At 40.4% G+C, this 109199-nt stretch overlaps 3 protein-coding genes across 3 annotated transcripts; all 3 read right to left on the bottom strand.

Moving 5' to 3' along the window:
* Positions 1–751: 751 nt before the first annotated feature.
* CUNH3orf52 (chromosome unknown C3orf52 homolog) lies at positions 752–15149 on the bottom strand. The gene is made up of 5 exons (XM_067546405.1): positions 14819–15149; positions 9425–9551; positions 8295–8425; positions 4080–4150; positions 752–1078 (listed from the first exon to the last, which is right to left on the bottom strand). Exons 1-5 carry the CDS (start codon positions 14942–14944, stop codon positions 862–864), a joined length of 672 nt encoding a protein of 223 aa, XP_067402506.1. The 5' UTR covers positions 14945–15149; the 3' UTR covers positions 752–861.
* A 7469-nt stretch (positions 15150–22618) lies between these two features.
* LOC137151900 (suppressor of tumorigenicity 14 protein-like) lies at positions 22619–46168 on the bottom strand. Its single transcript, XM_067546399.1, has 16 exons — positions 46088–46168; positions 45730–45898; positions 44960–45084; positions 43908–43975; positions 42522–42718; positions 42385–42423; positions 40071–40287; positions 36382–36524; positions 33560–33657; positions 32857–32969; positions 31752–31885; positions 29347–29451; positions 28909–29016; positions 25345–25464; positions 24464–24647; positions 22619–22928 (listed from the first exon to the last, which is right to left on the bottom strand). The coding sequence occupies exons 1-16, from the start codon at positions 46166–46168 to the stop codon at positions 22619–22621; spliced, it is 2211 nt and encodes a 736-aa protein (XP_067402500.1).
* Positions 46169–50439: 4271 nt separating this feature from the next.
* On the bottom strand, positions 50440–91406 carry TMPRSS7 (transmembrane serine protease 7). The gene is made up of 16 exons (XM_067546398.1): positions 91396–91406; positions 83916–83983; positions 81303–81496; positions 80058–80096; positions 77344–77572; positions 74996–75126; positions 72910–73022; positions 68730–68836; positions 62730–62866; positions 61612–61719; positions 59535–59645; positions 58508–58624; positions 55031–55208; positions 53822–54090; positions 53028–53164; positions 50440–50677 (listed from the first exon to the last, which is right to left on the bottom strand). The coding sequence occupies exons 2-16, from the start codon at positions 83981–83983 to the stop codon at positions 50507–50509; spliced, it is 2109 nt and encodes a 702-aa protein (XP_067402499.1). The 5' UTR covers positions 91396–91406; the 3' UTR covers positions 50440–50506.
* Positions 91407–109199: the final 17793 nt, after the last annotated feature.

Below are 109199 nucleotides of genomic sequence, written 5' to 3'. Positions count from 1 at the left end.
GAAAAATACTTTTACTGTCTTTTTTTTTTTTTTTTTTTAAAACAGTGCTTACATTCATCAGTAAGGAAGAAAAAACATCTAACCCCAGGCCTTCATTCAAACTTTAACGCAACAGGGTTTTTAGCTGGTACATGTACATTGACATTTTGGAAATAGGGAATAGTCATCTCATGTATTCCAATAAGCCACAACACAGTGAGAGAGGAAGGAAGGAGGCAAGTCAGCACCTAAGGTCTTTTAAAAAAAAACCTGATCATAACTAACAATTTCCCCTAGCTTTATCCAGCACCTAGGTACATACAAAATAATATTGTTTCTACACATTGCTTGTTTATGGGGGGAGGGAAACTGATTTATTTCTTTGTAATGAACTATTCCCTCGACTCTTAAGAGAAAAGCATTGGAAGTTACCTAGCAGCTACGCCTGATTTTTCCAAGGATTTAACACTCTTACTAGCATTTGAAAGAAGGACCTGTATTGGGAAATCTAATGAATCCTTCTTTACTGAGACTTCTTGTAATCAGTTTTCAAAACTTCATGTTCTTTGCCTGGGAATGTGGCTAGAACTGAAGCAGTGAGAAAAGCTGAGAGAGAAATGGCAGGCTGGTGAAGCACAAAGGATCATTTCACAACTCTCTCTGCATCAGCTCCATCTAGCACTAAATAAAAACATCTCAGAATGTATACATTAAGTTAGAGTAGGACAATGTTCTGAGCACAGAATGTTGGTATTTTAGAATATTGCCAGTATGTCGATGTGCATGAATATATTAACTGACAAGTCTAATGGTCTTTCCATAAATATTTCCTTCATTTTAAAGAACTACGAGTACTTATTCTCTTTCTAGAGAAATAGTCTGTTACATAGGGCACTTACAAGTTAGTGTGAGAGAAGCTGGATCAAGCCTTATCTTAGCACATTCAGATGCTTCCTGATCATAAGGATCTTCCTGATCATAAATATTTTGTCGTAAGACATTCATCACAAACTCTGCACTCATTGTATGCTTCATGAACTCGTCAGCCTCTGATGGTAAGGAGAACACCAGCTGGTAGAGTGCAGTGGCATTTTCTTCACTGAAAAAGAAATAGAGCTCAGCAAGAATAAGGACATAATGCCACTGGATGGCTTTTAGAAGCCACTGTATGGCTCTCTTTAATATTAGCATTTATTTTTAAAAACCATGACCTAAGGAGAAAATGTTAAAAACAATGGCATGCTTAAACTAACATGCTGCCCCCCTTTGGTCCTCAAGAGTAATTACTGTTGATGGTAACGGGATTTGTTCATGTAATCCAGGTAGAAAATGGGGAAGACGTTAAAAAGGTACAAAAGGCAGTTAGATGTCAAAAATCTCCCCCATAGGGCCATGACTGTGAGCAGTGTCCTTGTGCAATCCAAATATGCTGAAACCAGGAGAGCTGCTGCAACATGACACTTATTTTACAAAAGGGCCCACAGAAGTAACTGCTTTCATGATAAGAATATTATCCATTCTTCACTCTAACGATATCTGACTCAAGCCAGCCAAAATTTCTAATCCAAGTTCTGGAGTAGATTATGTAAATGACTGAATTGGGGTCCAATTCTGGAGTGAACTCTATGGTCCATTCAACTGGAATCGCCATTATTATATTCTATACATACAGCCTTTTCAAGAGAAGTTTAGGGAGGAGAAAGAGGAATACAAGAGAACAATGAGGTTTTACCTATGCACATAACACTTCTTTCTTGCTGGTATACAGCATCTTTCATCCCAAACACACACAAGATACAGCATATAGAGCAAACTGCCTCAGCACATGCTTACCACCTCTGTGGTATTCCACCAAAACCATCCTCATCAAGTGTGACCTAAGAAAGCATCACACTAAGATCACTAATGACCATCCCCTTGCTGAATAAGAGGGGGCTTTACTCTGTTGTCCAGGCTTTCAACTGCGTGCTGCCTTTCATGCTGTTCATCATAGTCTTTGCACATTTATATTTTCCTAGTTTCCTCCTACTTTTGATCCTTTTATGATGTCTTATGTCCTTCTCTCTCGGCATCCCCTGTGCCAGGTCTCCTTCGCTTCTCCCTTCCTGCCTCCTCTCAGTAAGTGTCTCCAATGGTTTCCCCAATTTCCACTACTACCTGGATGTGGACAATTCTAGAATTTACCTCTCAATCCCCATTTAACCTCCTCTATTCAGACCTAAACAAACTGGAGGATTGGGCCAAAAGAAATCTAATGAGGTTCAACAAGGACAAGTGCAGAGTCCTCCACTTAGGAAGGAAGAATCCCATGCACAGCTATAGACTGGGGACCGACGAGCTGGGCAGCAGCTCTGCAGAAAAGGACCTGGGGGTAACAGTGGATAAAAAGCTGGATATGAGTCAGCAGTGTGCCCTGGTTGTCAAGAAGGCTAATGGCATATTGGGCTGCATTAGGAGGGGCATTGCCAGCAGGTCACGGGAAGTGATTATTCCCCTCTATTCGGCACTGGTGAGGCTGCATTTAGAATATTGTGTCCAGTTTTGGGCCCCCCACTACAAAAAGGATGTGGACAAGTTAGAGAGAGTGCAGCGGAGGGCAACCAAAATGATTAGGGGGCTGGAGCACAGGACTTATGAGGAGAGGCTGAGGGAACTGGGCTTGTTTAGTCTGCAAAAGAGAAGAGTGAGGGGGGATTTGATAGCGGCCTTTAACTACCTGAAAGGGGGTTCCAGGGAGGATGGGGCTAGGCTGTTCTCGGTGGTGGCAGATGACAGAACAAGGAGCAATGGTCTCAAGTTGCAGGGTGGGAGGTCTAGGTTGGACATTAGGAAAAAGTTTTTTACTAGGAGAGTGGTGAAGCACTGGAATGGGTTACCTAGGGAGGTGGTGGAATCTCCATCCTTAGAGGTTTTTAAGCTGAGGCTTGACAAAGCCCTGGCTGGGATGATATAGCTGAGGTTAGTCCTGCTTTGAGCAGGGGGTTGGACTAGATGACCTCCTGAGGTCCCTTCCAACTCTAATATTCTATGATTCTATGATTCATCAGACCATCTTCTGTGTTAAAACACTGCCATCAAACTCAGTCTAAGCCCTTAACCTCCGTCCAGAGTCACACTGACATTGACAGCTCCAATGTCTGACCTCGTCTCTCACGATTACAGCTTTCTCCTGCCATTTCCAGAAAGTTCAGTTACTTCTTACTCTGTATCACCACCAAAATCTGTCCCATCACTTCTTTTCAATCGTCTGTTGCTAAATTTCTCTCCATAACTCAGCCATCTATTACCTTCATTACTGTAATCTTAACCTTCAACCTCCCCACTTCTCAGTTCAACATCTGCCATCTATCCAAAATGCCGCTATTTTATTCATCATCTGCTCCTGCTACTCTGAACAAGTCACATAAAAAACAGAATTCAAGTGTGATATTCTTGTTGCTTTTGTGTGTCCATGTTGTCTTTAAGCTTTTTAAGAGCACATACCTCATTTACAAAATGCCTACCACACTTTTGGGCACTGCAGCCCTGATTTTTAAAAAGGTATTTATGTATTGCTGCGCTCATTGCAATGCGTAACTGGTTTAGGAGCTTAAATCTCATTTTCAAAAGGGATTTAGGTGCCAAATTGCCATTGTCAATGGCATTTTGGCTCCCAAGTGCCTAAATGGATTCAGAACGTGAGATTTAAGCTACTAAATCAGCTAGGTGTTGCAACACTGAGCACAGCAATACTTAAATACCTTTGAAAAAACAGGGCCTAATAATGTATATTAAAGCAAAGATGCTCTGAAGCAATTCCAGTTTTCTTACTTCAACAAGTGTGACAAAGGCTGCAGTTGAGACCATCAAAGACTGAGCACATTGACAATACTTGATCAACGGTATCACAAAACCCCTTAACAATATGTTTTATTGGTAGGCAACGTATCCTTTACAAATATAATAGGTTAATTTTGGTGGAAACATAACTTCACTGATGGTACTGGTATTTTTCCTGACAAAGACTATTTCAGAGTTTTAAAATGTTTTGTATGTCTATGTGACAGATTTAAATTTTCCTCAACAAACACTTAAAGAAAATTCTTACGTTAATTTCCTACCTGAAGTTATCCACTTGAGCAGAGATAAAATAGCGCCCCAGGGCTGGAGATGAACTGTAGACATCTATTAGCTTGAAAAGAGAATCAAATATTTCTTTGAGGTCAAGTCCTGGCAGATATCTATACAAGGAAATCATTTTATTTTAAAATCTAATTGTAAAAAGCAGTTTCTGCTCTCATTGGGATTTCAATTTCAGTTGATTTTCTCTTTGCCAACTTAATTGTTTTTTTAAATACATAAAAACACTTTCCACTTTATCTGGAAAAATCACGACGGATGGATCTAAGAGTGGAGACCTCAACCCTTTCCACTTATTCTTTGCACTGACCGAACTAAAAATCAGGATAGGAAAGTAGGTGATGCTGTTTCTTTGATAGTAATGAGCAACGTCAGACCAGCCAAGCAAAACTGATCTTAGCTTCTCAAACCTTCTGAAATTACAATACCTGAATGAGCAAGCTTGAGGATGTGTTATGTCCACCCTGAATAAAACTGTACTGCAAGTGTGTAGAGTAAAAATACAGCAACCAGTTAAGCTGAAGAAAGTCAAAGATCATGGTTCAGGATGTAAAATAGACTGTCTACAGAGTCAGTAAAAACAAAAAAACACCTTAGGTTTCCCCTAGGTGAAACTTAATTTTGCCTTATTTTGATGAAAACTGTACACCTGTCGAGACTGGCTCTAAAGCTTTGCTAACATTTCAATAAGCCTGGTCAGAATCTCTGGCTGGTAACAAAATTCAAAACTAGTTGAGTTGGTGATGAGAAGGTTGAGAGTGTTTTGCATGACTACCAAGGAAAGAGTTACTGGACAGGCATTCAACCAGTTGTTATTCCTCCACAAGCTGACTGAGCATTGGATCATCTTGGCTGTGGCAATATGTCCGTATGTGGCAGCAGACAAACGGATCTGTATTACAGGCCTTCAAAGGCCATGTTGTGTCTGCATGTCAGTGTTGAATAGAACTGGAAATAGATTTTATCCTTCCAAGACTTATGAGGGGTCTAGTGGCAGAGATCCAGCTTCCTTTCACTACCCCAAGAAGCTCTTGAACCATTTTAGCTCTTTCTCCCTACTACCTCTCTTAGGTGGGAGGGCAGTGTCTTATGGTCAACAATTTCTTCCCTGAATGTGGCATTGGCCATTTCAGTCAGGAGTGGCACCACTTGCTTATGACTCCCTTTCACCAGCCAGGAAAGGTATGGGCAGACTCACAGGTCTTGGCTCAAGACTCCTTTAGGGTGGAGGTCTAGTCATTCTTGAGGAACGAATGTAATAAATTCCAGGAATTCAGGCAGGCTGTTTGTTGGCAGGCATAAAGTGAGCAGATTCATGTTTTAGAAGCCTTCCTCAATGTGCACAGTCTCTTGAAGGGTTGCTGTTGGGTTCCATTGCAGGCTGTAGGAACTCAGCATAGACGAAGCACTTAACCACCCAGGATAGCTCCTTAGGGCATGATTTGGCAGCTTCCATGGAGACTGCTCAGAATATACTTTTGGCCTGTAAGACAGCCTCAGCATAGGCTTGGAGGAATTCTTTGTGTTTCAACTTGTTTGCTTCAGCCTTTGTTTTCCATCCTCGGTGCTTTAATTGCCAACCTTCTCTCCGATTGGACAGGATGTCAGGAAACCAAGAAGATCCAGGTGGGCAGTGGATTGCTTTGGGGCTGTCATGTTGATGGCCAAGACTATTGTACAATGATCATGATACAGCATGTGCTAGACTACTTATCTTATGGATGGAGTGCTGTTGTCTTTTAGCAAGCTTTGGAATTTGAAGGACAGAGACTTCATGGGTCAATGAGGATCATGGGTCTTTCTTGTTATCTGGGAGCTGAGAGACCTCTGACTACTGCCTTAATGAGGTGATGGTCTGTCCAAGACACTAGCTGGACTGTGAGGTCCTTGACATTGACATCCAACCTGAAGATCAGGCTGTACAGGTATGGCTGGCTGTATGGGTTGAACCAGAGACTACCAGTGAAATCCTAGGAAATAGGACCAGGGCCAAATAAATACAGAGGTAAAATAACCTCTCCAATCCTACTTGAGATTCCCCTGTTTATGCACCCAATGATTACAACAGCCTTTTGGCCACAGGGTTGCACTGTGGAAGCTCACGTTAAGCTGATTATTTACTACAGTGGTTCCCAACCTGTTGCCCGCAGGGGCTTTCAATGTGGCCCGCGGCTCCCCTCCCACTGGCTGGAGAAGGGAGCCACCGCCAAGGACCGAGGTTGAGCATGTTTTCGTGGGGCTAAAAGACCAGTGCAGGCTCCTTGATGCAGCCAAGGGGAGGGGAGATCAGTGCTCCCCTCCCGCTGGCTGTAGCTGGGACCACAGCAAAGTGCTCCGCCGAGGTCCATAGGCATTGGGGTCCCTACTGGAGCCAGAGAGAGGGGAGATCAGTGCTCCCCTCTCCAGCAGAGAGCAAAACGCTCTATCTGGGTCCTTAGGTGCTGGGGTTCCTGCTGGAGCCAGTGGGAGGGGAGCACTGATCTTCCGTCTCCCTGGCTGCAGAAGGGAGCCACTGCCTAGGGACCCAGGTGGAGTGCACAGGGCTACAGGACGTGTCCAGTTTCCCTGCTGCAGCCAGGGAGATCAGCGAGGAGGCAGCCTCCTCGCTGAACTCCTTCTGTCTGGCTGCAGCGCGGGGGTTGGGGGGGACCTGGCAGTAGAGACTTGTGGCCTTTCCGGGTTGTAAATATGACATCTGTGGCCCTTGAGCCAAAAGGTTAGGGAACCACTGATCTACTACAGCCCCCAAATCTTTTTCAGAGTCACAGTTCCCAGGATAGAATGACTCCCATCCTGCAAATATGGGCTACATTCTTTGTTCCGAGATGTATACATTTATATTTAGCCATATTAAAACTCATTATTTGCTTGTGCCCTGATTACCAAGTGATCCAAATCACTCTGAATCAGTGACCTGTTCTCTTCATTATTTACCACTCCCCAATTTGTGTGTCACCTGCAAATGTTATCAGTGATGATTTTGTTTTCTTCCAGGTCGTTGATAAAAAATGTCAAATAGCATGAGGCCAAGAACTGATACCTTGATGATAATTCCCCGTTTACAATTATATTTTTGAAACTTAGCAGCGAGACACTTTTTATTCAATTTAATGTGTTATGTTAATTTCATACCATTCTAATTTTTATGCAAAATGTTGGGTAATACCAAGTCTTCGAGAAGTTAAGCATATTACATCAACACTATTATCAACCAAATTTGTAATCTCATCAATAAAGATATATTAAGTCAGTTGGACGGTCTTTTTTCCATAAAACCATGATTTATATTATCCTCCTTTAAATTCTTTAGTCCCATTTCACGCTCCATTATCTTGCTGGGATAGATGTCAGACTGACAGGCTTATAACTGTCCTGGTTGTGTTGTTCACCCTTTTTAAATAATGGCACAATATTAACTTTCTTCCAGTCTTTTGGAACTTCCAAGACTAACTGAAAATCAACATTAGTGGTCCAGTGAGCTCCTCAGCCAGCTCTTTTAAAATTCTTGGATGCAAGTTATCTGGACTTGCTGATTTAAAAGTGTCTAGCTTTAGTAGTTGCCATTTAGCATTCTCCCAAGATATTAGTGGAATGGAAATAATGTTATCAATGGTAAGTACATTTGTCATCTCTCTCCTCCCACCCCCATACAGAACAGAAATATTTATTGAACACTTCTACCTTATTATTGATAATTCTACCATTTCCATCTAGTAATGAATCAATACCAATGTTTGGATTCTTTTGTTCCTAATATTCTTAAAAACTCTTTCTTGTCCTTAACTATGCTAGCCATAGATATCTCCTTGTGTCCCTTTGCATCCCTCTATGCATAATTTTACTATAATTCATAGTTTGATTTATATTAATTAATATCTTCCTCTTTATTCCATTTGTTCTATCCTTTAATAGCTGCATGCACTTCCCCGCTAAGAAAGGTCAGTTTTTTAACTAGTATGGCCTTCTTCCTCAATCATAGAATTATTGCTTTTTTTGAGCATCTAGTAAAAGTATTCTTAAACAATTTTCATCACTCCCATTTTTCTGATTCAGTACTTCCTCCCAGAAATTGCAAACCCTTTACCCCCAGTAAATAGCACTGACAAAGGTTTAATGTCAGCATAAGTTACTCAAAGGAAACACCAAATAGGTGTTATGGTCAGAATCAGCTATGGTGAAAGTGCTGTCATAATTACCCTCTTAGTAAGATCTTCAGAATAAGCCGACTGAGCAGCACACTGTACTTTTAGCATTCCAGAAAAATTGCGATAATTTCCACTTGATACTGATTCAGGAGTCCAGTATTCATCTTCATCAATGTAAACTTCTGAAATTAAAAAAAAGGAAAGTGGGTGTTCCAACTGGCTGTTACAGATGGAAAAAGTTCAGTGTCATTCAACAATGAGCAGCTCTCAAAGCAGGGCCAATGGAGCACTGCCAGCTAGGGCCCTGGAACTGCCAGTCACAGTGGCGACGTATTTATTAGTGGTCAGACTAGCTGAACTCAAGGGAACTTGTGTCTCAATGCAGCATCTGTGACTGCTTTGTCAGGTGTTTCTTAAATGTAAATTTAGCCAGAGGAAAAACTGGAAGGGTAGCAAGCAAAACGGATGATAGTAACAAAACCTAAGTTACCTGAAGAAATTTGGGGGGTGATGGCACCACTCTTACTATTTTTAGGAAGTCTGACCTCCAGGCAGAGATAATTAATTGCACCAATACAAAATATCAGGATATAACCAATCTGCTGCATTCATTGCATTGACGCAAGTATGATTTTCATCTCGACTCTTTGACCCTACCATTGTATTACTTTTTCATGTAACCATGCTCTGTAATTGCCATAGGCAAGATATGGGATCAGGTTGGGGAGCTGGCTATCAGAAGATCTTAGCTTAAGAAAAGGCCCAAAGTAGAACGGTTTGAGAACCACTTGTCTAGACTTAATATATTAACAGCCTTGGCACACCCCTATTCAAATCAATGGGTATGTTGCCATTGACTTCAAACAATAATTATGCTGATAGCAAGCTACCAAGCAGACATAATTTAACAGAGAGAAGAGGAATAAACAAATGTACAAGTGTCATCTTTAAGCTCTCTGGGTGCCTTAATTGAAAATCAGCACCAGTTACAACATGCTCGTGAAGAAAATTCCTCATATCCACTGAAGAATACCCAACTGCTCACCCCAGCACATTCTATAAACCATCACCGTGACAAAACTCAACAATCAAACTACAGACAGGCTGCAGCATGCATCTGAAGGATACCACAGATTTCATTTAGTTTGTGAGACACACACTATCAAAAGAAAAGTACATACCTGAATAAAGAATTAGGCTCATAATAATCACTAGAAGCAGCACCAGGAAAGCTGAAGATATAACCATCCACAGTTTACATTTCCAAAAAACGGTGTTACCACAAGATCTGCAGTAGTAGGCTCTCCCCTAGTCATACAAAAAGTAAAAGAAGCTATCTGTTAAGAAACTAGGAGGAAAAGAAAAACATATGAGCTCTTCTCTGTTTTTAGGATAAATAATCTAAAAACAATCTACATAGACAGGAGAATCTCACTATTAAATAATATATTTTATTTTTACTGTGCCTTTTATTTAAGGGTATCAAAACATTTTCACAAGTATTAGGATGCAACAATTTAAGTAAAAACATTAGTCTATTAATATCAATGGGTAAGTTGACTTGCCTAATGTCAAAAAGTGGTAGAGCTGGTAGTAGAACCTTGTCTACTTTTGAATCAGTCATCTGCTCTGATAAATGAAGAAGACTGTAGCAATGAAGCAGTTTTAACTCAATGATGAAACCAAGTGGTTGCGTATAATTTGGCTGACTATCAAATGAGTTTCCCCTTGGAGATCTGTCACTCTAAAAGTTGCGAGGACTAGACTGTAGGCACAGTTGCACCTTGTCAGGTTAAGGTGTAATTTTAAACTGATTCAGCTCAACTCGCACAAAAAGGTGTGTGAACACACTTATTGAGCTTTCAATCAATCAGACCTACTGTCACTAAACTTAAATCCTTAGGAATAGGTATAGGCTAAACTAAAATAAGCCACCTCTTAAATCAAAGTCTCTACACAAGGAATTTTCACCAGTTAAACTGGGTTAGTTATATTAACCTGGTGCAAATTTACTATCTAGACGAGGGCCAAGTTTCTTGAACCATTTTAACTGGTGCAAAAGAGCTTAAGGATCTAGAGTCTTATGAGGGATTCACAGAAATCAGAATGGAGCTTAGATCTTGCAGACCTTGTAACCTGTGTCAAGGTGAACCACAATGGAGTTCGCAAGGTCTGCAGGATGGGTCTCTGTTCTTACAGAAAAGAACTGGAAAAATGGACTATTTATGAATAGTGTGTGTGACTCCCCATTTCCCTGTTCAACTGCATAGAATTGAATGCACAGAGCTCAGTCAAAGGACGTTGTCAATGGGATGTTACAGAACTGAGTAAGGTAAAACAATGACACATGTAAGACAGCCTCTCAGGTACCCAGCTTTAAACAAGTTAAGCTAACAATGGCTGGGCCATCAATTGAAGGGAGAAGTTACTTAGCTAGCTCTATCCAGGCCAAGACGTTTTACTCTTCTCAAGGCTAAGCCTGGAGCCAAAGAGGATTCAAACAGCTCATGAACCACGGATGGGGTGAGCTAAGAGAACAGCCAGCACGTGTGCTCAAATACCGCGGGCAGTTCTGGCCACCCATCTCTGAAAAGATATCTTAGAAATGGAAAAAGTACAAAGAAGGACAACAAAAATGTTTAGGGGTAAGGAACAGCTTCCATATGAGGAGAAATGAAAGACAGACTGTTCAGCTTAGTAAAAAAATGCCCAAAGAGGTGATATGACAGAGGTCCATGAAAACAAGAATGGTGTGAAGAAAGTAAATAAGGAAGTTTTAGTTGCCGCTTCACATAACACAAGAACTGGAGTCACCCAATGAAATTAATAGGCAGCAAGTTTAAAATCATACATAAGGAAGTACTTCTTCACATAATGCACAATCAACCTGTGGAACTCATTGCCAGGGGAGGTTGTGAAGGCAAAAAAGTGTAATTGGGGTAAAAAAAAAAGAATTGAAGTTCCTGGAGGAGAAGTCCATTAATGGCTATTATACAAGGTAGGAATGCAACCCCATGCTCTGGGTGTCCCTAAACCTCTGACTACCTACTAGGACTGGATGATAGGGGATGGATCACTCAGTAATTGCCCTGTTCCATTCATTCCCTCTTAACCTCCTGGCACCAACCATTGTCAGAAGACAGGATACTGGGCTAGATGGAACACTGGTCTGACCCAGTATGTGTCAGTGAAAAACCTGACAGCCTGGAAGGACACACAGACAGATAGAGGAAGAGGGTTGCCGGCAGCGTCGACTGATTTTCCCAACTCAAGAGATGGGGAATAAGACCTGCCTGAGCTGTGGGTAAAGGTTAAGTTTAGGTAAGGGAATATGCATGTACATCTCTCATTTTAAATTCACCTTTATCTTCAGAGCAAAATAATTATGCCTTTTGTTTAAGACGTTTCTGTAGCCCTGCCAGTGCATGCTGTCACAGGCTCCCAAGGAAAACTGGCAGGTCTGGTTTTCCCCCAGATTGGCAATGACCTTCAGATTTTTTTCACCTTCCTCTGCAGCGTGTGGGTGAGGATTATCTAAGCCTCACTTAATTATTTCCCTGCCATTGCACGGCCTTGGGCACAGCTGCACATTGGTCCCTCCTATTCTTTGCCTCTGGCACATAATAGTCCAGTCTTCTGGGGCCTGTAATACATTGGTCTAGTTTTAATTGCTGGGTTTAACATGCGGGTGCTGAGTGGTGGCGGTAGCCTGTGACATACAGGAGGCCAGACAAGATGATCTGGTGGTCATTTCTGGCCTTAAATTCTGAGACTATGAATTAGTCAAATTAGTCATGGTTCACACCCGGGCGGGGAAGCTGTAACCTAGAGACGCAGTCAGGAAGTGGTTGGATTGAGGGATCTCACCCCAAAGAGAAGTGGAGGGATAAGCCCACTCCTTGAAAGGGATGCAATCGAAAAGGATCTCAGCAGGGGCAGCCTAACCAGGGGTGTGTGACACTTAGTAACAAGCTGCCTCTCCAGACCTTGCAAGCTACCTGTGTCTAATAGTACCTGTGTAACATGACATCTTCCAGATGGTACACAATTCTTCCAGAGGTTCAATTTATGCAATGCATAATGTGGAACTTCTGAACACCTTGATTTGGTTTAAGGAGTTCACAAATTGGCAGGCTGCACCTACAAACTTCCTATTCTTGAATCAAAATTAAGAAACATTATATTGTAATACCCAGCCTAGTTTCAAAGTTCCTTGGAGCGGACCATTTGATTTATGAAGTTTATAGATTCCTCAGGCTGTACAGTTTGTCATCTCTTTGAACCAAAAGTATTTATGGAGAAATTTACAAAAACATCCACACCTGTGACGTTTATAATATCAGTCCATATAGCCCTTATATGCAAACACTCATAGCAAATGGTAGAAAGATGTTTTGAGGAGTATGTTTGATTTTTGGATTTGAGGGTGAGGTATAAATCACTTACATTGTTAACTAGAGCATTGCTAATGTTAAGGTGTTGATGTCTAAGTTTTAAAAAATTACTAGAAACTATTAAGAGACAGATAAGTACCATTTGATTATTGTACATTTAGATTTTCACTTTTGGGGGCAGCTTACACAAGGTAGGTAAAGGAGACAGCAAGTAAGGTGCATGTGTAGGATGTACTATTTTTGTTTGGATATTTAAACAGATGAGGTGTATCTTAAAATTAATAGGAATTTTGTATTTGAAGAGGAAACAGCTAAGGGAGATTCTAGCTTTTAATATAATGCTTGACACTAGGGTATCACATTATTTCTGGAAAAGTATATTTAGTAATTATTTCTCACAACATTCTTGTGAGGTCAGTAGGCACAATACCTATTTTAGGGATAAGGAAACTGAGGCAGACACTTGCCCAAGGCTACAGATATGAAAGCCTGGATTTCAACTCAGGTTTCCAGCCTTGTGCTCAGACCATTACAGAACGCTAAGTCTGATCAATAAGTTTCAATTGAGCTGATGTAGGTACACACTCTAATCCCTGATTCCTCCCTGCAGCTGAGCCAACACTTTTTACTTAGATAAGAAAAATCTATTTGTCTCAGATCTGAGAGGGAAAAAAATAGCTACTGCACACCATGAATAGTTTCACAGACATTTTGGGTGGTACAATAGTGTTGACTATTGTGCAGTAGGACCACGGACTGAGGCTGGAAAAGAAACCAGGAATAACTGTGTTCAAGATAATTTTCGAGCACACTTTAGATCACTTTGATAGCTAAATGCCTGATTTGCCAGTGGAGACAGAGACATACGTATCTAAATAAAACTACCCACAATAGTCTCCGGCACTCGCCCCCGCTCCGCCCCTCCCGCTCGGCAATTACAGTAGACCTGAGACCTGACCTTATCGGGACCTTTACTGACACACCTAAGATAGCAATAGTCTGTTGGGTAAATCCCTAGACTGAGTTTTAGGAAACTGGATTAAATTCTCACCTCTGGCACAGACTTCCTTCGTGGCCTCGGGCAAATCACTGAACGTTATTGTACCTGAATTCTCCATCAGTAAAATCGGGATACTACTTCTCATGTATTTAGACAAAAGTTACTGCTGTCAGATCAATTGAGCAGAAGTGGTGACCCGTTCACTTGACCCAGAAATAGACGCTATTAATCCACCTCCGCCAGGTGAAGTAACGCTGCATTGACGGGAGCGCATTTCCCATCGGCGCAGTGAACTGAAGACACCACAGTAAGCATGAATTAGGAAGTCGACGGGAGATATATACAAGCTACTCTACATAGCTTGCATATCTCCTGTCAACTGCCACCTAATTTGGAGGCACATGTAGACATAAACTAAGCTCTTGGGGCAGAAGCCATCTTACTATGTGTATGTGTAGCATGCTTATCATACAAATTAATAATTGTTGGCACTCACAAGTTACAGGCATGAGCATTGTCAATAATCTCATTCTTGTTTTGGCAAAATTAAAAAGTTTACAATACCCCCAGAGGGATATTGTCAGCTGCTGTTAATCTATGATACAGAATTTGTATCTGCCATTGCTTCCTTTGATCACACTATACACTAAATTGTATATTAAAGGAGAAGTGCTAAGTAGTTTTGGTCCAAAGTTTAGATTGTGGGAAGGGACTAACTTTTTAAACAGGAAACAAATCCTAATATTAGCAGTAGTGTTTTCCTGATATTTTAATTCTTTTACAAATGAAACCCTTTTTAATTTGGATTTTAACGTCCCCTTTTAGTGACTGCAATTCACCCACTGCAATATTCAGAGCATGACAAACCAAAAGCGAAACTAATAAAACTGTTTTTAAAAAGAAAGTGCGATTTCATTTTCTGAGTAAAATGCTAATGAAAAAAAAAGTATTACAAATGGTAAATGAGTTAGATTTTAAATATCCTCTTTCAATCAGATGTCATTAACTGCAGAAGAAAAGAAATCTGCCTTTAACCTTAGTTTTTCTGACATTTAACTATAAGTCAACAATAAACTTTACAACAAAGCTACTTTGTTCCATTAAAATGCTCCTCAGTTATTTCAATCACTGTGCACTGTAACATGCTTATAAAGTAGAAAGTGAATGATTATGAGTCTTACCGTATTTTTTATAGATGCTTCAGGATTAAGAGGTTTATTATGGTCCACCCCATTTTCCTCTTCAAGTTCTCTCTCCCCCTCTAATCCAATAACCTGCATTTCATGTTCAGGAACATGACCATACATAGCTTCCAGTTCTGCGAGGAATTTTGACTTTAAGGCAAATACTGAGAAGACTCCCTTCCTTCCTGTTTCTGCTGCTATTATGTTGGAGAAAGTTCAGGGACAAGGTTTGAGATGTCAGCAGCCAGGGCCAGCATACTTTTACAAACAAGTGATCTCAAGAACTTGAGTAAACACGGGAAATTCCGTGGAGTGAGGAATTGACTGTGACTGTATCCTCTGAAAAAAGAAATGGGATGAGGCGGAAGTATCGATTTGCCTAGTCTTTTGAAACACAAGTGTTCATTCCCCAGCTGTATCATACTAGATTTTCCAGTTTGGTTACCTTACTGTACCAACCCTTAGTAAGCACAAACAGCTATGTGAACCTGAGGCAACATGGTGCTTGCTAAAGCAGCTACGTCAGCGGAAGAAGCTATCTATCTTCAGTCTCAGAAGAGAAGACTGTTTTCAAACAGCAAGCAAGGAATAGCCCTGTCACATTAATGAATAAAAGCACAGGTCAAAAATGTAGTACCATAACTATACTATACAAAGGAACTAAAGCAAGCATGTATTTATACAGCACTTTTCACAAACAGAAGAAACCAAAGAGCTCAGTAGACTGAAAGTAGGTCTAAGCTATCAAGTTAAGTTCTGAACTAGCATGAAACTCTGGCACCTGGATTCATGGCTTTGTTTCATGTAGCAATGGCCTAACCTGGAGTCTCCTGGACAGGTCTCAGTCTATTCCTGAAGGATCTGAGCTCCTTTCACTCTTAATACACCCGTTCCTAGTAAAGTAGGAAAGGTCAACAGTACACTTCTTAAATTTCAGTTGTTAAGATCTGCAATCATTAACCTTGTGTAAGTTTTATGAGAATTCCATTCCTATTTCACGTACCTGTCAAGGCCAGAGTTTGTTCATTCACAACAAAGTGAGGCCTGCACACTAACTCCTGAATCACAATACCTTCCCCATCTTAAGTCTGCACCCAGATCTGTACTTTGTGGTTTACCTCTCTCTCATATGCACATTATATATAATGGGCTGAACCACTACCCCAGTGTTGAGGTCCCCCCTCCCTCCAGCATAAGGGAAGTTGAGAACTAGATCTGAACTTTGTGGCCAAGGCTCACATCTAATCTAAAACTGTAGGAATGCAATGTCCTTCTCAGTTGACGATATTCAGTTTTATCAATACATGAAGTAGAAACAAACTCAGGTTTTGGCAGGTTAAGCGCCTCTCAGTTCAACTTTATTTAAATAAAAAGGAAACTTCAGTTGGTTTTAACTCATCTACAGCTGAAAAGCTGTGACTGCAGTTTTAAGCATACTAATAGTTCAAAGTGAATTACTTTATTTCAGTAGTGCGGTCAAACTAGTAAATACTTAGTCACCACATTTTGTTAAAAAAAGAGGAAGTGAATGACTATTCAAGAAATACCAGTACATTAGTAAAATATTTTTAGAATTTTAATAGAGTTGAGAATAAACAATGCTTTTACATTGAATAAAAATTGGAGAAAGTACCACACATTTTAATGAATTAGATTTTTAAAAAGAGCCTTAAACATATGAATTATGTAAAATGCAGACGTGTATGTACATGTAATTTACAGAATGCCTTCCTTGATGTACTATAAAATGAGTCAGACTACGAAAGTGAGTTATAAATAAATGAGGGTAGTATTGCCAATTTCAAGAAAGATTATGTGACTCATTACTTGTACCCAAAATATGAGGGTTTGTTTTTTTTTTTAATTAAAGATTACATAATGGTTTTGGTCCATCTTTTGCTTCCTCCTACACACCACATCCAAAAGAGAGAGAGAGAGAGAGTCACAATTATCATTGCCCACTCTCCTAAATTTATTAGTTAAGTTGATTTTGGCCATCACTGCAGGAGATCTCATCCCACATTAGCCTGTCCCCGGCCCAGCATTTAATTTGGCCCCCAACCTCTGAATCACTCCTGTCCCCTCAGTCCCTGTATCAGTTCTGTCTCTGGCAGCCCCCGCTCCCAAGTCCCCCGTCAGTTCAACCCAGCCTTCCCTCTGCTCCTCCTGGGGTTCTTCATCCCTTCTCCCATCTGCAGGCTGGAGAGGCAGCTCCGGGACTCTTGAGCCTCCCCCCCACCCCATTTCCCCTTTCCAGGCTCCAAGCCCAGGCACTGCAGAGGGGAGGAGGAAGAGCAGTGGAGCTGCCATGAGCTGTGCAGCTCTTTCTGTTCCCTCTTCCCCATGTCCCTCTTATGAGGACAGCTTTGGGTTGCTGCTGAGGGCAGGAGGAAAAGGAGGAGGAGGAGACAGCGCTCTTCCCACAGCAGCTCCGGTTAGCTGCCCACCCCATTTGCCCACCTTCTGGGGCAAAATAACCAGAGGGTTCAAATACACTAGGGGGCTTGAGCTACTTGCATCATTGTGAGACTGGCTCCAGCCCAGTCAAAATCCCATCATTCGTGACCAAAAAAATCACAAAAGCTGGCCACACTGTGGCGGGCCTATTAATATAACATAAGCAAGCGGCGCGTTTGTGTGTGCTGGAGGGAGTGGCATCTAACTTGCCAACTACCATCCTCATGTTACCTCAGGTCTGAAAAGGTAAAGCTACAGGATACCGAGGGGGAGATAGTTAAAGCTGTTGAGGGAGGGGTGGGGGCGAAATGACAAAGCTTCCATTAATTTTCAAGATATATGTGCTTAAATCCCCTAAACAGCACTGGAAGTCTGAGTCTATCAACTGATACCAAGCCAGGAGAAAAACCCTTGTGATCAGTCTGCTAAGTAGGAAACTACCATTTCCATCAACCCCCTCCCCACGGATCTACAACCCGCTGGCATGGACATTCCGGCTCATCCCCTTCCACTAGCAGTGGGGAGAAGGGGCCAAAACCATGAAAGGCCCTGACCCAGGAAATGACTTGGTACTTGAGGAAGTGGCAGCTGCATGGGAAAGCAAGGAGCAGCAGGGAAGCTGAAGGCACAGGGAAACCAGCAGGCTACTTTTTCAGAGCAGGCTGAAGCAGGAGATGGGGAGTCACATATAGAATAGGGTGTGACTGCCAGACAGGTCTGTGTGGGATGCAGCAGAGACTGGGCAGGGAGCCAGCATAAAGGGGTGCTAATCAGCCACACCAACTTCAACAAACCTGCACAGTCGTCTTAGCTTTTAATAGAGAACTGGACTGGAGAAAGCACCCTAGGCACTACGCTTGAAAAACTGTTTAGTCGCCCAAAAATAAAAACCACGATTATTTTGTTTGGAGCTCTGTTTAAGCCACTGTACTTAGGATATTTACAACCTCCGTCTCTCCTGCCAGTCCTTCACTTTCTCCAAGTGGTCACTGGACACACCAGGGCTAGCACCTACCAGGCCTAATGGAAGCACCTTCAGCCTTGCCTCCACGTTGCAGTACACACTACTAGTGCCTTAGGTGGTTTGGCATACCACAGCCCTGAACAGACAGAATAATCACAGCCTAATAACTACTGTAGACCCAGGAGAACCTCAAACTGTTTTGACTACAAGATAACCATCCAAAAGTACAGATTCTTATTAAAATATACTCCAATGTTTTTGGTTTGGAATATCATAAAGTCAAGTTCCTGGCTTTTTTTTGTGCAGGAGATAATTCAAGATAAGTCACTTATTGCAGTCTGACACCCATGAAAGAGTTAATTTGAATAAGGCTGTTATCACAAGTAGCTAGCAACAGGTTTGTTCTCACAAAGTATAATCAGCACCTGAGATTGTATTGTGATTCTATAGTTTATTATTTGATAGCTGCTAGGGACCTTGTGTTTGTGAAGTTTTGTTTGAACCAGACCGAAAAAGAATTCTCTCGTCATCTACTATGTGCAGTTTCCTTTAGATTAACTGAACTGAGCTCTTCTTAATGAACTCAGCATTTTTTCTGTTCTAAAATACCATCACTCCAAGGACACCAGTAATGGTACTGCAGTCCTTGCATGTTTAGGGCCAGATCTTTATGTTTAATGGGACTGGTTTGTGCTTCACTACTGATGTAATCTGATCTCGTTTGTCTTAACCAGTCCAGGGAGGCTCACAAGAATGGAAGGGTGACACACAGCAGCTTAGTGCTCTCTTTGGTCTTGAATGCCAAACACCCTCCCTGCTGCTAACTTAACAAGGAAAGGGAGGAGGGGGGCATGGCTACCAAAGTGGGAGAGAGTTTGAGGTGCCCCTACCTCACAAGAAACCTGAGCTCTGTTTTTGGCCTCTTCTGGCCATGAGCAACTGTATTAAGTTAGAGCAGCCTGAGGGTCCTCTAAAACCCAGCACAGGAGGGAGCAACACCGTGATTGAAGAAGAGTGTCCTTTGCACAATCACCCTGACTTGCAGTTTGTATATTTTGACCAGACTTGAGAAGTGGGCCCTTGATCCTGTCTGAACCCCAAAGTGATACATATAGAGAGTGTATACATCTATCTGTGTGTGTGTGTTTGTGTGTGTTGGGGCTGGGGAGAGGAAAGGAATCATTCAAACCAACAACAAGGTTTGGTTGGAATTTGGCTCCAGGTTCCAATCCATTCTTATTTCATCCAGCCCTCTTTGTCCATTTCTGCTGAGGAAGACAATGAAGATGAGTCTATGGAGAAAGTTACTTTTAGTTCAGATTGTTCCTAAAATGTGCAGAGAAGTTAATTACAATTTTTATGTCTTAAAAATATATGTACTTCAGTATAGAAACATCTACAACATTTTCTTATGATATCATCATAAAGACATATTTCATGGATTGCTCCAGTAAAAATGGTGGCTTGTTTTTTCTCTTAAGCACATCAGTTTGTGTACTGACGAATCCAGTCATAAAGCTCTGTCACCTTTGTATATACACCAGGGCGGTTACGCCGAGCACATCCTTCACCCCAGCTGACAATGCCTGCAAGATACCATCTATTTCCCTTTCCTACGCAGGCCAATGGACCTCCAGAATCACCCTAAAGCAAAGGATACAGTCAGTCATTAGAACAAACACGTTGCACTGTGAGAAGATTTGGTAACATATGCACAGTAGACACTATTTCCCCCTCAAATTATTCTATTTTCTATTCTAGACAGTGTCTGTACATTTGTCTCATTACAACTAGTTGTTTCATTACAACTAAAACGACTGAAGAATGCAAATTAATAGCACCAAGCTAAAAAGGATTAGATTTTTATTAGTGAATGCTGGTAAATGTCAATTTTACTATATACACCACAAACTGACAAAAAATATTTCTATCAATAATAGTCAAAATTTTCAGAAAGGCAAAAAAAGAAAAATGCTGCTTAAGAACTTAGAGTTTGATTTAAGAATATTTACTTCGTGTGTTTTGATGTGTGATGTCAACAATTTGTTGGGGGGTTTTTTAACGGTAAGAAAGCTTTAACTTTTTTAATCTTAGTGTCTACTGTCATGACACAATTACTGTCTGACACTCTCCCCCCCATAAATTTCCAATAACTGTAAAAAATTAAAATTAATAAAATAAAAAATGCTTAAAATAAAAAAATCAATATAATCCATCAAAATTATTTTAAAATTTGAAAACCCAATTCTGCCAACCTAAATGGAACACAAAATGCAACGACAAGGGGATGCAAAGGAGAAGAGAAGGCGGCGAATGGTAACTTACCTCTCATGTCTGAACCATCTCATTGAACAAGCAGCTGATCATAGAGCAATACAGGGACAATAGAAAGAGATGAAGAGAGAGAATTCCACCTCCATTCAGATTCCAAACAACCCTAATTCAACCGCCTTCATTCCTATACCCCTGTTCAGCCATAACCAGTAGAAGCCCTCTTATGGCAAAATAATCTCAACACACTGGATCTTACCAATTGTTTTGAAAGGCAGCATTTGTTCAAGGGATGCAGGTGTTGTCTGTCAAACTTACCTCTCTGCTTCTGAGATCATTGTATGTCATGTTATTAATGAACCACATTCCCAAAACACTGTGCTCCATCATTGCATTAAAACCAAACACATTCCTGAGCTACAAAGGAATTCAATAAATTCAAGTTTTCCTACAGTTCTCACTTTTACCTGGCATGCATCAATGCCACCATTAAGATTCCCAGCACACAGCATTCGAGATGTAATCAGATCATCGTATAGCTTGTTGCAGACGCTTTGGTTAATTATTTTCACTTTAGCTTCTTGCAGGGTTTTGGCAAGGTAACCTAGAACAATATAAGTGTTACATATGCAGATTTTACAGTTCTGAAGAAAAAGCAGATAAAACAGACGGGAGAAATGTGTTTAGAAACTACCAATCCTAAGGATTACTATGTACTCTAGTTTAAATTGTCCTCCTTCACAGCTTTTGAATGTCTTTTACTAATGCCGCTTTCACATGATCCCTAAGGAGGGCAGGAAAATGGAGATTTTTGGCTTCTTGCGTTTCCTTAGTCCTTAGCCAGTCCTAGAAGCAAGCAGTGGCATGGAGATCTGTAGGAATGGTCAGTACAACATGCAACACCATGCCAAAATTTAACAAGTTTTCAGTTTTATTACATACTTAGCCCATACTTGAGCTTTTTAATATTTCTGTATTATTTGTATTGAAATTGTACCCAAAGGCCCCATTCAGGGCCTGTTATATGGCAACCCCCTCCTGCTGCTGCTCATAGAAGAGGGGGAATTGGGAAGGAAGATAAGGATAAAAATAAACCTGCTTTGACTGGTCATAACGACTAATGACAGCAGTTGATTGCTAAGTTGCACCACACACTAAATTTGGCGCCCTGCAGAATACCAAACCGGGATGAGCTACAACTGTTTTACCACCCATATCCTTCATCTGTGCCACAATTTGTACCACTGCTTAACCTGGTCTGTAGGACTTGAGGTTATTTTGTTTTGTTTTTTTTTAAAGTGAAATTATGGAGAGAAGGCATTCAAATATTTTAATTCCACAGTTTCAAATGAAGTTGAAATTTCATATAAATCATATTTATTTTTTTTTTAAATCCACACTTTGTGAAGTTTTTTTTTTTTTAAATCCATTACTCAAACTATATTTAGGTATAAATAATCAGTAGTCTTGGGGTCAGATGAAAGGTATTACGAAAGCTAAAGATACCCGATAGGTTTTACATTTGACCAAAATTTATCTTAGATCAGTGATTCTCAACCTGCGACCCAATCAGCATACAGCTGCAGCCCATGTGACATCCTCAGGGTCTTATAGGTAGTACTGGATGTGGCCCACAATGGTAAATAGGTTGACAATCATTGCCTTAGCTCATAATGCAATTTAAGGGATTAATTGAAAGAGTTGGAAGCTCTTGAATTCTAATTCTGGCTCAGACACAGACTACTTCCTGGTCTGTGCTAGTCTCAACTTCTTTTCTATTTCTCAATCTATAAAATTGTTTGTCAAGTACTGTAGAAATGAAATGAGCTGTATATCTGAGAATCAAGTGCTAATCCACAATAATTATCTTTCTAATTGCCTATGACAGTCTTCAATGCCTAATAGTTTAGGTAAATTAGGGGTCCTACCATTTCTATGTATCAGCAGTAAGAAACCACACAGATGTTCAATGGTTTGATTCAGGCACAGTTTAAGTTGCTTTAAAAAAGAGGGAATACTCTAACTTTTAAAAGATCTGCTAAGTAAACTTTGATTATATTTCTTTTTAGCATAATCACTTCACTCTTACATATTTAAAACTAGAGTCAAACTTGCAAGAAACATATCCAGGAAATGAACATACTATTTTCTTTTAGGGCTCCCCAGCCAGTTACATAGCAGACAGTTCCATAAAAAAATACTCTAGGACTGCTTGGTAAACAAATGGGCTGTACCAGCTCACTGAAGAATACTGGTGTCTCCATTTCCAACAGGGCAATGTCATAGTCTGAGATATACTGGTCATACCGTGGATGGACAATAATCCTTTTGATTGATCTCATAGCTACATGATTGCTGTTTTTGTTAATGATCCTTATGCCCATATACGCTTTCCAACCAGAAGGCAGAGAGTATCTGCAAACAGACAATATTTATAAAATGCCCATCAGATAAATATTGTAACAGGTTGTTTGCTTAAGAGTTCTTTACAATGTTTTGTGAGAAATACCCCAAGTCAGGGGAAGAGCACAACATGAAATCAGTAGGATAGATACACCTCATTTTACCTTAAATAGAATATTAGGTTATGTTTTTGTTCATAGTTTTTTAAGGGAGGCTTTCTGGGAGTAATAGGACTAACACTTTGCACTTTTCATCCAAGGATGTTGGAGGGCTTTACTAAGAGGGACGAGTAATCTCCATTTGACTGATGCAAAGAACTGAGGCACAGATACGTTAATGGACTTACCTGCATCTCACAGCTAATGGCAGGATTGGGCCGCAAGGTCAGATTGAACCAGTAATGATTGCTACAGTTCCAATTATTTGGTGACCCCAATCATTTAAGCTTTCTTAAGAAATAAGTAGAAATAAGTTTCTGCTTCATCCGGTTGAGCACTTACACCACCATTGTCATTGCTGCACCAACCAGCAAACCAACAGGAATAATAACTCCAACACATGAGCATCAATTGCTCATATCCATCTCAATGAAGTGTTGATTCTGAAACCTATTAATACTTTAAAGGCATGTGATTCATAATTACACCTGACAAAATCTATGCCTATTTCGTCTGGGGTTTTTTGTACGCAAAGTGGGTAATTGTGCTTCCAAGTGGCCAGTTAGATGTATAGCTACCTTTTTTCTGCATGTAATTGCAGTAATTACAGTGTAAAGTCTGAAAAATCAAGGTTCCTAAATGTCGACATTACTAACTGTTTCACTGCTTATTTTGGCAGGAACTTCCAAAAGCTGTTCAGATAAAGTGGATGGAGTCTGAGTGGAATATTGCCATTTTTATCCCTCACTATGACTCTTGTTGTGAACAGAACCCAGGAGTTCTGAGTTCTGACTCCTTGTCTTCAGGTATTTCACCTAGCCATGCAATTTAAACCATGGACAATAGCTTTCATGTACATGGTATAATAGCCATCAATGTACTCATTATCTTGATAGGAGGAAGGCATTTTAAACATAGAATGGGGACGTGGGATCCAGCTACAGTTCAGGAAGTTCAACTTTTCAAATCACTCAATTATATAGCATATGTGTAATCTTGTTGACTCCTTTGCAGGAGATGATATATCTTCATAATACCACCAGCCACTATCTATCAGCCAGTTCCCATGTTTTTCCACTGTGAGTGGTACTCTAATCTTAACAGTCAGGAGTATAATTTTGGAAACATTTCTTTAAGCTCCATTCAAATTAACTTCATGGTTCAACAGCAGGATTTACTTTCTGGTTACAGTGATGGTGTAATTACTCTGGATACTTTATACTTTTGATTATTGGATGAAATGTACTTTGGATCCACACAACGTATCAATTAGACCATGTGCATAGAACTATGCATTCAAAGTCACTATGCAGCATCAGAGGTACATAAACTAAAATGCCTCTTCTGTCCTTGCTAAACTGTATGTTAGATACTACAACCTGTACTTACCTTATAGAACCAGAGTCCAGAAAACAATGGGCAGCAGATAACAGCCACCTATTTGAAACAACAGATGCACCACAAATATGGCCGTACATTCCCATCTGTAAGCTGGCTTGCCAAGGCCACTTTCCAGATCTTGCATCTTCACCTCCAACAATTCTAGTGTTTTTTAACTGGCTTCTTCCACAAGCTAATAAAGAAGGCATTGAATAGGAGGATTAAGAATTTAATACATATAAAGCATTGAGCCATTTTACTTACGTTTATTAATACTTGGCTCTTACACTCGGTGTTCTTCCAGATGAAGATCTCAAAGTACTTTATAAATCACTTTGTTACAAATGAGGAAATGAGATGAAGTGACTGCAAGGCAGGGACAGAGCCAGGAATCAACCTAATGTCTACTGATCCTACTCCAGTGTCCTATCCAAGCAAAGGTACAAAGTGGACACTTGATTATATTAAAAGTAATACTCAGCTGTATTACAAGCAAGATTTTATTTAAAATGAAGTTTTAATATCAAATTTACTTTTCACTGCATATGTGATTTCTTTATTTTTTTGCACTTCACTCAGCTTAGACAACGAGTCTAGACAGGTCAGTTTCACTTAATAATTATCACTTCTTAGCGGTCCTCAACTGGCAAAGTGTTATTGTGTTTGGGTTGATAACAAGCAAGGAAAGATGTAAAGGAAATGTTTTCACAGAAATACTATCAAGGAATTATTTTTGTTCATATTGGGTTTTATAAATCCTGCCTTTTCTTTTTAAATATATACTAAATTTGAGCCAAATATATAAATATGTATTTAAGTTTGCTGCAGTAATTCACCCAGGAGTTAACTTTCATTTAAAATGTATTTCAAATGAATTTAACTTCACACACCACAGTTTATTTCATCCGATCCATCTCCACAGTCTCTTATTCCATCGCATTCTGGGTTTGGTTTTGTGGGGCACTTTCCATTCAGGCATTGATATGAATATGGGGAACAACTTTTATAGGCTGAAAGAAAACAAGACTGATGTGAAAAAAGTAACATATTTGTGGTCGTTATTTTCTGTGCTACTTAGAATTGTGAATACAATATACTCATTTATAAATTTGGACAAGGGCATTGAAACATACACCTATAAGGTCATGTCTACATGGGGACACTCGGGAGATGTAAGGCAAGTCAACTAAACATGTGAAGTTAATGTGCAAAAGTCCAAGTGTGTTAGCCTCCTGGCTACTCATTTAGGAATGAAGTGACCTACGTTCTGTAACAAAGCCACCCTGCTTTAACTCTAAACTGGGTAGCTTTAAGGCACTTTATTGCTTTTCATGCATCACCAATACATTCAGCATTTCAAATACTTTCAACATCTGATCTGCCTGTTTTCCACATATGTGACAGTTTCCATAAAAGGGCTTTTGGGGTTTCAAATTTGAGCAAATGACTTCAGTTGCTTTTATGGATAGCGGAAGAGCAATGACAGCAGATCAACTAGCAAAAAGCCATTCCAACAGCCAATCTTGCAACAATGGACATCCCAGCAACAGCACCAGGCAATACTGCAGTAGCAGTTGCTGAAGGAGATTGTATCCAATTCCAGAGGGACTTTCTGTAACAGTTAAGACCATCAACTCCAGCACAGGGAGGTTCCGCAGGGCCCAATCCCCCTGAATGAAGATGTGCCCTAACAATGATCCTGAACTCTGAACCACCTTGGAGAAGGTGGCACTGATCTCTCAATGGTCTCTGGAGCTTTGGAAGTTTAGCAACATATGTAATTGGACAGGCACAGTTGGCTGCTGCAACCTGACCTAGAACACACTAAAGACTACAGCTGGGTGAAGGCCACTATTTTAGGTTACCTGGATATCAGTGAAGATACACATCAGCAGCACTTTAGAGCAGAAACGTACCTTCAGGGCACATGCCTGGTGGTGGTGCAATGATTAAAAAAATATCATTGTTGGTGGTAGCTTCACCCTGGTGAGCACTCCAGGCTGGCCCAGGTTGTAGAGTTGTACCTAACAGAGCAGTTTGTACCCATGCTTCTAGCAAGGGGCCATGGGTATGGGAATGGGTGCTCCAGCATCGCCCCATGCAATTTTCAGATGTGGTGCAGTTGACTGAGAATTTTCTCGCAGTTAATGGGTCACTAGATATGGGACTGCGTGGCCTCTGCCTGCTAACAAAAACGTTCACTTACTGTTACCTTCTTCTGAGTCAAAACCGATGATCTGCTGGCAGGGTCCATTTGAGATTCTTAATCAAATGAGTCCAGTAGATTATGAGAGCAAGCTGCTCAGCAGAAGGAAGGAGACGAAGGTTTACCATGTAATTTTTCCTCAAGCCACGGAAGACCCAAAAAGTTGTTCGGATAAATCTCCAGCTGGTGAGCCCTCAGCAAGGACCCAGGGTAGCTGCTTCTCTGGAACCTGGGCCCATACTGTTAAATGAGGCCCTTTACCAGATCAGAAGACTCAATTAGTGCAAATAATCAGAGTCTTCACTCCAGTATTTTCCACAAGTCCAGAAAAAACACGTGTGATACAACCTCATCTGGAGACAGCACCAGGACAACTGGTTAAGGAGAAACCCCAGTCCTTACCAAAGAGGATGTCAGACAGTATGAATGGAAGCCTACATGATGCTGAGAAGGTGTGTGTGGGGGGGTCACTGAGGAGTCCAAAAGTGACTGGAGGAGCCCTATAGTACTGGGCCTTAAAGCGGACAGCACAGTCCGATTTTGTATCAACTTTTGTACAGTCCATCAAAGTTTCTTACACTCACCCAAAGGCGAAGATGGATGAGCTGTTAGAGTGGTTGTGTGTGGCATGATACCTCAGCATGGTAGACCTAACAAAAGGCTATTGGCAGATCCTCTGGTCGCCATCCACCCAGGAAGAGATCACGTTCTCAACGCCCTTCAGCCATTTTCATTTTAAAACCATGACATTCATCCTTCAACAGGCAGCAGCAACTTTCAAAAGCCTTATGAATTGAATCCTTGGACCCCACCAGCAATATGTGAGGGCTTACCTTGACAACATCATAGCCATAGACACTTATGGGATAACCATCTATGTCACCTAAGAGTGGTACTGACTTCCATACAGGAGGTTAGCCTCACAACTAATCCTGCCATGTGTAAGCTGGCCATGACAAAAGTGTCTTATCTGGATTATTGAGTAGGAGGAGGCCTTGAGAAACTGGTGATAGATAAAGTCCACATGTTAAATTTATGTCCCACACCCTGGAGAAGAAGACAGATACATTGTTTCCTCAGACTGGCAGGATATTATTGCCAGTTCATCTCCAACTTTGCATTGATTGCAGCTCCCCTGACTGATCTACTAAAACTCAATGACACCAAAAAGGTCTGCTGGGACAACTGATGAGACGAAGCTTTTTAGTACTTTGAAGGCATTGCTGAGCCATGCACCTATGCTTGCTAATGCAGACTTCTCCCAGGAGTTCATTCTCCAGGGGCCAGCCTGGGAGTGGTGCTCTCCCAAGACTTTGAAGGCGAAGAGCACCAAATCATATATTTAAGCAGCAAGTTGTTCCCCAGGATAAGAACATGTTGTATGATTGAGAAGGAAGCTCTGGCTATCAAGTGGGCTGTGGACGCTGAGATATTACCTTCTGGGTAGTCCTTTTTCTCTAGTCACAGACCATGCATCCTTGCTGTGGCTACCTTCTGTGAAAGACTGAAATCCCCAGATTAGGCCCTAGTATCTAGTGCTGCATCCCTCCCTATAGCTCACAGGTGCAGTACTGAGCACGGAAAGAGCATGCAAATGCTAATTTTTTCCCTACAGATATTGGGACACAGGAAACACTCAAGCAAGAAACATTTTGTTTTTTGCAGTGAAGACAGACTTAGTTTTCAGTCTTATCTATAGAATCTCAAAAATTCTCCTGCACTCTTGCTAAGTACAAAGCAAGGAACATTCCGGCACTGACAGAGCAATGGATAGGATGGTAAAAATCACTCTTTTCCATCTCCCACACCTTTGATTCTCCAATATCCTCGATTCCCACACATATAAATACCATCACTTTTTCCTGTTCCTTCAGCACATTCCTCTCCACCCTCCTCAGTATCCAAAACCATCCAGTTCACACAGCCAATCCAAGGTTCAGTTATTTACAATAATGGAGAGCATGAAGTGTGGTAAACACATGCTGGTATTTTGAAAAGCATAGCATGATGTATGCATATGAAGGTTCTAATTATCCTCACATCACACACACACACACACACACACACACACACACTCACTCTCTCTCTCTCTCTCTCTGCAGGTTATTCATCATAGCTCAACGTCCATATATTTACCAGATGGCTCACAAACTTTAGACAGTTCTAAGAAAATGAAAATGGACATATCCCTGTTTCTGCCCCCTGCCCCTCCCCCATCTCCTCCCAAACTGTTTTTCATCATGCTTACGGCAATCATTTTCATCACTATCCTCTCCGCAACTGTCATCCCCTTTGCATGTCTTGGAATGGTGTTTACACTTCCCATCGTCACAGTTAGACTCCTCTGGACTACAACCTGAAGAAAAGAGATCTATAAATATCCTGGTACTTCCCAGTCTCAGTGTCATTCATCCAAGGATCTAAAAATACTTAAGAACACAACACTCGGAAGAAGGCTAAGAATATCCTTTTCATGGTTATAGTCCTTTTACAGGAAGCTCTGGAATAAACATGTAATACATTATTGACGATTACCTGGAAGGGCTGAGTCTTATACAATATGTATTTTATTTTTGGTGGGTGTAGGTATTATTTCAAGTATTATTCCCTCTGACCGCACTTCTTAAAAAAGTGCTCCCAAGTGCCTTGCTGGAGAATTGTTTTTAAAAATAGAAATTAAACTTACCACAGTCTAATTCATCACTGCCATCTGAGCAGTCTTTCCATCCATCACACTGATTGTTTAAAGGAACACATGTTCTGTCTGTACATTTAAATTGTCTAGGACAAGCTAGAATAAGAAAAGATAGAAGTAATGAAAATGGTGTCATGGACCAAATATGCATCAAGGGCATACCACATTTATTTTTGTTCTACAAAATTCAACTAAGTGCTAAACTAAGGCAAATGCCATCTTCCTTTAAAAAAAAAAAAAAAAAAAAAAAAAAAAGAATCAGTGATTTTAACAGGTATTCTGATTTAAGCGAATTTAAATTAATGCCTGGAGAATTTAAATCAGTATTAACCTTCTTATTACTGCCATTGAAAGGGTGGAGTCCACACAGATTTATTTGCTGTAAGCACTAATTATGCAGATGTTTAATGATTTAAATATGCCAAGAATCTCCAACTGGACATAGGCACGAACGCTGAGACCTGTAGGTTATCATTACTAGAAAGCTTTGCTACTAACAGTAGTGCCCTTGCATAACAAATGGAGTGTGCCTACCTCTAGATTCTTAGGGACAAGTTTTAATACAGTTTACCTGAAAATTTGCTCTCTGTGCCTGGGCCAAGTCAGCAGAAACTCTTTTCCCCTCACCTCTAGACCAGACAGGCAGGATCAGCAACCAATCAGGTTGAAGAACAACTCCTGTTCATTCCACAATTTGATTCATTTTATTTTAAAATAAATGCATTTAACCTAGTCCATCTCCCAGTTCTTAACTGACCTAGGGGTAGGGCAACATTTAAGCATACATCCAAGGAAGGACAGAAAGGAAACTAGCTGGGACTGACTGCTCTAGACTAGGGATGCAGGAGCAAACAGAAAAGACAGTAAAACCCTTTCCCTTTTTCTATTTTACTATTACCAGGAACAGGACACCCTTGGGAGAAAACAGTTCTCAGAATCCTGAATCCAAAGGCTGCATAAGCAGATGCTTCTGATGGCACACTCAGCCAGCTGGGAATCTATGTAGCTGCCACACACAGCTGATCCACAGGCGTCTCACCTGGCTAGCTCTGCACAGTAAGCCACAAGACCCCATCTCAGGCTGCATTAGCTTGATGGTCGGAACAAAGAGAGCTCAGTGTGATTAGAATGCAGAGACCTGGTGCTGGAAACAGAAGATGGGGATTGCCCTCCTCCCCCAAGAAAAGGCATTTTCAGGCCCTGTTTCTGAACTGTTCTGTGTTCAGGATGACAGATTTAGCAGCCATAGCTCACTTTGCTGACTGCTGCTCTTTGGAAGCAAGAATCACACTGGCAGTCATGAAAAGTCATCCCTTCAGGTCCCAAAATCCTGCAAATAGATTGGCTGTTGGCTTTGCCCATTGTTTCCTGAGGGGAGGCAGAAAACTAGGGGTTTTGCTATAGAAGTCCCAAGAATGTGAAAAAAAGAAATGATTGTCCCTGGTAAAGTGAGCTGAGGACATGGAGATGATATTTCATGCACAGTATTTATCTCCTAATGACCAGTACATCCTCAAAATTAGTAATTGTTTTGCAGATAAAGAGAAGCCTGTGAAAAGGAAAGTGCACAGGTCACAGGGAATTTCAGCAACCCACACACTGAGCGGGAGAAGGTGGTTGGTAAATTTAGAATAGATCGTATTCTTGGAGGTTAGTACAGGATGATTTCTTACACCATATATTGAGGAACCAAGGAAAGCTTTTTCTGTGCCCATTGAACTGAATTCACTGTCAACTTCCACCAGCTTTATTGACAAACCCAGGCTGCGGGCCCTGAGGCACAGAGAATCAGACATCAGGTTGAACATAAGGGAGAGGAGTTTCAAGTAATACAATATAGCCACACTTCTTTCATTGAACCCTTGCTCCATTGTGGAGACCAGAACCATCTCACTGGGAAATGCCGGGTGAGGAAACTAGCATGACCGGGGAAACGTAGCATTATGCTGATTCAGTAAGTTGTCTGTGCCGTCTCTGCTTATGAGGTCCCCACGTAGCCTTGGCCACAACTTTAAGTTGCTTTTCAAGCAGTAGTGTCCGCAGTACAGAGCTTGTCACGAGCATATGTTGTGGATTGGATACCTTGAAAATCTTGTATGCCTTCAAGAAATTGGATTTAGCCAATTTTTGAAGGTCTGATTTCTTCTGCCCTGCCTCACAGAAGTTCTTCAGAAAACTGGAAACTGTTAAGCATTAGCATTTAAGAGAATTACTTATGTCTTATTTTCTAAAGAGATTTTACTCAATTGAAAATTCAATATTTTAAAATCCAATATAACAAAGAACTTTTAGGTTACTATGAGTTAGAGAGTGGAACATAGGTCTATGAAGGAAGGTTTCCCCCAAAGCTGTAACATGAATCCCTTTAAAATTGAAGTGCACCTGTATCCACTTACGGTCTGTGTGACTGAAAGCTTTATATTCAATATAAAACCCTCTGTGCGTGACCAGTTCATCTGAATGGAAATTGATCGCAACTGAATAGCCATATTCCTTGTTTCTGTTGCTTTCTGCAATAGCTTTACAATATCTGACAAGCATAAAACAAAAGAATTACAACTACAATCCACCTTCACCAAATCTGAACACTTTTTGTAGTGTTACTTTACTGCATCTTGCCAACCCAGCTACTCTCACTATTATTCCATGTAGAAAACGACTAATATTTAAAGATGGTGATATGAGTCGGATAAAAACTTTACATTAAAAATGTGCTTCCTAAACTTTTCTTCTGGAGATTTCAAATACAGTGTGTTTAACTTATTTTTTTCCATACTCTTTCATGTAATGAATTTCCTGGTTCTCATTGGGACTGTAAGCCTAAAGTCCTAAAATATAGCAGGAAAGTCAATATTGGACCCGCATCCTATACATTTGTTTAAAGGTTTTCAATTCAGCTTCGCAAACCCAGCAGGTTCACTTCCTAGATGTGGATCCTCACAATCCAACATCTTGCAGTTGCCACCTTGAATTTTCTCCTGCTAAAGGATGAATGACTGGCCACTTCTGAAACACTTCAAATTTTGTTTTCAATAACCGAGGCAAAGGGCAATCATTAAAGAGGCACTGGAAACAGAAAATGAAGCTTTAAGATGGCAAAGGGGCTCACTCTCTATAGAAAAGCAGCTAGTTCAAGATGGTAGCTAGGAATTCACACCTCCAGTAAAATTATGTAAGATCCTGCACTAGATCTCTTGGACCACCAACATTTGTAATGAAATTTATATATTAAATCTTTTATTGATGTGAAATAAGCGTGAGGCTTTTATTACCATTGGTGACAACTATTTGACCTGTTTGTTACTTAGCTTTAATTAAGAAAAATACGTCCATAGAAAGCCTGAATAAAGATGTCACAATGTCTGCAAAGTTGTATGTTTCTGCACTGGAAGTAGTTGGAGAAATCCAAGATTGTAGTACAGAATGACAAGTTGTGTCCTCTCCAAAAATCACTAATTAATGTCAATGTCAAACCAAATAATGGTTGGTGTTTTAACTCACCTAACTCCATCAATTTCTAACCAGTCCTTATCACATTTACTGGACCCTGGAGACTTCTCCTGAATTTGTATTACAAGGATTTTTAGCGACAATTTATACCCAGGCAAGGGTGCCTACAATCAAAGTGTTAAAGAAAAACAAACAAAAACAAAAACATAAAGCCAAAAAGAGTTTAAATATGCTACATTCTGTTCTATTATCTCAAAATGAAGTGGACAGCATTCATTAATCACATTCCCATCATCAGATTATGGTAAACGAAATACCACCATCCACCTTCCAGCAAAGAAAGGTACATAATAAAAAGGAGATTTTCTAAGCTACAAATTGCATGTAGGCACCCAACTCCTTTTGAGTGTCACAGAGCTGGAAGCACAACTGCCATTTGTGTCTTTGAAATTCTCCTCCTAAATCCTTCCAGTTAATAGTATTGGTGCATAGATTAATAGGCCTTCTAGTCCAGTATTTTGTATCTACCACAAGCTAATTTGTCATCCCCAGGCCACTTGCAGAGGTACCTAAAGCCTAGTCTGCAGCACAGATGAAAACATGCAAATAGTCGCCATATTTATACACAATGGTTGGTAGCAGGGTTCTCGGCATTATTCCCTGTTTCACCCTCAATGGAAGGCATGTCCTCTCATTTTTACTTCTGATGTATAAAATGAAATCACTACTTGTTGCAAGAGTGGCACTGACTTACTCTGATTGTCCAGCTGCAGTCGATGTTGGGTGGATAATAGCTTGGATAATAAGGGGAGCTCACTGTCCCATTCCAAGAGATATAACGCCCACCACAGACTGAAAGTGAAAAATACCAATAAATCATGATTACATAAAGGACACCCAAGAGGAGGATTTAATTCACTCTCTGTTCCTTCTCTAGGTACAGACTAGAAATAGGAGAATGGGCCAGGACACTTGCTATCTCAATTCTTTCTATATTCCCAGCGAACACTACCCTACATTGTCATCATTCTGGGATTTCCTATCACATCTCATATTTCTAGACATAATTACAACAATTAACTTTCAAATGAGAGTGGTAGATGAATCAAAGTGCTGCCCTCCAGTATTAGCTAACTAAGGGTATATTAGATATCCATGATAAGAGGAACCAAATATGCTTTGCTTCCTATTACCAAGTACTTGCCGAACATTCATTTTGTAGTTTCATATTGGATACAACAGTCTTGTGTCTTCAACTTTTGTGTATGGGTTTACTCTAGAAGCAGAAGTCTTTCAGTGGCAGATGAAGGGAACATTTTCTCCCTCTCATATCTACCACACTGCCTTATCCCCTCCCTTCTCCTGCTATGTAGGGGATACACAGGTGCTGAAAAGAAGTCAGCACAGTAGACTTACGTGCTTTGGGTGGCCCTTAGAACCAAAGGTGCAACACAAATGAGAGATTATACTAATGTATTATTAAGATAAGACACCTAAGGCAAAATTCCTCACTTAGTAACACAAGTATAAGTCTGGAAAAATGCCACTTAATTCAATGACTTTGACCCTAGTGTCAAATTGGTTTAAGTGAAAGTACACTCAGTCCCCTGGCTTCATTTAAGTGCCAAGATGGTTGAATACTTTTGCATAGCAAATATTGCTACTGCATCATCCTTCGTTCCAAAAAGAATATTTCTCCAGTTATATCCCAAGACATGCTTTGCTCATTTCATCAGGAAGGTTGCCCATGGATTTACTTGGTGAAGATAATACAGTATATTTGACAAATTAAACAGAAGAAATATTTTAATAGTAATGGAGAAAAATCTTATGAAAATTTTCACTATTAATATAGCAGACTACATTCACATGTTTTCTTCCTCTATCTGATTTCCCCCACCCCACTGTATAGGAGTAACAAGGAAAGACCAAACCACCCATCAGCAAACCACGTTATTCAAATAAAAAAGAAGCTCTTTGACCGAATACTTGCATTTGCAACAACATTGGGGGATGAAGAATCAAACATTCCGCACAAAAAGAGGATATGCATTTGAATCCCCCAATGCACTAGTTGGAAGCACAGTGGCCTATAAGGAGGTATTCCCGTACTTGTGAATACACCTCAACATTGAACAGCAGAAACCACCTCTCCGAGTGGTTATTGAACTCTCTGAGGAGTTTGCCACAGAGTGAAGATGGCACTTTTATGATGTTAACATTGAACCATTAAAAACTGGACTGAGATCTTCAATAAATAACATGTGAGCCAAAACAGTTGGTGTATCTTTAAGACATGTGCTGCATTTGAGCTGGTGACTAAGGCCATGTCTATACTGACGGTGGCAAATTCACTGCCGCCAGATCGATCTTTCTGGATCAATTGAGCGGGTCTACAATGACCGCTCAATCGATCAGGAAGTCGACGCTGGTAAACCACCCCCTCAAGTAGCGTAGCGCTGCGTCGACGGGAACGCTGTTCCTGTCGGCACAGCGCAGTGTAGACAGCGCGCAGAAGGGAAGCACAGCAGTCGACATGAGTTACGCAAGCTACTCTGCTTAGTTTGTGCAACTCCCGTCGACTGCTGCCGAATCTCCAGGTAAGCGTAGACCAGGGCTAAGAAGCTCCACTTCCTACTAACTATCCTTGTAATCATCCAGTCCCTGCCTCCCAGCTCCTACTGACTATTTTCTTGAGGCAATAAAGCAGTGTGTGAATTAAGAAATCAGAATGCAAGAGTAATTGCATATCTATAATATTTAAATTTGCATTAATTTCCATAGCAAAATTTGAGTGTCTAGTAATTTTAGGTGCCCAACTTGGGCAATCTTTAAGGGGCCTGATTTTCAAAAGGCAGGTGCGGCTGAGCATTTACTTAACATAAGGCCACCGAGGGTGTTAAGTTGGGCATGCAATAAAGGATGTACTCAAAATTACCTGTCACCCTTGAAAATTTTGTTTCCCTACAATTTATTCCATAGGGATAAAATGCACTGGACATGAATTGTCCATTAATATTTATGATCGCTTATTTATCAGAAGAAGGGGAAAAGATTCAATAATGGCAAGCAAGTGGTCAGAAACAATTAATTTCTCTTCTGAAATGTCTGCAGCAAAATGCAAGTCAGTCAAACCATAGCAACTCAAAGTATTCCATTGTAACCAAACAGAACTGCAAACTTACCCTAACCACACTCTATCCATGTGCCTCATATTGGAGCTGGCGGGAGTTCTAAAATGGGCAAGATTGTAGAGCAGCCTTGGGCCTCTTACTAAGAATTCCAACTGTGCTCTTTTGGGAGTAGCATACGTGAAGAGCAGACAGGAAATGTAGTGAGTTAGAGCCAAGGACAAATGCAACCGTTGGATGAGATGGTCTAGTGACACAGAGGAAGATTAATTCTATCAAACAGAAGGATCTCAATCCCCATCTGCTGCCCAGCTACCTGAAATCATCTTCAGGGAAATCAGAACGGGAATTTCTTTTTTCCGGAATCAATAACATCCAAGAAGTCATGCCCTAAATAAACAGTGGCTAAAAGTATGTCAGATACATAATTGATTTGAATACATACCAACTTTAGGAACAGCTTGGAAGTATGCTTTTAGCATGTTACTCTCTTTTCTTCTGTCCAGTGAGAAGGTGACCAGCATAACATTACTCGATGAAGTTAACCATATGGCAGGGGAATTCCAGGCCCCTGAAACACCACACCACCTGAAATATACACGAACTGAATTAGAGAACATGTATTACTTGTCTTTCTCTGAAATTAGACTGCAATTATTCCAATATGTTCAGCTGAACTTTGACATAACGCCCCTGGACACTTGCTTTTCTTTTATCCCCTCAAAGAACTGTTTGCCATTTGAGTGTCCAATACATTGACCTGTAGTTTCCCAATCTAAGATTTCAGTTACTCAAATTGAAGGTCTGGGGTAGTTTTAAAACAGCCAGTCTGACTGCCAAAAGAATGCTGCTAATAGGCACAGAGAGATTTGCAGTTTTACAAAAGCATCAGATTTGCAATATCAAATCAGACCAGTTAAACATGTACATAGTGATAGTACCTAGAAGCCAACTAGGCTGGGACTCCATTGTGTTAGGGGCTGTACAAACAAATAAATGACAGTCCCTATGTCTCAGAATGACCAGTACCAGCGGCTTTTCAACAAGATGGAAGAAGCCACCCAATGGACCATGAGGGAAATTTCTTCTTAACTCCAAGTCATAAATGGCTGGCTGATAAGATCTCGTGCTCCAGGTTATTATCCCTTATAATTTATGCCATCTTCCATAATTGTGGATAGTCTTCTCTATATGAATGTGTGCACTACTTTTAAACCCACAATATAGTTTAAGTTTTCTTTTACCTATTTATTGGTAGGCAAGTTACCACTGATTCTGACGAAGTGGGTTGCAGCCCATGAGAGCTTATGCCTTCAGAAATTAAATGTGTTAGTCTTTAAAGTGCTACCGGACTCTTGTTGTTTTTACTGATTCTAGTGGTATTCCCTATTGTAAGTATAGCAATTACAGCATAATTACAGTGAGAGCTTACCTAATACGGTAATAGAAAATTTCCACTGTACGCACCATGGTAAGCTCTTTAATTCCATGTTATCTTGTCCCTTTGAGTTCCAAAAGTTACTCATTATTAGGGCTGGTAACTAATCGCAGTGAACTCAAGTGATTAACACAAAACAAATTAACTAGATTAAAAATAGTCGCAATTAATCGCAGCTTTAATTGGGTTTAATCTTAAACACTAGAATACTAATTTAAATTTATTATAAATATTTTGGATGTTTTTCTACATTTTCAAATATATTGATTTCAGCTGCAACACAGAACACAGTGCTCACTATATATTATTCATTACAAATATTTGCACTATAAAAAGATAAAATAAGTAGTCAATTAACCTCAGACAAGTTGTGCATAAAGTGCACTCTTTATTGTGAAAGTTCAACCTACATTGTTTTGTTTTGACGGCAGTGATGTAAAAAAAAAAAATTCTACATTTGTAAAACTTTAGAGCTAAAAGTCCACTCAGTCCTACTTTATGTCCAGCCAATCATAGAGACAGACAAATTTGTTTACATTTATGGGAGATAACGCTGCCCACTTATTTACAGTGTCACCTGAAAATGAGAACTGACATTTGCATGGCACTGTTTTAGCCCATGTTGCAAGGTATTTACATGCCAGATATGCTAATCATTCATATGCCGCTTCATGCTTTGACTTGTGGCTTGCACTATTTTTTTTAAAATCTTTTTTTATAGTGCAAATATCTAATAAAAATATAAAGTGAACACTATACACCATATTCTGTTTTGTAATTGAAATCAATATATTTGAAAATGTAGAAAAACATCCAAAAATATATATAATAGATTTAAATTGGTATCTATTATTAACAGTGTGATTAAAAACCTGCAATTACTCACAGCAATTTTTAAAAATCTCATGATAAATTGCGATTTTTTAAAATCATTTGACAGTCCTACTTCTTATATAAAAATTTTTTTCCCCCCCTCAAGTTTCATTGGCTAGCCCCTGCCCTGTCTTATGATACAGAGTAAACAGAAGCTCCCAATTGACCTTCTCTGTACCTTTCAATATTTTATGTACCTCTATCTACTTGGTGACCTCATGGTTCAAAGAAGAGTTGAATAACAGTCCAAATATTTTTCCTCTCATATAAAAGTCTTTCCATGCATCTAGTATTTGGTCATCTGCTTTTCAGCCTGTTTTATTTGTGCTGTATCTTTTTTGGGATGGGGTCATCAAATTGCATAGTGAGGACATATAAAAAAGTCCTCAATATTTACGTGAGGTGTGCATTTTTATGGTGTGTGTGTGTGTGTCACAGCCTCACTTGAACTTTCATGGCGAAGTATTTGTAGTTGTATAAAGTTCACCACTGTACTTTATGAGAAGTACTCAGAATTGTTTGTCTTTTCAGCTGAGTCACTCTCTAGAACTGGATGTCTACAAAAAGAGAATAGCATGAATAAGCTGACTACTAAGGACAGCTAATGGAAATTGGCCTTTAGTTCATGTCAAAGAACGAGTGGTTTTTAGAGTTCAAGCTGGGGAGTCTATTCCCCATTCTACATGTGTACGGCTGCATTGGTTTCTAAGGTGACCTATGGTATCAAGTATACAGAAAGGGATGATCACCTGAAACATCTCAATCTTCCCCTCCCTCTGGTGTTTTGGATCACACACAAGTTGAAGTCCTGGAAGCACTGCAAGGTATCAAAGTAAAAGGGAACTCTGGATAGAGCACATAATCAAGTACTATGGGTAGTTATGTATCTACTCTCAACCATGGTCAGTGGACATGTGTCCACAGATTCCACTGGACCTGTCCACAGCATTGGACAGAGTTAGCCAACAGTTGCTTTCTAAAGAATTTTTGGGGATACATGGAAATACACATGTAGTCAATGAACAAGTGTACCAGCGGATTAGTACCCAATAAAAACAGCAAAAACAAGCAAAAAGCATTCCCAGAGCTTGAAAGGGTCTCCAAGAAGAGCAATCTATGGTCTGTGTATGCACTTAATTCTTCCAGTGCACACAGCTCCTATTTTTGAGACTCCTGTTGGCAAACATCAATGCACAGGTGAGTGTAATATACTTTGTACCGGATGAATGCATGTAATTGGAATAACAATGCCCTCTCTGATGTGAAGCTTTCACTGACAATACCATGAGGCTCTCGATACAAACATGAATTGAATCCAAGCCAACACATTTAATTACTTTTAGAAAAAGTTGAATTAGTGCTTGTAAAACATGATGGGTTGACAGCCCTTGAAAGTGATCTCTACTCTCAGAGCAGATAAACACTGTTGTTGTTCACAACCTCTACCAGTGTGCCTCAGTGCTGATTTGGAGGGAAAGAGGGACTACCTCTAGCGGTGAGTCAATTCGTCTGTACCCATTCAATCCCTGGCTTCCTTGCTGAGTGCATAAACAAAGGGGATATGAGTGCCCAATAATGGCAGATCTTTCTTTGATAGGAACTGCAACAAGACTGCCTACTTATTTCAGGTAGGTTACCAAAGATATCACATGGTACTGACTTTTGGTTGGATTTTGAACTGGCCTTCTAAAGATTATATGTTTCATTACCAATCCCTTGAGCCATGCAAGCCTCTTTAAAAAAAAAAAAAAAAAGTGTTTTTGAGTGCTCTGATAGGTGGTGCATACATATGATTAAAAAGTAGCTTTTCTTTAGGATCATACCTTGTAATGATCTTGTTCTGAAGAGGAAGAAGGAAATCATATGCAGATAATCGATGTGATGCACAGCTCCCTGGAGTGACCCCATGCAAAGTAAGGACTACAAGTCTCACAATATAGTTAGAAGGAACACGCAGTCTCCACTGATAAAAAGATTTCTTGGGATTCATCAAAGTTAAAGTCCTGTTGTTACCTGGCTTTGCATACAGGTCAAAGGATACTGCTATACAAAAGACAAACTAGATCAGTGTCTGAAGAACTGTAGACAAAGAGTAAAGAATAAATTAATTGGGGGAAATCTCTGTCCAAAACCTAGTGGGCATTTGCACACATCACTAAGAGCACTACAGCTGGCATTCTTGTCAGTCTCAGCACAGAGGACAAGGACTGAATATACACACTGAAACCATGCTGTGATAAATTCTCATTTCTAAAGGTGGCCCTCTTTGGGACAACGCTGAAGCACAGTGGTATGGAATGGGGAACTCTGTGTACCTGGTCTGTGAATATCAAGCTTAATTTCTACTTCTGTTAATCCAGCATCTTTCACAAGTGCACAAGGCATACCGAGCAATGCTAGAGTTAATTCAGAGCAAAGCACTTGCTAATGCTAAAAGCAATTAGGTCTCAGTTCTAAATAAACTCAGAAATTAGAACAGCAACAAAAGTGAAATTGACCTTCAAAAATCACCACTCAAAACCAAACATATAACTGATCTCGCTGTAAGGCTGAAACCACACGTGCCATTGTTTTAGCCATTTCCGTCAGTCTTTGTGGCTTGTGTTTCAGCATGGTGTTAACCGGTTCAGAAAAGATACTCCCCCCCCATCTAAACAGCTTCAAACTACAAATCTCCAGACACAGAAGTGCTTCTCTGAGACAAGAGACCCTTGAGTTACAGATCCGTGTCCATAGCTCCCTTTTCACGCAGACCTTTTATTTCACTCTGCATGCACTCTCCTCATCTTCTGCAAACTTCCAGATTACTACTGGGGCTTTGTTGGTTTATGGCATTAGCTTGACTTCACCAAAAAGAAGAAACCCTGTCCACACGTACACATCTACAGTGTTTGCATGTTGCAAGTCTGTGTACCCCCTATCCCTGCCACCAATCAGCATATACAGAGGCTGCTACAACCTGCCTTCTTACACATACTGGTTGCCCATTCATTTCACATTCTATTAGCCTGACAAGCCGTCTCTTCAACTGTTGCTATATCATTTGAAATCTCGGCAGAAAACACACCTCCTCCCTTGCCTATAACTTTTCCATTTCTTTCCCTCTACTATTATTACAAACATTAACCATGTTCTAGATGACACTATGAGGCACTTGGGGATACCGTTGGTATAGAAGATACCATACAGAATGATCACTTATTATAATGGCCAAAATTTTCTAACCTGGTTTTCTGGAGTTTAGCTCTTCAGTCTGTATTGCCTAAATATACAAGTGGTTTGATTTTTAGGTACTAAGCAGCTCCAGTTCCAGCTCCCAGTACAAGTCACTGGGAGCTGCTGGTTCTCAACGCCTTTGACCACTAGGACCTTTTGTTTTCAGGTTGCTCAATGTGGCTTTAAAAGCGGAACATGTGAGAAAAGTTTTGACCAGCAGTTATAAAGAATTCTCACTCAATCTCTGAGCCTACTTCAGTGTGTTCCCACTTCTCCAAAACCCTGTTATATGAACCTCACCATTACCTGAATCTCCTCCTTGGCCTGCAGCATGAGATACATGTCCTCTGCAGCATGTATCTCATGCTGGGGCACAAGGAAGAGATCTGGATAAAGCAGAGATTCATATATTAGGGCAGAGACATCCTGCCTACCTCTCCTCCCCCAGCCAGGACTGTGAGGAGGAGCCATCCCCAGCTGTGCAAGAGGCCATCTTGCTGCTGTATGGCCCCTGTGACAGTGCAGGGAGCCCTCTACAGCCCAGCTACTCCAGGAATAAGTGGGTAGAGCCGAGACCCTGGCCAGGACCACAAGGAGAAGGAAGAGGAGGAAGAAGTCCTGACTGTGGGGGAGGCCACTCTGCTGCTGAATGGCTCCTGTATGCTTGATTATCTGAACTCCCATCCATCCAAAGACAATCCATGGCTTCCATGCTATTCGATAATCAGGAGTAGACTGTATCTAAAGTGTAAACTCTTCTGGTACAGCGCTTAACACAATGGGATCCAATTCTCACTTGGGCCTCAGCCACTACCAGAATAAATATAATTAATAATTATTAGCATGTTGCTGCCATTGTTACTGTTAAAGAAAACTTACTTTTACAAATAGTCAAGTTGTGTATTTAAGAATAGTAATTACCTGACTTCAATGTCACATCATAGTCTGAAGAATCTGAAACTTAAATTAAAAAAAGGGATATCTGTCAGCTATATGAACAAACAGAACCTGGAGGTGTTTTTAGACATTTTTTTAAAAAGTGACAGCTATGTTGTTACCAAAAAGCTCCATTGTTAAGAGATCAAACTCCTCTTCCTGAGGAAAGGATTCAGTAGAAGAATTAGTAGTTTGAAATGTACGTTTACTGATTATTTCCTTATGTTTCAGTGAAGTTAGTTTTTTGAAAGAGTGAACTCTCTCTTGAGGTGCCCAGAATGTATTCCAGCAGTAAGCTCGGAGACCATCTTCTCCTTCACTATTGGGGGAAACAATACATTATAAATGGGTTTCAGATGTCATTTTCAGTTCGATTTTGATTAGTTCTATAGTCTGAGCTAGAATACATCAATATTAACTTTCTGCACAGCAGTTTGGCTGTTGCTGAATATAGTGGTACAGAGCCCTCTTCTTCCCAAGTTACTCTTTTCCCATAGACTAGGCAGACAGAAGTTGGTTATAGGCAGATCCATCACTAAAATGGTTACAGAGAGACACTGAAAAGCAATTCCCCTGAGGAAAATTCCTTTAAAACTGTTCTATAGAATTCTATCACTTTTTTTCTTTTATTTACCATAACGTATTAAAACTCTAGAGCAATTCTCCTTAAGGACCACATATGTGGTGGCTTTTTCAAAAGCTCTTCGAGTTGTCTTCTATTTGCTCCCATTGAAGTCAATGGCAAAATCCTATCATTCTATGAAGTCAAGTTGCATTTTCCTTTTGAAAAAGGCCACTACAAATGTATACCCATATTCTGGCCAGCCAGAGAACCACAGAATCCCTTGTTCAAATTATTCCCATGAAGAGGAAAAACAGTCTGCATGGGTATGTACAGGAAGAAGCCATGGCTTGGTCAACTGATTTGTATGCATAAAAAAGGCAGACCATCATGCCTCTTGATCCTTAGACTCCATACCAAAATGGCCAAGCGCTCAGGCTTTCAAGAGGTTTCACAGGTGAGCATGACTGTAGGTCGACTCTCCTCTATGCGCTGGCTTTTCTGGCAGGTGCTTATATACAGTATATATTTTGTATATTTTGTCTTAGGTTGTCAGAAAAGGTGTTGCAGTTGTAGTCATCTTACATAAACAGGTTATTCAAAATAGTGGAAGAGAAAGAAAAATGCCTGTTGAAGACCGCTTTTAAGAGCTGAAGTAGGTTGACAGACTTGAAAGCAATCCCTTCGACCAGCATGAAACCAAGCCACAATCAACCCACTTGGATTTTGTCTAATTGTTTTCCTCACCAACAAACAAGTATTTAAAGCAAAAACCTGAAGTATTTATCAAATAGCATTTAACCCTTGGTTTCAATTATGCTACTGTACTTGCCTTTATTTCCTGTATTATAAAATTCTACATATCCGTTCCAGGACAGTCACTGAAAACCACACACACACACACGCACTTCATTTAGTCATTGAGTACATCTAGAAAAGGACTTACCTAAATGCAGCAACAACAGATTTCAAGTAATATTTCCCTAATGTAGAAGACTCATATAGTTCTGCAAACTGACAGTTAAATAATTAGAAAGCTAAATATAAGAACAAAAGAAATTTGTTAAATTTGGTTGTCAGCTAATCATATAAACTTTTTGAAGCAACACGCCATAAACACGTCACCAGTAAATTGCATTTTCAAGCAACTACAAAAGTATAAAGAGTTTCTAGTTTGGTAAGAATGGTAAGCAACGTATACATTTTAACTTTCATTTCAGTTTGAACAAAGTAGAAATGAACTCCTCTTTAGTCAAGAAAAAATAAGTTTGTATAAGGAAATATAAAAAATTTCAAAACTATATTATGTTTTTTTTAATTATTTAAACTTCATGACATTTTCTGGTTTATAATCCAGTCACGGACAACTCATGTCGGCCATGCACAAAGCAGTTTTGAGACACAAGATTAACTCTGTTGGGAAATACAGGCTAACAGAGGGTGGCTTTGTGCTTAAAGACTTCTGTTAGCATGGACTCAGGAAACTGTATTGATCTCACAAATACAAACTTGTATGAGAAGTGCAAGAAAGCAAGCATTGTTGTGCTGGTGAAGAGAGGAGAACCAAAAACTGTAATTCAAAAACACAGACCCAAGCAGCAACAAATCAGTACAGGGTATCTTCGCTGAACAAGAAATCAGTTCACTTATAGTTCTTTTACAAAAGCTAAAATTGTTTTCTTAAAGTAACAAATATTACTATTTAGTGTAAGACAACATGGCTGCACTTGGCTAGGTACATTCCCAATGTGCTACAGCAGTGTAACAGGTTTAATTATCTCCCATCCACTTGCCCTGTCTTATACAGATCACTTGTCTTAAACTTTGTAACTTGACTCTCTCCCAGATTAATCCCTAGATTTTATTACTTTGAAAGAAAAGAACAAATACCCATGACTCAGCTTTCTACTACAGCTTTGAATTTTAAAGAAAGGATTTCAACTAAACAAGTGATAAAATGTTTTTGAGTTATTCATGATGTCACATGTGAGAACTTACATAATTCTGGATTGCTTCTGCTTGCAATATAAATTTCTGTGACTTTGGATCGGTGAGATCACTTGTATAGGTCAAATTAGGTATTTCTAAACTTCCACCAATATAGATAAAGGAGAATGCCGGAGCTAAAAGAAACAGGATCCATGCATTAACAAGGTTAATAGGCTACCGTTGCTCCAAACATTCAAAATCCAAATGTTTGTGAAATAACTGATTTTCCCTTGGTGTTACTCAAGGTAAGTACACGAAAATAGGGCAGGTTGATGAATCAGTCTACTGCTATTCAATGGCCGAGGATAATATTCGGTAGAGAATAATACTGTATTTGTAGCAGAGTAGAGCACAAGTGTTGGCACTGATGGATTTGTACATATACATTCAATTTGCTAAACGTCTAAATTTCCAACATTCCTGGCTCATGAGGATAGACCTTTTATGATTTTAGGCTGAGATTTTAAAAGGGGGAGTTTTTATAGGATTTAGGTGCTCAAATCCCATTGAAAACATGAATGAATGATGTGGCAAGTAACTCCCTTAATTGCAGCCCTAGTGATCATAGACTCTGCCAAGAGTGTCCAAGTGCAATCCACATTTTCATTATTCTCTAACCACTGTTTATCAGCACATAGTTATTGTACTTTTTACTGCCTTTGAATGAACATTAAGGTGATCAGCTTACTTTTTAGTTTGTACCTGTCCAAATACAAAATGGATTCAACGCTTAAATGGGTATTGAAAAATAAACAGTGTTACTGAGGAGTGGCACTTACATAATGAATAGTACAGGATTAAAACAAGAACAGTGACTGCTAAGGAAATCAGAGGTAACATTCCTAGAAGCCATCTTCTCCAGAAATGCAAATTCATCTGCTTGAAGGAAGAATGCTTCAGACTTGAGATTTCCTCTTGAGAAGACCAGATACTGTGAAGAGTCGGACTCTTAAAGAAAAACAAGTGAAAAAGTATCAACAACAGAGACAACAAAGCAGGTGCCGTTTCCCTTGCCCAATTTAGTACTAAACTGTTGCTTCAGTGATGAGCTATTTTCTAACTGTGAACAGAGTCAACTACATTACTGAATAGTAAAACATGTTTACTGTGCAATAAAGCTTAGTTACAATCTCTCACCTGGCCAGACCCATTCTCGGGATCATTGGGAACTGGTATGCTGTATACCACAGAGATCCGTTTGGAGGGGAAAAACTGCATCATTATGCTTCGAAGACTCACTTCTGCCAATTGTAAATATCAAAATCCTGAAAGGAACTTGAATGAGGTGCACTTTTTCCTACTGCCTCTCTCATTTCTCCTTTGGCATACTGCTTAGAGAGAGAGCCAGTCTGCATTCAAGGTAGGTGGGAAGGAAAAGAGTCACCACCACTGTAACTCTTTGTTTTCCACACAGGCTTAATTATAGATTCCTCAAAAGGAATGAAAGATCAGTTATTCATCCCCCTTAGATATACATGAGCAAGAGAAACTTTCAGTTACTTTTCCAAAACACTGTGTGTGCAATAAATTATGAAAAACAAGTTACTCTAAATCCAAGCTGATCTAAACGCAGTAGCTTCTATTGAACACCTGAAAGAAAGCATGGAGATATTCACAGGAATCTGAGATGCACAATATCTGAGGAAAACTGACTTCTACAATTCTAAAAATGATATTGTTATGCCTATGTCACAGAGCAGAAAGTATTAACAATACTTTTGTTAGTGTTCAAGTTTACTTTTTTGGAGTAAATTGTTTTAAATGGGCAACCCAACAACTGAAGTGAAATTCTGCATGTCAACAAAGAAAACTTAGGGTGTTTAAAATATTAAAGGTCCTGGTACGAAAATCAAATCAGGGAAAAAAATAAACACAAAAAGTGATCAAGAACGCAGAAGGAATTTGTTTAAAAACAGTCTTGGCCTTCTTATGACTCAGGAGTGCAAAAAAAGAACCACACACATTTCTCTTTCAAGTCCTCCTCCCCCCTTTCCATGTACTCCCATTTTATATATGGCTTGCTGATCGACTGGTATTTGTCTGACTTAAGATAGAAGAAAATCACTGGTGAAGAAAACCTCTTAAATTTTATTTTTTTTATAGTGTTACTTCCTAAAAAAAACCAGATATGACTAAAAAGGCATGAGAAATTTTGTATCTAGTTTACAGTACCGAATTTGCTGTAGTCATTACTAATCCAAAATTCACAATACAAGTATGGTCTTCTACAGGATCATGCACATAGCGGTGATATGCAAAACAATACTTAACTACCCTACTAAGGTTCTATAAGATACTTGCATAAAAACAGTGTATGTGCAAACTGCTTTTTATACTCAATTTGGGGAAACTGAGGAAGGGAAGCACAGTGATTTCCTCAAGGAAACATAGGGAGCTGGAATAGAAAGTGGAGTAGTTTGAATTCTAACCCTTTGTTCCAGCCATTCTAATATTCTACGAGTTTGAACTGGAAGAGACCTCAGGAAGTCATCTAGTCCAACCCCCTGATCAAAGCAGGACCAACCTCAGCTAAATCATCCCAGACAGGGCTTTGTGAAGCAGCAGCTTAAAACCCCCTAAAGATGGAGATTCCACCACCCCCCTAGGTACCCATTCCAGTGCTTCACCACCCTCCTAGTGAAAAACTTTTTCTTAATATCCAATCTAGACCACCTCCACTGCAACTTGAGACCGTTGCTCCTTGTTCTGTCATCTACTACCATTGAGAACAGCCTAGCTCCATCCTCCCTGGAAACTCCTTTCAGGTAGTTAAAGGCTGCTATCAAATCCCCCCTAATTCTTCTCTTCTGCAGACTAAGCAAGCCTAGTTCCCTCAGCCTCTCCTCATAAATCTTGTGCCCCAGCCCCCTAATCATTTTTATTGCCCTCCGCTGGACTCTCTCCAACTTTTCCACATCCTTTTTGTAGTGGGGGGCCCAAAATTGGACACAATACTCCAAATGCGGCCTCACCAATGCCAAATAGAGGGGAATGATAACTTCCCGTGATCTGCTGGCAATGCTCCTACTAATGCAGCCCAATATGCTATTAGCCTTCTTGGCAACCAGGGCACACTGCTGACTCATATCCAGCTTTTTATCCACTGTTACCCCAGAAGGTAGGGATAGGATATAGAGTTACTAGACAAGTTGGAGGATTGGGCCAAAAGAAATCTGATGTGGTTCAACAAGGACACGTGCAGAGTCCTGCATTTAGGATGGAAGAATCCCATGCAGAGCTACAGACTGGGGATCAACAAGCTAGGCAGCAGTTCTGCAGAAAAGGACCTGGGGGTATCTACCACTCCCCCTAGTTTAGTGTCATCTGCACACTTGCTGAGGGTGCAATCTACCGCATCCTCCAGATCATTAATGAAGATGTTGAACAACACCGGCCCGAGGACTGACCCCTGGGGCACTCCACTTGTGACCGACTGCCATGGAGCCATTTTAGGAATTTATAGGCTATGAAAATTACAACCTTATAGATTAGAGAGGAGTAAATTATACTCCCCTACATCATAATTTATTAGTGGACTGGAGGATTTAAGATTTAGATCTCAAAAGGCACAAAGGGCAACTATGTGCCCCAATCCATTTAGCCCTCTCAGAACCTCCCCAGTAGTACACATTTCAGAAACATAAAATAAGTTCTACCCTGCAGAACTTGCATTAACTCCAGCAGATGTAATACATCAGCTAAGAGTTAAATCACAAAGGCATGTGGACATACCATTGTAGGGGGGCTTAATGAAAGAAATGGATTTAAAGGTAAGGTTTGGAGACGAGGGACAATAATTCCCAGGTGATTTACGGTGCCTCAGAGTTAGCATACCATTAAGTGAAAAAACAAGCACCAATGGTGGTAGTATCAGCCTCTAAGTAGACAATATACAAAATTAAGTACTGGTGTCAGAATCCAACCTCAAGGCAAGTTGATGAACAGTAGAGTTTAGCACGTCTAATTCCAGAATTAGTTTACAGTCTTCTCCCCCAATATTTTAAACATCTATTTAGTTCACATGGCAAGTATTAGACATTCAGGATAAAAGTCTATTAGCCTATTAGATCGCGTTCATAATGCTTCTTATTGATTCTTCAAAAATATTCGTAGTAACAGTTGTGTTCTCAAAAACACAAAAGGCACACTAGTACTCATGTGGGGTGGGTTTTGAAACTGCAGCTGTCAGCCAACAGAGCAAGAGGACTTATTTCTCCAATCAACTTGTATACTCGTTCCCTCTAAAGGTCAAGGATCCCAACCAGATTGCCAGGGAGAACCCCTGGAAAGTGGAGTAAAGCTGCTTTTGGAATTCAGACAGCTGGGGCCTTGGGAGGAGCAAAAAATGACTCTCTTGTCTACTATCATCGACCCTCTTTTCTTCTGAACTCTTCCTCCATACTTTCCAATGTCCATCTGGTCTCTCCTTCACTTGATCTGGTGGTCTTGCTGGAAGAGGTGAAGAAAGGAAGATTAGTGGGCACAAACATGAAGGTAGAGGCTACACCATGCTCCCACCATGCAGGATATGAACAATTAAGGGGAATAGGTTGATTGTGACATAGGTACCGATCTTACCTCCTGCTTCCTGACCGAAAGTCCCATTAATGCTGATTGTTTAGGCTGTTACCAGGTATAAGGAAGAAGTGGGATGAACAAGGAAAAGACTTGCAGAACAGCCCCACAAGGAAATCTGGATTGATTTCTTTAGGATGCCCATTGGCCTAGCTTTTTTTTTTTTTTTTTTGGCACGTGAAGAGAAACATTAGCTGTTGTCATGGGACCTATCTTCCTCCTGTTGGAAAAAGGCTGGCTGGTTCTTGCTCAAGGTCAAACTGATTGCCACATGTGGGGTCAGGAAGGAATTTTCCTCCAGGTCAGCCTGACAACAACCTTGGGGGCTTTTTTGCCTTCCTCTACAGTGTGAGGGTCACTTGCCAGGATTATCTGGTTATATTTCACTTAATCATTTCCCTGCCACTGCAGGGATCTCGGGCACAGGTGCACCTCGGTCCCTCCTATTCTCTGCCTGTGGCACATAATAGCCTTGTCTTCAGTGGGCTGTAATGCTTTGGTCTCATTTCGGTTGTTGGGTTAGCGTCTAGGTGCTGGGTAGTGTTGGTGGCCTGTGATTTACAGGTGGTCAGACTAAATTATCTAGTGGTTCCTTCTGGCCTTAAACTCTATGGACTTTATTCTCCCAAAACTGCACAATTGTGATTTGCTTGGTCATTTCCCATTCCAGCCATTGCTCTTTCCCCAGTTGCTTTTAAAAGTTAACACTTATTGTCTTAGTATGCCTGTGATACACCTTAAACATCCCTTGCACTAGGCTTTCCAGACATGCTAAGTACAATCTCACTCTCCATCTGAACAGATACCCTGTATTTTCTATTGCAACAAGTAGAATTTGTGGACTTTTTGAAGCTAAGGCATTTGTGCGATCTGTCATGGATGTAAAGAAACTGAAGACCCACCAAACTGTTTATTAATATGATTTTAATAGAGATATTCCAGATACAATATACTTTTTGTTGCCCTTTGCCCATTTCCAGATTACAAAACCGAAGGCACATATCTGTGAATCCACGGAGCAAAATTTGACACCCTTGTGTATACACCAGGGAAATTTGGTCTTCCACAGCCATAGCCCCAGCTAACAATACCAGTCAAAAACCATTTTCCGTCACCTTTGCTTCGACATGACAGGGGTCCTCCAGAATCACCCTAAAAAAAAAAAAAAAGAATATTTTCGTTATGGATATTCTATGGTAAAGAGTAATAAAACCTGTGCAGAATTCCACAGTATGTGCTTGGGCAAAACTCCATGGAGCTCAATGGAAATTTTGCTTAAATAACGACAAAAATTTGGCCCATTAGGTCTGATTAAGAATAAAAGAAATGAATTCAGTTCAAGACAATGCAGATCATACCTATACATTTGTATCACCTATACTATTATGTATTCAATATTTCCCATCATCTAACTTGCACTGGAAACTATTTTAGAATTCTTTAGAAGTTTATTTTTCACCAAAAGTAGGGATACCTACATTTGCTATTGAAAAGTATTATCTTTATTAATGATTTTAATGTATTACATTTTAGGATTCAATATTATCCTTCCAATCTAGAACAAAGACCAAAATTCTCTTATCTAATATATGCACCTGTCCTGTTGTCTACTAACGTACCAGCAGCTGCACGCATGCATCTGCAGAGCAAAATCAGGCCCTAGCTGATTAGTCCAACCAAAACCAGTAATATTCCACAAATAGCTTTTTTAGATTCCAACCCAAAGTATGAAAAAAGATTTAAATGGGAACAGGCTTGGACCCTTAAGTCAAACACAAATAGAAACAATATGGAGCTCATGAATGAGAGATAACTCATCATATTAGTTTGTATTGTTTTTCTCTCTTTCCATGACATTGTACAGTTTAACCGGCCTCAGAATGGAGAAAGTGTTTATGGCCAGATAAAGCATTTGAAAATAGGGGAATATAATGAAGAAATCTGCTGTGAACTATACTAACCCTTACAAAGCACAAGGGAACCACAATGCTATAAGACAACACAATAGCAGTTCTGTCTCCATCACTAGGGTAACTCTGGTAACAATACCATTTGCATGTTTTCAGAGAAATAGATGAACCACGGTATAATTCCTCCACATTCAAGATAAAAATCTAAAACCAACATTAAGATTCAAGTCTACTCTACTTTAAAAATTTGCCCCAAATCTGGCATTTGGTAGCCAAACAAAGGTTCATCAGCGTAATTACTACAGCCGGTCAAAAATTTTCCAATAACAAATGCTAAATCAATGTGTTTCACTGAAGTGTACTTATTTCATCCAATATTTTGCAGAAAACTATTTAAATGTTGTGTTTCAACTTAACTTTTTTGAATTTTATCTTATACAATACAACAACAAAAACATAGAAGTCAAAATGAAAATCAAAAGATTTTGGTAAGGTCATTTCAATGTTACCAAAACAAAAGTTCAGAAATTTCAACTCTCTTGTACCAATCTGGGACAAAGTCAAAATTCTGAATGTCAGAATTTCTCATAGAATGGAAATTCCAAGTTTTGTCTAGCTCTTGTAATTACAAAAGTGAGACAGCAACAACTTGCACCAGTGGTGCTTACCCCAGTTTTCAGTATGACTAAGCACCACTGTTGCAAATTGTGGCTTTCCTTGACTATGTTTGGCCAGCCACCTACATAGCCGCAGTTGTGTAAACTCTTGAGGGGTGGATTGGGGCAAATTCCTTATGTAGACAAAGCCTTAAATACTTATTTTTCACTATCACTTTCCAACAGTAGCAAAAGGACAGGACAGGATTATGACCTAATCCCACTTCCATCCTGGCCAGTGTAGGCCAGGATTTAAAAAAAAACAAAAAACAAAAAAAAAAACCCTCATATTTCAGCCCTCAAGATTTAAAGAGTAGATATACTCAGGTTAGTGACTGAGCAAAGTAATGGTACAAGTGAAATTATGGAAATACAGAATTCCACGTTTATTGTTTCTCAGTGACTCCAGATCAAGTTTGCTATTCTCTTGTAAAATTATGCTTGCTTGCACTTCAACTGTCAACCCTGTAATCTCAGCCTGGGATCCAAGACTCAGGCCAGGTTCACGCTTTCTTTTAGATCTTCATCTGTTAGATCCTCAGGATAAATACTGCATAAATATTGTCTTCAGCGATACCGACACGTGTGTGACCCATTGGCTCTGTCACTGAAACTTAGTAAAGAGTATTATTGATGCATGCAGAGAAGCAGAACTCAGCTTTGTCTCAGCTATGTTGATTTTGTAGTGCTAACCAGAGAAGTAGTTCCTTTCCCACCACTGCCAACACAATGAATGCCACTGAAGTCTGCACAAAGATGGCAGATCTACTGATAAAGAGATCTGTTTTGCACAGCTGTTTTTCAGAGCAGAACTACACATCCATCGAGTCAGTTAACCATTAATAAAACATTAGCCACTAGTTCTTTAGCACTTCTAGTGCAACAGGGAAAAATCAAAGGATAATGATTTAATTTGAGCAGTTTAAAAATACGTACTTTGCAGCCATCTGTCTTCCCAGACATCACCCCTGCACATAGCATCCGGGCTGTGATAAGCCCATATATGGAATGACACAACGTTTGGCCAACAATTTCTACCTCAGCTTTCTGCAGAACTGCTGAACCTACGTCATCTAGAAAACATATGGAAAGAAAGCCAGCCTGATTTAATAGACTTCAAAAACATTAGCTGTGTATTTAACAATAGTGCAGCACCTACTGGCTAACACTTAACTCCTGTTGCTCCAGATCTAGGCGATTATCTCAATGCAGCCCATGAATATAATGTGGTGTTCAATACAAATGCAAGGACAGCTTGTGTTAAACAATTAAATTCTTTTCTTTTTAACTTTACATCCATCCAACACCATACAGGGGTTAGTTCCATGTACGTTTAATCCAAACTACATGAGCACATGAGTTCCTACCTCGTTCCACAGAAACTCTAGCCAGCTGAATTCTTCAAGCAGGAGGTCCCGTTACCCTCAGAACTAACTTTCTTAGGGAGGTTAACTCCAGACACCAAGACACTATTTCTAGCAGCTTACCCCCTTCAGGCAGGAAGAACAGAACAGAACAGAACAGAACACACACACTATAAGGCAGTAAGGAATCCTGCCCCCCCATTTGAGTGTAGCCCTGCTTAATGCAAGGAAGAGTGAAGACTAACCAGAGACAAGTCAAATTCAACCTTGGGGTGAACCAGTATATCTTCATTCAAATCAATGGAGATGCACTTGCTTACACCAGATGCAGTTTGGCCCTACAAGTGAATGAAAGTAGAAGTTCACCTGCTTCTTGCCTTTGACCCCAGCCTGTTATCCAGCACTTCTCGCCCCGGCGTGTTTTATGTGAAAGTGGAGGTATGCAGATTGGCTGAATGACATGTTTCATTGCGTCAGGCCATGGCACGCTTAGCTGTAGCAGTGCAATATCATAGTCATAGTTTCTGCTGTTATAGTATTCGTGAACAATGATTCTTCTCACTGTAGACACAAACTTGGCATATCCTTGAGTGCGCATTCCTAAGTGAGCAGTCCAAGTTCGAGGGTCAGATAACCTAATTGAAAACGGATTAACATACAATCAACATTCAAAACACACTCTTTGGGAACATATTCAGGACAAAAAGTCCATGGAAACCCTGGTGTTAAATTATGAAATGGAGTTTTTTTTTTAAACCCAAAGAAAGAGACCAAAACAAAAACCAATGAACTAACAGGATACATATGGGTATCACTGTTTACCCAGAATGCTTTTGCTTTTGCTTCCTATTCTCTTTCTGAGCTTCCTTGCTGTCTTACCTACATCATAATTCTTTGGGACAAGGACCTTGTCCTCACACCTACCCATGAAGCATCTAACTTGCTGTTGGTGGCATACAGTTACTAATACCACATTGTAGATATTTGCATAAGGCCTTGTCTACACTGATGGCAGTGTGTAGGGCATGTGTAGCTACATGCTGCAGTGAAAAGCAGGCTGCGTCCACACTGTATAGTGTAGCTACATGTGGCAGTGAATGGCGCTGGCAGTGGGACACTACACTGTTAAAAGTAGAAAAGGGAGGCCCTGCTTGGGCATGTAGAAAGCCATGTAGGGTATATACCCTAAGGCTCTGGCAGATCTTTACCCACTTATGTCACGCCTCACTGAATACACAGTTACTTACACTCATGCTAGGAGAGCATGCAGTATACATACTCAAAACACCATCATAAATGTAGACATAGCCTAAATTAAGTTTGTGTGAAATGAAAGGTAAATTTGAATACTAGACCGCCAGCATCAGTAGAACATCTGTCTATGTGAAGGGGGAGGGGCTATTTCTGTAAGAGAATACTGGTTAAAACCCCTAGTGATTTAATTCCTAGTGTTAAATGAACTGAAATCAAGTGACAGTATGCAATGAAATCCTCCTGTACAATATCTATCAGAAAACACCACATTCTGAGGTACCAAAAATGTTTCAGGTGCATTAAGCGGACGTCATTGTTTACCTGTTTCCTTGAAAACAATGAGCTGCTGACAGAAGCCACTCCCTAGATATCACCGATGCCCCGCAATAAGCAACTCCAACAAAATGGAGGCTGACTTGCCAGGGCCATTCACCTTCTTGTGCATCAGAGCCTCCTATGATTCGATGGTAGATATTGCTGATTTTACTACTGCCGCAGCCTTTAAAAGAAGATTATTAATAATAAGCTTATTATTTCTATGACAGTAGCACCCATCACACACAAATATGCTTCCCAAGCAGAGGAAGAAAAAATCCTTCTCCCCCGTCTCCTTCAACAATGGCATTTTGAAATGCATTTCACTGAAAGACCCTGAATTGAAAACCCTATCTTTATCTTACTTATTCATTGAAAGAAAAGTTGGTCTTGTGGTTATTGCACCAGTCTGAGGAGTTCTGGGTTCTCTTCCTAGCTTTGCCACAGACTTCCTGAGTAATTGTGAGCAAGTCATTCACACTCTGTGCCTCAATTCACTATCTGCAAAGATATTGTGAGGATAAATTTACTGTGGGTGGATATCATTTTCATTATATAAAATGGACCTGAAAAAGAAACAGATGCCACCCCTACCCTCTGCCTCCCGGTTGGGCCTGAACCTGACCTGGAGAGATCCCTTTTCGTGGAGATATACAGCATTATTGAACAACTAATTCTTGCCCTTCTCTTGGAACTGTGAAGAAAGGGGCAACTGAGTGACAGCCATAATGAGGGTTTTAGGATTTGGATACTTGTCCACTCAGAAATGAATTGGGACCAAAAGTTTATTTATTTCACACAGATTATACATGAAGTAGTCAATAAATCTGGAGTCTGAAATCACTGTTACCAGCTCCTGTAAATTTAACATGAATACAACAATTTTGGCCCCTGCTATGGGCAGTCTCACAATGACATGAAAAGCTCCTCTCATCATGTGACTTAGGACACAAGAGAAAGATCCCCGCACCACAAGGCCCTGTAATCTAGAAGCAGCAGCAGCACTAAACTACAAGTCAATAGACCATGAGCTCTAGTCCCGGCTCTTCCACTGCCTACTGTTAATGTTTCTGGGCATTTCAACTGCAATGATGAGCCAACTTTTTTTAAGAGTTTCATACCTCAGGGGTTAACTATGGCTCACCCATCTCACAGATGAGGTAATTAAGAGCTTGCCTAAAGTCACTACAGAAAGATCTGGGACTAGAATCCAGTTCTCTATGAGAAGAGAGCTCAGTCTCATTTTGCCACAGTCATTCAGAAGGAAAATGGCAAATTAGGTGCTTCAATTAGCTCCACAAACCATGTGGCTCTGTCTCACTCTTTAGCAGTTAGACCACTCAGGCATTTATGACACCACCACTACTTCCACGCTAAGAGCTCTGGTTTTTTAAACTCAGCTGGTAGAGGCTCATGCTTTTAGATCAACAGCCCTTGGTTCAGCCCTGTTACATTTGATTGTGTTATATTTTAATCACTAGAGCACAATCTGTTCCCAGAGCTAGGAAACAAAACCAAGGAGCCTAACAACCACTGCTGACTCCCTCCCAGATACTTGTGCATTCCACTGATAGTGTATTTGTTTTGTCTCTCTCCATAGACTGGTCTACATCAAAGATAACAGCATGCCTTCCCTCTCACCAGTTACTCGTATAAAGTTTAATTGGAAGAGGTCTGTGGGAGGGATCTGCAGATTATGTGCTTCTGAGACATGCAGGGATAAAAAAATATACTTCTGTATCCCAATTAATGTAAGGAGCCGTGGATCTTCTATGTTGCAGAAAACTGGATTTAGAAATGATTTTGTTGTATTAACACGTTTTACTGTTGTATTTTTATAGCCGGTTTTGGTTAATGGGAGCCATCACTTTAAGAACAGGATACGGCCAATACCGCATCCAAGACAGAGCAACGTGTGGATCATTCTTCCTGTAGTCCCCGAGAGTAGTGGAGGACCATATCATACCTGCCTCCAAAAAGGTCAGAACTGAGTTAATAAGCTTACCTTTCCACAAAGCAAGGCCTCATTTTCAAAGGTTGTTTGGGGAGCAGCTCCTATACAAAAGGAGTTGGGCTAGTCCCATTTCTAGCTCCCATATCACAAACTCACTGCCATGCTTTGCACGAGAATGTAACCTCTTCAGGTCAGGGATGATTGTTTGTACAGCACGTAACAATGAAGTTCCAACCTTGACTAGAGCTCATTTATACAGGACAAAAAATAGTCTCTCTCACTATAAATTAGCAGGAGACAGAGACAAAAATCATGATTTAAAATTTTAAATGTCATGATATTTTGGTGTCCAGCTTATGTTTTGGGATTGGCAATAGTGGGGTGTGTAAGTGAATGATTTGCTGGTATAAAGAGATGTGAATATTTGTTGTGACTTTTATTTGTAGCTAAAAGTCAGATTGAAAAAACCAACCAAGATTTTACCTTTTCATCATGCCAACAAAAGATTTTTATTACTATTAATTACATGTATTGCAGTAGCACGTAGGATCCCAAGCACTGCACTAACAAAACATGAAACCTGCCCTGCCATAGGGAACTTACACTAAGTAATGGAAGAGCAATGCAATAAACAAAATAAAGAGATGCCACTTAGATTGGGCTGATCTTCATTATATAGCATTTTTTATGCTTTGATCTTCATTAAAATAGTTCATGTGTCCATTTAAGTTGCAAATGATGCTGGTTAACACCTGACACTAAAAGGAGCAGGGTACACTTTTCAGAGCTATTTTTCTAATACCTGCAAATTCAGGCAGATATCAGTGCATTCATTTATCGCTATATTCCATGCTGTACTTTTTTCTGTGCATACAGGATGGTTATCCAGTGATGTATTAAGCCCTCTATCTTTCACTAGCACACAGTTTATAGTAAAAAAAAGTGTCAGGGAACAAGTTAAGATTTTATGTAACTTTTCAACATAACTGCTTATCCTTGACAGCTCTCTCTTCTCCCTTCAAATCTACCATGACCCTCAGAAAACTCACATCACCAATGCTTTGTTGAAGCATCCATCATCTTCATAAGGTTTTGACAGTCATGTAACAGGAACATATTGTCTAAATTAAGTGATTGAGGAAGCTTGGGCATCAATTAAAAAAATTCTGCTGTGCGCGCAAAATCTTAAATAGACTAGAACTGATTATTTGACTGGCTACCCAACTTCACTCTGCAACTAACTCTGCTCTCAGACAATAATTTATTTTTAAAATAGAAGATTAAAACCACACACACACAAAGTTTGAGTTAAGGCTCCTCACAACACAAAACAACCAAAGAAGTTCCATGATAAAACAAACCATACCCAATATCACCAGGTTTCCAAGCTTCAACTTATTACTATTACAATGCTCAGTCATACACATTCACCACCGAGTAGAAAGTGTATGTACTTTAAATAGGGAAAATACATAATTTAAATATAAAAAGCTGAAGTTTGAAGATTAATATTTGAGAGAGACTCTTACTGCAGTTGCTTTCATCACTTCTATCAAGGCAGTCCACTCTCCCATCACACTTTGCATTTTGCTTTCCAATGCAAATATTGTCTCTGCACTTGAAAGTACGGTTGGTGCAAGGAATACCTGAAAGAAAAAAGAACCATACTTCTGGGCTGTGAATCCAACATTTTAGATTAAGAACTCGTCTACACTTAAAGGGCTGGCCAAACCCGCACCACCAAGTCCCCTATTGGATATGAAGCTTATACTGGCAAGAATTGAACAGAGTAAGCTATACCAGCAAAAAGATATTTTCCTGGTATAAGCTGTGTCTCCAATAGGGCTTTTGCTGGAATAGCTATGTTGGGATGTGTAATCTTTTTCATGTTCCTAACCAACCAAGTTATGCTGAAAAAATTTAAGTTTAGGCCAGGCCTAAGTGTAGACTGGGCAAAAAAATGAAAGTCATTAATAAAGAAGTCCGTGCTTTTTATTACAACAGTAAGTTAACCATAGCAAGTCAATGAGGGAAACTTTAATAACTGAATTTCAGGTAAGATGCATTTCCAATCTGTGTCCTACATGTCTTTTCCTGTTCCTTCTTGGTTCATGAAATACTCATTTCTTGCCAGCACAGAAATATCGTGTGAAATTTCACATGGCTAGAATAAAAGTTCAATAGGCCTAAAACACCACTAGCTTGTACAAAGTATTTTGTAGCATTTCCCCAGTTTTGTTCCTTAGGTATCTTGATCTCATGAGAAAGATTTGTGCCTCAAACAAAACTATGCACATCTGACTCCTAATGAGACATACCCCTTTACAAACATAAACCATTTAATCCTCAAAATAGTCTCTCAGGTTTGTTGTTGGGCTTTTTTACATGCATCTCAGGAAGCTAAGCATCATCTCATACCCACATGAAAAAACAACTATCTAAGAAAACGCATGAGCTTGATTATGCCCTTTTGAGTAACTCATTTGGATAAGATATTCCATCTAGAGTTCAGTAAGTGATGGACAGGAAACATACTTGGCCAAAAAGTAACCTTACTTTCAGTGCAGTTCTGTTCATCTCTGCCATCCTCACAGTCATTTATTCCATTGCAGGCAAGTGAAGTATGCGGTATCAAGAAGCTGGCATTACAATTCTCTTTGGCATCAGCTAGAGTGGGAAGAAAGCAGGAGTTCAGCAATGCAAATATCATGGCCAAGTATGGAGGGCAGCGTAGAGTTTTATTGTTAATAGCACGACTATGATTGCCACCATCTAAAGGATTTATACCATCTTCCTCTAGTTCCAGGTGAGTATTATTACCCTTTTATGTATGAGGAAACCAAATAGTAGAGAGTTAAGTTACCTAAGGTCACAAAACTAGTCAGTTGCAGATTTAGAAATTAAACCCATGTCTGTCGTAATAATTGAGCCTACAAGTTAATCCTAATTGTGATCTCAGCTGTAAAAACTGAGTTTAAGTTCATAAAAAGTCACAATAATCTGTAACAACAAATGGTGATGGAAAAGGTACAAAAGGGAAAACAGAAAGACCATGGGCGATGGCCTCCCCTGGTGCAGCTGCTGAACATCTGGGCCATTGTGGCTCCACCTCTTCCCATCCGTGCTTCATCCCTTTTTTGAGGCTCCCACACCACCCATTGTGTTGCAGGGGCTGCTCCAGCAGGCTGGCCAGAGAGCAGGAGGGAGGAGGTGGAAGGGGCAGAGGGCCTCTGGTGGAAGGGATGGGGGGCTCGCCTCCTCAAAGGAGAGGTGCACGTGCCACCCATGAGAAAGACTGAATTAGAACAACCAAAAAGGCCTACTCGTATAACTCAAGGACTGTGTTATGATCATGCCCCATAAACAAGGGAAGGGTGGAACAGGATATCAGTGAACTAATATTGGTTGGAAACTAAGCCTAACTGGAGGACAAAAAACAGTGAAAGGGTGGGTTATTCCATCCATTGCTGCTTTTGGAATCCTTAAAGAAAGGGACTTTGGAGAGAGAAAGTGGTTACTGGAGCAAGCTTCACCATCATCACCGCCACCCCATCATCGCCCGGAACTGCGGACTTAGTTCTGAAAGATGTCCTGACCAGACTGGGCCAGAGAGCGAGTCCCAGATAACATTGCCACCTCCACCAGTTCCAGCTTTATCTCAATCACCTGGGGTGAAACAGGTTTGGACTTGAATAAGAACAACAGCTGCAGCCAGTCGCAACTAACTTCTTTTCTTTTCCCCAAAAGAACAGTTATTACCATCTTTAAGATAAGATCTTTTGACTAAGAGACTGGCAAATAATGGGGTTTATTTCCTTCTGAAACCTCTCTCTAACTAAAGGGAAAGGGAACAAGCAGTATTATTAAAATGAAAGCCTTACTTAATATTTTGCATTTCAAATGCTTTAACTGTTTTTTCTTCTTTTCTTTATCTTTAATAGAAAGGTTAAAAGGATTTTTCATTATGTTTGTGCCTTGGTATTAAGAAGGCTGAGGTTTCTATATACCAAACCCCAAATCTGGTTTAACACAGTTTAAAGCTGGATAGTTTCAGGACCGTGGTAACAACCTGAACTCTTTGGGCCCCTAGATTCCATCTAACTTAATACAATACAATATCGATTTTAACTGGGATTTCAATCTTTGATTTCGAGGTATTTCCAATCGGATGCTCAGCCATCCCTTCCATCATAGTCTTCAGAAAATGCCTGAAGGCTAGTGCACTAACCCACTTTATAGCCCGTCCCCATCAGCACCCATATATTTGCATTTAGAATAAAGCTGCATTGCTAAGATGAAGAGGAAGAAGTGAATGGGACATAGACTGTTTTAATTTAAAAATGTCAGCCTCCAGAGGAAAATAAATGACTTGTTTCAGGGTTTGTTTGGTTTTTTTAGTAGGTAATTGATCTTTTCCCCCTTGTTCTTTAGTTTCATCATCTTGTCTGTAGCAAATAGGCAAACTCAAAAATTTTTAAAGTTCATTTAAGAACACAAATCTAAATTTATCTTAGGCCAGCAAAACCAGGCTGGAAATCTCAAGTTTTCTAGTGCTTTCTCTTCTTTAAATTTTAACAAAAAATGTTAACATATTCACTAGGTTTCTCTTTTCCAATTATAAGCAAATACTAACCACAAAAGAGTTCATCGCTTTCATCAAAGCAGTCATTTATCCCGTCACAGCGCTGAGCCTGCTGAATGCATAAGCCAGTGGAACATTTGAAGTACCCGGCTGGACATGCTGAAAGAAAAATGGACAATCTATAAATTCTCTGCTTTCCAAATATTTCTAATTCACAGCATGAACGTAACACAATTAAAATATTGTAAGGAAACAAATTTACAATAGTGTTCCCTGTGTTTCTACTGCCACCTTAAGTTATTGGAAAGCATTTAATACTAGCCATACTCTTATGTCTTACTCATCACTCAACTTCCACTATTGAAACAAGAATGTCCTGGTTCTTTTTTGAATATTCAGATTCCCTTTCAGACACCCATTTCTGTTATGCATTTGAAATGCATATGCCACTGCAGTATGAATTGGGACCAGACCAGTCCAGTGTATAAGAGAGAAAGTTTAGAATACAGTAATTAAATACACACACACACACACACACACACACACACACACACACACACACACCCTCTCTCAGTTACAACACATCTTAGTTAGGATTTTTTCATATTATATCCTCATGAATTTTCCCCTCCCTCAACAAATCATTTCTGTGTTACTGTGCCCCAGGGTTTCACACCAACTACCTACAACTTGGGCTGCTGGTAGCTGGCTCTTTAGTTATGATTGTTGCATGATAGAGCATACAAACACATAGAAAAACGGAGTATGGGCAGAGTTTCTTAGCTGGTGCACTGTTTGTCTGATAGAAATCTCCAGAGCAGTAACAGCAAAGTAACACAACAGAGACATGCATTAACAAAGGCTTTGGGGTGGAACAGGGAAGAAAATCAGTGACAGAAAAGTGAATTTAGCTGACATTTAAAAACATTATACATCAATTGATAAATTTCAGGGTGAGTCAGACTTATTTTAGATTTAAAGGCTTTTACTTAAAGTTAGTGAAGAAACACTTGGAATATTTACTCAAGTTAATTCACAGTCTCTCAGGAAATCCAAAATTCAGTTATCATGCATCTTAATAAAACCAAATTTCAAATGTTTTGATAAAAATTGTAATTCAAAGAGCAGTTTAAAAACATGCATGGGGAAAACATTAAAATCCATCTTACGCTGGCTGATGTTGTAGCTTCCATATTCCACCAGAAGCGGCTGCTCTGACAGCTTGGAACTACACTGAAGCTCAACGTTAACTACAGAGCTTGCAACATGGAAAACCGTCTGGTGATCAATGTAGTAACCACAGTACCTAAGAGTGAGTGTTAACAACATTAGTTAAAAAGCAGCTTTTGCACCAAATTGCTTCACATACTATTTAAGTACAACATTGCTGAAGTACAGCCACCTGACACACACACTGTAGTTGCCTGACATATTTTAGTCTAGGAGACGGGCAAATGAGAAGTGTTATGTTATCCCACAGAGATCAGAGGAGACTTTTTTTTTTTTTTTGGTTAGGTTTTATCTGAAAGACACAGGCACATTAAGCTACAAAACTCAATTTATCTTCCACTGAAGTGCAGAGGCAGAAATGAAACCTACTGCACTATTACCAACCTCAAGCATTCAAAAAAAAAAAATCATGAAACTAAAAGTATCAGAATTTCTAAGTCAAATAATGCATTCAGAATTTTTGTCTTCTAGGTTCATGCCTTCAAGCTAGGAAATCATCATAAGCCATCTACACAAAGTTCCTGTCACTGCAAGAACAGGCTTCATGGACAAAGTCAACTATAAATGTTAACACTCCAGATTTAAGGTAAAAATGAGCCAACTATGGCAACTGTGTTCAACTGCTGAACCAAAAGGCACATTAAAAAGTGTTCATCTTGGAACATAATTCTTAACATGGAATACAGCACTATAACTGCATTAGCTGCTATGTCCAGAAGCATCATCACCTGGCAATTAGGTTTTTAAGTTCCAGAAATAGATTTTTTTTTCCCCTATTGAAACTGTGCTGGGGAAAAAGGAGAAGCTCAGAACTGTGGGTTGACTGGGATAGGAGAGAAGGTTGCTTTCTCAAATCTTAGTACAATTTTACTACGGGTAGCCTCCTCCTTGTCAGTTTGACCAGTGCCATTTTCAAGAGAAAACCGAACAGCAACAGGCTGTTCCTTAAGTCCCCAATGTATTGATCATGGTAGCATCTGAAATATTGCACTGCATGTATGGTAGGAGGGTTTGGAAAACATAACAGGACCAAAATCTGAAACAGAATCTAACAACTTAGATAACTGACCAGGAAAAGGGAGATTTTTTTATGAGCTGGGTGCATGTAGTTATGAGATGTGACTTGTTTGTACTGCACCCTTAACTTCTTAGCAGTCTTCCTGCCAGGAAAGGAAGATGCCATTATGAGAGGTAGAGCTATTGCAATGCATTATGGAAGAGACCACATGTGCTGCTGTCTCATGAAGACACTTCTGTTTTGCTCTTTTAGTTAGAGTGAAATCATTCAGGATGGAACTAGATTATATTTCCATTTATGCTAAAATAAACACTGAAACACAAAAACATCACCACAAAAAGTTGTTGAAAACAAAGGAAATGTTACATTGAAGTATGTTTGGTACAGACATGACAAGCGAACTGGTGGGAAGAAGTTCTCCAAATGGTCTTCTGGTGACTCGCCTAAGTAGTCCCAGTGTTATACCAGTGCCCTCATAAAAATGTATTATTCCAGCTGCCCTCTTATTCCCCAGGAGAAGGCAGGAAAGAAGGATAAAGGAGGAACTGGATGGTTTTGGAGAAATGGTATCAGGGAAAATTAAGTTATCTGGTAAGCAACACTCTACCCACATCCACAGTTAATATTCAATGGCTTTTCCCTTTGAAAGCGAAGTCTTTAAACAAGTGGACTGCATGAAAGATGGAGAACTGCCTTGGGTGCACATCTAGTTTAAGCTGCCATGTTGGCAAACAGCTTCTCTGGATTTCTGCCTAGATGCCACTTACTGAATCTGAGAAAGCTAAATGCCCACAGATGCCAAGAAACACTTAATCCATCCAGTCCAGCGGCATTTCTATGGCATCTTTCATTAAAAGATGCCAGATAGGCTGCACATGGTCTATAGACACTGCCATAAAACAATATATATATATAAATACATTTAAACATTAAGGCTAGTCTAGAATTGGACAGTAATAAAGGAAAAGTTCCCCAAGCTAACAGTTTATCATGAGGAATAATCTGTCAGCTTTAAGGCCTTATCTACACTAGCAAAATACCCATCATTATCAAGAGGTGACAGAAATGGAAGCAGTTGAATTGATGCTGAACACCTTTAATTTGCAAGGGTAGCCAAGAGCAGAACTTTTTTCAAAAACAACTTTGGTTAACACTTACTGAACTCAAGGAAGGATGAGATGAATTATTGGATTTGAGGCACTGTCTGATAAGGACTATTTCACATAGGCTGAACTAGAGGCTAAATTCTACTCATTTCATTTATTATGGTAGTTCTGTTGTATTAATTTAGGTGCAGTATCTGGGCCAAAGATATTTACATAACCCAGTCACTGTCCAACATTAAACACTTTTAAACAAGGTTTGGTATACAGAGCCTGCTTACTACTATGGCATACACGCCATTAACAATCATTTTAACCTTTTATTAAAAAGATACAGAAAAAAGGAAGACTGATGCTGACATTCACTTGCAATCCCACTGCTTGAAAAACCCCAGAACAATACATGGTCTTACTTTGAGACCTGGCAAACTTCTAACAGCATTAAGGCATTGTTTTTAGTTGTCTTTTTCTGGTCACAGGCTTACAGCAATGTTACAGAATACACCGTTTTGGCCAACTAAGCCAGACACTTATTAGACAGAAAAAAAAGGGGGAGAGATAGACAAGAAAAGAAGTAAGGTCGGGAAGGGGGGGGGGGAAACATTTAGGTTGGGGGGGGGAGAGAAAAAGGGGCAAAGTCTCACATCCCAGGTGGTCTTTGGGATTTAGCTGAAGTCAGAATTGATGGGGATGTCATCTTGGTCCCTCTCTGGCCAGGACATTTTTCAGGATCAGGATGACAAATGTCCAGGATGGTGGGTCTCAGGAGATGGTGGGACAGCAGCAATAATGGTGAACTTGCTTGAGTAGCCAATTATTCCCTCTAAAGTCTCTTTAAGGACCTCAAAGGGAGTGATGGGTGGAATATCCCATCCTTTCATTATTTTGTCTATAAATTAGGCCTCGTTTATAACACACCAATTTTGGTTTGCTGATCTCCAGTCCCCAACTCCTCCTGTTTACCAGGCATGATCTTAACACGGCCCTTGGGTTATATAGTAGGCCTTTTTGTTTGGACTCAGTCAGTCCATCTCTGGTTTGCACCATTTCCCCATCACCATTTGTTGTTCTAGCTTATTGTGACATCCTGTGTATTTACACTCACTTTTTACAGTGGAGCTCACAAGGAGGGTAAATTTGGCCCAGTTATCACAATAATACCTGAAGGTCAACTGAGAACTCAGACCCATTGTGCTAGATCCTATACAAACCCATATGCGTATTTAATACAGAAGGTGACAGAGAAGTTCATCAGTCCATTTCTCAGGAGGATTCAAGGAACGAATAGACACTAACTGTTGTCTGTGTGCATCGCCGCCACCACCATCTGCTGTACAGAATGGGAAAACTGGTCTGGGTGTTTCCATGGGGGGATTTTGATGCAATAAAGCTACCACGCAAAGAAAAATTAAGTATTTCTGAGAGATGTAGGAGATTCTGCTCCAGCAGCACACGAGAGAGGTGTATGGCTTTTTAAATGGTACGAGAACAGCTACGCAAAGTGTTAGTTGTAAAACTCCGAACCATGTTAATGCTGATGCACAAAGAAGCTTGTGCAAGTGCATTGTCGAGCAAGCCCCTCAGTTCTTCTCCCCTAGTGTTAGGATCAGGAGCTTCCTGCTAGAAAGGAATCTTTTCCCCTGCATTTCATCAGGGCCAGTAAGAACACATAGGGTTCATTTAGCACATGCAAGAGAGGGCCTGCCAGAGGGCACACGCAGCAGGAGGTCTATTAGACATCTGATTCCCCACTACTAGCCACTCTACACCTCAGCTCCCTTCAACACTCCACACCCAACACTCTTTCATAGCAAAGAAACCAGCTACCACACTTGAACACCTGCTCCCAAACCCAAGCCAGGAGACTGCCTCCTCTCCGCCACACAAGACGACCTGCCAGTGACTATTTCTAATGGGAGGCACAAAGAGGTACTGATGCAGAGTATTTTTAAAAACAGTCCCTTGATGAAATTTTTACAGCTTATCACAGCATGTGGAATTCTTCTGATGATCTTTTCACACACAGAAACATAACAATATGACATCTATTTTTAGAAGCCTATAAATTTTTTAGCAAACAACAGTTGTCAGAATTTGTGTGCTCTCTGGACAGGCGGAGATTTTTTGGGCTCATTGAAAAGACAGTGAAAATCAGACAGTAGGGCATCTGAGTCCCTGATTGTTCTGATTTACATGGGAATAGGTTTAGCCTTGTACTACTTTTTTTGGTCCTGGTTATCACAGCTACAGCATATTCCAAGGCTTTAACCCGATCCTCAAATCATGCCAGTCTCCTGCAGTGTTTCAGCCAACGTAACTAAAGCTGTCATTAGAACTGGTCAGAAACATATTTATTTTCATTACTATGGACAATTTTGACAAAATAAAAAAAAAAATCTTGCATTGAAAAACTGAAAAGTTTTTATAGTTTTTGGCCAAAACCCCAATGTTTGCTATGCTGCAGACACACGCTGCAAATGTTTGTTTAGTTCAAAACCTGGTTTTCCTTTGAAAAGCAGTTTCAAATGGAAAATTTGACCCAACCCTAGCTGTAATATCACCGGGTGACTAAGATCAGGTATATGGTCCCAGTACTCATATCTGAAAAGTAAACCACTAAAATAAAAAAAGTTACTATGGGCCAAACTTTTTTTAAAAAATCCTGTGAATCACATGGCAAACAGTTGGACCATAAGTATTTTAAAACAGGCTGTTCATGGAGAGATTCCCACTGATAAAGCTCTAGCCCAGCTTTATTTTCAGATATCACTTTGGATATAAAACCGACCCAGAAGTCTTCTAACATCCTAAATCCTTCAAAAACTAGTCCAGGAAAAACAGAAGCCTGCAGGATGTCTATTTGCTATGGGAAGTGCTTAGTGCCCATGTAGTCCTGTAACCACTTTCCCATCAAAAGTCAATGCCAGGAGTTTCAAAAGGAGGTTGAGCCCCTCTCATTTAAACACCTAAGTGTATAGGATTATAATAATGGAAAGGCATTTTTCCCTTGCTCTAAGCTAGTGAGCCTTTCATATCCTCAAGTAGGCCCAAACTCACTTGATCTAGTTTCTAAAGCAGACTCAGAAGTTTAGTTTTTAAACTCAACCTTCACTGGATTCAACGTTCCAGTAAAACAAGATTGCGGGAGAGGGAACCCAACAAGTGAAGGAAAGGGTGAAAAGAAAAAAAGGAAAAAAAGCTGCAACAGAGTGAAAAAATGGATGCAAATACCCTGTGGGAGAAGAATTAGCAATATTCCAATGAAAGGTACATAGTAAATATATCAGACACTGGGCACCCAACTATGGCAGCGTAGGACTTTGGATGGGGGATGGAGCCAGGGTGGGGTGGTTCTTCTGTCCCTAATAAAGTCTCCCTGATACCTGATACCCTTTCACTCGACTCCAATTAGACTCAATATCTCTTGTGAGCAATCATGAAATTAAGTTATAGGTTCAGAAGTTTTACCAAAAAAACCCTCAGTTTGATTAACCCTGTGAACCCAAAGCTGTTCTGTACGGTTCACAGGATGTTCATCTTCATCAAGTTCTCCCAGGCCTCTCTCACAGATGGGGGCGGGGGAGAGAAAGAGAGCCCTTCTCTTCAGTCTACCTATTCTTTTAATTAGAAAAAATATCATAGATTTTAGGTGTCTAGTTCCACAATCATTCCAAATAAAGGAGCATACTACAGATGCTATGCTTATTTATGAATCTTTCTTTTTCCCTTTTTCAAGAATTACTAACTCAGTTGCCTCAAATAGTGAGACTGAGTTTACTGAGGAGTCATCGATTAATAACCCATGTGGAAATACTTACATGCGTTCATTAATTCTCCACCATCCCCGCTCACAGCCCTTAATGCTCTTCTCACTGATGGTGTAGTTATGGAACTTCAGTGCTATACCTAGGCTCTTTTGAGGAGTCTGTAGTGAACAAGCGGAAAGGCCAGTAAAAAGCATTAGTATTTTGGGCACATAGCGCATTAAAACCTTTCGATTTGTCTCAGCAATTATTGTGCTCTCAGGACGCCAAGCTACAAGAGCTGTTCTGGCTTCCACAGCTCAGCAGTCAGCACCTGAGCAGACCCAATGGCTTTTCAGCTGCCAGCAAAAGCTTAGGTTGGCAGAGGCCAAGTGCAGCTGCAGGCTTCCCCTCCCTCTTAAGCAAACAATCCTTTCATCTCCTGAAAGGGCTACTGAACACATACGGAATGCAGCTATCAAACTGAGATCAAAGGCCTCTGGCTATTCCAACTTCATTAGTGCAGGGTTAGACTGCCATGGCTGACTGACAGCTAAGACACCGAGGTACAGCTGTGTCAGTTCTCCAGTGTTATGGTTGATTTCATTCCATAACATCATGCTTTTTGGGTGTGCCTTTACATCCAAAGGAGGGCCAAGCATTTTTAAAATCTTAAATTAAGCTTAAGAATACCATGGACATGTGTAATCAGAAGTTCCATTTTACAGGAACACACAGCAAGTGACTTGCCCAAGGTTATAGCTTGAGTCAGTGGCAGAGGCAACACTAGACTCCAGCACTCAGGATGTCTGCCCTATCCCTTGCTGACGAGGGAAGTATAATTGGGCCATGCGTACAGCATTTGCATGGTACGTAGCACTGACCATGCTTGGCTGGCATTAGTTCCTACATTCCAAAAAGTAATTCCTGTGTACGTTGTGAAGGGCCTTCTGAGTTGAGAACAGCAGGGGGACAAGGTATGAACTTTTCAGAATGTCCTTTGAGCAGTCTTGACACAGTTCACTATAGCACCAATTCTTCCCCCTTCCATGCTTGGTCAAATTTTCTTCTGTCTAGAGTCTCCAACAATACAACCACCCCCCAATCTGTACCCTTTAATCTATTTCTAGTTCTCTAGCTCCCTTACTCATGCCTTCCTACTTTATCTCGGTATGCAGTTTTATCACTATTCACCATGCAGTACTTCCTTTTATTTGCTTTCTCACTTTTTGTTAACTCCAGTTGGATGCACATAAAAACACTTCTTTTTAACTCCTACCTCCCCAGTGAGTGCCTCCTTTTTCTCCCTCTGGCTCTTCCTGCTGTTTTTCTTTCCTCTCCTTTAATTCCCTTTAGGTTTCCCTATTACTGGGTTTGCATCCCTTCCCACTCTGCTGATACTGCACTTACCAAAGTCACCAGTTGTTCTCACACCTTCTATTGAGGCTCACATCTTATCTCTGTCCAAGTCTCCTAACTGCTCAAAACCAATGTGGAAAAATCTTTACTCCTATTTCCTGCCTATAGCTTCTTCACTCCCATCACCATGGGGGGGGGAAAAAAAAAAAAAAAAAAAAAAAAGCCCACTATCCTCCCCAGTATAAATGTTCGAAAGTTTTAGTTAGTTTTTTATGCTTTTCTCCCACACCAAAAGTATTAAGTCCTGCTGGCTTTTCCTCCACTATCTATAAAGTCCAACTTATTGCCATCCCTGCTTCTAAATAGCTATACCTATATTTTGGTTCTTTCATCTCCCATTTTCAATTTGTGCTTTCTGCTTTCCACCTCAACCCTGCTCCCAACCCACTCAAAATCCTATCCGAAATAAAATAAAATAAAAAAGAGTAATTACTCCCCATTCTGAATTGCTTCACTTTGGTTCCTTATCAAATTCAATACATTTGTCACCACTTTTAACACACTATTGCTGTGAAGATCACTGTTCTTAATTTTTTCCTTTTACACCCCTCCTGCTATCTACACTCCCTTAGCTACATTGCCTAGCTATTGTTCCCAGATACCTTCATAAATTCCAAGGGTGTAAGAGATGTCAAACTTAGGATTTGTTGGCCTTCCATTTCCCAGAGGGGACCAGGCTACATTGCAAAATGCAAAGTAAGGGACTTCCAAGCTGGAGATTGTGCTTTAGCAAAGAACTAGAGAACAGACAATCTGGTGCCTTTTATTGAAGTTGCCCAACACTTTCTATACTAAGATCCTGTTTTAAGTTATTTGTAACTTCAAACCTAAACTGTTTGGGCTGACATTTTCTGTGCTGAAAATCTGGTTCATGCTATATATTTCTCGAAAATGTCAGCCAATATATTTCAGCTGTTTCTGAGAAGACGACTAGGAGAAAATGTTTTTTTTGCCCATGTTTAAAAACTGGCAACTAGAACTGGGTGAAAAAAATTTCAGCAAATAGTTTGAAGGCCGAAAAATGCAATTTCAGTAGAACCAAAACTAGTTGTGAATTATGCCAAGTTAACTTAATAGTTTTGACCAAACCAAAAAAATCCAAGTGTATCAGTAATGTTGAAAGGAACAGTTTCATTTCAATATTGCCACAACATTTGGATTTTTCAGGCTGCAGTCACAAAGTGGAGAGTGGGCAGGAGGTGATGGTGGTGGTAGTGGTCCCACTAGCCTCCTTATAAACTTTAGCCCAGAGGCTAGTGAAATAACCTGGGGATGTGGGAGACCTGGTCAATTTTCCCCTCTGCCTGAAATGGAGAAATAATTTTAACTTGCATTTCTCCCATTTGAGAAGAAAATGCCTTAGTCATTGAGTTACAGGATATTCTGGCACAGGTCACTATTCTACCGTACATAGGTTTTTATATCGTGCTCATGACAGTAGCATCTGAGCATCTTCCAATTGTGCATGAAGTAAGGCGTCTACACAACAATCATGTGTTTGTTTGTTTGTTCTCTCAGGATATGTCTATACTGGAGCTATAGGTGTAATTGTCATCTTGAGGAGACATACCCAGGGTAGCTCTGATAGAACTGGTGAGCTAAAAATAGAGCTTAGCTACAGTGACATGAGGGTAAACCACCCTGAGTTCACGTCTCAAATAGTAAGTACTCAAGGTGGCTAGCTCCTCATACTGCCACTTTTTAGTGCACTGGCTCTAATTGAGCTAGTGCCGGTATGTCTTCTCAAGCTGGGAATTAGATTCCACCTCAAAGTGTGGACATTCCTACACTCTCCTGATGTAGCTGTTCCACTTTGTATAAGTAATTAATGTCACCGGAACAGGAACTTGAGTCTCCCACATCCTAGATGAGTCATTCTTATTCTCTTTTCCTGGAACAGTGACTATTCATTATCATCATGAATAACTATGACTTGCCCCTATGAATCTTGTGAAGTATAATGTATGAAGAGTGCTGGAGAGTCATGGGTATGAGAGGAGAACAGAGTAGTTCAAAGTAATATTAAATGTGTACACAAGACTCCAGTTTTATTAAGTGACAATCCGAAGGTACCAAGTATTTTACCAACCACCTCTTCAACAGAAATAGAGACTGTGCAGAATCAGTTTCAGATGTTTTAGAAGACTGCTTGGAGTGGAGATGCTCAGAAGGCACAAGCTGTTTACACACAGGTTGTGGACAGGTGTCACTGCACTTCACTATTCTGTGTTGCTTTGCAATTTCATACATTAGCACCATGGGCCAGATTTTCCAAAAAGCTGAGCTTCCCTTTAGGCAAAGTAAAGATTTTTCAAAAGAACTCAGTGTGCGGGGTGCCAAGCTGTTGAAAAAAAATATCTTGCCGTAAGCATTAAAATGGGAGGTGCTGAGCTCTTGTGGAAATTCCAGTTGCGGATGCTGAGTGTTTACGATTCGGCCCCACATCTCAGGTGAATGGCAGCAGACTGGGGACAAGTGACTTTTACACATGCACATTTTAAATGATTTATGTCTAAACATTTTATGAATAATTCTTATCAAATAAATGTGATTTCGTCTTTTATGTGACACCTCCTGGCTTTTGAAATAAAATTTGCAGCCATTGTTATTGAAGACCCACTTGTCCGTTTCAAGATGCCACTGTTTGTTGGGTCTTTCAGTGGTTACCTTCTACAGGTCCCAGTGCATTGCATGTATTCAGCAATAACCATTCCATAAGACGATTATCACATTTTTCAGAGAAGCACATCACTATCCATAAAAGAATTCTTAGAGTAGGCCAGAAGGTAGTTGTGTATTCTCTATCTTTAGGCATTGTACATAATTTAGGCATTACCTGAAAGTTCCATGTACAAATGCATTTTGGAGGATAGTAGCTTGGGTAATATGGACTCACAATTCTCCCCTCAAAGGCAGTTCTCTCTTTTGTCAATATCGTTTTTCCACATTCTAAAAAAAGAAATATTTTAGTGAGGTTTCACGTTATTTAAAACATTCCAGTTTTGGAGCCTGTTGGATAAGTGTCTAAGTTAGTCACAGCCCTTTGGGTCCACAACAGAACAAAGTAAGTCTTTACAAAACCCTGTCAGCCTGGTGAGCCTTATTTTGGGTTTGTAAAAAACTGAGTTTGTCTGAAAGTTTACTTTAAAAAAAGATTAATCACACTCAGTTATAAAGATCTAAATATATATTAAGTATATTTGCAATCAACACATATCAGCAGTGCATGAGAATCTAAGTTTTATAAAGGCAGAAAGGACCATCTCAATCATATCCTCTGATCTCCTGTATAACACAGATCTTAGGAACTCCTCAAAATAATTCCTGTTTGAACTAAAGCATATCTTGATTTAAAAAATTGTTATTGATGGAGAATCTACCATGACCCTCAGTAAGTTGTTCCAATGGTTAATTACCCTCATTATTAACAATTGGCACTTATTTCTAGTCTAAATTTGTCTAGCTTCAACTTCCAGCCTTTGGACTGTGTTATATTTTTGTATGCTGGATTGAAGAGCCCTTTATCATCAAATATCCGTTCTCCAGCAAGTACTTTTAGCCTGATGAAGTCACCCCTTAATCTCAAAGAGAAATTGAAAAGAAATGAACTAAATACAAAAATCTAAACTTGCTTGTCTATTTTCATTGTCCAAGCAGAGAAATACAAAATGTAAAACTACAATATTAAGACATTAAAACAATGATATTAAAACAATAAAACTCAGCTTTAATGCTGAATGCTTCAGTACTCAATATTTTCAGCTTCAATACTGCCAGTCAGAGACCACAGCCTATAGGAGCAGCTGCAGAAGTAGCTAAAGCAGGGACCCAGAATGGTGATGATCTCAGAGACTGGACTTTCTCTGCCCTGTGCTGATTGGCTGTTTGCTCCAACTCCTCCCTCAGTCTCTTCACTTCAGCCTCACTCCCCAATTGTCCCTCTTACCCTCCCCTCTCCTTCCGACTGCCTCCTTCACCACTTCTTCTCCAATATTCCCTCTCCCTTCTCTTTTCTTTCCATGTAGGAGGGGGATAGGCTAACTCCTCCCTCCCAAACACAAACTCCACAAGCCAAGAATAAAATTGTGAAACCAACACAATGTTTGCCACCATCACATGGTTCACTCAGCTTCTCCATTGTGCCCATTTCCCCTACCCTGTGTCTGTCCCATTTAGATTGTGAGCTTTTTGGGGTAGGGACTGTCTAACGCACTGTACTTGTACAGCACCTAGCACAAAGGCCCCATTCCTGGTTGGCTCTTAAGCAATCTTATAATAGACATGATTCATTAAAATAATGTGTCCAAACACAGGATTTGTATAGACTCGTAGGGTTAGCAGGGACTGCAAGGGTCACCTAGGCTAACCCCCTGCCAAAGTGCAGGATTTGTACATGTTTTTAAATGGACAGTGGCCTTTTAATAGGCCGAAGATCAGCAGCAACTTCTTGTCCCACTCATAGAGTTTCTCTTGAAGAGCTCCCTGCTGTAAATATCATCATCTTCTTAACAGGAAGCTGTGGAAGGAATTTTTTACACTTATGTGCCTTATTTATAGACAGTCAGTTAATGCAACAACTCCCTCTACTGGCATACCAGAGTATCAGAGACGTGATTTGTTTGCAACGCAAGTTGTTTTTAAATGCACTTCCCTGACTGCTTCACTCAACGAGAGCTAATCCAAACAGACAGGAGCACAGGAAGGAAGGGAAAAAAATAGACTGGGAGTCATAACAATAAAAACTATTCAGGAGATAGGCAAGTGGGTGGAGAAGAACCTGAGAGGCAGATATAGAAGGAAGGAGGGAAAGAATGACTAAAGAAGCTGACAAGGAGTTGCGCAAATTCATTAATTCAGACTCAGCTATGGGGTTGTGACTGGCATCTCAAGGATACATACAATTCATTTAAACAATAACTTACTTTCTTGTGTAATGACCTCAAAGTACCCATGAACTTCCTTCAATTGTTGTATCTGTGTTGACTTGAAGGTTATCAGCATCAGATTATTTGTGGAAACAAACGACATTAATGAGTTGGTTGGTTCACAAATTCTATGGGGAAAATAGTGACAGCATACACATCAATAGTTTGTAATAAGAGCACATTAGTCTTTATTAAAATGTGCAGTTTCCTCAGGACAACCAAGTTTATGAAGTCATCTTCCTTCCAAACCCTACTTTAAAATCACTGACCCTACCTACTAAAGGACATGGCTGAAGGCTGCTTTCATATATTGTTTCCAGGTCAGCAAGCAGTGAAGCTAGCTTATGGTTTGCTATTATTGCTTTCTTGTGGGGAGGGGAGCTGTTTTGGGGTTCTCCATTTTAATACTGAAAATAAACTACACAATGCACAAGTTACTTCTGTTCAACTGCATCATGCCATTCTTTGCAGTTATAAAATGACACTCCTCAGAGTGAGAAATCCATCCCTGTTAGATCTGGTGGCATTTCAAGCAGCAACACATATTTCATCCCCACAATTTCCAGTGATGCACATGCCCTTCCACATTCTAGTTGTCCTCACATTTCCAGCCCTCCAACTTGTGTCCACAATAAATATAATCGCTCTGTCTGCTGCTCTATGGAACTCAAAACTGTTTGAGTAATTCAGAGACTTGAAAGGACTCGTATCAGTTGCAGCCATAAACAAAGATGGTGGCTGGAAAGTTTCCCAACTGGCTGGGGTTCCCCCCCACCATTCCTTCCAGCAATCTCTTTCCTCTCTCATCATTCCTTTTTTCTAGTTGTTAAACTTTCAGACAGCGAATCCTGTAATAAACTACAGGTGTTGTCTTTGGTGTATGAGATTCTAAAGTACCAACTGATCTGGGGTGAGTGAGTGGTCTCTTGGGACTGGAAGCAACCTGAATGTGCTGTGAGCTTTGGATTTATCACTAAATCCAGTTTGCTTGGGTGGTAAAATAGACTGGAAAATTTAAGGGCACTGTCTGTGACTCCATGGTAAGACTGTTACCGTGGCCCAGAAGTTCACATTTGTTACTGGCTTGGTGAAATCTAATTATAGAACACATCACCCTGTTTGGGGTGTCTGCCCTGGTTCTGGCAGTCTACCCTGAAATAGACCCTCATAGTCATGAGCCACTTCAGACAGCATGACACTGTTGCCCTGAACTCGGACATTGGTTAGAGAGACAAAAGAGTACAGATGACAAGACCAGTAAGAAAAATTATAGGATCCTATCACCTTTCTGAAAAACAAAACATTAACATTTGGAAGGCATTCACAGTCTGGCTCGCTCAGGGAAGTGGCACTGGCCTTCCACAGGCTCACTTACAGAAAAAAGACTAAAATGGATGTTGCCACTAATAGTGGTCTGGTAGCCCGTGTAAACTGAGCCAGTGATCTCAGTAAAGTTTCCAGCAGATGGTTGTCCACAATACAAAACCCACTTCCCTTGTTCACCCTCTGACTAGGCAGGGGGGAAAAAGGGATTTAAAGGACAACAAAACTAAGCTCTCATCTTTACATGCTGTTCCGTCTAGGTCAGAGTTGAGTCACTTGAACAGAGCAGAGCAGGAGATGCTGCCCTTTCCATGTTACTCCTGCACTCTAAATTATTATTACTACTGCAACTGTATCCAATGGTCCCAGTCTGGGAGCAAGAACCCATTGTGCTAGGTACCATACAAAACACAAAAGAAAAATAGCTGTCTGTCCCTCCAAAAAGAACCCAGACTCCTCATTCACCAACTCCCCCCAGCGATAAAAATTCACAGTAATCCAACTTCTAAATAAATTAGAAACTACAAATCCTTAAAATAAAAATATTAATTGTGCTTAAAAGCCATGGAACAGCTGAGGAAAAGCACCCGGCAATGGAGCTGGTGTAGCGTCAACAGAACCAAGTTAGGAGTTTTTAGAGCGGTGCAAGGTTTTCAGGTTTCATACATGAAAAGAGATTTTCTTGACCTCTCCTAATTCATTCAAAGGATGAAACTTTGTAATTTCTTCCAGTTTACTCTGGTTTCCTGAAAAGGAATGGGAAATTCTGCCCACTAACAAGCTGTGTATTTTCACACTTTTGCATCTAGGTTAATATTTACCGTTTTCCAAATGCCTTCTCATTAGCGAGGCCAGTTTTTCCACTCGATTTTTTATGTAAGGTAATTAAGTTCATTATTCAGTATCATTTATATAGAACACAAAATTTAGTGAGTACTTAAACTAAAAAGGAAAAGCACAAAAAAAAATCTCATGAAAAGCTTGCAGAGCCAAAAGAATTCTTATTTAAAATATATACGTACCGGTAGAGTATCTTACTTTTGATTGGCATCAAGGAGTCATAAATGGTCAGCGAATCAGTGATGCAGTTATCTGCTTCCATCTGAATGGATGCTACTGAGAGACGAATTAGATGGCCCACTAATGCAATCAGTTTGAAATAACAAATCATCCTTCCCGAGGTAGCTGTGATGTCCAGGGGGAAGTGCTGACGCAGACCATCTGCATACAGATCGTACATGCAATTTGTTCCTGTAGAAATTGCACATTTTTAACACTGATCATGATCAGGTTCACTGAGAATATTAAGTCTGGGTGGGGCAAGGGAGGAGGAGAGGGAAACAATCTGGGCAAATGCCACAGGTCTCTTCATAAAGGTTCTTGTAAACAGAATATTCCAATACATCCCACTGGAATTTACAGCCTCAGTTTACTCACAAGTCTATGATTAAAGAAGGTTATAGCCACAACAAAATTGATAGAGAATAAAAGCATGGTGAATGCTCATATACATAAATATATGAAGGAGCATTTGCACTGGAAGTAATGTTGTCATTTTGAAAATCTGCTATTTGCACAACACATTTGACATGTACAAGGATTCACAGGTCAACAGAAAGAAGAGGTAAACTCTAATAATTGTTCATTATTGTGAAAAGAATTTGCCCAGCTCCAAGGGAGAAATCCATGAGATTTCTGATCTCCACTATGCACCATTAATTGCTAAGCTTCAGAACATCCAAAGTGCACTATTGTATTGCTGTCATTAAGGTTTCTGAACTGACATGTCCATCTTGTTAGATATTGCTCTTCCACACGTTAAAAGAAAGAAGCGGACAATTCTGCCTGAAAGTGTTCAGTGCAGAAATGTAAATTATTAGAGTTTAGTGCAACATTGCTATACAACATGTCTGGTTTCAGTTTATGACAAAAATCAAAACTTGAACCAGGCTCTTCAGAAAGTACCATGAAAGTTTTCAAACCTTAATTTCAAAGTCAAGGTGAGCCAATTTATGGTACTGTCGAGTTCTTAGTTTCAATTCAAACAACTTTGAGATTTTCAGTTTATTCATACCTGAAACTCTTAGCACAATTCTTTATAAGGAAAGAAGGGGAAGGTGTGAATGCAAAAGATATTTGCCTTAATCTTTACAAACTAAAAGGGTAAGATTCCCTCAGCTCAGATAATTACCCCCTTGAAACATCAATGAAAATATTACTGGAATATTTGTAAATGCATCTGTTGGTGAACCCAAAAAGCAGCTGTATTATTATGTTGCAACTGATAAACCAAATTAGATATTGCACTTAACATGAGCAGCACCAGCAAGCTCCTAAGAAAGTTGCCAACAATTCTTCTTCACAGAAGTGTAAATTATTAGAGCTGTGTGACTAACCAGTACTGATTCAATGCAGGAAAAAGCAGGTATTTATAAGGCTTTCAAACGTATGCGAATATTCTTGAAACATTTATTCATATGAATGTTTGCATGGCATAAATAAGTGCCACATACTTTCAAAGTCAACTCAAGTTTATAGCACAGAATTTGTACAGTTATTAAACCACAAAAATATCAGTTTTTGATTGGTAACAGATGTTCATTTTCCTCCAGTACAAGATCAGCTTTGCTGACAACTAATTCTTATTAATTTCATTTGTCTACAGTAATTTTGAGGGTTATTTTAGTAATTGTGAAAGTAAATGATCACGATCAACTAAGGTCAGGCAAGAAACAAAATGGCACCAGTGGGGGGCGGAGTGGGGGGGGAGTTCCTAGACCACTCTAGCAATTTATCTCAACTTTCAACCTCAGCCACATGGTATTCCAATACCAAAGCTTCTTTTAGATACCAATTACCAACTGCTCTGGGCTACATAGTGGGTGCATCATGTGGACAAAGCAGGACTAGAATGTGGCGTCTCATCTTTTTCATTTGTTTTTAGGATCTCTCTCAAACGTTTGTTTGTATCACATGGTCCTCTTTTTCCTTCTCCCCTCCACTGCCTCTTGTCCCATCTTGAGGCACTACATGCAGGACTAAACTAATGCAAGATCTGATCTTTGTATTATTGCCACTACCATGGAGTTGGAATACTGAGAAGCACACATCTTGTATTGTTTCAGTCCCATAAGTGGTTCTTTACACATTTTAAAAAGACTGTAGAAAGGACCACTCTAGACCCCTTGCCAACTTCTGCTATAGCCTAGTGAATCCAAGAAATAACCAAGTACATGAACATTTTAGCAAATGAGATTTGAGTTTCAAGCAACTCTGATTTATGGTGAGAGCATAAAACCAAGTGGGGATCTACATGGTGTTAACCCTTAAGTCAGAAAAAACTAAGCAGTTTGGAGCAAATTTTGCTTTGAATTATGGAATTCATTCAGACACTAAACTCCTTATGTAATTTCAGAGGGAAGCAAGGAGGAAAATAACAGCCTCAAAAACATAAACCTCCGAGTTTCACGCAGATGTAGTTGCAAAGCATATCACAAACCAGTATCACTATGTCTACCAAAATATTACCAAACAATATCTTCAGAGACAGAGTCAGTGGCTGGGCACATGCAAGACTCCCCATTGACTGCAATGGTAGCTCAACATATACACGCCAATGCTGAATTTTACCCTTGGTAGAACAAAATTGAGCAAATATACGTCTCATTACAAGTGATAAATGTAGGGAATATTGAAACTGAACAAAAACAAAAACAAAAAACCCACTCAGAATTACCTGTTCCAGTTGTTGAAGAATAATCTGATCGAAGCCCAGCTGCACTGGAAAAGAAACTAAAGTGAACCTGCTCATATTTTATATGGAATTTAAAATCCAGCATTTAACTCTAGCCAAACCCATATAAACTCAGTAATAAATACACTTTAAATATTTCAGCTATTGGTTTCATAATACTCTGCTGAGAATGTCTGACCCCTGAAGTTCAGCCCTGAATATCCTGGGTAGAGAGAGAGAGCACAGTCAGAATTCTGGGGAATAAATTCACATGAGTTTAATAATTCCAGCTCTCACACTTTTTAAGGGAGATTTCAACACTGAGAAATTCCATCCATCCCATAACCTGCCCAACTGCTGATCCTCAGAAACTCTATTTGCCTCTCTCTGCTATCTGTTTTGCCTCTATAGTGGCCACACAGTTTTATGTTAGAGCTTCGGGGCCACACCACTCAACCAGTACAGATTGTAATCTGAATTAGGGCATCGTCATCAGTGGATGCACTGAAAGATGTATCATCTGTGTCCCCATCAAAATCTTCAGGCCCCTAATTACGTGAGCTGCTGAGCACTCAACTGCCACTGATGGCGGTAGGAATCGAGGTTGCTCAGCACCCTCAAGATCAGGCCTTTAATACAGGTCAGGAACTTCCTGGTCATCAGTCACATAAGATTTTTCAGAGCATCGGTAAGGAAGATCACATACAAGGTTCACCCAGAAGACACTGATTCCCCCAAGTAACCAGGGTGGAGTAGGAGGTGAGGATAAGACTCCTCTTGGTAAGAAGTCTCCCACCATCTCCAACAATCAGGACAGGAACCATGCACAGCCACCTTTCTAGGCAAACATGAGTGAGAAAGGTCCTCATCTACCAAAGTGTGGTCCTTTGCCTTTGTTCTTTTTAAAAAAAAACAAAAACCAACCTTCAGGTTAAAGACAAACAGATTGAACTAACGTTAGACTGAGGACTGGGATTTGTCTCACACAAAACCAGGAAGTTCACTGTTATGGTGTCAATAACGTTCAACTGAATCAAACCTTCCCAAATTTTAGGAGCCTTGGGATTCAGTGTTTTGGTTCATCTTCCATCTGAATGTGGCCTCAATGTAGCTTTTTGCATTTATTGTAAATTAATAGCAGGGGAGGAGATGGGAGACCTGGTACTTTTATAACAGTCGCTATTCTAGGGTAACAGACTTCTAACACATGACGTAATTCATTAAGGATACAGATGCACAAATACTGACCATTCAGCACAATGGAGTCCATGTCGACTGCAAGCCCTTGAAGGCTCCCCACTGAGGTCCGGTTGATGATACTGGTCTGAATGGAGTCCTTTAAAATGGCAGCCACACAGTCCTCGCAGAACACTTGACCTTTAGCCTGCGGTACCACAAATACGATCCAGAAATGAACAAGAAGGCCTCCATTGTTGTTGTTACTGCAATTGAATGTACATACAGATTCCGTCATATTGCAGTGTTTCTCAGACTGGACATTTACATGGGCTTCCAGATAGTGATTTAGAAGAGTACAATTTCCATTTTATATCTGGGTATGTTGTTCTGACACACTGAGTCTTCTCACTCGCTCGCCAGAAAACACTATTTAAAATTGTAAACCATTAGAGTAAGTTTCAGAGGGCCCCCCTCTTCTATTGAGGCAAATGGAAATCTTTCCACTGACCTGATTTGAAGATGGGTTGGCTCCCTACAGAAGGAAATAGGAATGAAGGAAAAATCATCTCTCCAATAATGTTATCCTTGAACAACCACTTTGCCATATCCCAAAACAGTTTCTACTACTATTTAATCTGATCTTGAGAGGCTCAGTGCTTTTATGAAATCTATCTTCAGCCTGCTCCCCGGCTAAGGCCTGGTCTACATTTTAAAATTATGTTAGTAATATAATACTAATAATGGGGTGTGGTTTTACCACTCATTTAGTTATACTGGTACAAGCGAGGACAGAGTTATACCTACACCAGTATAGTTAAGCCTGGTCTATATATTAGGAAGTTTTGTTGACACAGCTGTGTCAGTCAGGAATGTGTTAAAAAATAAATAAAAATGATCACATCCCCAAGAAAAGCTAAAGCTATGCTAGCAAAACCCCTAGTGTCGGTACAGATATTCTGGCAAAAGAGTCATTTTGTCAACACAACGTTTTATTCAGGGAACTGGTATAATCTGTATCGGTAAAACTGTTTTGCTGAAATAAGCTGACCCTGCACTGGAGGGTTTGCTTGTATAGCTATACCGGCATACTCTTTAGTGTACACAAGGCCCTATTCTCCTTAGATATGCCAATATAAAACCCATCATAGCAATTTAACTGCATCCACCCTAGGGCTATGTATACACTACAAAAATTATGCTGACGTAAGTTACGTCGACGTACAGCCACCGCAGTCATTGAATCACTTTTGCATGTCCATCCTACGCTCCTCGTGTTGGTGGTGTGCATCCTCACCAGGAGCGCTCGCGCCGATTTAATGATCAGTGTGGGGGCATTGTGGGAAGGCTTCTGAAAGGCAGCAACAGCTGATGTAAGCAACACACTGACTATGCATGGGGTTCTCACAACAAATATTTTGGTAGTCTCAGACTGCGGCACCAACTCCTGCTGGTGGCCACTGACAAATTTACCTAATACTTAACAAACTAAGAAAAACACATAAATATGCACATATACATATCCAAATCACTAAATTTATTTGTGTCTCTTTTTTTTTTTTTTTGTAGACTCAAAAATACAACTGTACATTTTTATTATAGTGCCCCTTGTCCTCATTGTCTGCCTCAGCCTACCACCCATCACCTCTAGCTCCCGCTGCTATCCCTTGTTCTCCCCCACTCCCCAGATCTCCCCTGGTCCTGATTGCCTCTCTGAGCCCCCCCCAGGATTCCTCCCTGCAGCTCCTGGGTGTTGTAGGGAGGGGCTGCTGCTTTGCCCCCTCACCCATCTCCGCCCAGGAGGCTGTCTTGCCCATAGGAAAAATCTCTGGGTGGCGTAATTTGAGAAACACTGGTTTACACTCACACTGTGTCGACTTAACTAGGTCAACCTAAGTGCTACGCCTCTCACAGAGATGGAATTATAATCAAGTAGACATAGTGGGCGAGTTACATCACTGGGAGAGACATTTTAGTGTAGCCACTTACAGAGTTAGGGTGATGTGCGCTGCCTTGCGTCGACCTAACTCATAGTGCAGACCAGGGCTAAAGGGTTCTACTGCTTTAACTACACCTGTAGACAAGTCGTTAGTTTATTTCATTCAACTGGTGCAAACCCCAATGTGGACAGCATTTCAATTTAAACAGAGGCTTATTTCAGGTTAGCGTAAACCATTTTCTAAGCTCAACTAAAGTAAACTAGTTCAAACTGATATAAAAGTGTATATACCCTGTTGCACAGGTTATTTTCTTGGGGCAACCAAGATCAGTTCATGATCGTTTCACCTCCCTCCAACCCTCCCACAAGTTCCAAACCATCAACCTTTGTCTACACAGAAATTTGCACTGGTGTAATTAAACCTCTTTAGTTAAATGGGTGCAAACTTGTGTTACCTTACCTGTTTAAAGCTGATTGTACTGCATTAGCTAACCTCAGCCAGATTTAAATCGATTTAAGTATAACCACACACAAAGCAGCACTGGTTTAACTAACGGGCTGAGTTTAAACAGATTTAGTTATATCAGTGCAACTTTGTGCATGAACCAGGCAGAGCCAAAATAATTCAGAGTGGGTGTCACACAAAAGTAAATTTGTATGGTGAACTCCATTCCCTGAGATTACAGCATTCAAACATCAGCGTCACACATGACAAAGACATACACATACTCGGCATTGAGTTTTACCTGACATCTGAAACAACAGACTGTTTATAAAATTTGGAGAAGGCAGAGGTTGTGTAAACCAAGTTCATCTGGAAGAGAAAACATTAAGTGGATGAAAAAAATTAGTATTTCTGCAAGTCAAACAGAGCCTGCAATGTTCAGACAAATCCTAAGGAGATGAGCCTGTGCTCAGTATTCTCTACATGTATTTAACTACACGTAGGCATGATTTAATTGCACCTTCTGTGCAATTTAGCATTATAAAACAAAGAAGGTTATTTTTGCTACTAATGAATAAGTGTTACATATAAAAATATGTCTTGTTAACAATTTCTATCCTACTTGAGTGAAAAAGACAAACTAATTGTTTAACATGCTGTTCGGGCCAAATTCTGCTCCTCTGATAAGCCTGGGCCTTCCGTTGAAGCACGTGTGATTTGGCTTAGAATGTTCTGAGACACAGATATAACTTGGGTTTGCTGCTGTATTGTTGGAAGAAGCATACCATACTTTGCCACTAGGCAGTATATGCTTCTAGTAGTGTTGATTTAATTCAGCACAGACATGAGAGGGGCTAGAGGGGCCATCTCTTCTGCAGGAAGGCAAGAGCGATAACATCAAGGAGGAACTGATATTTTATTTGTGCCCAGTTTATAAATGTTATTTAGTTCCTTGCACATAACATCAGCAGATGCTAATTAAGACCTATCAATCAAAGGGAGTTGTAAGTGCTCAACCCTCAATGCCTCATCAGATTAGGCTTTAAAGTGATTTATTAACAATTATGTCTTTTTTATTGAGGGGGAGGAAGGTAACTTGGAGAGGTTCCCTTATTTCACTGCCTTTCTTATGAAAGTCATATATTGCAGTGACCTTTCAGCCAGAACGGAAGGACAAAGGGGCGTCATTTCAAAAATATAGTACAGAATACAGTAAAAGAATTTCTCCTCCTTCCTCTGTATGTCACATTAGACTATTCCGTTTTACGTCTTCTCCGTTCACATGAACTATTCCCTTTTCAAGCAGACAAGATTTGGGTGAACAAGGAGCATAATCAGCCAAATAGTCTCTTGAAGGAAAAGAATGCGATTTAAAAAGTGCCTTTTTCCTTCCCTCCCTCCCAAATCAGAAAGGTTATGTCAAGGGGATGACAACCACTTATGAGTCAGAGAGACAAACAACTAACACCTGGAATTAGAACCTCCAACAATCAAGCAGGGTTTGTAACTGTTTGGGGGGGAGGAGGGGATTGGCCCCCCCGGCATGTCTACTCTCAGTCCACAAACACCCCACCAATAAATATGAGAAACAGAAAAAGGGACTTTGAGTTACTCACTTGCAAACAATTTGGAAACCAGATCCTATAATTACGCGCCTTGCTATCATGCTGCTACTTATTACAGAGGCACATCCATATTATTTATAAACATAAATCCATATTTATAATAATAAAAGTGGCCAGTAGATAGAGCGCCAGCTGTTTTATCCAGTTTTGCAGGAATAATGTTTGTGATGCACTGCACATGGCTTCTAATGACTGCTCTTTACATCATGTTGCCAACTCCCCAAATTTTATCATTCAAGTGTCACAATATTTAGTTTTTGACAACTCATAGTTCTTATTCATATGAATGTGATACCTTTTCATTTTTTTAAAAAAAAAAGGTTTCTCACCCTCATGGTTACAGGAAAAAATGCAATACATGAACAAAAAGACAAAGTCAGAAAAAAGTCAGAAAGCAAATAAAAAGACTTATCAGATATTCTTCAAAAAAAATCTCATGATTTGGTGCAGTCTGATTCATAATTGCTGAATGCCTCTGGCTGATAATATTGACATCTCTTACACTCCTGTCTTCTCCCTCTCCAGATCTTCACTATTTTCCCCAAACAAAAGCCTTCATGTCTCCATTTCCCTCTGGATTACAAGCTCTTACGTTTGACTGTTTTTCCCTGCATTCAGCAATTTCAACATACAATAGGAAGCTCTGAGTGCTGCTTCTGCTGTGTCCAGCTGCAGCAAAGCATTTGGGGAAGAATAATGCTTCTTCAAATGGGCAAGCGTTAAGAGGAAATTAAATGCATTCAAGAGTTCTAAGGACATTATTGATGCTGCAGCCCAGGAAACAGGCAACGGAGATCAAGTTAATCACTCTTTCCATTCAATATCTCATGATTCATATTAAATGGCAGTTCATCTCTGAAGAGTGACCCTAAAAATGGCTTTATGGGATTCCATGTTGGTTTTGTCTCAGTGTCTCCCATATAAAATACATCCATTGATGAATGCATGAAAGGTGTGTAAATGTAAACAGACCCAGCCTGAGTTTAATTTGTAACAAACAAGACTCAAAAACAACTAGGCCTTTCCTTCTTTCTACACAGCAGGTGAGACAAAGGCAGCTAGGAGACTAAGGGAGTTAGCCAGCTGGTACTCTACACAGAAGAGGTCAGTCAGAGGAAAATGGTGTGTCACCAACACCACTGCTAGCCCTTCTTCAGCCTGCACCTGTGGGGTCCCCCACCAGACAGGCATCTTGACCCTGAAGGCTTCCACCCAGGCCCTAGTCTTGCTGGGCATGCACCCTGCACATCCCCACTGATGAAAGTCAGGCAGAGGGACGCACCAGGTGTGGGAGGTGTCTGTTGGGGGAGTCCCTCAGGAAGCAGTTAAGGAAGCTGCAGGAGGAGGTAGCTTGTCTTCGTAGCATCCAGGAGCACAAGAACTACATCAACAAGAGGTACGTGGAAACATCTGGGATGGAGGACAATAGCCAACTACTGAGGACCACAGCAACACCAGAGGAGGAAGAAGAATTGGCTGCTCTATAGGGTGGAGACTGGCTGCTGGTTACTTTGGACAGTAGACAACATTCCACCCACTGCCCAGGCCATCGAGATGAAGAACCAGAATGCTATACTAGCAACAGGAGGAGAGGAGCAGACCCCAGCGGCTGAAGAGGAAGAGCCACCTACCCTCACGGCTGCGAGGCTCATGGCTACCACACCCAAGAGGAGATATAGTTGCTCATGGATGGGGACATCCATCTGCCAACTAGACCTGACGCCCCAAGAAGTGTGTTTTCTCCATAGAGATTAGCTCTGAGATGTCACAAAAAGGTTGCTGAAACTCATCCATCCCTCTGACCACTACCCCGGGCTACTCGGACACATGGGCACTACTGAGTCTGCTAGATATGATCCTGAGCAGATCAGAAGTGACTACCGGGCTCTAGGAAAAAGGGTGATAGGGTTGAAGGTACAGGTTGTGTTCTTGTCCATCCTCCCAGTTGAGTATAAGAACTGGTACATCCTGGAAATGAATGCATAGCTGTGCAGGAGGGCTCTGGCTTCCTAAACTATGGGATGCTGTTCCTAGAAGGTGGTCTACTGGGAAGTGATAGGGTCCACCTGACCAAAAAGGGGAAAAGCATCTTTGTGCACCAACTTACCAACCTAGGGAAGACGGCTTTAAACTAGGTTCAAAGAGGCAGGTTACAAAACCTCACGGGGGTGGGTGGGTGTAAAAAGACAACTTAGATGTCTATATGCAAATGCAAGGCATATGGAGAACAAACAGGAAGAACTGGAAGTATTAGCTACACAAGCTAAATTAAGACTTAACTGGCATCAGACTTGGTGGGATAACTCTCATGACAGGAATATTGGCATAGAGGGGTATAGCATGTTCTGGAACGATAGGCATGGTAAAAAGGGGAGGTGTTGCATTATACATCAAGAATATGTGCAGTTGTTCTGAGGTCCAGAAGAAGGTGAAAGGAAGACCAGTTGAGAATCTCTGGATAAAGATGAAGAGTGTTTAAAAAAAAAAGGGGGGGGGGGGAGGAGAGAGATGATGTCTGTGATGCTGGCAGACCCGGTGAGACCTTATGCCATGGCCCCTAGGCCTCACTGAACACTGTCAATGCATAGATGGGACCAGTCTAGCTCACCTGTGTGTTAGTATAGTTAAAACAGGCATTAGATTTATCACATGTTTAGACTTTATGAAAAGCTTGTGAGTTGCTGCATATACTAATCTCATTTATAATATCAGTTACTACCTTTATAACATAGGATATAAAGGGTTTTCCTCTGTAAATATAGGAGTGTTTGCAATGAAACTGGAAAACCACACAGTCAGGAGAGAAGCATTACCAAGTGTGAAATACCAGTTTGCCACAAGAGGTGTTATATCCTGCCCAACAACAGAAGGCTCATAGACAGCAGACAAGTCATTGTGGAATGTGAATGAACAAAATACTTTGTTGATTGCTCCACACTCACCAATGAAGAGGAGACATGCACAAACACTCGTCCCATCAGCTTGAGCTTTGGGGAAAGGGAATACAAATCCTGTCAAGAAGAAATTATTACTATGCTGCTTGGAATCCGGAGGCAGCAAAATGTCTATGTATAAGCAAAAGATCCCCAAGCTGCTTAGCTTGGGTTATCCCTAAAGGACATGTAGAGCTTGCACATTACAGCAGCTTCTGTTACTTTTTGGAACCCAAAACTGTAACTCATTTGTGTGTGAATGTTTATCTGCTTTAACCTTGTAAATAATGTAAATAATAAATCAATCATTTCTTTTTCCTAGTTAAAAACTGTTATTCTTATGATAAAGTAACTACAAGCATGGTCTTGGTGTGGTGAGAGATCTAGGGTGCATTTGACCTGAGCTACGTGACTGGTACTTTGGGACTAAGAGCAATCTGAATATTGTGATTTTTGGTGTAAGGGACCATCTATCACAAAGGCAGGCTTGCCTAGGTGGCAAGATAGCCCAGAGTGCCCCATGGGGACTCTTTGTGACTTCATTTTGAGACTGTTATAATGCTTGAGGAGTCCACAACAGTTTTGGGTTTGTGCCCTGATTTGTAACAGTCTCCCCTGAGGTTGGTAGTCACATTCATGAGCCATTCCAGATAGTTTGACACTGTCACAATAGGTGTCTACTATAGATCACCAAATCAAGAAGAGGAGGTGGATGCAGCATTTCTAAGACAAACAACAGAAATATCCAACACACAAGTCCAGGTAGTAATGGGGGACTAACTACCAAGATATCTGTTGGAAAAGTAATACAGAAAAAAAAAAAACCCCACAAAAATTCCAAAAGTTCTTGGAATGTATAGGGATAGATTTTATTTCAGAAAGTGGAGGAAGTAACCACGACCACAGCCATTTTACACTTGATTTGGTAGCGATTCAAAAGGTAGAAGGCGATTTGGGTGAAAGCGATCATGAAATGATGATTTCATGATTTAAAGGAAATGAAGGAGTGAATGCAGCAGACTAAGAACAATGCACATCAAAAACACAGACAATCACAGAATGGGTAAGTTAGTTTCCATAGGAACAAAATGTAAGTGAAAAAGGGAATTTGAGCACACTGGCAGTTTCTGAAGGAGACAATATTACAGGCACAACTGCAAACTACCCTGATGTGAAGGAAAGAGGACGAATAAGAACAGGCCAAGATGGCTCCATCAGAAGATCTTTAATGACCTGAAAAATCAAAAAGGAAGCCTACAAAAAGTGGAAATATGGATGAATTGCTAAGGAGGAGGACAAAAGAGTAGCCCAAGCAGGTAGGGACAAAATCAGAAAGACTAAGGCACACAATGAGTTACACCTAGTAAGAGACATAAAAGACAATAGGAAAAGGTTCTTTAAAATATATTAGGAGCAAGAGAAAGGTAAAGGAAAGAATAAGTCTTAGTGGGAAATAAGAGCTAATAACTGATGACATCAAGAAGGGGGAGATGTTTCATGCCTATTTTGCTTCAGTCTTCACAAAAAAAGTGAACGGTGACCAGATAATCAACACAATTAATATTAGCAACCAGGAGGAAGGAATTCAAGCCAAAATATGGAAAGAACAGATTTAAGATAGATGCATTAAGTCAGCAGGGCCTGAAGAAATTCATCCTAGAGTACTTAAGGAACTAGCTGAAGCAATCTTGGAACCAATAGCAGTTACCTTAAAGAATTCACAGAAGATGGATGTCTTCCAGGAAAACTGGAGAAGGGCAAACATAGTACCTATCTTTAAAAGGGAAACAGAAAGACCCGGGAATTTAGAAACCAGTCAGCCTGACGTCAATACCCAGAAAAAGATACCGGAACAAATTATTAAGCAATCAATTTGTAAGCACTTAAAGGATAAGGTTTTAATGAATAGTCATCATGGATTTGTCAAGAATAAATCATGCCAAACTAACCTAATTTCCTTTTTGACGGGTTTACTGGCCTAGTGGATAGGGGAGAAGCAGTAGATAGGATATATCTTGATTTTAGTAAAGCTTTTGACATGCTCATAAACCAAGCAGAGAAATACAGTTTAGATTAAACTACCATACAGGTGGATGTGTGACTGGTTAAAAGACCATACTAAAAGAGTTATCAATGGTTCGCTGACAAACTGGGAGAACATATGTCATAGGATGCTGCAGGGGTCAGTCCTGGGTCTGGTAGTATTCAATATTTTCATTAATGACTTGGATAATGGAGTGGAGAGTATGCCTATAAAATTTGCAAATGACACAAAGCTGGGAAGGGACTTGTAAGCACTGTGGAGGACAGGATTAGTGACCTTGACAAATTGGAGAATTGGTTTGAATTCAACCAGATGAAATTTAAAGTACTTCACTTAGGAAGGAAAAAATCAAATGCACACCTACAAGAGGGGAAATAACTGGCTAGGAGGCAGTACTGCGGACAAGTATCTGGGGTTTACAGTGGTCACAAATCAATGAGTCATCAATGAGATGCAGTTGCAAAAAAGGCTAATATTTTGGGTGTATTAATAGAAGTGTTGGCTGTAAGATGGGGGGAGGGTGGCAATTGTTCCACTCAGCACTGGTGAGGCCTCAGTTGTAGTAGTGTGTGTGCAATTCTGGGTGCCACCGTTTAGGAAATATATGGACAAATTGGAGATCATCAAGAAGAGCAACAAAAAATGATAAGTTTTTAGAAAACCTGACCTATCAGGAAAGGTTTAAAAAACTGGGCTTGTTTAGTATTGAGTAAAGACGACTATGGGGGGGACTTGATAGTCTTCAAATATGGTAAGGGCTGTTATCAAGAGGATGGCGATCAGTTATTCTCCATGTCCACTGAAGGTAGGACAAGAAGCAATGGGCGCAAGGGAGATTTAGGTTGGATATTAGAAAAAACTTTCTAACTATAAAAGGGAGATTGGCTTCCAAGGGAGGTGTGGAGTGCCCATCATTTGAGGTGTTTTAAAAACACATTAGACAAACACCTGTTAGGATGGTCTAGGTTTACTTGGTCCTGTCTCAGAGCAGCGGGCTAGACATGATGATTTCTTGAGGTCCCTTCCAGCCCTACATTTCTAGGATTCTTCCAGGCAGCAAACCCTTTAAACAGCCTTCTCTATACAACTAGTGTGTCACTGCCAAAACTGAAGCTTTTTCTAATATTGTTCAGGGTTCTGAACTGTTTGCTAATATTATAACATGCTCGAAGTTCTTACCACTTGCTGCACATTCTGTGCCACTGAGAGGAATTCTCTTGACTCCTTCTGCCTATATTCCGGGAGAAATTCTATGTTGGCTACACGAAATAATCCAACGAAGTACAAAGCATCTTTGTTTTCTGCTTCAACTGCAAGAGAGAATGGAAGAATAAAAAAAAGGAGAGAGAAAAAAATAATTTAACAACTAAATACTGTGGCTGACAAATTTCCAATCCAAAATTAATTATTCACTTCCACAGTTGGAGGGGCGACACTTTGACAACACTATGTTTGAATGATTTGCTTCAAGAGAACAAGTAATACTTTAAAAAGCATTTCTTATGCAATCATCTCAAAGCACTTTATGGAAGTCTGAGACCCTGTCTTCACTTACCTCCGAGATTCAGTGGCAGTCGACGGGAGTTCACAAGTTTTTTGCGTAGCTTGCGTTAACTCCCGTCGACTTCTCTGCTACTCTTCTTCGTGCCGTCTTCACTGCGCTGTGCCAATGGGAACCGTGTTCCCGTCGATGCAGCGCTACACAACTTGCGAAGGTGGGCTTAGTACATCGATTTCTGGATCGACTGAGTGGGTCTTCACTGACCGCTCAGTCGATCCAGAGAAATTGATCTGACAGCGGCGACTTTGCTGCCATCAGTGTAGCCATAGCCTGCCAAGTTAAGACTTAGTAGTCTGATAACACAGGCAATTCTTTCTATTGTACATAGGAGGAAACTGTGCAACAGAGCAAATGAGAATTATAGTCATGTTCATAGCAAATGGAAGAGTTGGGAACAGAAACTAGAGCTGTAAGTAAGAGTGACATGAAAAAGGGTTACAGCAGCATAATAAATTACAATATAATTTATTTTCCACAAATTACCTCCAGTAGAACTTCCACTCAACCTACACATAATGTGGAATGGACAATCTGAGATTTCTGTGATGAGACCCCTCTGGATGTCCTTCATTTTCAAGCTCACACAGGTTTTTTTGGACACCCAATATTTTTTTTTAAATTAATAAAATATATGCCAGACCTCTATAGAGATAAAGAGCAGAAAAATTGTCTCATGGTGACCCCTCTTTCTACTGTATCGTACCTCTTGTGGCACCACTATTTAGGTGTCACTAGCGGGATCCTGGAGGCATCCCTCATAAGTCTGAGGCTAGGAACATATGGATGTAAATTAGTATCAACGGCATGAATTCAAAGGGAGCACATGGTTTTTACAGCCCATTTAGAGCAACTACTGCAGAAAGGAAAGTTTGACAGAGGCAGCTGTTTCTCAATCAGATCAGGAGCATTACTTGATTTCTTAAACAGCTTCAGAATATAGCTGAGTTGCTTGGAATCAAACTTACATTTCTGTTTTCCTCTCTACAAAAAAGCTTTACTGTCTTAAAATATTTATGCACTGGAAGCAACGTAAGAAGGTTTTTACTGGCCTTGCTGTCTAAAAGTTTTGCTCAGGATCAATACTAAGGTCTGGAGCTCCCTGAGGCAACAAGCAGATGCGAGCATTCAAGTCAGCACGGCTAGCCATTGTGAGAGAATGCTTTGCATCTCTGTAAAATGACCCCTGAGATGGCTGATGCTGGAATAACTCATCGCAGCTCCAAGCATCAGCCAACATTCAGCTAGAGCCAAAGTCACTGTGATGCAGGATCTAAGAGTACGTGTACACCACAATTAGGCACCTTCGGCTGGCCCGGGCCAATTGACTTGGACTCACAGTAAGGTGCATTTAATTGTGGTGCAGACATTCAGGCTCGGGGTGCAGCCCGAGCTCTGGGATCCTTCCAGATCACAGGGTCCTACAGCCTGGACTCCAGCTTAAGCGTGAATGTCTACATCTCAATTAATGCCCCTTATTCAAGCCCCATGAGCCCAAGTCAGCTGCCATGGGCAGTTGTGTGGACATTGCAGTGTGGACATACTCTCCTTTGTCCCTTAGAGTATCCTAAAAGGCAGTCTTAAATCAGTTCATGTGCTATCTGGAAAGAGACCTCAGATCAACTGAGGCCCTAAAAGCAACTACTGAGTGCCATCAATAATACACTGATGTGTAAAATGTGCATGAACTTTCAGTAACTCACCAATAAAGAGCCACAGTAAGGTCCAAGTTATAACACCTATCACAAACAGAACCAACGTAAAAAGAATTATTGTATTTTGAAAATTCCATATTGTTTTCTTGACTTTCCTCTTAGATTTGGACTTGCCATGGTTTTTCCTTGCAAGTATCTTTTTCTCCAACTTCTCTTCTGCATTTACTATTTGGACTGAAATATTTGATACCTAAAACAAAGACAAAAAAATAAAAAATAAATATGCGGGGAGCCATGGGGAGTATTTCAAACACACTTGGCTAAACTGCACCCAGGAAAAGAGGAGATTTCTCTTTTGACATTTGCATTTCCCCCCATAGTTCTCATAGAAACCCAATTCATTATTAAGGCAGTTCTATATCTAGGAACACCATCAAGGTATGTACAAACACAACAAAAAGATGGTCCCTGTTCCAAAGAGCTTACAAACTAAGTAGTATGGATACAACCCACACTGCATTTGAACATGACCAGCCGCTACAAGAGGGAAGTATTTTGGCAAGCAGAGAAAAGTAAAGACACAGCAACTACTGTAGCCTAAGTAATACCAAAAAAGCATTACAGAAGAGTGCAGCCTATCACAATGTAGGGGTAGGTAGAGCGGTGAGATAGCAAGTTTTGCTTGGAGAATTCTTTGCTGCAAATTATATTTTGGGGTAGAGTTTAATGAATAGATGTGAGAAAATCCTTACCAATTCCTAGAAGTATTGGCTATGTCCTGACTTCTCTGGGTTTTTTTCAGCAGAAGACCACTAGCAAAGAGTAGCAGCAGAAGGCAGAGTAGAAGCCCAGTTAGGAAGTATTAACACAAATTGGAGCAGAGGAGGAGGTTTGAGCACCAAACTAATTTTTTCACCTCCAAAAACTGGATTTCATCAGAAAAACATTTTGCTTGTTGTGAATCCAGCAGAGTTTCACACTGCTTCTATCAGCAATGTAGGTTTGTTTTTCCGCACAGCTCTGGTTAAGAGCTTGCAAAGCAGCATGCGCATCCATAGCTTAACACCAACCTAAGCCAGTCTTAATTATAGGAAAGCAGCTACATATTACTTCCATAATGTGTGAATCCGTTTAATAGAAGGGTTCTTGACATCATTACAGAAGGAACAAATACAATACAAGATCCTGCAAATCTACAACAGTCAGATATGATGGGTAGTCCTCTACTGCCTCCTAGCTTCTTAGACCATCCTTAACTTTTGTTTAATATAGTGTAGCAGCATTGGGTTAAATACAGGCATTTTATATCTTCCCTAAATGTTGTCAGTTTCTAAATAATTAACAATTAATTTTCTTAACCCTTATGGAAAACAACTTTAGACTTAACGGACAGCATTCCTTCCCCCCAACTATTCTATTAAATTAAATACAATAATATAGAAAGATTAAAAATAGAAAAGAATACTGTTGTCTATTATACAGGTTTAGTCAAGAGTTTTCAAATAACTAGTAAATTCGGGTGTCCAACATGACAGCTTAAGGATCTTATATTCAGAAGACACTCAGGATCCACCCCAAAAAAAAAATCAGGCCAGTGTAAGGTATCAAATAGGGCACCCACAAAATCACTAATTGCACTTACAGGCCAAGATTTTTAAAGATTAATTTCTATAGAAGCCTACCCATTTTGTGCCTATTAAATTTCTTTAGAGACTAATCGTAAGGATGGACATGTTGAAAAGAAGAATATTGCAGGAAGGAGATGCGCTCACTCCCTCAAACTACAGAAATGTATGATAGTGGCTCAGCATTTGCACTGTTAATGAATGCATGGGTACATCCAGACTTCAACTTGTTGATCAATCTATTAGTTACAATGATTTTATCTGGGAAAAAATGCACTTAATGTATCAAGTCTTGTGTGCCTGACAAGCTTTTGTGCCTAATGCTGGAGTGCTGTGTTGATAATAGCAGCGCTAATGGCTAAGCTGTATATTTACAATATGAATAATTCTTCTCGGTAAATTAGTTTAACCATAAACATTTCATAGCAATAGGAGCAATGAGAGTTTAAACATTCTGGATTAGGTTTTCTATTTTATTCAAACAATGCAACTTTCCCCCGCTTCAGTTCAGTTTTTGCACTATATAATGCAGTCCAGCTAATAAAGCAATTTAAGTATCACAATACACTAAATTATTTAATTCCATCTCATTCTTTCTGTCACATGTGATCTCTAGTGCAGTGATGTCCTTAGTTATGCATTTGAAAGATAGCTATACTTAGTTTAATGCTGGATTTCTTGCCTGGAAATAGATTTCTTAGCAGAAATCTGCTGCATGTCATGAAACCAGTCTAACCCTTACATACTGTCACAGTTTAAATGTCAATCAGTAAATACTCACTGAAATGCATCAGAAGACACATGTTTTTTTTTAAATTCACAAGGATAAAACAACAAATTTAACAATAAAATTTAGATATTTTATAAATAGCTTTAACCCTGTATGCAGAGTGCACTGGTCTGGTACAGTAGCCGAGTGCACTTAAATCACCTACTTACACTTAGTTCATCTTCAGGTTTGGCTGACGTGTGACTGTTTTGTTCATCCATTCTACAGACTTACTTGTAAAATTCACTCCAGGCTTAAAAGAAACACTGCACCTATTCCTAGGCAATATCGCCACTGCCAGCTCTGATCCAAGCAGAACTGGTACCAGTGTCCAGGACAACTCGCTGAGGAAGGCATCGATTTACATTCATGAATTTCCAATTGTAATTTCATCTGCCTTGTTGCTCTGTTGTGAAGATTGAAAGGACACTATCAAGTAGCTTTAGGCCCCAAATGTGGGGGGGAAGAGGGTTGTTTTAAGAGTTTTAACAGACTCCTGCAGCATGTTAATGGATCAAAATCAGAATATTGACATTTGCAGAAGAAAAATTAAAACTGACTTAATTAGCTGCAATGAAGATAGCAAGAAGTGAATAGATGGGCAAGTTACATTACTTACGCTACAGAAATTCTTTTTAAACTATGAAGAACTATTAGTAACAGGTAAAGGAACGTTTGACAAAAATTTGACTAGAGTTTCTAAAAGTAAGTCAAATAAATAAGTACGTACTTGGATTTGTTGTTTTTTTAAAGGCGTTTTATTTTGTACTGTACACTACAAATAAGTTGCTCGAAGTAAGCCTTAACTAGCTCACATTGTTAAATAAAGCAGGCTAAGAACTGGGGTTTAAAAACTCATCTTAAACCTCAATGTTCCTACTGTGATCCAGTGCAGAAGTTTACTATCATGGATCCACAGGATCGGTGCCCCCAGCTTTGGAACAGTCTCGTGGAGGAATCCCTTTGATGCGCCAGACCTGTAAGGGGGTCTCACTCCTCCTTCAAGTAGGCCATGGGGCCTCACCACCTCCTGAGACCCAACCGCTGGTGCTCCAGACTCCTGCTTCATGCTATGAGCTCTCTTCAGCAAGTCCAACGGAGACAGTCTCCTGGTAGAAACCTGTAGACTCTTCAGGGACTAATGCACCTCACCTAGCATTTATAGTAACGCTCAGGCAATGTTTTCAAAACAGTAGGGTTTATTAGTCAACTGGAACAGAGCACTGGAAGTCTTTAGGGTAGCACAGAAAAATGAAGGTTAAAGCATAGACCATCCGGGTCAACCCAGAGCCAGTCACAAGCCAAGCTACAGCGAACTCCATTTTCAGGCTCCGTCCCGCTCTCTGACTTCCTTCCTGAGTCACTTCCCAGATGAGAGAGCTCCTGATAAGCATCTTTCCAGAAGCCAACTCTTATCCCCCCACCTCACTTCTCCAAGTCCTTTGTTCTTGCGCTGGGGGTCTCAGCTTAGCTTCCTACTTAGAAGCAGGGAACCCCTTCTCCCTCTGGGTCATTGGTTGCCAGGTCTCAATGTCTTTTTTTGTTGTTGTTGATGACTCATTCACAGTCCACTAGGTAGGTGTGTGTGTGTGTCACACACACACACACACACACACACACCCCAATTTAATCTTCTCTCCCCTTCCATCCCCCTACCCCCTTGCACTGGGTAGCAATGCAAAATATAGGGGGAACTGAGGCATACACAAGATTCACACAAAAATTACAAAAAATCCCCATTTTGTCACAAGTACTATCCCATTATCATTTAGTAATGAAATATTTTATAGCCTTCTTTACTGGATTATGGTCTCCTTCACACTCTCTATATAACAGCTGTCTGTTTCTAAAATGATGAATTATTTCAATGCCTACTGTGAATACGACGTAATGAATGTTATAAATGTATTAAAGAAACCCCAACTACTTGTGATAACATTTAAGAGAGCCTTTAAATCTTCTTCAAAGATGGACCCCTACTAATTTAATTATTACCATGAAAAATTAAAGCTGGGGCAAAAAAAAAAAAAAAAAAAAAAAAAAAAATTCAGCTAATAACGTTGCAAAAATAAGGCATTGAAAAATAAGGCATTTTTCAGGGCATCAAAAGTATTTTCAAATCCAGGTCGAATTCAGTGAACAGCTTTGGCCAAAAAGAATTACACTTTTTTTGAAAAAGTTGGTTTCTATCATTTTAAAACAAAACGTTTCAACTTTATCTTGAAACAGCAGCTCACTTGAAAATTTAGCTTTTTTTTTTTTTTTTTTTTTTTTTAGAAACAAAAACGTGGGGGAAGGGATGACCCGTGAATTACCTAAAATGAAAAGCTGAAAAAAATGTTTTGGTAAGAAAAAAAAAAGTTCTGATTGAACCAACCGATTTTTTTATCCTGATTCTTCCATTCAGCCCCCAAACAAACCCTCCCCCCGTCAATTATTCACTCAGCTCTATTAAAAAGACTCATTCCACAGCACTGGATGGGTAAGGAAGAGCTAAGAATTTGACAGATTTTAACAGTCTTGCAGAAAAAAGTTCCACAGAAAATGACAATGAATCAGACTAACAGTCTGCCTAGTCCAGTATACTGTTTCAGTAACCAGTACTGGATGATTCAGAAGAAAGTGTACAATGTACCTACAAGTAAGTTTCTTCCTACATCTATCAGATACGGCTTGGCTTATGCCCTGAAGCAGAACAGTGTATATCCTTTATGTTAGTTTTCAGCTTAATGTAAGGCTACTTTCACCCATGTAAACTGAAACCTTAAACTCTTGGCCTCAATTATGCCTAGGTAACCTAGAAAATCCCTTATGGCTTAGTACTGCAAACAACAGGGAGAATGAAGATAAAACCCACAAGGCTGGTTTTAAATCTTTTAATCCTTCCACAGAAGAACCCATCTCTTACAATGTGTTTGTACAATTCCTAGCCTGTTGAACTCCCGATCAGCTCCTCCAGGAGCTACTATAATATAAACAGTATATTGAAGAGTGAGTCCCGCAGATTAACAGTGCATTGTCAATGTTCTCAGTATTTTGGACACATCTCTTCGTGCACCTATTTTAAAAGTTTCAAGAATTGTGACAATAGAACCATTGTGTTTTATTTTTGAGGTAAAAACAGCCAACTGAAGTTGTTAGTGAAATGAAATGAGGCCTTGTCTAGGGGTATACCAATATGGTTTGGTTTCTGACTTCCAATCTCCCCTACCTCCTGGAAATATTTTGAAATATTCTAATTAAGTTTTCTACACCTCATATGAAAATTATATATCTTATTTTCAATTTTACTGTTGAATCCAGTAGTTGTATTGTAGCCTCAAAATAATAGAACCTCCTTCTCTTCCACTTAACTTGTCAGTTTTGTTACTTAATAAACTGCTTGACTTCTCCCCAAAGGCCTTTGATGCAATGAAATATATTCGGATGGACAACACTATCTCAACAATTGGTCTTCCAGATCAAAAAGCTATTGATCCCGCGTCAAAGATCCAGACACTACACCTAAGAGTTGTTGACAGAACTTACAGTCTGAAATTAAGTGGCTGACTCACACAGCAGTCTCCCTGAGTGCTAATAGAGCAATTTAGCTCAGCTTGTACAGACTTAAAACATCGTTTGGTTATTTGTATCCCATCATTTTCAATGAAAGCAGAAAGGGTAAGCGAGCACATCTCCCAGCAAAGTGCCCATTCATCTCTTTGTGACATTCTAAGGACTGAGAGTTAATCAGTTAATATTTATGCATCACTTGCCTCTTATTGGGCCTACCAGCTGATTTTATTCTTGATTTCTCCATTACTAATATGAAGTTACGTATCTGCAATTGACCAGCTGTAGGAAAGCAAGTAATATCAACAGTGAGAACTGTTGAACATAAAGAAAGTAAAAGTTCTGTCCCATAAAAAGTTTGAGAGTTTATCTGAATCTTGGTATAGTCACAACATGACACCCTAACTACGGGAGTTGCCACACTTTCCAGAAAGTAAGGGTGGGATTTTCCAAGGAGTTCAGTGTTGCCATAACACCATCTCATTGAAGTCAATGATAAAATTTCTCCCTGACTTCATGGGAAGCATGTGAGTGCCTTTGGGAAGCCCCCATAAGATGCCATTCATACTGCCCAAGAAAGCCTTTCTAGTCTTTCGGGTGGTGAAGATAGGCTGAAGTTCAAGTTCTTTCTACTCAATTTCACAAGCTTAGAAAAGTCAGGCTGGTCGGAACTTCAATAGGAGACATGCCAAGAATATCCATCAACCAGAGGGTGTGGGATCAGTGATATAGTAGGTGACCTCCTTTCTGATAAATCAGTATCCCAGACTGGTGTTAGGTGTCACTATTCTGCTAGTGAGTCCACCATTGGTCAGAAGTGAGGTACCAAATACTTATAAGTAAATCCCTACTTAATTCACGATGTTGCAGATCCCACACTATTAGGCTTCCACCGCAATTCTGACAGCAGGTGCCCCTGCCATCAGCCCCGTGCATGGCAGGGCTCCCGCCACCAGCTTTTCCAAGTTACCACAAATAATAAGGATCCATTATTACTTTTCCATGATTTTCCATGTCTAGTCCGCAACTCAGCCGCAATTATTTGACAATCATCCCACAATTCAAGTAGGGCCTCACTTATAAAAGATCCCATGGTATTTCCCATAGGTAACAGAGCATGTGTAACACCAGTGTCCTGACCGAACTGTAAGTTAAGTTGTACCTTTGTGACACCCTGCAGTTGACACTGGCATGTGGCTTTTTCACAAAGGGAATGTAAAGTTGCTTTAATGTGCCTGGAAGGAAACCACCACTTTGCAAGTTCTCCCTTGATCTCCCTTAAATCCCCATCCCACTCTGCAGACTAATAGGCCCCCGTAAGCCCTGAATTGCCTTTTCCTTCAACCCCATCTTCATCTTCCTCACCATGAGGGCTAGAAAATGTTCAAAAAGGAAAGACTCATATTCCTCTGTGACATGGGGTTCTATGCACAGGCCTATAATGCTTTTGTCATAGAGAGAGAGACAGACAGACATACACACCAAACAGCCTGTATTTCAGTATTTTCATCCTTCCTGGATAACATATTACATGTTCACCCTAAAAATGTTTGGTGGAAACATTGGTTTTGATCAAAGACAAATGAGAACGGAAACTGCTGGAAACCCTTCAAAGATTCTAGGATAATATCAGAAGAGACTTACTTATGTAATATCTGAGCATTTTAAGTTTCCCTTACTAGAGGTTGGTTTCTTCCCCTCCATAAATGCAACTGGACCCTTCCTCATCTAATGCAACAACACCTGGTAAACCCATTGCTCACCCCGGGGGTTACATGTATGTGTGTCAAGCTGAATAAAGTTGTAATTATATGTTGGTTTCAGTTAGCTAGACCAGATTAGGCCAATATATATCAATAAACACTTGATTTTATACGAGAGCTATTGATTGGCCCAAATCTAACATGGGATTACAGGATAGTCAGTAGGACTCCCAATCCTGTGACAACTTCCATGTACATGTAAAATTACGCTACTGAATACTGTCATTGTCTATGGGAGTACTCGTGTGGGTAAAGCTAAGCATATTCCCAAGTCTTGGCAGGATCGGAATCTAGGAGATGAGGGTTCCGGCACCTTGCAGGATTACGACTTTGGCTAAGAAAACATCTAAACAGTACACAACTGTGTTTTGCATTTCCAGGCCACATCCAGGTTGCATGCTACAGCCACACCGTGCAGGGCTGGTTCTTTCTAGTCATAATTAATTTACACAGCTCACACTATTGGGATGGTAGAATACCAACAATACCTGAACAGGTGGGTAACTCATTGCTTTTTAAAAGATGATCTCAAATTAATCCCCCCCCACACACACACACTTACCATGTTCTTGTCCTGGCAATGATCAGCCAGGGAGCAACTTGAACTAACAAACATAATTACAAGCCACATTGTAAGAAACTTAATTTTGTCAGCATTTGCAATAATCATGCTGCCTCCTGAATGCTGTTTCTGACCTTTCTCTCTGTGTCACACACTAACATATGGACCCATGTCTCTCACTATATTTTTGCAGGATATTCATCCATGCTCATTTTGGAAGCCAATTTTTAATCCCTCTGTTATTTGACTTAATTTATCAACTGCATTTGAAATTCTCTTAAGGGTGATTATAATGCAAGTTAATAAAATCAACATATGTGGTAACCAGGCAATAGTCTAAAGCCTGGTCTATATCAGAGAATTAAATCAACCTAGTTACTGTATATGCAACCAGACCGACAGAAGAATTCAGCCTAACTACTGTCTACTCTACAGTTGCAGAGCTGTGCTGCTGTACTGTAGACATACCTAAAACTATGCAGGGTGAGGTAAATAACGCTATTCTTTTTTAAGTATTTAAAATGGCTGGTTTTAGCTATTGGAAAATGTCTTTGTTTTTCCACTTTTCTGGTGAACCTTGTGCCCATTGTTCAAAAGTGGAACAATACATCTAGGAACTGTAGTTTATACATCAATTATAGAGCATTCTCTAAATCATAAACTGTTAGCTGTGAACAGATAATCCAGTTTCCAAATGTAGCTGATTTACCATTGCCTACAAAGTGTTTATCTTGTGCATTTCATTCAGACATGTCAGTGAAAGTAAACTCAGCAGTTTCACTTGTGTGTGTAGACGGCATTGCTTTCAGGGTCTCACGTATGGCAAACTAATATTTCAGGGAATGTTATTCATTTTTTTAATTTGTTTTAGAACATTTCTATTGGTTTTAAGATTGAGATATGTATATCCGATACACAGATTGAGCCCACTGCATCCTTTTAAACAGATATCATATCAAACAGGGAATTGCATCATTTTCTTAGTGCAGCCCTACTGAAAATAAAGCTGTTACTTCCAGAAAATAATTACATTTAGAAATAAAAATTCAGTTTTGCAGATCTGATTGGCTTTGCAATCCATTTACTAGATCCAGTACACAGTCTTGCTAAAAATCAACCAAAAACAATGCTCAGAGCAATGAAATCTGATTCTTCAATGCTTTGAAACTAATGGAAGCTGTTTTTATACTTGGCTGAAGGACACCAGCACCATCACTCCTTCAATTAAATATGCCATGGGCCCATTTATCTGCATCTAACAATCCAATTTGCCTGACTCTACTTGACTGCAATAAGAGCTCAATGCACAGCAACTGCAGAATAGATTCTTAAGGGACTCATTAACAGAGAATGCCCTTTCAAATACAGGACATGTTCTACCATTAAGGTCAGATACATACATGCTGTCCACAGCAGTGACTTTACACCATAGTGGTAGAATGGCTATAATTCAGAATTTATCTTTAAGAAAATACATAACACATTGTATAAAGAATTTCATTATATTCCTATGGCAGATGGGTTTTTAAAGATCTGATTTCCAGCATGAATGGTGTGATGATTGCTCTTTGGAAAGCATTAGTAATCATCAGCTCTTGTTGAACATGTTCATTTTGTTTTCAGTCCTCATCCTCCAGGAAAATATTAAAAATACTGTACATTACAATAAGGAATGATCATTCCACTTACAGGGAATCATTTGGTAACAATAATGGTTCAGTATCCAGTTAAAATAAAAGCCTACTTCAATGATTTCCTTAATTCATATGACTGCTGATTATTCACAAGAAGTTTATGGTAGTTAGATTTATTATTCCACATCAACTTAGTCTAAAACATAGTGTATTTTTACATTTATAGGGCATCACTTATCCCAAAGCATTTCACATACTATATATTGTCCATTCCACATTGCAACACAGCTGCATTTGGCTCAAAGAACAGCAGCAAGCCAGCACAGGTCACAGAGTTGGAGAACAACATTATTTTTTGGCCACACCACCTAGAATGAAGTACTACTTTACAAAATGTGCAACAGGTGGGTGTGTTTGTTTTTTTGTTTTGTGTGTGTGAGAGGCACAACAGACAACCCTCTGGTTTAAAAACTGCCTTGGAAAACCCCACAGAGAAAAGTACTTTCCTCTAACTCAAATGATGAAAGGTATTGGGGTCTGAAACTATGATTCCAAAGTGCACAGATATTGCACACTTGTTCCTTAAAAACCACTAAATCATTCCCTCCAACTATAGGCACTTGTGATAACCACAATATACGTCTAGCATTTCAGGCCCTAACCTTACAGAGCGCTGCACTCCTCAGACTCCCAATGACTCCTGTGAAAGCTGAGGAGGCTCTGCACCCTGCTACTTCATACATTTCAGCTCTTAAGCATTTTACCATGAGCAACAATAACTCTGCTCCTAGTTAGAATAGTCCATGACCATGAAGCAAGCTCTTCAGTAGTAAGGACTGCCCCAAGAAATGCCAAACAAAGTCATGTTTATGGCTACTTGGAAGTGTTCCCTGCACCCTCATTCCCACTGAAAACAGACATCCATGTATACACACACCCAGGAAAATTGCACTGCTAGCCCAACACATTTCATGCCCTATTAGGCACATATCTTGCAAGCCAGGCAAAGTGAAAAATGGGCTCCAAAACCCCCTATTTAATATAGGGAACATGAAGCAGTTAGGGGCTTACCAGAACATGCACACAACACATGCTCAGAAAGGATAAGTTACTCACTGTCCACCTCTCAGCACATGCTGGCTGGTTCATTTCACCACAATACAATGCCTGTTAAGGGAAACAAGTCCTAGCTCCTGAATAGACTACATTTCCTGAGATCTCCAGGTATACTGCTTGGCACAGCCATGCTCTACACTGTGGTGGTTAGAAATCACTCTAAGGCCAAGGAACCTCCTTATTCAGTGGTACAGAAACAGCCCCAACTACCTCTGTCTAGCACAATACAGGCTTCTACAGCACATCTTTCTCCCCAGGCTTCCTACCTGGGGAGCAAAGCTGCTTAACGGTACAGTTCCCAATATCATGCTCATAACAGAAAGTTCATGGAAGACCCAGGTTAATCACCCCTTCCACAAAATGAATTCTGCCTGGTGCTTCTAAATGCTCTAGAAATTTTTGTTCATCTAAAAGTTAACTTTAGTCTCTGGCCACCTTCTCTTCACACACTTTAATAACCAGTAAATGCCTAACACCCCATAAAATAACCTGTATATTACACACCCTCCCTAGCATATCAAGCTGCAACCTTTAGGAAGCTGAGCCTAATTAGCTACAGCTGCATCCAATTGCCTTAGCAGAGAAGACTCTCCAGGTAAGGCACTGAAAACCCTAGATTTAGCACCATGACAACCACCACCATGCCACTGGCTGGTTCAGCAGAGCTTCTTCCAAAGGGCACAGGCAGAAGGACAGGTCAGGGGAAGGGAGTCTCCCCTTTGTGGAACAATAACGGTATGACTATATGACAAACAAAACCCTGCAACAGCAAGTCCCACAGCCCGGAGCCCACACACTTGGGCTCCCAGGTCTCACACTCTGGTGCTACAAAGAGCCATGCAGACATGTGGGCTGGGGCTCTGAAGCTCAGGGAGTTGGGTGGGTTTTAGAGCCCAAGCCCAACTGTCTACACTGCTGTTTTTAGCACTGCAGACCTGAGCCAGAGTTCACAGGCCCGAGCTCTGAGACTCTCAGGTGCAGGGGATGGTTTGCCAAGTGGACAATACCACAAGAGGCACCCCACATTACTATCAGTTTTCTTGATTTATAATTGGCTATGAGTGTTTCTTAGCTAGTTAGACATAAGTGGGGGGGAAGCATCCAATATCCCTCCTCTAGAAGTGTCCTATAGATAATCATTCTCCATTTTATTCAACAGAAATGTTTAAACTAACCTATAAGATAGAAATAAACTCATAGACATTAAGGTCAGAAGGGACCAATATGATCATCTAGTCTGACCTCCTGCACAACGCAGGCCACAGAACCTCACCCACCCACTCCTGTAATAAACCCCTAACCTATGACTGAGCTACTGAAATCCTGAAATCATGGTTTAAAGACTTCAAGGTACAGAGAATCCATCAGCAAGTGACCTGGGCCCCATGCTGCAGAGGAAGGCGAAAAACCCCCAGAGCCTATGCCAATCTGCCCTGAGGCAAAATTCCTTCCCCACCACAGATATGGCAATCAGCTAAATCCTGAGCACATGGGCAAAACTCACCAACCAGACACCCAAGAAAGAATTCTCTGTAACAACTCAGAACCCACCCCATCTAACATCCCTTCATAAGCCACTGGCATATTTACCACCAGTAGTCAAAGATCAGTCAATTGCTAAACTAGGCTGTCCCATCATACCGTGCCCTCCATAAATGTATCAGTTTATTTCCCCCAACTCTTCTAAATGAGTGGCAAACCTATTCATTTTCCCTTGGTTCAGATGTATTGCCCTCTGTCTGAGACACTTTCATGGCCCCATCACCGTAGTAGGTGAGCATCTCACCGTCATTAGCACTTTTTATCCTCACAACCCCACTGCTGGGAAGTGCTATTATTCCCATTGTACAGATGGGGAGCTGAGGTACAGCAAGGCTGAGGCCCAGATGAAAGGTAGAGAGGTGCCTAATTGCTACTGAGATCACTGGGACTTAGATGTGTAAATACCTTTGAGGAGCTGGACTGGCTTTCTTAGAGTCACAATGGAATTCTGTAGCAGAGCAGGGAATTGGACATGGGTCTGCCATGACCCAAGTCAGCACTCAGACTCTTGAGCCACTCTTCCTCTCATTCAGCCTCCCATTACATCATCCTGGGAATGAAACAGAAAAGGATCACGTAAGAAATGTTAGTTATGAGTAAGGATACGGTTTGGTCATGGATTCCGTGACTTCCTGGGACCACCTTGACTTGGGGGGCAGTGCCAGAGCAGCAGTCAGCGCCAGGGCCACCACCGAACAGCTGATTGGCAGGCCAGCCCACTGCAAGGCCCTGCAGCTGTTATCCCTCCTCCCCCAGTGTATTTTTAACAACAGTCAGGGACAGGTCGAGGCTTGCGTGAATTTTTGTTTATTGCCCCCGATCTGTCCCTGACTTTAACCTGAACAGAATTTTAACCTCAGTAATCTGTGACACCTATTTAAAAATGTGCCACTAAAAAGAGTCACTCTGGTATGCGTTCCTCTCTTCCAAGACCTTGGTAAGAAACGGAAGCACGGAATAAAGAGAGAAGACCACGTATGTAGTGTACTGTGGCAAGAACAGAGGGGAGTTGCCTAGCTGAAGTGGTGCTGGCCCACTGGGACCCTAAGCAGGAATATTTTGGGGGGCACCTGCGCACACAACATAATTTTAAAAAGCAAATGGGGGCCCCCTGGAGTTGCTCAGGCCTTAAGCAATTGCTTAATTTGCTTATGTCTAGCACCAGCTCCAGTGCCCAGCTCAAGTCTTCACACACCCCTTAGCAGAGGTCTGACCTCTTCCAAGGTTTGAACAGCTGAGCATGGGTTCTCCCTCAATGAAATGTCACAGGTCTTTCTGCAACTCTCCTTTGCATTTTATTCTCATGTTAGTTTAACAGCTTCTGAGCCGTCTCCTCCCCACAATCTCTCCCCTCAGGTAGACCTAGCATAAGGGGATCTTAGAATCAAAACACAAGGATGCAGCTGCACCCTTAGGAGAGAGAGCATCTCTCTGCTGCACAATCTTGACTGAATACTTCTACCACCTGGGAAGGAGCCTCCCATTCTCTGCTCTGTGAAAAAGCCTCACCCACGCCACAGACGTGTGTTATCAATAACACCTCCGATTATTTGCTTGGATTACAGCAGCACTCAGAAGCCACAGTAAGGATCAGGGGCCCATTGTGGATCCAGACCCCCACCCTGCAGTGAGCTTGTATGGCAGGCCCCGGCTAAAAGCCCTTGTTGATGGGATTTACAGAGTCAGAAGAGAGGAGTAACATTTCTCCTAAAGACAGCCATTCTGTCTAGATTTCATTAGAGATAAAGGTCACCTCTCTAATACCATCTATAAATCCATTAGGACTAGAGACTCATTTATTTCTGCTGCTCTGAAGCAGCATTAGATCTTTATTGTAAGGTTATAACTGCATGCATCACAGAAACACTGCAGAGCAATAGCTGAGAAATCACTTCCAGGCTGAGCCCATCCGTCCCTCCACCTCCCCCATTCAGCGGTTATTACCTCTTTGTCTGCTATTGCTCAGACTTAATCACACCTAAGCACTGATTTTTTTTTCAGGGGTGAGTGTGGGGAAATGTAAAGAAAATCAGATTGGTTGGGTTTTGCCTTGCTTGAGGGGGATTAAAAGATGGCATTTCCTCAGAAATTGAGATAGTAATCAGGTTTTCTCTTTTGCTTTTCTAAAACTTGGGCTTAAGCCACTCAGCTTGTATTTATGCAGCTTAGTGAGTTTTGTTAGATTGGAAAGCATTGATTAAAACACGTCAATCCCATACTGTGCACAAGACATGTGCCACAATCAACACCCTGCATCCAACCCCCCCCACCAAACTTGGTGACCTTCAGATACAGATCCCAACCCAGGACATTCTTGACCGTGCAGATGCAACAGATGAATTTACTGCACAACTAAACTGTTCTAGAAAGTGCTGGCATTAGCATGTACGGTGGTAGGATACCATCCTTGAGCACATCCCCTTGGGGCCCAGCATGACTTTGTAGGCCTGCTGCTCTCTTTCAGCCTTGCAGTGATTCACTCACATCTGGAAGCTTAGAATAAAATGCCCCCTTGGGGGGGAGGGGAGGGTGTCTCCTTTATTACCTTCTCTTACAGAGTAAAAACAAACAAAAATAGCTCCTTCTTGCTAGACCCCAAGCACCAAGCCATCTTCTAACCCTGGGGCTAACACCAACAGGTATCCTCTCCCCAGGTCAACAAACCCCAGCTCACCCTTATGATGCAAAACAAACTCATCCACCTCAGATAAAGAATCCCCAACTCTTCTCCTAGCGCTTGCTTATTTCTCTAGCCATAGTAGGCCTCACCCAGCTTCTCTGCAGCTATCCCCTTTTTTTCCCCTCAATCACTTCTGGGAACAATTCTTTCTAGAACCATCAGCTTCCCCCACTGAACTCTGGTAACCTGGCATCAACCCCAGGTGCTCATTACTCAATTAACTGCCAAGGCTGCTGGTTGACAGCTAATTGCTTACAGCTGGGCCAAAATGGGCTGCTTCCCCTTCAAGAAGCCCAAAATGGGTAGACTGGGCCTTGACTCACTTAAAAGGCTAAGCATCCTGTCACTGACTGACTGAGACAGAGAGAAAGGGGGGAAAAAAAACCCACACACACTTTCCTGTGTGTGTGTGTGTGTGTGTGTGTGAGAGACATTTCTAATTTAGCACACAGCTCTTGATCCTCTGGACACTTTCTTTAGTCTGGCATGTAATCTTCTGAATAAGACCTACCTGGGTCCTCCTTTAC

This window comes from Emydura macquarii, unplaced genomic scaffold (genome assembly GCF_026122565.2).
Source record: "Emydura macquarii macquarii isolate MOO-44397 ecotype Brisbane River unplaced genomic scaffold, CSIRO-AGI_Emac_v2 contig_1119, whole genome shotgun sequence".
In the NCBI taxonomy this organism is placed as follows: Eukaryota; Metazoa; Chordata; order Testudines; family Chelidae; genus Emydura; species Emydura macquarii.
Note: the sequence above shows the minus strand (reverse complement) of the source record. Positions and strands in the feature narration are given on the sequence as shown.

Excerpts from the sequence above, each read along its gene's own strand:
- CUNH3orf52 (XM_067546405.1), bottom strand. The coding sequence starts at position 14,944 with ATGTATGGTCATGTTCCTGAACATGAAATGCAGGTTATTGGATTAGAG. Across the intron at positions 9,552-14,818 it reads AAGCATCTATAAAAAATACG|GGGAGAGCCTACTACTGCAG; the intron begins GTAAGACTCATA and ends TTGTATGACTAG. Across the intron at positions 8,426-9,424 it reads GAGCCTAATTCTTTATTCAG|AAGTTTACATTGATGAAGAT; the intron begins GTATGTACTTTT and ends TTTTAATTTCAG.
- LOC137151900 (XM_067546399.1), bottom strand. The coding sequence starts at position 46,168 with ATGCAGTTTTTCCCCTCCAAACGGATCTCTGTGGTATACAGCATACCA. Across the intron at positions 31,886-32,856 it reads TTAGAAATTGATGGAGTTAG|ATATTGTAAAGCTATTGCAG; the intron begins GTGAGTTAAAAC and ends TATGCTTGTCAG. Across the intron at positions 29,017-29,346 it reads CAGTGATGAATTAGACTGTG|GTTGTAGTCCAGAGGAGTCT; the intron begins GTAAGTTTAATT and ends TCTTTTCTTCAG.
- TMPRSS7 (XM_067546398.1), bottom strand. The coding sequence starts at position 83,983 with ATGAACTTGGTTTACACAACCTCTGCCTTCTCCAAATTTTATAAACAG. Across the intron at positions 68,837-72,909 it reads TTTGTACATGGAACTTTCAG|ACTCCTCAAAAGAGCCTAGG; the intron begins GTAATGCCTAAA and ends TGTTCACTACAG. Across the intron at positions 61,720-62,729 it reads AAGCTACAACATCAGCCAGC|CATGTCCAGCCGGGTACTTC; the intron begins GTAAGATGGATT and ends TTTTTCTTTCAG.